The 144,179-nt window shown below is 43.4% G+C and overlaps 3 protein-coding genes and 1 pseudogene across 5 annotated transcripts; 2 read left to right on the forward strand and 2 right to left on the reverse strand.

Annotated features, from left to right (window-relative positions):
• The first annotated feature begins 19,242 nt into the window (after positions 1–19,242).
• Map3k1 (mitogen-activated protein kinase kinase kinase 1) lies at positions 19,243–87,669 on the forward strand. 2 transcript variants are annotated; one of them, XM_075976067.1, is made up of 20 exons: positions 19,243–19,424; positions 57,199–57,349; positions 61,408–61,608; positions 65,245–65,445; positions 66,378–66,494; positions 66,862–67,010; positions 70,359–70,480; positions 71,016–71,097; positions 71,322–71,505; positions 73,313–73,564; positions 75,025–75,146; positions 76,028–76,119; positions 76,309–76,498; positions 76,760–78,011; positions 78,542–78,694; positions 79,453–79,615; positions 81,148–81,279; positions 82,609–82,751; positions 83,429–83,560; positions 85,167–87,669. In XM_075976067.1, the coding sequence occupies exons 2-20, from the start codon at positions 57,206–57,208 to the stop codon at positions 85,314–85,316; spliced, it is 3,981 nt and encodes a 1,326-aa protein (XP_075832182.1). In that variant the 5' UTR covers positions 19,243–19,424; positions 57,199–57,205; the 3' UTR covers positions 85,317–87,669. The 2 variants fall into 2 exon arrangements, with proteins under 2 accessions (XP_075832182.1, XP_075832181.1); XM_075976066.1 differs by lacking the exon at positions 19,243–19,424 and adding an exon at positions 19,764–20,262.
• A 14,142-nt stretch (positions 87,670–101,811) lies between these two features.
• Positions 101,812–109,245, forward strand: Setd9 (SET domain containing 9). Its single transcript, XM_075977985.1, is given in 9 exon segments — positions 101,812–102,278; positions 103,977–104,061; positions 104,928–104,968; positions 104,970–105,106; positions 105,109–105,207; positions 105,961–106,070; positions 107,634–107,673; positions 107,676–107,712; positions 109,161–109,245. Coding segments are annotated over 9 exon segments (1,101 nt in total).
• Positions 109,246–111,912: 2,667 nt separating this feature from the next.
• Mier3 (MIER family member 3) lies at positions 111,913–139,868 on the reverse strand. Of its 2 annotated transcripts, none has more exons than XM_075976069.1 (13): positions 139,589–139,868; positions 138,125–138,149; positions 135,050–135,195; positions 129,523–129,657; positions 128,034–128,154; positions 127,144–127,229; positions 126,465–126,537; positions 124,238–124,389; positions 121,776–121,857; positions 119,748–119,842; positions 116,179–116,306; positions 115,947–116,089; positions 111,913–115,853 (listed from the first exon to the last, which is right to left on the reverse strand). In XM_075976069.1, the coding sequence occupies exons 3-13, from the start codon at positions 135,146–135,148 to the stop codon at positions 115,402–115,404; spliced, it is 1,566 nt and encodes a 521-aa protein (XP_075832184.1). In that variant the 5' UTR covers positions 135,149–135,195; positions 138,125–138,149; positions 139,589–139,868; the 3' UTR covers positions 111,913–115,401. The 2 variants fall into 2 exon arrangements, with proteins under 2 accessions (XP_075832184.1, XP_075832183.1); XM_075976068.1 differs by having other exon boundaries at positions 139,572–139,685.
• A 2,686-nt stretch (positions 139,869–142,554) lies between these two features.
• On the reverse strand, positions 142,555–142,994 carry LOC142852808 (transcription factor BTF3 pseudogene; annotated as a pseudogene).
• Positions 142,995–144,179: the final 1,185 nt, after the last annotated feature.

A 144,179-nucleotide genomic window follows, 5' to 3' on the forward strand; every position in this document is an offset into this window, starting at 1 on the left:
GATAGTGCTGACATTTGGCCCGTCTATCCGGCTTACACTTCCTATTAGTTGATACCACTAAGACCAGTCAAATGCCATCTGAAATAGTTATTTTTAGGAGAGACAGAATCAAAGTTGTCATTCTCAAGTAGAAAAAAAGGGCTTGCCTGTGTTAAAGTGTTTTATATCTTTCATAATCTAGTATGTTAAATGCTACTGAAACCAAATAAAAATATTCCAGAACTCTCCACCAGCCTGAGCAATGATCAAACTGATTCCCTCACCAGCTTCCTCATTGACCACTTAAGCACAAAAACAATTTCCTAAGAGGAGAGGTTACCAAAGGGCCTAACAAATTAGATTGGCTCCGTGAGTGATGTGAAAACAGAAAGGGACCCCTGGGGGTGAGGGGGAAGGAGACAAGCGGGGAAGGAAGAACGACAAATTTGATATCAAACGTCAAAATGAAACTTACTCCTTGGTGTGCTCATTAAAAAATAAAAAACAAACAAAAACTTGATCAATAAATGGTGGGCCACACCACAAACAAAAAATCTACTCGTTTCTCTCTGTCAGTGGTTCCCAACCTCCCTAATGCTGTGACCCTTTAGTACAGTTACTCATGCTGTGGTGACCCCCAACTATAACATTATTTTTGTTGCTACTTCATAACTGTAATCTTGCTATGGTTATGAATCATAGTGTAAACATTTTTGTTGATAAAGTTTGTCAAAGGGGTTGTGACCCACAGGTTGAGAACCACTGCTCTATATCCAAGTCTTCCAAGTGTGGTCCCAGGATAAACAGTACTGTAGACAGAAGTTTCTGTCCTGCCCAGTCCCGTAGTCATTCAGTCCCAAATAAACACATAGAGGCTTATATTAATTATAAGCTGGTTGGACTATTGTTCAGGTTTATTACTAACTAGTTCTTACAACTTAAATTAACCCATAATTCTTATTTGTGTTATCCATGTTACCTGGTACCTTTTCTCAGTGAGGATTTCTCATCTTGCTTCCTCTGTGTCTGGGTTGCAACTGACTCTCTGCCTTTTCTCTTCCCAGAATTCTCCTAGTCTAGTTTCCCTGCCTATACTTCCTGCCTAGTTACTGGCCAATCAGTGTTTTATTAAACCAATATGAAGCCATGTGGTGATGGCGCACACCTTTAATCCCAGCTCTTGGGAAACAAAGACAGGCAATCTCTGTGAGTTCAAGTCCAGCCTGGTCTACAGAGCAAGCTCCAGGACAGGCTCCAAAGCTACACAGAGAAACCCTGTCTCGAAAAACCAAACAACAACAACAAAAACCAATATGAGCGACAAATCTTTACAGTGTACAAGAGCGTTATTCCACAGTACGGCACTACCCCTGGAATGTCTCAGAGAAATGAAGTCTTGAAAGACCCTACAGGCCCCCTCCTCAAAACCCGCAGCTAGCATGCTCCCGGGGAAACGTCCTGTTTGCTTTTAAAAAAATTCTCCGGATCAGCAGCCAGCCTGCTCCCGTAAGAACATCCCATGTGCTTGAGAGAGCAGGAGATCTATGAGATAGAGATAGGAAGACTGCAAGGCAAGATGTCAATAAGATAGGATGTCAACAAAGCAGGTTAGCTATAAGATAGGAGCAGGATGACTGTTGCCAGGCATCCATGCTGAGAGAGGAAACCATTCATGCCCCCGCCTCATTCTGATAACCATGCTTTTGCTTCTGTAAACTTGCTTTTTGCTGACACCCATGCTGAGAGAGGAAACCATTCATGCCCCTGCCTCATTCCGGTCGACCGATAACCACGCTTTTGCTTCTGTAAACTTGCTTTTGCTCTCCCCTATAAGAAGTCCGCCCTCCAGTTGACAGGTGTGCAAGTCTTCCGAAAGATCTTGCCGCCCGCAGGTACCTGTGTCTACTCAATAAACCTCTTGCGATTTGCATCCGTGCCATCTCGGCCTGCCAAGGCCTGCTCCTTGGCGTTGGGGAGGTCTCCTCCCGAAAAAGGTCCTCGTCAAGGGTCTTTCAGTCTCAGATCCAACCCTATCTCTACAGGTCAAAAGCTTCAACAAGGACCAACAAATCTGCTTTTTAATACATTCTCATGCTAAAATGTGAAAAATCTCTCTATAGTCCTCTAGAATTATCACATCATTTTCCCAGAAGCTAAAGGGCTTTCAGATGAAGGGATGTGGTTGCCAGGATTTGTGTATATGTGTGTGGGGGGGTGCATGGGAGAGGTGAGGTGTATGTGAGTGTGCGTGTGCACCTGTGTGGGGACCAGAGTTGACATTTGGTATCTCCCTCAATGACTTCTTCACCTTATTTTTTGAGACAAATTCTCTCACGGCAGTTGGAGCCCACTGATTGGCTAGCCTGGTTGACCAGCAAGCCCCAGAGCTTCTCTTGTCTTTGTTTCCACAGTGCTGGGACTTTAAGTGTGTGCTGCCATGCCTGGGTGTGAGCCTGTGGGGATCCACACCCAGGTCCTCATGATCCTGGGATAATTACTTTACTGACGGAGCCGTCTCCACACCCTAGGGATTTTTTAATAGTATAAAAACAGAATAAACCCAGCCATGTAAACTCAGCAGGAGAATAACCCCAAGTTCTGAACCAGTCTGGGTTACAGAGTGAGACTCTCTCTCAAGAAAAAAAGGAAAGAAGGTAGGAAGGGAGGGGAAAGGGGAAGGAAAAGAAAAGGAAGAAAGAGCCAGGCCAGCCTGGTCTACAGGGTGTAAGACAGCCAAGGCTACACAGAGAAACCCTGTCTCTGGGGTGGGGGGTGGGGGGATGGAAGAGAGCAAGAGAGGGAAACCTAGTTCCAAAAAATTAAGAAGAAATTTCAAATACAGAAAGCCACTGGCAAAAACAATTGCGGTCAGCCGAGTGTCCCCCGGGGTGGAGTTTAATCCTCTTAGTGGAAAAGAAATGTGGCCTGGGCAAGTGAGGTGTGAACTCAGATTTGCCTGGTCTGTAAAATCAAGGGCCCTCAGGAAAAGGAGAGCTTGCAGAGCCTCTGTCCCTCCAGGGAGCTGCTCTTTTCCTCAGACACAGAGTGAAAAACAAAAGCCTGACTCCAGTCCGCAGTCGGGCCCACACAGGAATGTGCAATCAGGTTCCCAGCACTGCAGGCTGTGGGGAGCCCAAGAAATCCTGAAACACCCCCACACTCCCCTCCATCCCTCCACTCCCTGGGGCGCAGCCACCATGCTCCCCTCCATGGTGATAATACATTGAACCTCTGAAACTGTAAGCCCCCACCTCAATTAAATGTTTTACTTTATAAGAGTTGCTGTGGTCATGGTGTCTCTTCACGGCAGTAGAAACCCGAACTAAGATGGTTTCTTTGGAGAAATGTCCATTTTAATCCTCTGCTCTAAAGCTTTTAAATTGAACTTTTCTTTACTATTAAACTATATAAATCCAAGTCCTTTATCAGAGTTTCTTCTGTTTCCAGATGTTTTAAACTCTTGAGGCCCTTAAGATAATTATTCTATCTATGATTATTACAGGTGAATTGTTCCAACTTGGACTGAGTGCATTCCTTAGTAACAGATTCTTTGGAATAGTCTTCAATGTGTGTCAATAAGGCATACATACAGAGACAAGCATAATTCATAGTGGTAAAGGTATATATCTATATACAGTTTTAGAAAATTATGTTGACAGCTATAGAGACACATACGCACATAGATACCTATTTTTACTTGTAAGCTTCTACATAGGACTTCTTTTCCAATTGACTATTAGTCCCCCACAGAGTATACATTTTAATTCAAACTAACAAAAGAAGCTGTCCCTCTGTCCCTCCTCGGGCCTTAGGGTATCTATGCCAATTCTTTTTGTGTCATGAAGGACACAAATCCCTCAGTGCCATCACACTGGCCTTTAAGAAACTCTGAGAGGAGTGACATTTAGTTAAAATTTTAATAAGTCTTTTCGTGCGGCGAGGAAGACTCTCTGGCAAAAGAGACTTGATTTTTTTTCAAACCTTTAAGTTGCCCGATATATATCTTAAGATACTGTTCTAAAAAATATCAAGAAAGACCTCCCCATAAGTTAACAATAAGCAAGAAAAAATAATATAAACAGGCAGCAGGCTGTTTTGTGGGCAGCAAACCCGGTTTTCAATCAATTCTCAGCACTGCCTGGGGCTGTGAGAAGGCAGTCACTATGGCAAGTCTGAGGACGTAGCTTGTCAGAGCTGGGATGTTAAATGTTCCCAAAGGCCCACACACCAAAGGCTCTGGCTGCAGGGTGGTGCTATCAACGGATGGTACAACCTCTGGCTGGAGCTCAGTAGAGTGTCCTTAGATCACAGCAGGACTGCCTTGGAGGGCACTGTGAGAGCCTGGTTCCTTCCTCTTCTTTTGCTTCCAGGTCAAGAGGTCAGCAGTTTCCTCTGCCATACTTTCTTTCCCTACCATTGCCCTCAGGCATACTTTCTCAAGCATAAAAGCAATGTGTCCACATATAAACCTTTTCTCTTTATAAGCTAATTATGCCAGGTGTTTTAAAAACAGAAGCAGGAAGCTAACTAAACAAACTTGTTGCTAGCAAGCAGAAAGGGATTTACAGACCAGCGTGAGCAGGTTCCATGGGGTTCTTTATGGCAGGGTCACCATTAAGCCTGAATTACGAGTACTCATGGTCTTTGACTATGGACAAGGGAAGACAATTGAGATAGAGCCCATCTGGGAATTCTGAGTGTGCACAACTGAAGCTATTTCCTCCCTTGGCCCTTGGGGAGAGTGCAAGGCCTCAGACTTTAACATCTGTCAGGTAATATTATAATACTTTGATGATACAGATACTAGGAGCATTGTGCTATGGATGTGGGGGTTAGGAGTAACCCAGGACTTCCCTGACCATCCTGAGGAGCAGAAATTAAAACATGGGAACAATAGTAGTTAACAGTAACTTCAGGAAAAATAATAATTATTTTTCATAGGTTAACTATGAGTAGTAGCTGCTGTCATGAAAACACCAAGTTCCTACAAAACTCAAATTAAAGCTCAATTGTAGACATGGGTGAGGAGTGTATGATACGAATAGCGGCAAGGGAGGGGACTAAACCCTCCTCTTCTCTTAGGGTAAGAAGGAAAAGTACACCCAGGTTGAAATAACCAAGAAGCAACAACACCACATTTTCAAAACACAAAAAGACAAGACAAAATCAGCAGCTGAGTAGTGGCCAAAGCTTTCTGAGAGAGGGGAACGTGAGAACGGGATCAAGGAACCAGTCTTTTTCACAACAAAACTCTCAGAACTGACTGAGTCCCTATGTTGTTTTTATTGGTACAACTTAAAAAGGAAGAGGAGGTGATGAGAGCTTAGAGCTGGGACATCCATTACTCAGCCATCACAATAGTTCAAGAGCAACCGAACTCGGCCAGAAATGGTGGAAATGGGGAGACCGGAGCAGAGAAGTGAAGACTGTCTAGAAAACAGAGAATATTCGGTACCTGCACCAGGACAAAAGATACTGAGATGCTCAAATCTCAAGCCAATCCGCTGGGTAAGTGGGATCTACTCAAGAGAATAAATGAATGTCATATCACCCACCTCAAGCAATGAGCAGTTCCTATAGACCAGAGGTTCTCAACCTGGGGGTCGAGACCCCTTTGGCAGGGGTCAAACAACCCTTCCACAGGGGTCACCTAAGACCATTGGAAAACACAGATATTACATTACAATTCATGACAGTAGCAAAAGTACAGTTACGAAGTAGCAATAAAAATAATTATGTGGTTGAGGGTCACCATAGCTCGAGGAACTGTATTAAAGGGTCGCAGCATTAGGAAGGTTGAGAAGCACTGCTATAGACTCTGCTTTTTCAAATGATGGGGCTGGGAATGGAGCCCTTGATATACACAGGGCTGTAATTTCTATACTACTCATGTCCATATTGTTTCAACTCTACTATCCTAAGATCATCTGGCCCCACCTAGCCAGAGACACAGCAGAGTCTCTGTAAACGACCTAGGGTGATGGAGTGTCTTCGGAGAAAGTGCAGACTTTGATGTTGATAACTAAGGAGTTGAACAAAAAGCCAACCTGTTGTTTCTCAAGTTATGCCGTAGAGAAGTGTAACTAACGGTGCATACTTTGTAGTGTCTTCTGTGTGGCTTGTGTGCTTCAGTCATTCACCCCTCCCACTGACTCCATAGGCAGGTGCCACTATAACCCTTCAGCTGTATATTTTATACATGGGGAAGTCAGGGCACGGACGGCTGGTTAAGTAATCTGCTCATAATTGCCAGCGAAAAACAGCTGGGCATGGCATGGATTCTTAGGACAGATTTTCAAGTTCACTCAAGTTGGTTCATTGTTTTTCAAGTAAAATGAGACTGATTGGTCCTTCAACTCATTTGGCTAAAGTGACTATTTTATGATATTATTTCTAACTCAGCAACGTGCATACAAGAGGAGAGATTAAAAGCAGAACAGCAATATAAAGTCTCTTCACTCCACCCTGCATGTAAACAAACTGGCCCCTGACTATGCTTCAAGCACAATTCTTGGGGCTCTTCTACCATTTCGAGTTCAGTTACATTTGAAGGAAAGTGATTCAGAAAGGGGTGTGGCTTTGACCCACAGACTTCTCTAAAGTTAAGCATCGATGCGCAATGACAAATCTCACCTGTGCCTGCTCACCCAGGATGAGACGCTTTGTCTTGAGCTCACTTTGTTCCTGTACTATTCAGTTTTGAATACCTCCATTCTTCCCCCTCCAATGGACTTGTGTGAGTCCTGCTAGATGTTAACAGCAGAGTTTAGCATTGAACGTGAAGAATAAGTAAGACACTCTCTGTTTGCAGATATTCACAACCCCTGGGATCGCATCCCTTGCTGGCGCTGTCCATGTTAGTTAGGCCAAAATTCGGTGTCAAGGCCTTCAGAAAGCAAAGAGTTTTCTTGGCACCATTTTCCAATTCCTTTCTTACATAAGCATGCAAGTATCTTTATAGCACTGGTTCTCAACGTGTGGGTTGCGACCCCTCTCACAGGGATCTCCTAAGACCATCAGAAAACACAGATATTTACATTACATTCATAACAGTAGCAAAATGACAGCTGTGGAGTAGCAACAAAAATAATTTTATTGTTGGGGGGGGGATCAGCACAATATGAGGAACTGGACTACAGGGCTGCAGCATTGGGAAGGTTGAGAATTCCTGTTTTAGAGGGAGGAAGGGCTGAATTTCTGAAACTAGTTTGCTAAAAAGGTGAATGTGAAGTATTCAGTTTACAAAGCAAAGAAAATATTTGAATACTAGTATCATTTCATTTGCCAGGGGCCCACCAGGAGGTGATGGGAGTTTGAGGCAAGCCTGGTCTACAGAAAGAGTTCCAGGATAGCCCGGATAGCTACATAGAGAAACCATATCCCAAAAAACAAACAAACAAAACAAAAAAAGAAGCTGCTATGCAAAACTGCCATCCACAGCATCCCCTTAATAAACGCTTCCTCAGCCAGGAGAGGTTGCCCCCTGGTTTTCCCATCAGTAATCATGATACCTTTGTCTTGTTCTCTCGATTATCTAGTCCTCTCTTTGAAGCAATCTACACGTTTGACAAATCACAGAAGTAAATTAAAAAATGAAGAGAAAATTAAAAATCACAACAATCCTATAAAAGGATTAAAGTCTTCTGTAGGACACCAGTATCACCGAACAGAGTGGCCCAGGCTCCCGCATAGATGTGGGAAACACAGAGACTCCCAGGGAAGGGCAATCCTGGGCTTCCACTGAGGATGCCGTGGATGACACTGCTGTGCCGTTCTCTCACAAAGTATGGCCTTGACAGCTCCATCCCAAGGCTAACATCATCATCAACATAGTCATCATCATCATCATCATCATCCTTGCCTAGGGACCCAGGGAAAGTTATGACCAAGACTGAGATTCTTCAAGTCAAATGAAAACAGCATCCAAGGAAGAAAGAAGAAATACAAGTGAAAGAGCCTAAGGCAGCCGAGGTAGAAACGGCCGCTCTAGACAGCTGCTTGGTTGCCAGGAGTCTGTCTGATCCAGATGGGAGTAGCCAGACCATCTGAAGCCTTCACTTCCTTCCTTCCAGGGTGACGGACAGGTGAACAGAGGAACTGGGGCTATGCCTAAAACCACACCAAGGAATTCTCATCTGTCTGGGGGACTGCAGAGAAGTTGCAGGATCAAAAGCATAGATGTCCTGGGGATCCTCTGTCATCATTCAGAAGGAGCCCAAGACCAGTTGATTGATAATACAAAATACAGGTAATACAAAAGAGAAAAATTACTTTAGAATAGATGATGGTTTTAAAAAACCTACTATCTGAGATGGGACTGGAGAGATGTCTCAGCAGGTAAAGGCTGTTGTTCTTATATTTCAGCAAGTTTTCATTCCTAGTGATATATTTATGCATCTTTTATCCTTGAACATTAAAAAATTAAATAAAACCTGAATCTTTTCCAGTTTAAGTGCAATACAGAAGCAGATAGATCTTTGTGAGTTCAAGACCAGCCTGGTCTACAGATTGAGTTCCAAGACAGCCAAGGCTACACAGAGAAACACTGTCTTGGAAAACAAAACAAAAAAGAAAAGAAGAAAAAGAAAGAAGGAAAAAAGAAGAAAGAAAAAAAGAAAGAAAGAAATCTCCAAGAGTCTGATGTTTGGGTTGTTTATTTGTATGCCATTTTGTGTGTGTGTGTGTGTGTGTGTGTGTGTGTGTGTGTGTGGATGTTTCTACGTGTGTGGGCATGTGTGTGAGGTATATGTACATGGGTACACATGCATGTGAAAGCCCAACACATGCCTGTGGGTGCCTTCCTTGATCACTTTCCACTTCATTCACTGAGGGAAGTTCTCTCCATTGGACACGGAGTTCACTAGTAAGACACCGTGTCGTATTCTATTACAGCATAGCCCAGTAGATCTTCTGCCCACTACGTCAGCTAATACAACAGCTGTATTCCTGAGTGCCAAGAGGTGTTTGTGAAGCGGGGAGAGGATTCTGCAGAGAGAACTTGCTCTTTAGAGTCTCTATTTCAGTGACTGGCTTACTATCCATCTTGGAATTATTTCTTTTGTTCAGGTGTGGTGGTCCGCACCTGTGATCCCAGCACGCAGCTGACTGAGGTGAGAGGATGCTATGAGCTCTTGGGCAGCCCACCAGGCTCCAGAGTAAGACTTTGCTTCTAAAAATGTCAGAGAAGGGGCTGGGGAGATGACTCGATGGGTAAGAAGAACACTTGCTGTATATGCACAAGGACCCAAATTCAAGTCCCTAGAACCCACATAAAAATCTGGGTATGGTCATCCAGGCAACTCTAACTCCCATGCTGGGGTAAGGGAGCTGAGACAGGAGGATTGCGAGGTCTTACCGGTCACCAGCCTAACTCTAGGTTCAGCAAGAGACCTTGTCTCAAGAATAAGTAGAAGGCAATGGCAGGACACAAGTTACCTTCCTCTGGCCTCGTGTGCTCATGGACTTGCATACACACATGTAACCCCCCCCACTTACATACACACAAACAAATAATTGGTCTAAAAAGCTGGGTGTGGGACTAGCTATATGTTCAGTAGGTAATGGAGTTTGCCGGCAAAGTCTGATCACTTCAACTCAATCCTTGGAACACACTTGGTGGAAGAAGAGAACTGAGCCCTGAATGTTGTCCTCTCTCCTGCACACACACACCATCACATAGGCACTCAGGCACACATGCGTGCACACACACGACACTCACACATATTAAATGCAATTCTAAAAAATTAAACTTAAAGAAAGAAAAGGCTGAGTTAGTGACTCACTCCTGCCATCCCAGACAGATTAAGAAGTCAAGGTCAAATTTGGCTACCTACCAAGTTTGGGACCAGTCTGAGTTACATGAGACTATGTTTCAAAATCAAATCAAATTAGGCATTCTTCTTATGATGAACGCCCTGGAATACTTTGTTGCTTCTTTTGGTTCTTGGATGAAAGCCCTCTTTTCTGATTTTTTTCAAGAGCGAAGAAAGCAGGGAAATAGGGGGACCAGATGTCTTCTCCTCCTGCTTCCGGCCCCTAAAAGATTCAGCTAGGATGAGCAAGTCGTGACTCTGTAATTAAAATTTGTGCCGTTGTCCATGTTGGATACGCTTCCCTAAAATGACAGCTGCAAGGAATGTACACCTCTACCTCAGTACCTACACTTTGGAAAGTGTCGTGAGAACAGATCCAGCACCACCCTGGTGGCCCCGGCTGCTATGTGCTGAGTCTTGCTGAGGGTTTTTCCTGCCCTGTCTTTCCAGCTGATTATCAGTGTTCCTTCATCTTCACTGCTGGTAGCTGGTTAGACCTGGTATTGGCCACCTTTCCAATGCTTGTGATGAAATACCCGAGCTACTCAGGCTAGTACCTGAGAAGGTTTGTTTCGGCTTGGATTTCCAGAGGTTTCTGCTCATGGATACTACACCATCACTTCAAGCCCTTGGCAACTATGTGACAAAGGAGGCCTGTTCACCTTATAGTGACAGGAAGCAAAGACAGAAAGGGAAGAAGAACCCCAATGCCCCCTAAAGGATAATATTTCCCAATATCTCCCCAATGACCTAACTTCCTTCTGGTGGAGTTACCTACCTCTTAAAGGATCCCTCTCCCAGGAGAAGTACAGACAGGCTGGGGACCATGCCTGTAACATATAATACTGTAAAGACCCAAATAATAGTGGCTATCACTTACTATTAAATACAACAAGGTCACCACAAAGGTATCATAAGGAACCACTTTTTATAGAAAAATCCATCTCACCATGTTCTATCTTTGTGAGTATTTTTGCAATGACAGGTTTGTGGTAGGGCTTTCTAAGGAATCTGTCGCTTTTACTGCAACACTGAGATCCTGGCACATGTCACTTTACAAACATGACAAAATATAAGATCAACACAGTATCTAAAATAAATAACAAACCAAGAGTTGTTGACACAGACCAGGACCAAAAAGCAAAGGACACCAGAGACCTTAAAGCTTTTTAGAAGCCTCATGCCCCACCAAACAACACATGGAGATTGGCATCTTCCCGGAGAGCGTTGTTCTGGAGTTAATGTCATCTGCTTGGACGCGACAGAGACTTTTGTTTTAACAATCATGAAACTAGTTGAGATAATGAAAATTAGAAGCCATTGAAGGCAATCCCCATATTTAGAACACCTGAGATTTAAATGTACATTTTGATGTCTGGTTAACTGGCTATTATATTGCAGTGGCAATTGATCGTCTGTTTGGTCACTGAGAAAAGCTAACGTTTGTAGAGGGCTTTGCTTATGCATTTTTTTTTTGTCGTCATCTGCGTCCAGATGTGCTGTTTCTCTAACCCACAGCTCACATACTCAGCTGCAAGGCATTCTGGGATACACAGGCCCTGTTAAGGCAATTAATTGCTTCCTAGTTGTGCCTGGTCATGGACGGAGAGAGAATTTTACGAGCAGCTGTCTCTACCATACTTTCTCATAGACCATTTATGCTAAGATAATATCTTCCATTTCTTTTTATAAGGAATTTTAAGATCCATAGTGATTTGGAAGTTTTATCTTTGAAGTTTGTGTTCGGTCAGAGTTTTGTGTTTCAAAAAGGAGGTTTGATTCAACTTTGAATTTCGGTTAAAAACAAAACAAAACATAAAGTGTAGTATCCTGTTCCCCATTCAAAAGGGTTTTTGGTAAAGAGCCTCTTGATATAACTTTTACTTGAGACGTTTAAGAAGCCACTAGGGAATTATATCTAGACCAAGACAAGGCCTTTGAAAGGTCTTATGAATGTGCTTATGTCTATTAAGGAAACAATAGCTACCAACTTCAGAAAGGACATCAAAGCAGCTCTGAGGTTAAAAGAATGTGAAAACAGACTGTCCAAGTTCAAATCTTACGTCTTCTAGTTGCTAACTGAACATCCTTGGCTGAGTTATTAACCCTCTCTGTGTTTCACCTACGTCTGTCAAATGGATGTGATTGCAATACCTACGTTATAGGGCTATTATGTAGATTAAATGTTAATAATATGATGTGCTTACTCAATAAATATTTATAATTATCTTTAGTAGTATTTATCACCTGCTCTCTAGAAACTTTTAGAATTTTCTTCCTCTATTATTTGAAATGTGTTTGTGTTATAGAGACAATTTTCCTCCCTAGGTTTCTATTCCATATGCCTACTGCCTTTCATCTTTATGAACCACAGAACCGCCTGCCGCCCAAGCCACTTTTCAAGGCTCTACTTCCTGTGGTAACTCCCCTTGTCCTCACTGAGGGGCAGGGGCTATGAGCTCCTGGCCCCAGAGGCGTCTCTCCCATCTTTATTGTGCAGAATGAATTTCACGGATATGGGTGGTGTTCTCCCCCTGCCTCCTCCACCAACAGTCCCAGGGACTCCAGAAGCACAGTTTTAAGGCCTGAGTTCACCCCCCTTTATCTTCCTTAAGCTTGCCCGGGGACTCGCTGCAAAACTTTCCGCTCCTCCTCTGCCCTTCATCTGTCCTCGCCACCAGTTATCCCCAAAAGAGACCATTAGGAGGGCTGGGGAGATTGCCTGTTAAGCAAATAGGAAGGCCTGAGTTTGATCCCAAGCACCCAAGTACAAGTCAGGCATGGCTGTAACTCCAGCACCGGGAGGGTGGGGAGGGGTGGAGGCAGGAGATCCCTGGAGCTCATTGGCCAGCTAGGCTAGTCGTATCAATAACCACGAGGTGCAGTGACCCTGTCTCCATAAATAAGATGGAAAGCAGTAGAGGAAGACAACTATATCCATATATCCACTCTGGCCTATTGCACACACCTGCGCACATGCTCACAGACACACGCCCCCGTGTCCACAGATACAGGCCCCCGCATCCACAGATGCATGCCCATGCATTCACAGAAACACGCACCTACGTGTCCACAGAAGCATAACCACATGTTCACAGAAGCACGTGCCTGGGTGTTCACAGACACACGCCCACGTGTCCCACAGATACAGGCCCCCGCGTCCACAGATGCATGCCCCTGCGTGTCCACAGATGCATGCCCATGTATTCACAGAAACACGCACCTACGTGTCCACAGACGCACGCCCGCGTGTCCACAGACGCACGCCCACGTGTCCACAGACCCACGCCCCTGCGTGTCCACAGATGCACGCCCCTGCTTGTCCACAGATGCATAACCACATGTTCACAGAAGCACGTGCCTGGGTGCTCACAGACGCACGCCCGCATGTCCAGATGTTCGCCCACGTGTCCACAGACACACGCCCGCGTGTCCGTAGATGCGTGTCCATGTGTCCACAGACACACGCCCTCGTGTCCACAGACGCACGCTCGCGTGTCCACAGATGCATGCCCATGTGTCCACAGACTCATGCCCACGTATCCACAGACACACGCTCTCGTGTCCACAGACGCACGCTCGTGTGTCCACAGATGCATGCCCATGTGTCCACAGATGCATGCCCACGTATCCACAGACACACGCCCTCGTGTCCACAGACGCACGCTCGTGTGTCCACAGATGCACGCCCATGTGTCCACAGACACACGCCCACGTGTCCACAGATACATGCCCGCCCCCCACATGGATGTGAGACACACACAGAAAAGACAATTAGATTATATATAAACAAATCCTGACTTGTTTCTAAACTGAATTCACAAATTTGCAAATGAAGCAATATTACAAGGAAATTTCATGTTTGTCTGGGGCTGGGGGTGGGGGCAGAGTTGAAAGGCATATCCTAAGAACTTTTAGACAGTGTTCTGTAACCACTGAAATCAGCTCCTATTTACTGAGTGAGTATCTGCTAGCTAGAAACCAGGGGAGGTGAGCGGCAGTGGTGAAGAGGAAAGGCCTCCCAGTTATGGCCAATAGCAGCTGGAAATGTGTACCTGTACACAGTGGCCCTAAAACAAGGAGATTTTGTAAGTTGCCCCAGGCAACAAGCACCATCTCATTTTCCCTCCTCCTAGAAGAGTGCCCAGCCCCTAGCAGGTGCCCAGCAGTGCCTTCCTCAGACCCCAGGGGAACTCTCTACACTTGACCTGCTCTACAGGGTGCTGTGTGTGGTAAATTTGGAAAAGCAAATTTATTAAAGGCCACCTGGTCACTTGGTGATGTCACATGGTGGTGGTCAGCATAACCCAGCACCCTAAGCATATTCCCCCATAAACCCCAGGGAAATGTCCCTTCACATGCTTGCCTATGGCATGAAGAAACCAAGGCTCGCAGATGCTCTGCTGCCGATGCTGAAGAACATCAGCTGTAATCTATCAGGTGGGGGGGGGGGGGGCACTGGTTGCAGTGTTTAGTAGGAAAATAAATGAATAAGGTATTAACTTGCCAAATCCATCTCTTAAAATAGCAAAAAAAAAAAAAACCCAACCCAAAAAAACAAAAACAAAAAACTGGTGGATTCTGCAATAACAGCATGGGACATCCTAGTCACTTGAGGATCTGAACTCTTGCTTCTCTCTGTAGCTCATTCAGTGAGTTCCCCCAAACTAGTCACACATCAGCAATATTCACATCTGTACAGAAATGCTAAAGAATAGAGTTTGAGAGATGGCAGGGGGATGAGGGCGTGGGGGTTTCCTGCAGAAGATTTGGGCTCAATTCCCTGTACCTGCCACAAGGCTGCTTACAACCATCTATAATTCCAGTTCTCGGAGATCTACTGCCCTCTTCTGGTTTCCACAAGCATTGCACACATGTGGTGCATATACACACGTACAGTCAAAACGCCCATACACATAAAATACAAATATATCTTTTAAAAGATGTTAAAGATAATTTTATAATATATACACATATATACACGTATATTTGCACAACTAGAACAAAACATGAAGTTTGTTGCTATTCTATACATTGTTAACTATGTGACTATGAATTGGTGGAATTACAGTTATATTCTAATAAAATATTTAATAGCATTCAATTTTCAAGAAGTTTTAGTACCAGCTAATTTAAATAATTATTATTCGAATTGTTACTATGCATGAACTTTGTATTTTAAACTTATTTTTGCCTTTTAAAAATAATATACTAAAGTTAATTTAAATTAAATTTTAAAATAAGACTAATACTTCATTGAATTGTTTTAATGGATTTACCATAAGTTATGTGAAATGTAATTAGAATTTTTAAAAATAAAAGCTTCACCATCATTACAGAAAACTGGGCAGGGTGGCATGACCGTGTAATGCCTCTAAGCACTAGGGAGGCAGAAAGAAGATTGCCACAAGTTTGAGAATATCCTGGCCTACATAGTAGTGAGTTAGAGATCAGCTATGGCTCTATAGCAAAACTCTGCCTCAGAAAGCTAAACGATTTTCATCTTAAAAGTTCTAAACTTATGTATGACTCTACTCCTCTATCCGCCCTGTCAATGGAAAACCCAGGCATATGCCGCTAAATACAATCATCTCTGGTGCTTTGTCACGCCAAAGTGGTTTGAATGTAATTGGTTCACATAATCTCACAGGGAGGGCCACTGGTAGGAGGTGTGAACTTCTTGGAGTAGGTGTGGTTTTCTTGGAGGAAGTGTGTCACTGTAGGGCGGGGCTTTGAGGTCTCATACATGCTCAAGATACCGCCTAGTGTTATCACACCACTTCCTGTTGCCTGCATGATGTAGGACTCTCAGCAGTTCCTCCAGCCCCACATCTGCCTGCTCCCTGCCATGATGATCATGGATTAAGCCTCTGAAACTGTGAGCCACCTCAATTAAATGTTTCCTTTATAAAAGTTGCCTCATAGTGTCTCTTCATAGCCACAGAAATAAGACACCAGTCGTATCAAACCTAAAGTTGCACACACAGTTCAATTTTGTATTTATAAAAAATATTCTGTCCGGGCAGGAGCCTCAAGAATAATGCATTTACTGTTGATTCATACATTACCTCTGAAGGATGCTGGTATGCATAGATACTTGCAAAGTAAATTCTTCTAAATGGGAATCCTCTCTTCCCCATATTTTATGACAATCATCAAAATTGATTTGACAGACGTTTTTCATGCCTTGCCCACATTCGTCCTTTGAAGCACTTATTAGTTCAACTTTCATTGGCAGTTTTCATTTTCCCTTCATACTCATATTTTATCACTCTAATAATCAATTGGATAACATCTCATCAAATTTCACAAGAGCGGTCGTAATAGGCATAGTCAGGTTCGACAACCTCACTGGGTTCCCCTGGGCCCTGTATCTCACCTACTGTGAGCAGAAGTGTGCAAGGACACTTCCAGCACGGGCCATGAGTATTTACTGCACTGTCATCTCCCTCAGCGTGCTGCATGGCACACCACCACACCAGGGGCAGCTAGCGTGTGCACTATCGTGTGGACACTGGTTAGGAGATTTGCTACTGTAATCTCATCTACAGTGTCCATACATGTCTTAAATCATCTGGAATCACATGGGTAGGTAATAGTGTCTGGGGAATAGAAGCACGAAGAAAACAAGATCCAGCTTCTCTTCTCTAGCAAGTATCCCAAATAAATACTTTTAGCATGACAAAATGCCAGCTTCCATCTAATTCTCAAGGTTGCATTCTTTTTTTAAAAAAAAAAATCTTATTTTAATTTGTGTCCATGCGCACATGCGCGTGTGTATGTTGTGTGTACTGGTGCTCAAGAAAGCTAGAGAGGGTGTCCGATCTCCCAGAGCTGGAGTGATAGCGGTTGTGAACTGGGTGCTGGGAACCAAGCTCAGGGCTTCTGGGAGAACAGCAAGCACCTTATTTAGCAGGAGCCATCTTCCGGCTGCTCATTTTTACTCTACACTATCTTCACATATGGAGCTCTGATGTGAGAGTGTTTACATACCCATGGGTCTGAAAACATGCCAGTCAGCTTGACAGCTACCCACCAATAAAAACATTTGTGGATGAAAACATTTTATTCTGTTAAAACAATCAATGCTGCCCCCTGAGAGGTATAAAAAGTCTTGCTTGTGCAAAAGAGGTGCTGAGTAAATACAAGCGGAATGGCAGACCAGCGGAACTAGTCTGCGAGTACACACAGCTTTTCATTTTCATGCCCTGATATTTACGCGCAATGAGGAAATGCCCCTTGCTTATCCTCCAGATGAACTTGGCGTGGCAACTCGAGAGTGACTTGGGCCATTCCCGGCAGCACTCTGTGGGAGCGGTGACCTGGAAAGTTTGGTGTAAAAGTTATTGAAACTGTCAGTGTACAGGAAATCACTGCGAAGTTTAAGTCCAAGTGAGACTGGAAATCGAGAGGTTGGAAACCATAGCTGGGAATCAAATTAATGCAATGGAAGGCCTGCAGCAGCCTGCCATCCAACATGCCTCTGTGCAGGAACACATGAAAGGGTCCAAACAGCTCCAAAGACCAGGGTAGAGGTGGGGATAGTCTGTGTGTGTGGCGGTTGGGGGGGGGACACACTTGATCACGCTTAAGACTCATACAGTTGGGTAGGAACCTATCCACTTAACTACTTTCAAAGAAGACTTTTAAATTAACATATAGTAGGGGTAATACTTCCTTAGTCAATCTGGTCTCTTCACTATTTATCTCTGAAGGAAATCTGTGAGTCCATTCGTAGATGCGTATGGCAGCCAGATTATGTCAATGAAAGACCAAAGGAAATGGGATTCAAAACACCAGGAACAGTGGGGAAAACAGCACTTCAATTTCTCCATCAAGTTACGTGGTATGTGGAGGTCAGAGAACTGTAATTAATCCATCGGGCTTCATTTGATGCCCCTTATTTTCGCACAGTTCAAGCACATTGTACAAATAAAGAGGTAGGGGCCGGAGAGATGGCTCATCAGTTAAGAGAATGGGCTGCTCTTCCAGAGGACCTGGGTTCAATTCCCAGCATCCACATGGCAGCTCACAACTGTCTGTAACTCCAGTTCCAAGGCACCTGACACCCTCAGACATACATAAATGCAGGCAAAACACCAATGCACATGAAATAAAATAAATAAGTTATTTTTTTTAAAAAATTCAGAGGAAAAGGTGACCTTTTCCTGTTGTTTTACTTTGCTACTCGGGGCAAATTTTCAAAACTGGTCCAAAGATGGATTAAAGGTGTGTGCCACCACAGCCTGGCCTCTTGTGGCTTAGCTCTGCACTCTGATCTTCAGGCAAACTTTATTTGTTAAAACATAAACAAAATATCACTACACAAAGGCTAAAGGCCTGCACTGACTTTTCTCACTTACAAGTACCTAACTATGAGTGTGCCAATTTAAAGTTTATTTTAGATCTCAGTAGAAACCGGGAAAGCTAATCCTTTTCAATGTAGGATTTGGTGGGTGTGGCCATCTAGGAAGACCTGGGAAATAACTACTGCTTGGTTTGGATGTTATGCTTGTCTACCATTAAAAGAGCATATAATTATAGCCTCAATGTAGACCTGGATCTTGAACAGACTAATATAAACTTTCAAAACTTGTACACTGAAAACTACAGTATACCAGATGTTATAGTACTGTCCAAAACATTGAGCATAAGCCAAAGTCAGGACCCTTTAAAAAGCCCTTTTGTGTCACCTTGCTCTGCAGCTAGCCTCACGCACTCAAGCGGGTGGGGAGACTTCATATTTTAGAGAAGTTAAAGAATTATTTTAGAGATAGCTCAGGCTTTTGTCTAAAGGCAGGAGAGCTTTCTCCTTTCTTTGCGAGAGAAACCCTTCTTACCCCTCCCCCACGCCTCATATCTTAATGCTTCACAAAATAAATCTGGAGACATGAGTTCTGAGAGATTGCCCCTTCTAGACAAAGTAGAGAAAAACAAGGGGAGGAGAGAGAGAAAGAGAGATAGCAGCTCTACCCCGTAGAAAAGTAGTCGGAAAAAAATCACTATCACGTACACACTGTTTTTTGTTTGTTTTTTATCCCCAGCACCTTCTCTGGAAAGACTCTCGGGCAGTGAAAAGGCGAAGGACACCGCTTAGGATAACCTGGGAGCGGCGGGGGGTGGGGGACCCGGGAACCCGGTCTGTCACCTGACTGCCAGGAAGACGGACGTGCAGCGGGGAGCATCGAGGGTGGCGGGGGGGGGGGGCACGACACGCTGGTGGAAGATGGCAAGATCCAGCGCTTCCTGGCACAGCGCTGGCTCCTTCCCCAGACGTGCTCTCCCGCTTTCGGTTGGAGCCTGCCTTTCCAAGACTGGGGAGTAACCCCGGGCAGAGAACCGGGTTGGTCCCTCTGCGTAGCCGGTGGGAGGGGGAAGGGTGTCTCAAACCAGCGGTTTCGGCTGTGCACAAGGTAGCACAGGAAACCTTAAGTTGTGTTATTTGTGGCACGAGGGCGGGACAAGAGGTCTGCTTTGCTAACAGAAGACTTTTCGTGTCCCTCCGGTTGAACGACGGCCTTTAGTCTGCGGCAGGCGACTGTCCTGGGCGCCACCTGCGCGTCGGGCGCGGGCCGGACCGGTGCGAGCGGGCGGGACCACCCGCTCGCTACGAAGCGCGTGCAGTGACCGACTGTGAGTCCTCCCGCTCGCGTCCCCTGCCAGCGCCACCGACTCAATCCCCAGTGACGGCCAGCACAAGGGTGGAAGAGCTCCCGCCGAGCCGCGACCCCGCCCCACACTACCTGGCCGCCGAGGGCTCGCGGCACACAGCGCCCCGCGCGGCCTCCGTGCAGCCCCTCCGCCCTCCCACCTGCGCCGCGCGCCCGCCCGCTCCGCGCTCCCGGGCCAGGCGGCGCGGCCTGCTCGCGCCCGCGCGTTCGGCCCCAGCGCGCGCCCGCCCGCCCGCCCGCCCGCCCGCCCGCCGGCCGTTCCGCCCGCCCCCCGCGCTCTCCCCGCCCCCTCCCTCCCCCGCAGGCACGAGCGAATGTAGCCCGCGAGAGAAAATGGCGGCGGCGGCGGGCGATCGCGCCTCGTCGTCGGGATTCCCGGGCGCCGCGGCGGCGAGCCCCGAGGCGGGCAGCAGCGGCGGAGCTCTCCAGGGAAGCGGCGCGTCCACGGCGGGCGCGGGGCTGCTGCGGGAGACGGGCAGCGTGGGCCGCGAGCGCGCGGACTGGCGGCGGCGGCAGCTGCGCAAAGTGCGGAGTGTGGAGCTGGACCAGCTGCCCGAGCCGCCGCTCTTCCTCACCGCCTCGCCGCCCTGCCCATCCACTTCCCCGTCGCCGGAGCCAGCGGACGCAGCGGCGGTGGCGGCGGCGGGAGCGAGCGCCTTCCAGCCCGCGGCGGGACCGCCGCCCCCCGGAGCGGCGAGTCGCTGCGGCGGCGCCCACCCTGCCGAGCTGGCTGCCGCGCGGGACAGCGGCGCCCGGAGCCCCGCGGGGACCGAGCCTCCCGCTGCAGCGGCCCCCTCCGGGTGAGCGGCGGGCCGGGCCGGGCGGGCGGGCAATGAATGAAGCGAGCACGGAGCGCGGCTTCCGGGTCTCCGCTCGTGGGGGCCCGCGTCCCCGAGCCCTGAAGGTCGGGCGGCGCCCGGGACGGGACGGGAACGTGCGGGAGAGTTTGTTATTGTTTGCGGACATGTGACAGGCGTGCGAACCGCGGAGGTGCGGGGCTCCCGGGGCCGGACCGAGGGTCGTGCCGAGCCCCCACGGCGCGCGGGCAGTGGGGGACGCGGAGCGCGAAGGTGACGGCGGTGGGTCCGCGCGCGGTGACAGGAAAGAGCCCCTCAGCCCCCACGGGGACGCGCGCCCGCGGCCAGGTACCGGGCCGGGCTTGGGCGGCAGCGCCCGCGGGCCACTGCCGGGGGATTCCGGGGACTGCGGGAGAACGCCTGTCAAATGGACGCGGTCGGTCGCTCCGGGCTGGCGGGGCGGCCGGGTCTGCGGGGTCTCGTGGCTCCCCTCACTGCGTGTCCTTGGGGATTCCTCCTGCACCTCTGAGGATACAGCGCCTGGTGCTGGGAGTTTGAATCCGCCTTTGAAGTTCGCATTTGGCGGAGTGCTGCAGGATTCAGGACCGGATGTGTCAGCCATTCAGTTTCAAGGCAGTGGGGACTGCGCCCCGCAGCTCCGCTGCGTGGCGGGGACGGGGACCGTGCGGGGCTGCGGGCTTCGCTCGCAGGGGTCTTCCGGTGCACCAGAAGTAGGACGTGCGTAAGATAGTTTACACCAACGGCCTTTTGGCCTCGCCCTTTTTTGGCTACTGGAAACTTTTCTGTTAAGGGAAATTCTTTGAAGTATATGAAACTTCAAAAATTCTGATTCAGCTGTACGGAGGCAGAATCTTGACGAATGTGTGAAGTTGCTAGATAGGTTTTTGTGATAGTCGCCTGGTGGCCCCGTAGGATTTCTTGACATTTGCCATGAGTGGAGAGTGTTTGTGTGTCGAATCTGACAGTAGGAATCCTTGGTTTCGGTTACTTATCAAAGTAAATTGACCCGTTTTTTGTGCCCTGGATTGTTTAAAATCACGATCAGTTTATTACTCGGAGGTGGTTTCCCTCCCCAACCCCCGCCCCCAGTGGTAAAAAGTGTGCTGAGCCCTGCCTGTTCTCTGGCAGTGTGGGGAAGAAGGTAGGTAGTGGCCCTGCTGCAGCTCTCTGTGTGCACTCGGACACGTTTCTCACAGCAGATACTTTCCTTTAGGATTTCCTGTTCCTGTGAGGATTAGAAAACCAGAATAAATCTTAGGTGGCAACTGTTACTATAGATCATCTGGAGGTGAAAGAAGAAGAAAAAGCTAACTCCAACTTGGAGGAATTAATTTTCTCTGGTCTTATGAGACCTTTTTTTTTTCTATGTGATAATACAGTTTGCCACACTTAAGCATTGTAGTCAGTATAATGACCTGAGTGAAATATAAGAAGAGCTACGAAAATGTCTGTAGAGCTTTAGTGTTGCCTCTGGACACGAATCAGGACAAGGTGAAGGCAGGTAGAACTGACTTGACTGAGTAATCTGGGATTAATTTTCGCATTTTCTTTTTTCTCTCTCTCTTTGAGGAGTGGCTTGTAATTAATTGTACAGGCAGCCTTCAAAGTAAGAACTGTTAGCTAGGATGCTGGTGGTACGTCTCACATGTCATATGGGAAAAGCTTCATTTGCAGTAATATTGATTCTCTATCCTTTCTAGATAATAGTGACCCCTGCCCCCGTGTTGTAATACTAGGTTGAAATTCATTTTGTTTGCTGGTATAAAGCTTACATCACAAAGAAGAGGTATTCACAATTATTGCCATGTGTTTGTGTTTCCTGTTGCAATGCTTTATTGTTTTATCACTTAAAGTCTTGGGGAAATGATTGTAAAGCAATCAGATCAAATCCCAGCTGAACAGTGTTCCCCTTTTCAGGAAGGTCATGCACATGCGTTAAAGAGGAAAATTTAGTACTAATATCTCGCGGGTTTATTTTCAGTGGTAGTGAAGGACTGACGACCCTTTCTTTGTGTCTAAAGACCTATTGCGTCATTTTGCTGTTTTTTTAAAAACCAGTTTCCAAATTTGAGTCTAAAAATTCAAAGTGTAGAAAATACACATTTGTAAAAGATAACTTATGGGAAATTTATTAAAATCAAAGATTGTCTGCCCTCTCTCCTTCAGAGAAGTAACTGAAATCAGTGAAAGTTTGTGCCTGTAAGTGGCGCCCAAGGGCTGGGGATTTTTCTTTATACTAGGGAATGAGGGGCTTCTCCTTCCTATTTACTGCCTTTGAAGAAAAATTACAGCGTCACTCTCCATTGAACAGGCTGTTGTGAGTTTGGCAGATATAATTACTCCATCCTATTTTTGTAGCTTCTACCAAGCTATCAATTTGCCACCCTGTGAAAGAGCAAGATGTGCTGTGCTTGTTAATGTTAGCGTTGCTTAGAACTAAAGCTATTTCATAAGCCGCCTGGTCCTCATAGGCCTCAGTTTCACTTCCTTTAGAAGCTGTTGCTAAAAATAGAACCTGACCCATTGCTAGAAGGGAGGTATAAGAACACTAATAATAAACCTAAAACTAAGTCTCTTCAAACTTTGAGTGGATGATTGTCTAAAATCGTAGAGGCGGCCCCAGAAGTTAGTCTCGCATAAATTCCTTGGGTTTTGTACTCAGGAATTCTCTCCAGGTTTTGTTTCAAACCAGTGAAGGAAGTTACTGTATTTTTAAAAGATTAACCTTATTAAATAGGATTCTGGAAGAGAAATATCAGAGCGAGAGTGGTTGCCAGCTTTTGTTTTCTCTTCATATCTGATCTTGGCAAGGGTGACTGGTTAACCAGCATTCCTTACTATATGGTTTCCAATACACTATAATGACTCCATTTTGTTAGCTAGGACTCACTTCTGTAGCTCTTCAAGCATGATGTGTTGCATGTTTTGGAAATGGTCACTGAACTGTGGCCCCAAAGAGTTCAAAATGTGCAAAAGGGATGTTCTGTTGCTCTCAACAAGAGTAAAAAAACCAGCTGCAGTTTGCCTAGGCTGAGTCTGCTGCTCTGGTCTCCACCCTGATAGCCAGTTCCAAAGGAAGAAGGGTATGACGAGGGACGGGTAGGGGGGACTGGGTTATCCTGAGGAAAAGCGAGGGGCGTTCCCCAGTGCCGAATTAGTACTGCCTTTGCATTCTGTGCTCCAGGTGCTTGCTTGGGCTGAGGGGTAGGTAATGTGTACGGAAGAAATTGGGAAAACACTGCATGGGGAAAGCCTTAGTCCACGGAGGATGCTCCAGAGCCCCGTGTCATGGAGTGCTTTGTTTGTGTCACGTGCCATGTGTGTCCTTCAGACTGCTTGTCTTCCTAAGTCCTGGCCTTTCTGTCCTTTTAGTTCAAAGTTAGAGTTGCTTAAGAATGTGAAAGAACCTTGTGTCCGAGCTCAGACGTAGAGTGTGTCCTAGCGTGATGACCAAGGCCCGGGGTTTGATTGCTGGCATGTGCAATATTAAAAATAACAAAGTCGTCTTTAAGAAACGATTTGAGAACATTATTAATTATGAAAGAAGTGAGGGCCAGAGTTAAAATAAATGACTCACCGCAAGTGGGAAGGTAGTCTGGTACTCTGCAGATTGCTGAATGTAAGGATTTTCCCTGTGGCTTAAAACCATTTGTAGATAGACGGGCATGCTTTAATGCAGTCACCTTTCTCGCCTTCTGTGTGGCAGCAGGTCATGCAGGCCACTACAGCCCTCTCAGGCATGAGGATTGCTGTTTGGGGAGGTAAAAAATTAATTGGAGATATAAAAACCCCGTGATCACTCAGCTAGCAGACGAGATAGGATTCAACCCAAGTCACCCTGCCTCTATTGCCCAATTCCTCTCATTAGTTTCTGCTGTTTCCATTTTTGTTTTCAAGTTAATTATTAAATTAATTGATGAACTTTAAAAAGGGAGTTGTTGAGTAGGAGTCATGAGAGGACTGGCTTGGACTCTTCCCCTGCTTGTACAGCTATGACACATTTCTGTAACCCAGCCTTGCCTAGGACAAGTATTTTACAAGTCAGTGCTATTTATGCCTCACCCAACACTTCGGAAAAGAGAATAAATGATGAGTGTTGAATGTTTCCTAGATTCGTGCAGCATTAAATCGTAAGTGAAAGGAGACAAAGAAGCTGGATAGTGTTAGATTTCATTCATTCAGTGTCGATGAACTTTGCAAGACAGTGGTCTGGTTGACAGAAAGGTTGCCAGTGCAGAGCCTGTGTTTCAGCTTGTGGATGGCTGGTAGAGCGGCATGTTTCTTCATACTACGTTCAGTGCGGAGAGACAGAGACAGACAGACTAAAACCAGCACACTGGACCTCACCCACACCATTAGGTGAATATAGCCACACCTTCCTAACTCCCTGAGGCCAGTTAGTAGCTGCCCAGCCTTGCAAGTCAGTAGCTAGGAAAGGTGGGTTTGCTGGGCTTGCTCCTTTCTTCCGGTTTCTTTCTCTCAGGAGAGCAGCGGTGCTGTAGGTTTGGGTGCAGCACTGGTAAATAGTCGCAGACTTGGTTCACATTCTGTGCCTGCTCTGATGGATGTCGACAAAGCTGCAAGTTCAGGCATGATCTTTTTTTTCCTGTTCAAAGAGAAAATTAAAATGAGCGTATGGGAGCAGGAAATTCAATATCTGCCAACACTGGTTTTAAAACTCAGTCCTTATTATTAGTAAAAGCAGCTCTGGTTAGAAAACAATGCAGGGAACCGCAGAACGTGCTATAGGGCGTAAGATGACCACCACCGCCTTGTCTCCCCTGCTGTCCGGTAGTGCATCCCACTTGATTCGGGCATGTTTGTGTGGAAGGCAGTTCTGTACTGCCAGTATTTGGGTCGTTGGCTTGATACCTTGATGTTATAGACTGAGATGTTACGGAAGCTAAGCAGAAATTTTAAGTCCTAGCTAGGTACACATATAAATTCTTACCGTGGCCATTGGACCTCTTGAAGACTCAAGAGGAAGTCTCCGGAGCCACATGGGGCAGTATGCACTGTGCTGTAGTTAGTGAAAAAAGTATGTTTGTCACATGTATGCCTGTCTGTCCGGGGCATGTGTGGAGTAGGAGGGGGTAGATACTAGACAGCAGGTGGGAGCTTGGCTTCCTGGATGGCTCAAGTACCATTAACTGATATGTTATCGAATCATCTTAAGCAGGTTGTGCAGCATTCTGAACCCTAAATATCCTAGCAGGACTGTGTTCTTCATCCCTTTTCCCAGAATCAGTGTTTAATGTGTTGTACCTTGCTGGTATATAGTGAGCAGTCATCGAAAATGCCACAAATAGAGTGTCAAAGCTGTGACTATTAGCTTATTTCAATAACCTAAGTGTAAGTATAAAATAATTTAGCAGTTCTTCCTTGGAGACTTTAGGCTTAAGTCCTCAGGGTGACCTGAGCCTTCTCTCTTCTGTTTCCTTACACTGACCATTCAGAAGTCTGGAGTTTTTTTTCCTGGCCATGACCGCTCACTGCGTGCAGACTTAGGACCTAGGAATCCTCCTTGGCACCGGCCTCCCTCTCCCTCAGCTGCTGACTCTCAGGTGCCTGGCAGTTTGACCTGTTGCCTCCTCCCTAGTGAGGCATCCACCATCTCTCATAGACTGCAGATCAGACTCTTGGGCACCCTGTTTCCCACTCTTGCCCTTCAGTCCGCTTTCCACGACACACACCTGAGTGACCATTTAAATGTAAACCTAGCCTTCGCATCCTCCCTCCAGAAAAACAATTCTGTTAAGTCTGGAACCTTTCAAACCCTTTTCATTGGAATAAAGAACAAATGAATTCATAGCATTCCCTCAGGAGTCCCTGCCTGGCTGGTTCACTGCCTCTCAGACCCATCCTGGCTCACCCTAGTCCCTAGGCTCCCTCCTTCATTTCCTTACACTCCACATACTGCCTCCTGCTGGGGGCTTGTGCTTTTCATGTTCCCTCTGTCTTCACTCTTCTCTCAGTTCTTGAGGTGGCTTCATTGTTGAAATCTTAGTCCATTGTCCCTTTCTTAGGAAAGCTTTTCACTTGCTCTGTCTGGCTTTTGTGTCTTAGTGTCACGATTGATATTGTTGAGATTTTAAATTTGACTCCTTTGTTGAATGACTGCTAGCCCTAGAAGTCCATGTGACCTGAGTGGGCAGGACTGTGGCTGGGTAGGAATGGAGCACCCAGCAAAATGCTGGGTGCATACTAAACACTTGGCAGAACGTGAGCGAGAGCACTCCGTGGCGTGTTCAAACAAGTGGATCCTCTGTTCCTCCCTCTGGTCAGATGGAGTTTATGGCCTAGCCCAGAGGGGCTCAGCAGCAAAAGCATACAGGCTTACAGGCTCTTGGTAAACTGACTGGGAAGTTCCTGGACTTTAGCAGTGCCTGGAGCCTCTGTTAAGTAGGTCGGCTCAGTGTGGTCTAGAGTGGCTGTGCTACCTGCTCACGCTCAGGTAGAAGAAATTTGCTCGGTGCCTAAGATTCTTCTGTACTTACTGGGAGTTGAGGATGCACACGTAGGAATAAGTTCACCCATTTAGGTGTTGTGCCTTAATAGAACTATTTATTCTTTTACCAACTTCTCAGGGCATTGTTCAAACTTAAGATATACTTTCAGGATTTTTGTCTTTAAAAACTGTCTTCTAAGATTTATAATCTTGGTAAGTCACTTTGGGATGAGTAGAAGTTCCTATTCACATTAAAGAAAAGATTTGCTAGGCAAGCACTGTATGAGATTTCAGGCGCCGTGGAGCTGTGTAACAGGAACCAGACAGGCGGTAACTGAACCCAGCAGTCCTTACCTAGAACACGATTTAGTACTGGAGAAGGCCCTGGCAGCCACGGGGGGCGGGGTGGGGGAAGGTGAATTTGTGAAGGCCTTTGATTTTACAAGAGTCTTGGGGCATTTGTTACTAGACTTAACACTTATTTGGGGTGTTACAGTCTTGATGTTCCTGCCTCACAGTATTTAAAGGAGCACAGAGTGAGCATTGCAAGAAACAGGCAGGTTCCTTTATAGCAGAGGGATTGGCAGGGCCACCTGGTGTTAGTACAGTTGGCTCCACCTGGATAGACAGCATTGTTTGTAAACCATAGCACCATTCAGCAGCGTGGTGTGGAGCATCAGCTCTTCGGACCTGTAACATGAGTGGAACCTAGGTATAAAATCATGTCCATTATAAATAAGAAGTATGGCTTCTTATCTAAAGTTGTCATCTTCCAGTCATCTCAGAGCTTGTAGCATGTATTAAGGAAATTTTCCCAGCTATTTATAGAAAGCGTTTTAATGCTTCAGATGGTAAGCCTCTTGGTTGTCTGGAGCTGCAGCTCTGTAGCCTAGATGGTGAGTAAATGAAGTGTACTTTAGAGTTGCATAAAAGTGGATGCTGCTCCTTAGAAACACCTGTGCATTCCCTGTATGGGAAAACCTCTGTGTTTGTTGGTCTGTGTCATTTTAAACCTTGCAATTACTCTGAAATAATAATAAGCATTAAGCTGCCACCAGTATATCCCGACCTTTTCCCTAGATGTCCAAGGGTCAGCACTCAGCTGCAGCTTCCCTACCTTGACCAAATTATGTAAATTACTGAAGGATTTGGGTTAATGTTAGAGCTACTTGCAAAATATTAATTGTGTATGTGTTCTGTGATAGTATAGTATTCAGTTTCTACTCTTTTCCTTCCTAAAAGTATTTTAATTGGCTATTTCTGTTACTGGTCTGCAAGATTTCTATTGGTGATTTTTTATTGGATCTTAGTTTTTAGAAAGATGTGACAGGTTGGGGAGGTGGCTTAGTCATAAACTATGCTTAGTAGGCTCAGAGGCTGTGCAGAAAAAAGTAAACAGATGGACAGACAGAAAAAGATGTGCTAATCGGTGTGTATATTCTCGTGTTATTTTTTTAGCAATTGGACCCAGAGTCTCCTACATGCTAACCAAGGGCTCTCCCACTGAGCCAGATTCTTGAAACGGGTTTTGTGTCTTATTTTGGGGTGATGGGCATTAACATAGGGTCTTCTTATATAGTTCAGGATAGCTTTAAACTCACAATGTAGCCTATCTGCCTTGAAATTGCTAAATCCCTCTGCTTCTGCTTTCCAAGTTCTAGGACATGTGCTTACCACACCTGGCTTAGTTTTTGTGTCTTAATCTAGTTTATTCTGAATTTTAGAAATAATGTTTTGGCTTTTTAGTTTTTTTCTTTGTTTTTTTAGTATACTGGCACCTCCCAGCTGTTTATATTACAGGGAGGATTCAATGGCATTTTCATCTTTCCAGATCTTGGTAATAGCCACAATTGAAAGAAGTAAGCTTCATCAATAAAATGATAAGACAGTCCTTTTGGAAGCAACAGAAGGATATACTTGTTAGCAGTTTTGTTAGCAAATGGGGTCTTCTTACTATACTGTGTAGCACTGTAGAAATTTCTCCTTGGCAGCACTGTGCTAACTTTTAGTAAGCATGGCTGTTTACTGAGGATTGCATAAAAGTCTCAAATAATGTCAGTAACTAGACAGTTTATTATCTTTAGACATTTATATTGTTTTGAGTTGTTCTATTAAGCTGTAGTGACTTATCATATATTTAATATATAAATTAAATATACTTACAAATAAGTATATATTTAAATACTTGTGCCCTTAGGTTCATAAAATGGGTATACTGGCATAAATTACTGGTCAAAGGTAATGTGTATTTAAAAATGCACTGATGTAGCTGCACTACCCTGTAAAGCATTGTGCCAGTTCACATTCACAGTAGGGACAGTGCATTTTTCCAGCCTTGTCAGTCTGTAGATTACCACAGCTGCGTTCATCTCCCGTCCTTGTCAACCTGCGCATGGAAGCAGGTGGCTCACTTTGGTTTGTGTCTTAGCTTTTACTGTGAGTGTCCATCTCGTAAATCTAGACAGTTTCATGCTCCTTTTGTGTTTCATTTCACACATGGAAGGAAATTATTATTCTTACTGATTTCTAAGGACTTTTTGAATATTGGTAATATTACCCCTGACATTTATTGCAGTTTTCTTGGTCTGTATTATGACTACAACTTGACTGTAGTATTTTCGCACTCAGAATCATGATAATTTTGTTTTCATATTTCAGTTCTTTCTTCCAGGGTGTGTCTGGAGTGGGTCAGTGTACAGAAGCTGTGTGTGATCCGGGTTTCCCCACTGGAGCAGTGGAGCTGGAAACTTGGTTGACTACTTCCTTTTTCTCGCCTGTGGACTAGGTTATAAAGTCTACTTCAGAGTTGTTAGGAAAGCTGAAAGAATTCACGTTTGTGTGGCTCTTTTAAAAAGTAAACTATAAATGCTGTCTAAATGTTCACTATTATTCTATTAATATTTTATTGGTTTTTAAAAATAACCTAAATCTCAGACTCACCTGAACGTTAGGTAGGTAGCATTATTTTATTCGGATGACTAGTCAAATGTCTCAGCACTGTTTATTGGGTAAGAAAAAATTGTTTTCCTTTACCGTCTATTAAATTTTCAACGTAATTGAAAATTCCCAAAGACGTGTATTTCAGATTTTTTCTTGCTTAGGATGGCGGTGGGGTAGGAGTTCTACGTTCCTAAATCACCAGTTGTCACATTCTGCTGACTCATCCTGATGGTATTTGGTGTCTAAACGTCTTGGCTTTGGTGATGGCACTCTGCATCCAGCTGTCACCTGGGTAGCTCCCCCCCCCCCCATGGGATGATAGTGCCCAGAAGCTGCAAGTCCTCTGTCAGTCCTGACCTTTGTTCTCCCAGCCCTCCATCCTCAACCAGGGTTGCCTTCCTGGGGGAAATGCTGCCGCCATCTCCCTAATTGCTCCTCTCCCATCAACCTCCTCCCCCTCAGTTGGCCTCCCTCTTTCCATCAGGGATGGCTGTCAACCCAGGGGCGGCCCCGCCACACTGTCCTCCGTCCTTAAAGACATGGGGATGCCTTGTAGATGCTCTGGCACTCAAGGTCCCTCCCATGGTCACCCTTTACTGCAGATGTTCTTTCCCACTGTGTGGAGGATTCCTGTCTGAAATGTTCATTCTGTTTCCGCAGCGAGGTATTTTGTGTGGGTTTTTTTTATTCTTTTTGAAATAAAGAATTATTGGTATTCTACTAAAAATAAATGTCTATTTGTGGAAGTCAGTACTGTGCTGTAAAAACTGCTGAACTCTTTGATTTACAGCTTCTCTATATTTTAGAAAAGCACTGTTTTTAAAGCTTTGTAGTTTTCTCTTTATCACCGTATATGTGATCATGGCTTTCTGCACAACAGTATTTACAAAGAGGTGTCTGAAGCGCACATTGTTGTAAAATGAATCAAATGTTCGAACTGATCGGTGTTAAAATTTCAGACTTGCAGTGGCAGGGGAAAAATGTTGGTACCAAGCCGAGACTGCCCTTGAGACTAATCCAAGGCCATCACGGGTCAGACAAATACGCTCAAATGCTCCAAGCAGAGAGCTTGGCTGGGCATGAGCACGTCTGTGGCAGGTTTGTGTCAGCTGTCAGGCCTCCACAGCCCCTCTCCAGGGACCTGGAGTGCTGTTCTTAGAGAAGTGGGTGTGCGGGTGAATGGACTGTGTGCCTTCTGTCAGCACGCCTACGACGACGGGACACCACACCTTGGCTGTACCTGCTGGGAGCTAGATGTCAGGGTGCATGTGCAGGGTGCTGCAGTCCTGTAGTGTTCCCAAGACTGGGACACTTGCTTTCCTGGACCGAATGTGTGGAAGGTAGAGAGGCCCACAAATCAGTGGTCATCTATAATTAGAAACATGTCAGGTATAGTTCAGGCAGCCCCGCCTGAGTGGAATAGGGTACAGATGGGGCTCAGAGACCAAGCTGAGGACAAGGTCCCTGGCCCTGGCCAGCTGGAGAACTGGACCGAATTCTCTGCCTTATTTTTTGCTCCACTGACTGATCCTTAGGTCTCAGTGCTTAGAACAAAATAAAAAGCCTTTGTAGTTGGACAGGTAACCACAGTGCACCAGGAAGTGGGTCAGCAGGCTTAGAGGAGGAGTGGCTTGGCGAGCTGGGAGCCAGACCTGTCAGCTACCTGTTGCTGGCAGCTCCTGGGAGTGAATGCCTCCCCTTCACATTTCTCAGTCCAGAGTGAGGCTCCCTGTGTCCACTAGTGACCTTGAAGGCTTGCCCCACCTTTGCTCACTCCCTCAAGGTTACCCTTTAGCTACTCTTGTTTTAGCAAAGGCTGTTTGTGATGATGTTTGTGATCATCTCGTTAGAAATTCATTTTCCCTTACTATTTTGAAAGATTTTTCCAGAAAAATGGAAAACTGCAGCTTTTAGTCTCTGTGATGCAGAGTAAAATAGCTGACAGACCAGGCTTTTGAGGCTGAGGCCTGAAACCAGTGCACTGTGAGTGGAGTACAGTCCCAAGACAGACCCAAGGAGGAGTGTCAGAGAGCCACGGGTTTGCAGACTGGTGGCCAGCTCAGGTGCAGCTCCTCCTCTGAACCTCCTGACCCACGTCATGGTTCACTGTGGTTACTGTTGCCTATCAGTGTTCTGTACGGTGAAGTGAAGTGTTTGGTTTACACATCCCCTGCTTTTCCTTTTAAGTTCTTGTTCCTTTTTTAAATTTAATTTTGAAAGTTATTTTTTTGTGGCTAAACTTATTGAAACAGTTTTTTTTGTGAATTTATAAACTCTTGCTATTTCAAACCTATAAACCACCCATAAAGAGATGCTTAAATGAATATAAGGAAAAACAGTGGAAGGCTAAGCATGGCTCTATCTACCTGGAATCCCAGCACTCCACAGACTGAAGCAGGAGGATGTTCCAGGCTAGCCTGAGGGACATATTTTAAATTAACCCATTTCTGTTAATGTGTATATGTGGCTTGCTGGTAAGGGTCTGGTGTCTGTCTCCTTCATGAACTACATGGCATCTCCCTGACTCCACCTACTTTCTCTCTTTATCCCTTTTCAGATTTCCCACTTGGCTTTACTCTGCTCAACCATTCAACCATTGGCCAAAACAGCTGCTTTGCTAAGCAGTGGTGACAAAACACACAGCATACAGAGGGGAATCCCACATCAGTGCCAGATCCAGTCTCTATACACACACACACACACACACACACACACACACACACACACACACACACACACACACACACCCAGGAGGGGGCAGTGAAGCCACAGGAAAAAAATATCATATATGAAATAACATTAAGTAATGAGGAAATGCTTTTAAGTAAGCTTGTAATTGGTGAGGAGAATATTTTTTTGCAGAGCAGAGAAAATAGAACATATTTAGCAGGTAGTACCTAGTTAGGAAGCAGACCTGACAGTAGCTATAAATCTACTTTCTGGTAACTTCTGCTACTTTTTAGCTCAGAGTTAATTCTATAAAGGGATGTTGGCCAGGGAGAGCCTCTGATGAGCAAAGCCACCCTTCGGCTTCCTGTGTTTAAAAAGGCTGGTTCATGAACACACATGTGTTTAAAAAGGCTGGTTCATGAACACACATGTGTTTAAAAAGGCTGGTTCATGAACACACATGATGGCATTTTTGTTTTACTTAAAACTTGGTAACAGTTTCTAATTGTGAAAGTTGCTAATGATGTCTTGATTCTTTTCACATAATTTGGGCAGGAGCAGAAGTTTCTGGAAACTGAACTAAACCATGACTCCTTTTATATTTCTTCTGCATCTAATAATTTTGTTTTCAAACTCTAGAAAATGATTGTACTGAACTAGGTCTGGAGTAAGACTGTTGGACTGGTCTAGACCTCCTGATGACCCCAGCTTGAGGGAGTTCACACAGACCTGGCCTGTGGCAGTTTTCACACACCACATTCGCTGGGCCTTCAGCAGTAATTATTCTTTGTCTTGGCTTGGTGAAGAATCCTCAACCCTTCCTGCTTCCAAAAAGTCTGCCCCATTCCAGCAGTTGCCTGGTCCTGCAGTCAGATATCTAGGTATGTGTTTGGGGTCTTACAGTTCCCAGCCTGTCATGCCCAGAGGAAAGCAGTGTGAAGGGTGGAGCAGTTGTTAGGAACCCTGAACCCTGAAAGCATTCGGAAGCCCTTGTGACAGACTGTGCTAGCTGTCTGTGAGCTGTCACTAGGAAATAGGCAACTGGAAATAAAGCGCTGTCGTTTGCACAGTGCGCACTGAGCCCATCCTGCAGTCTGCAAAACGGAGAGTGGGCCTTCTCTTCACTGCAAGAGGGCATGCTAGGGGAGCCTTGACCGCAGTGCCAAAGACATGGGGGGCAAAGCCTCCCTCTGGGGCGCAGATCCACAGAGGCACTTTGGGCATCAGAAAGGAAAGGTTTAATGCTCAGAACGTGTTGCTTTCTCTTCTGTCCCCTTTCTGGGCCAAGTTTTGTTGATAAGGTACAAAGTCATTAGTGTCTGGAGTCAGCTAATCTAAGAATCCAGCAGTTGTACAGTGGAATGCTGTGTCTGTGTTGATGGGCCCCCAAAGGACTGAATGTCACAAATCTTAATAAATACCGGTAAGTTAGCAGAAACCTCTTTTCTAGGGCTGGAGTTGTAGTTCAGTTGGTCGTGTTAGCCGGGTGTACCTGAAACCCTGGTTTGAATCCCTAGTACCACGTGAATCTGGGAGTAGGGAACGTGCCTTTGACCTCAGTGCTTAGGAGGTGGAGACCTGAGGATCAGAAGTTCAGGGCCAACCTAAGGTGCCTGGAACCCCCTAGAACTGGTTTGGGGGGGGGTTGTCAAACCACCCTTTCACGGGGGTCGCATACCAGATATTTACATTGCTACCAATAACAGCTGCAAAATTACAGTTATGAAATAGCAACAAAGCTAATTTCATGGTTGGGTTCACCACAGCATGAGGAACTGTATAAAAGGGTCACATACAGCATTGAGAACCACTGCTCAAGAAAGGGGGCTGAGGGCCACCCTTTATTAGGAAGCTGCTCTTTGGCAAGTTGGTCATTCCTTTGTGTCCCTCTCCCTCGGCATCCGTATGGTGGTCTTCGGTGCTGCCTTTTCACCGCCTGCCTCCATGCTACTCTCCGATGTGCTACCACAGGGTCTTTCCCCGTTTTTCTCAGTGTGTTTCCCGTTGTAATCAAGCACTGTGTGATTTAGCATTTGTTATGCCGTGTTACTGGGTTTTTGTTTTGTCTTTTAATGGTTAGGATTACCTATGCTAAACTCTGTCCTTGTACTTTGGGTTCCATCTGCTCCAGCTGTTTCTTTTTGTGTGTATTTAGAGCACATGAACTAATTTTATAATGACCAGAATTTTTTTTTTCAAATTGCAAAAATCAGCCCAAAGACAAAAGAATTGTGCTGTTGGCTGCTGATTTTTTAATGCTAATTTAGGATTGATACTTTTAATGCATTGATAATGACAATATTTGCATGGCTTTAAAAGGATTTCAGTTTGGGAATCTGCTTTAAATGTTGATTCATTCTTTTCCCACATTCTTAGGCAGCCACATTAGTTGGAGTCTTTTTATATATAATGTTCTTTCCTTAAATAGTTAAAATTGTCTTGGAAATCTCATCACTGGCTATTCTAACTTAGCCTTCCATGGGTCTTGCTGTTTATTTGGTTCACTGTGAACTTGGAGGTCAGACCCTGTAGTCATTGCAGAATCTGGTAGCTCTCCACACAGGCTTCTGTTACCTAGGACTCCTACCTAGGGTAGGAGCTGGGGACTGGTCTTGTCGTCTCTCTAGCCCCTGTGGCTTTCACTGTCTCCAGCAACAGTAGCCTTCCTTCTAGAGTCTTTCTTTTTTGGTTTTTGTTTGTTTGCCAATTCTAATACTGTCCTTTTTTAATTGGTTTTTATTGAGCTCTACATTTTTTTTCTTTTTTTCTCTGCTCCCCTCCCTTCCTCGCCCCTCCTCTTCTACCCTCTCCCAATGTCCCCATGCTCCCAATTTACTCAGGAGATCTTGTCTTTTTCTACTTCCCATGTAGATTAGATCCATGAATGTCTCTCTTAGGGTCCTCATTGTGGTCTAGGTTCTCTGGGATTGTGAATTGTGGGCTGGTTTTCTTTGCTTTATGTCTAAAAGCCCCTTATGAGTAAGTACATATGATGGTTGTCTTTCTGGGTCTGGGTTACCTCACTCTTTCTTAAAATCTGGCAACTGAGGTTGTGTAGATGCCACCACTGGTCTTGGGTAGCAGAGGCCTAGGCTGTGTTGCTGCACCTGAAACCTCCCAGCACCGAGGATTCAGATACCCTGTAACTGTCCTCATAAACAAGCCTTGCTCAGAAGGGCATTGAGCAGCTCTGGCAGCAGTATGCATGCAGCCCTGGGTAAAGAAGCAGGAATGTACATGCAGCCGTGGGTACGGAAGCAGGAGTGTTGCGCGCGGCTGTGGGTACGGAAGCAGCCATTTTCACTCCTTTGTAGGCTGGAGCAGGAAGGTAGGCTCAGTCCTGAGTCACTGAACTTCAAAACCTTCTTTCTAGGTAATTAGACCTTGAGAGAGGAGAGGAGGAATGATTCCAGAAGGTCTTGGGCCTCCTAATCTGGTTTCTGCAGTGACAACAAAAGAGAGACTCAGTCTCCAGTAAGGTGAAAGATGAGGATCAACACAAGAGGCTGTCCTCTGACTTCCCCATATTCTGACGGCACAAATGCTCCCACACCCACACACTTGCTACCCATTCACCAGTCTTGTGAAACCAAACACAGATTTAGGTTTAAATGCATTCCCTGTGACAAGAGACTCGACTCCAAATGTGGTTAATTTCCTTATTAGACACACGTTGTTTTTTGAATTTTGTTTTGTTTTGCCAGCAGAATGAGAGATGTGTGGGTGTACGCATTCATTAAAGTAATTGTTAGCACCTGTGCAGCACTTTACCTTGCTCTGAGAGCTTGCCCAAACTTTGGCTCTCATGGGGGAATAATTTTTGTTTCACAGATGGGAATAATTTGGGAGGTTGGGTGGGAAAGGAAAGAGTGACAGTTCCAGACCTGGACCATGATGCTGCCTGTAGCCCAGTGAACTGTGCACACTCCGGAGCCTCCTCTGCTTCCTCGGACATTTGGGAAGTCACTTCATGAGCGAGCTCTGCTGTAGCATAGGTTCCTTATTAATGGGTCTGGAGATTGCTAGGAGAAAGCTAGTTTTACCTTCCAGCAGTGAGCATTTTAAACTCATTTTAGACCAGTATTTTTTTTTCTTTTGGTATGTTTTGATTGTTGGTCGAGCCTCTTAACTAGTTTGACTGAAGACCAGCATCCAGTGTCAAGTTCTACCTAAGTAGAGTTCGAATCATTTGTTCTCCTGTTGCTGCTTCTTCCACTAGTGAAGTAAGTTAACGATCGCCTGCCTACCAAGTGTGGGGCTTTATTTTGTGTTCAGTGGACATCTTTGATAATTAAAAGAACTTAGTGGCTCTGTTCCATTTGCTGTTCCAACAAAGGAGAGGCTTTTGAATCTAACTACAGAGAGGGCCCTTAACTGTGTCTCTTACATTGCTGAGTCTTGTTTTCTTCGGTACTGATAATGTGTTTGCCACCCCGTAAATCTCATATATTGGCACTTTAACTTGGTACATGACTGGCACAGTTTGCCATGTGGGTGCCGCTATGCCAGAAACTAAGCCGTCCCCAAGTCAAAGCTGGTGTTTGGGAGGTCCCTACAGTGTGATGTTTGGTTCTCTAGCCACTTTCTGATTCCTGGGAGCTAGTCTCACAACGAGCTCTTGAAGAAAATCCCCTGGGAGGTGATGTCTTCTGGGGATGCTGGGTCTGAGGACACCCAGAGACAAAGAACTTGTGTAAAGGTCATCTCCTGTCTCACTGCACTCATAGTAATTCCCCCGAATGTTACCTTTCCTAAGAACATGATTGGCAAAAATACTGATTTTTTTTTTTGAGAAGTCAGTGGACGGTCCCTACTGACAAATGTAGCGCCTTAGTGGTAGCTCTAGGTTCGTGTCCGTATCTCTGAGAAGACAGCAGGGAATGTTACATCTGGTTGTTCCCTAAGGCCAGTATTTCCTGAAAGAGGGGGACCTTACTGAGGAACTGGGACATTGCCAAGTGAGGGACACAGGAGAGGCAAGAAAGAGAGCTTTCTCAAAGAGCAGATGGTTAGACAGATGAGGGACACAGAGACAGAGAGGGTGGTGGAGAGGTAGCTGCTGTACTTTAGTGTGGTACGTAAGGCAGGTGGAAGCACAGGCTAGCTCTAGGCAAGCCTGGGGAGGAGGGAGGCTGGAGAGACAAGTGTGAACCAGGTTGTTTGCAAAGACTAAACATTTGGGGGCTGTTAGGTAGGTTTCTGTCTTAAGACAGGAAGAGACAGATTTTCACAGGTTTTTGGAGCAAAGAGTTTTTTTGTTTGTTAAGTAGTGAGTGTGCTTTTCTGAACTGTGTTTCTCGAGGAAGTTTAGGGGGGTCATAGGAAGCCAGTGTGCTGAAGTTTGCCGTGGTAATGAAATGAAGTACATAGGAGTTTCCTTGTTGTTATAGTTCGTAATGTAACAAAACCCTGGCTCAGCAGACTCATGAAGAATTGGCTATGCCAAGCACTAGGACTAAAACAGTGACAAAACACAAGTCCCTGCCTTCACAACATTGCATCCTTACGGAAATGGTCCTGACTGCCCAGACCCATTAGCGTGATCTGGTCACATTTTTTCCTTTGGACTTTTATTAAAATGTTGTAAGTGCATTCTTTAATCCTTCAGTCCATTGTTCTGCCATCCAGATTGTCCTTTTAGATTATCTTGTACAGTCTGTACACAGTCCAGCTTGCTCAGCATGTCTGTGACTGGTAACAGTCAAGCTTTGCTATCTTAGAAGCAGAGGTGTGGCAGCATCTAGTGGGCAGTGCAAGGATTCAGAATCATGAGAAGATACAAAGTTTCAGAGTGATTGTTTAGAAAAACAATTTGAGATTTATAGAAGTACTGTCTATAGCTCACTCTCTTGCACATGGAGAGCTTTGTCAGATGGACAGTGTAATAACACAACTAATAAGATATAAATATTTAACTTGTTTTGTTTTGAGACACAGTCCTGCTAAATAGCCCTGGCTTGCCCCAACAGCATCCTCCTGCTGGGATCACAAGACTGCCCAACCCAGTTCATTCCTACTTCTGTTTTGGTTTCTTTTGTAGTGTTTGCTAGGCAAGTGTTGCTCCAGAGTGTAGTCTGTCTTACAGGATGTACTTGGAATAATGAACAAAATTGAGTTTTGTGGCTTGCTTCAATACATTTCAGTTGTATAGTTTGGTCACATACGTTTGGTTTTCAGGACAGGGTTTCTCTGTTTAACCCCTAGCTGTCCCAAGAACTTGCACTGTAGACCAGGCTATCCTCAAACTCACAGAGATCCGCCGCCTTCTGAGTACTGGGATTAAAGGTACCTGTACATATTGCAAATCTTGGGATAAACTTGAAAACTGTAGAAATAAAAGCACCACTGTTACAATAAAAGAAACTGGCATCTGTCCACAGAATAGTAGAGAGGACCAGGAAAAAGCTGCAGGTGCAGCCATCTGAGTTTCTTTCTTTCTTTAAGAGAAGTGTTGGCTTTTTTCCAGAATGATGTTGGGGAAAGTGTGTATCTACACGCAGAAGAATGGAACTAGATCCCTGTCTTCATCCTGTGCAAAATCAGTCCAGAGTAAATCAGAGACCTGTGCATGGGACTTAGTTACTTTAAGATAGAAGCACAGACAAGGACTTTGTGAAAAAGTCTTCAGTGGCTCAAGACATAACAGCACAAGTCAAAAAGCTGCTACCACGGCTGATTTACCAGCTGCTCATCTGATGGAATGAATACCCAAAATATATAAAATATCCCAGTTGATAATTGAACAAATGAATAGGCAGTTATCAGAGGAAGTACAACATTTGACCAACAAATGAAAACAAGAAATGTTCACAATTCCTGACCAGTAGAGAAATGCAGATTAAAACTATATTGAGCCAATGGTAGTGTATGGGCGTGACCCAGCACTGGGGAGATTTTAGGAGGTGGGAGGAATAGGAGGCTGAGGCCATCACTTACATAGTGAGTTCAAGACCAGCCTCAGCTACATAAGACGCTGTCTTAAAAACTCAAAAGGAAAAACTGCAATAAGATCTCTGTTGTCTGGAAAACGGGCAGCTGCTGATGAGGACGGTGGCAGCCCTCCTACCCTGCTGGTAGGAGTGTTAGCTGACTTAGCAACTATGGCCGTCAGTTTGGAAGGTCCTTAGAAAAACACAAGTACAATTCCCATGTCATCTCGCTATCCACTCGTGGGTAGCTGCCTAAAGAATCTTAAGTCTGAATACCTGCAGTGATACCTGCACACTGCAAGGTGTAGGACCAGCCCAGTTGTCCCTCAGCAGACAAATAGATATAGTTAAAATGTGGTGTGAGTATACACCAGGCAGTTTTATTCAGACAAAAAGACAAAACCGTGCTGTTTGCAGGAAAATAGGCAGAACTGCAAATTATTGTGTTAAACAAAATGAGCTAGACTCAGACAACTATGGCACATTTTCCCTAATATCTATATATCCATATACATAATACAATTTTATATATATAAGAAAGAGCTATATGCTAAGAAGGGGCTAGTGAGATGAGGTATCAAGAGGGTAATGGTGGATGATCAAAGTATATTACACACATGTATGAAAATATCATACTGAAACTCAGCATTCATACAGTTACACACATGAGAAAAACACAGTTCAACATCTTGCTTGGTTCTTCCACTTGAGATTCCAATGCCTGTCTTCCCCTAGATCCCGTGTTCTGGCGCCCCCACCCCCAACCTCCACACACATCCCACTCTCTGGCTAGCGCAGTTCCCTTTTGCCTCCCAGGTTGCCTACCTTATAAGGCACAGCTCAGTGCTTTCACCTCCTCCCTCCTGGGCACAAAACCTTGAGATTTTCCTCAAGGTTTTGGTTTCTCACTAACCTCCGGAAAACCAAGTTAATTAATGACATGGGCAGGTTTCAAGCAATGGGAAAGTTCTTCTCATGGAGGATGAATGATCTAAACTGACAGCAGCTTCTTTACTGACCATGACTGGGTCTTCTCCCTGTCTTGTTAAACCAGGGCTAGCGTCTGAGCTCCCCTCTTCACGCAGTGCCCTCAGAGCAATACAGATGCCTACACAGAGGCTCAGAGGAGCTCCTTTGCCATGGGGATCTCTTGGTTTGGAGGCTGCTGTTGAAAGGGCATTGCTTGCCTCCAGGTACCAGCCAGCACTGCGTGGAGACCCAGGTAGACACAGCCGGAGGAGAAGGAGCAGCCCACTGGCTGCTCAGCTTGTATTTATCTCATCCTTCCCTGTGCCAACCTTCCTGCCAAGACAGGATAATAAAGTCGAGGCCCACTTCTGCCCTCAGGGATCTCGTTCACAGTCTGGTGCTAGGGACAGGAGAATGGTGCTGTGTGCTGGCTGGGGCCCGAGACAGGGCTGTGACCAGAAGGGAGCTGAGGGTGGCATCTGGGGTGGTTATCCTACGGCCTGTGAAATGTGACACTGTAGACTGTTAAAGAGACCGGGCCAGGGTTGGAGGGACTGGAGAGGTGGCTCATCAGTTCAGAGCGCTTGTTGCTCTTGCTGAGTTCCCAGATTTGACTCGCTCCAGTCCCAGGTACTATATGACTCTGACATCCTCTTCTGACCTCCTCAGGTGCTTAGTGCACTTACGGTGTACAGATGAACATGCAGCAAACACTGTTAGATAAAATGAGTAATTCTAGTAAAAGAGTTTTAAAAAATTAGTTTTTAAAAGAGACCAGTGGACAGACCTAGTAAGAACAAAGCAAATTGTGGGGTTTTCTTATGTTCTTCCTTCCATGGTGCTAGGTAACCTCGGGTTTTATCCACTGTCAAGTGGTTTCCACATTTCAGTCTGAAAGTTTCGAGACTTATTATAACTTTAGTCGACCATCAGCCTAAATGATAGTTAATGGAGGTAGTTGTTCTTCAGAAGAGGACTGGTTTGATGTGCTTAGGAAAGAGTCTCTCTGCTTGTTTGGTGGGAACAATAGTTTCTGTCTCATCCCCCTCAGTATCTGCCTGTGTGTAGAACTAGGAAATGGTTACGAGGGGAGATCTTGAAGCATGTAGCCAGACCCTGCCAGTGTGAAGTCGAAGCAATTTGTTCTTAGGGCTTCAGGATTCCCCTGAAGTGAGGAAGACATTATTTAGGAAGAGCGTGACTTCAGCTATATTTGTGGCAGGATATCAGCATGGACAGGGATTTGTGGGCAAATACTTTTGCTATTAATAGTTGCCCAAATTACATTTTTAAGGAAAGAGCGCCCCCTACTGAGTACAGTGCTGTTTTTCTTAAACCCTTTCCCCTCCATGATATATTTTTCTGGTCACCACAGTTGACTCTAGTTAGTTCATCTTGCAACAGAGGGACTACAGCAGCTGGGATCCTCCAAAGACCACCCAAACGGCACTTGGCAAATTTCAGAGCTTTGCCATCATTGTAATGCACTAACGGGATCAGTGTTTTTCTTTGTCGTCTCCTGATGGGCACATCGGCAGGCAGAAGAGGCCTGTTGTAAAGAGTGAGTAGGGGAGAGTGAGGAACATATGGCCTAGACCGGGATCTATTAGGAGGCTACATTCAGGGGGAGGAGCCACCGTTGCCACTGAGGTCCATCCCAGCCTACAGGTCACAAATCCACAGATCCCCCGGGGGGTTGTTGATTATTAGTCCTTTAGCAGTTGTGTGTCCTCTCGTGAGAAGTTGGGCACATGGACGCTAGCAAGCATCCAGTGTCAGAGCTCAGGCTTGTTATTTCACCATCTTGTAGTCGTCGTTCTTAGTCTGTTGGTAACACGTTTGGTGGCTTGGCTTAATCGATTACTAGGCATTTATCTTAGCCTTTTTTACTTTGCAGGACTATACAAGCATAAGGTGACTTTCCGGGGATGTGCAAACTACATGCTGAATGGATTTGTACTTGAGAGTGTGTCCATTTATGTTGTATAATTCATGAGGTGGTGTATTAAGATCATAGCTGGTATGTGATCTTAATACACGAATAGGACTGAGAGATGGTCAGCAGCAGCTTCTGCAGAGGACCTGCTTAACAGCCCCTGGCCATCTGCAACTCCAGTTCTGGCCTTCACGGGCAGTGAACATGTGGTACACAGACAAGCGTGCAATACAAACACTCATACACACAAATCAGTATTTTAAAACACCACAGCTATAAGGCATTAGTGCTTAATATAAAATGTTTCTGTGTCTAAGTCCAATCTATCATTTTTGTATCCAAAGAACCGAATGATGTTATCCCCAAGAGTGGTATGGGAAGTCCTTCTGATCGTATGGCTTTTATTGGTTAGTGAATAAAGAATCTGCCTTGGCCTGTGATAGGGTAGACTAGAGCTAGGTGGGGAAAACAACTGAATGCTGGGAGAAAGAAGGCGGAATCAGGAGAAGCCACGTAGCTCCGCCAGAGACAGATGCCGGACAGAACCTTGCTGGTAAGCCACAGCCACGTGGTGATACACAGATTAATAGGTTAAATTAAGATATAAGAGCTAGCCAATAAGAAGCTAGAGCTAATAGGCCAAATAGTGATTTAATTAATACAGTTTCTGTGTGGCTGTTTCGGGACTGAGCAGGTGACAACAAACAAGTGGCCTCCTACAACATAAGAGTTTACTTTTGTTGTTTTTTGTGTTTAAGATGTATCTTGAAGAGGCGGATGCCTGAATAATGAATATTAACTCGCTGAATAGCAAATAGTCCTGAGAAAATGGTTTTAATAATATAAAATACTTGGTTATGACAATACTTAGGCCCAACACAACAGTCTTCATGTTCTTCTAGTCACCTGTTACCTTCTGAACATGACAGGAGGGTGGCGGCGGGACGGGTAATGGTTCTGTTTTGCTGCTTCATGTTTTTCAGACAATAAATATTGTGTAAAGAAATAAGCAGCAGCACAACTTAGGAAGAAGAGGCTAGGAAGACCTGGCTTTAGAGCTCCCTAGTTCTCAGTTAAGCAGAAATTTCCTAGACTACTTAATCTTTCTGACAATGTGGTCAGGCCTGGAGCCACTGAATACGGACACCTGGAGCAGCACCTGGGTCTCCCCTGGATAGCGTGAACAATAGTAGCAGTAGTCATAGCTACAGTATCTGTTATCTCCATTTTACACAAGAGATTAGCAGGGAGATACGGAGCTAGCTTCCTCCTGAGTACTGTACACACAAATCTGTGCTCTGGAACCCAACTTATACAGTAGGTATTGTTAGCCCCACTTTACAGTGAGGAAGTTTAGGCACAGATGTATTGACTTAAACCTCAATTGCATAGCTAGGAAGAGCTGACCCTTGGATTGACCCCAGGCAGCCTGGCTCCAGAGCTCACATCCCTGGTCACTGAGCTGACGTCTGACCTAGTCAGCGCCATCCTAGGAACGTGATTTGTAAGATGTCATCTCTGTTGATGATGAAGCCTCCTGATTTTGGCGCATATATGAATAATGTGTATAAATTTTCTCACTGAGTCAAGCTTGCTAAGTGGTATCGCTTTGATGGAAGCTCCCTCGATTTTTCTGGATTTGGTGGCTATTGTCCCATTGGTGCCTCTAATAGTCACCTCACAGGTACTGCACCCATAAGGCATCCTTGTGTCCTCAGTGTGATTTGGTGAGAGGCTGTGGTCTGTTTTCTATGCCTCTTCTGGAGATCATCCTTTCCCCAGCTGTCACCGTTGCCTCCTCCATCTGTGTTGGCCTCGCAGCCTCTTCAGGGCCTCATGTTGAATGTCCTCTGACATGATGCATATAGGTCAGTCACTGCCAGTCGCTCGACTGTGTGTGCTGAAGACGGACATGTGCTGTGTTTTGTCAGAATTCCAGGGTCTGTTACAGTGAAAAGAGAACACTCTTGAGGCCCCTTTTAAAATCCTCATGTTGTGGCTTGCTTGTGGCAGTAGAGAGGTCTAGAGAAAATGGTGGGTCTTAATGTTTTTGGACTTACTCCAGAACTAACTCCTTGGCTGGTGTACCTTACAAACTCAGGCTGTGCCAGGAATTGAATGGGTCAAGCTGTGGCATCTAAGGACCACTTCTTTGATGGAGGGTAGGGAGAGGTGGTATTCAGATCTTGAGACTGTTGGCGCATGCCAAGTAGCCTTTCCCACCCTAGTATAGCTCTTGCCTTGAAGATGGGCTGTATTTTGTGACCACTCAATCCCTACATTAACATGTAAGACATTTAGTATCGGGTTCTCTGGATTTTGCTTCTTAGGAATACTGGCTCTTGGAACAGGGGGTCTCTAAGCAAACTCCAGAGCAGTCTTCTTGCAGTGTGTTCAGGGAGCAGCACCTTCCTATTGGATATGTTCTGCTAAAAAGAATTTCCACACTGCGTCCCTTCTTGCCTGCCATGAACTTGGGTTTTCATGAGAGGTTCTGAGATACCCTTCACTGAACAAGTTCAGGTCTCTGTTTCCACTAGTATTTCTCTATTTCCTGTTCTGCACACATGTGTGCTATTTGGAATTTTAAAGCATTATTTCTTCAAAAGGTGCAGCTTCTCTGAAGTTTGCGCACTGTTGGGTATCATTCATCCTTCGCTAGTTCTGCCAATCCTGCTGTTGCTAATTCTCCAGACACCACCAGCTCAGTAGCTCTTTCTGCATCTTCCGTAGATAAAGTAACATAGATTGATCCCTGTAGTAATATGAGCGACGGGGCTGCATCCCCAGCACCCCGGCCGCCTGGCTAGCTTATGCCCCGAAATAATTACATGGACACTGTATTCTTTTAAACACTGCTTGGCCCATTTCTATCTAGCCTCTTCTCTGCTAACTCTCGCACCTGGACTAGCCCATTTCCAGTCAGGTGTGTAGCACCCCAAGGTGCGTTTACCGGGAAGATTCTAGCCTACGTCCATCCTGGGTCGGAGCTTCATCGCATGTGTCTGCCTGGAAGCCAGGAGCAAGGCGTCTCTGTCTGAGGCATCTTACCTCACTTCCTCTTCCTCCCAGCATTCTGTTCTGTTTACTCCACCCACCTATGTTCTAAGCTATGAGCCCAAGCAGTTTGTTTATTACTTAACCAATGAAATCAACAGATTGATATATGACACTCCCACATCAGATCTCACTGCAGCATTATGGTACTTCTAGTATTTTCTGGGACGGCAGACCTGGTGGTTTGTACCATTTTGCATTTATTTTTATCCTTCTGCCTAACCCAGTGCTTACATGGGTAGGTGTGCCATTCCTTGAGTAGAGTGGTTTGCTAGCATTAGGAGCATAAAGAGGAAAGCCTTGTCAGGAAAGTATCCTTCTAATTCTGAGGATCCTAGCTAATGCGTCTTCCTACCAGCCAGAAGGAAGGACTGTAGTCCTGGCTCTCCCTCAGGGTTGCAAAGAAGTCCTCTGAGCAGAGGCTGTAAGAGCGCATTGCATTCTACGTCAGTGGGAACTCCTCTTAATTTCAGAACATTTATGTTTTTAACTGCTTTTCCTAAAATAGGAGAGAGGAATCTGTAATAACAGATTGCGTCCCTCAGAACTAGCCTTGTTTAGTGAATCTCTTAGAAAGATGCTCATACGTGTGGAGAAGGTCCCAAAGAAAAATCCACACCTCCACACCACACACTTGGGATCTTCTGGATGTAAAGCAGAACAATGAAGGAGCAGTCACCAACCATCTCTGGTGATTGCTGCCTCATGTCACGTGCTCTGGGCAGTGCTCCTGGATGGAGCACTGGCGGGAGGTAGCAGGCTGCCTTGCTGAGCATTGCTCCACACAATGGTGGAGATCCAGTCTGCTTCTCTGATGAAGTGGGGGATCTCATTAGGCTTATGCACCACCATCTGGTAGACTTTCCCAACCCTGGATGTGTCGACACAAAGGGACGGGGTTCTTGAGAGGAAATAGACAGACACTTAGCCACACACTGTAAACGAGCATCCTACAGCATCCCATTCTCCCCCCAAAGGTTTCTAAAGGCCCTAAATCAAGTATCAAGAACTCAGCCAGGAAAAATATAAACACTGGGATTTTTAGCAGTGAATATCAAAAGACTACAAGCTGTCTTGGGTGTTGGTTAGAAAGGAACAAGGGAAATGGGTCTGTGTTGATCATAAGCTCTCTTAGAAAACATGGCCACTCAGGAAATTATTCGCATTAAATCCAACAGCTTTTCCAAATTACTGAAGAGAATCATTTAGAAGTACCATTACAAAGATGACTCCTTTGATGTGTGAGAAAGGATTTAACTTATTTTTACGTAATAAGTGTCCCAAGGACAGCCAGTAACTTTAGAGTCCCTCTGTCCATCTGTCCATCATCATGAGATACATTGCTTTCCTGTCTTCTGCAGTTCTCATGCATTTCACACGATGACAAATTATGAAAAACACTACTCATATTTCTGCCCAGTTCTCTCATTTTCCACTGTCTACATAAATATTGCAAACTGAAAGTTTACTTCCTAGCTCCTGATGGGCAGCGGGCTGCCCTGAACTTGAAGACAGACGGCTGACCAGTTTCACTTCAGTCTGGCTTGTTTCCTTTGGTGGCCACATGCACGAACCCTTACCCTGACAGCACAGGGCCCTCGCCCACTTGTTCCTCACAACTGCTCTTATTAAAAACCTCATCTCACATTGCCTGTTTTCTAGGCTCCTTGCTCCCTGACCAACTCACTTCATTGGTGACCTGCTTTGTCCTACCTCTGCATTTCTTCAAGCTTCTTTTCAGTTTCAATAATGATGGGGTATTCCTGTCTCTCCCCCTCCCGCCCACTGCTAGTGTTTGTTTGACTTAATTTATGTGGTGTTTGATATTTGTTCAACTTGTCAGTGCACATAATTGTCCCCGTAACTTGACAAAGGACACATGATGTATTTTCATTCTTACAAATGTATTGTCATATTCATCCAGTAATATTCAGAAAAATTCTTTTCCATATGTAGGTATAGCATTTCAGTGACGTCACCAGTTTCATGAATTAGATTTATACTGCATTTGAGTAACTTGAATTTGGTGGGTTTGACTAGACTCTTCAGCTACATATCTGGGATACTTGGGGTGCCGAGGAAACACCATAACCCAGCTTTTGCAGTATCCTGCTGTTTCTTTCTTGGCCTACTAAGCAAAGAGATGATTTGGAAAATGCTTGTGTTCCATCGTTTTCTGCCTTTATCTGGTTTAAGCCATGGGAATACAGCCCGTGGGTTTGGTGATGGTTGTCCGGAACCGTGTCCTCCTGAAAGTCTAGCCTTGTTGCTTTACTGTAAGTGTGTCAGTTGCTTTGGGGGCTACACATCTGTCTGTTCGTTTTGCAAGATTTGCTTTTGCTTCAAGACAGCTTTGTTTTTGGTTTTTTTGTTGTTGTTGTTGTTTTGTTTTGTTTTTCGAGACATGGTTTCTCTGTAGCTTTGGAGCCTGTCCTGGAACTAGCTCTTGTAGACCAAGCTGTCCATGAACTCACAGAGATCCTCCTGCTTCTGCCTCCAGAGTGCTAGGATTAACCGCACAACCAGTTTTTTGAGTCATATTTGAATATTCATGTGAATATATGTGATCAAGAATGATAACTTTTAGTCATAAAATACTCTTGAGCAGAGTACAACAGTGTGGTTTATTTTTTAAAAAACTTCATGTAATAAACTTTTCATTCTAAATTATGTACACTTGTAGTATTCTGTATAACTGATCTTAAAGTTTATATGGCGTCGGAATTGAATTACTGCTAATAATTTACCGAGCGATGCCTTAGAGTTTTCTCAGCATGCTCATACATTTCAAAGGCAGCAGGACACATAGCATAGCAGACCTGTGTAATTGAAATGCGGGTTTCTTTTGGTTCATTGACTTGTCTTCTAGGTAGATTTTGGGCCAGCAAGATGACTCAGTGGGAGAAGGGTTTGCTAACCAGCCTGTCAGCCCCCGTTCGGTGCCTGGACCCCACAGTTGTTCTCTGATCTCTGCATGTGTGAGCGTAGGCACACACAGCAAATACGTGTCAAAAAGAGTTTAGCAAGACTTGGCATGCAGTTAGCTTCATAGACTGAGTCATAGGTGACTGACAGGGATAGAGGGAGGGGGAGCCATAGAGAACTGTTCACTTTAAAAACTGGCATGAGGGAAATGGGCACGGGAAAGCCAGCCCACCTGAGCTCAGTTCCTGGAGTTCACATAAAAGGTAGATAAGGTTGTCTGACTCGAATCCCAGCAGTCGTGTAGCAAGATGGGAGGTGGGGGCAGGAGAATCAGCTAGAAGCAAGCTGTAGGTCAGTAGCCTGGAGTACAGGAAAGTACAGAAGCTAGAAAGACCTGCCTTAAAACAAGGTGGAAGAACGGACTCCTGAAAAGTTGACAGATAGCTTCCATGTGCGTATCAGGGCACACACATGCTGGCCCTGATACACACTGGCACTTAACACGTACACATGTACACACAGTAAATTTGAAAAGTAGTTTATGCCTAGTAGCTCTCTGACATTTTATAAATCCCTGTTATTAAGTGTTCATGGTGGCTTTTCAAACAAACTCATCCAGAGCAGTAATTTAGAAGTAGGGAGAACTTTTGGAACTATCTAGTTCTCTTTGAAATTGTTTACATGTCCCCACAGGCACTAATCTGTGGTAGGAGGCCCAGGTTGTGAGTGCTAGGTCCATCCCACAAACTATTTCATAGGTCTGTGTTGGTTAGAAGTGATAGTCATGGTCTCTGCTGCTATACGGTTGGTTTACTCACAGAGGACAGGAAAAACCTTCTAAGTGCCATGTCCTGGGTCAGTTATGAGCCCGTGTTTGCAGCATGTCTATGCATTGTTTGGTTAATGTTACACATAACCTTGCATTTCTGTAACATATTTTACATTGCAAAAGTCCTGTAACCACTGTTAAGATTACTTTTCATTTTAAAATCCCACTGGATGATATTTTAATAGAAACTAGTTTGTGAATCCAAGTAAATGAATTCATAGCATGTATATGATTAATTAGAATACATTATAAATGTAAATCAATTAAATGGCATGGTGGAGCCAGCTGTGGTGGGACACGCCTGTAATCCCAGTACTGCAGACACTAAGATGGGAAGAGAAGTTTGAGACGTGTGTGGTCAGCATAGCAAAACCCTACCTCAAAACAAAAAACAGGAACAGCTGGAATGGCTCAGCTCAGCAGGTGAGTCCCCTTCCACCCAAGCCTGACAACCTGAGTTTGGTTCTGGAGGAAACAGGTTGACTCCTACAAGTTGTCCTCTGACCTCCACAAGTGTGACGTGTCTATGTGTGTGAAGTCACATACATGCAAAGTGAAAAAAATGTAATCAAAATGTGTAGTCACAGGGCATTATATGTTGTTAATGGTCCCACATTACAGTGTAGTCAATGAGAACATGAACTTTTTGAAGGTGAGTTTATATACGAAAGACTGAGGAAGCTTTCACATGTTAATAGAAATAACCCTGTCCCCAATGGTTACCAGTGTAGAAACTTGTTAGCCCATCGTCAGTCACACATTAAGAAACAGCAGTCATGGCTGAGCAGTGGTTTGATGGTGAGGCTCTTGCCGTGCAAGCGCCAAAGACTAAGTAAAGCCACGCTAGTGCAGAGAAGTGGAGTCGGAATCCTGGAAGCTCGCCCTTCAACCAGGCTGCTGTGCACAGCAATGAAGAATAACAAAAGAGACCCCTTCCAGGTCTAGGAAGGTGAGCACCCAAACTGCCTAGGCTCCCACAAAGCCAGTACGTGCAGTAAGATCAAAAATCCATTGCCATTGTTCTTGGACTTCCCACAGGGAGGGGGACTTGATTGGGGGAGGGGGAGGGAAATGGGAGGCAGTGGCGGGGAAGAGACAGAAATCTTTAATAAATAAATAAATAAATTTAAAAAATTAAAAAAAAGAGACCCCCTTGTGAAGACCAACACCCAGGGAATGCTCTGACCCCCCCACCCACCGCCCATGGAGCTACCTGCCTATGCACACTTAAACAAAACTCAGAATAGTGGGCGGGGGGTGACTCACTCCTTCACTCCAAACACTCCTGGGGGCCGAGGCACTAAGATGTAGCTTAATCTACATGGTGACACTGTACCTGGAAGAAAGGGAAAGAGGGAGTAGTCACAGTTTTTTTGTCGTGCCAAAGAGAATGGTCATCCAACTTGGGAGAACTTAGCCTGTTTCTCTGCAAGGCAAATAAGAATTGTTTGTTTTTTCACTCTCAAGGTGCATCGTTGCTGAATAGCCTAGAATAAAATCTTCCGTGAATTTGCTTTGCAATGTGAACGTTTTATGTGCCATCACTGCCTGTGCAGACTTGATAAATGTTGCATTGGGTAAAGGTGGAAGAGCTGCCCTTCCCTGTGGTTCTTCCTGCTCCAAGAGAGAAAGCCAGCTGTGGCCAGTAACAGTCCATCTAGAGAGAACACAGCTGTCCCGATGCTGAAGGACAGGATTTTGTTTTGTTTTCCTGTCTGCACGTGATCACGTCCAGTTTAGTAGTCACGTTTCTTTCTTGGTCACCTGGGGAAGAAAAGAGACTGAAGTCACCCATCAGCATATTTCTTGTTTGGGGTTTTGCTTTTTAACTTAACCAGGGACTGTTTCACTGCACATAGAACTTTGCCTCCCTTCACTTTTCTCGCCCGTGCAGTGAAGGGACGGTTGAGTCCAGCTCCTGAGAACTGAGCCTAGCTCAACTGGAGCAGTCAGCGCTGTGCCCCTTGGTGAGGAGTTCTCGGCCATGGGGCTCATCGTACACTAGTATTTTCTTTCCTGGCTCCGTCCTTTGTCCTTCTCTTCCCATGGTAGCAGTATGTGTATTTGGTGTATGAATTTCTGCTGGAGTGAGGGCCTACAGGTAGCTGTGGGCTGTGTATGTCTCAAATGACCCTGGTCTTTTTTTCCAAATTTTCTCTTCTGGACACCAAGAGAATCAAGAGTCTTCTCCATATAGTTACTCGAAGTCTACACTATTACAGGAGTGTTTTTCTGAGCCAGTTAACTGTGCTAACCATAGCCAGAAAGCATTTATTTGGACATTGTAACTTCTGTTATGCACTCTAATAATGAACAGAATTAATGCATTTCTTTAATTCTGGAAGTAAAATGGTTGCCTCAAAGACTAGAGGGGGAGAGAGAGAAATTGATGAAGCCCAGGCTGGCCAGCAGTTTTGAATCCTCCTGCTTCAGCCTCCCCCCAGGTGCTGGGATTACAGAGTTGTGCCCCAAGACTTGACTCACAAAATCAGACTAGTGCCCTTAGCAGCTGAGCCAGCTCTGTAGCACACACTTAGATTCAGCCCTTTCTGTTATTATAAAGCCTGTCAGGGATTCCGCCATGTTAGTAGTGAGCATAAAATTGCCAAGCTAAAATTAACCACTTAACTTTTTTAAATGGTAGGATTCTGCATGTCATTGAGAGTCTTCTGTGTCTTCATTATGCAGAGCTGAAGTTTTCGTCGGGCTCTTTGGGATCTTTTTCAGGGAATAGAGTATTAGACTGTTTCATTCAAGACTAGAAATACTTTGGTTTATATTGATAGATTAATTTAGGAATGATGAAAAGCCCTCTTAATAAATAACTTTGAAATCTTGGCTTAGCTGGTTAAAGAATCTGAAAATGTTTCCCTTGCTGAGACATGCATGCGGCCCCTGGAGAGTTACAGCTTGTCACTTGGGGTGGTATTAGGGAAGCACTAATTGTCTAATAGCTGCCGAGGGACCAAGTACAACCCTGGTGCCTACTTTTATTGCTTCTCCCTCACTAGCTATGTGCTCCCCGAGTTCTGTCTTCTCCCTTATTCTGTCTCTACATCTACAGTATCGATTTGCTTTATTTAGTCTAACGCCATTCTTTATGCAGTGACACTTTCCACGTACCCCACTTTCAAACTCCCAGAGAGTGAGCCAAGGTGTACAATATCATCTAGTGTAGAGTGTCTTTGAACCAAGGCACATTATTGGACCAGCTCACTATGAACTACAGGAGGGGTCAGTATACAACAGAAGGAGAGGTGACGGAGGTGACATCTGGGGGGAACCCCATCATGTCACTAAAAGGTACAGTGTATCAGGCCCAGCAGACTTGGTGTTACCCATAGAAAAATGGTGAGAATGCAGCCCATCCTGGAAGGTCTCCTATAGGCAGAGACTTGATAATCACACAGAAACTATAGTAAGTACAACACTGCTTGGTCAGTGACTCGGAGTATTCCTAGCTAGCTCATACATCTTAAATTAACCCATTTCTATTAGTCTGTGTGTCACATGAGGCTGTGGCTTACCAGTAAGGTTCTGGTGTCTTTCTCCTTTGGCAGCTACATGGTGTCTGCCTTCTTTCTCCCTGCATTCAGTTTAATTTTCCTGCCTGCCTATATTCTGCCCTGCCATAGGCCAAAGTAGCTTCTTTATTAACCAGTGTAAGAAAACATATTCATAACATGCAGAGGGAAATCCCACATTAGTCTCCCAGTGCTTTGAGGAAGGCAAAAGTTTAGACAGATCCTCAATTATATATCATATTCCAGTGGGTATGTAGCCTGCTAGAAAGGACTAACTAGCGGCCATAGACATGTGGGAGGAAATTTTGTACTGAAGGCATGTGAGAAAAGGAACGGGTATTGCTGGCGAGAGAGAGAGAGAGAGAGAGGGGGAGAGGGGGAGAGGTGTTTGTGTGTGAGAGACAGAGACAGAGAGAGCACATACATATGCCAAGACACGTGAATTATTGGCGTCTTAATGCTGTGAGAACAGGGCATGCCTAGCATGTACTTTATGCACCTGATGAGGTTAGTAAGATGATTAGACCAGACGTTAATGTAAGAATAATAATAGTATAATAATGACCTCTACAAGAAGGGAAGGTGGGGCTTCACTTAGTGTGCAGCAGCTGTATTCTGTCAGTGTAGAAAGAGCCAAGGGTTAGAAACCTAACGTTAGGCTGAAATGGGCCTTTAAAGTCCTAGGTCAAACATAACATGTCTTCTGAGGAATGCTTAGGAAAACAAGGAAGGAAGCCGCGTATACCCCACCCATCCCCCCATCTGTTAGTGTTACTCTTTAGGTTTATCCAAACCTTATTCTTGTCTTTAAGTCTTTAGGGTAGTTTTCCCAGACGTGATTTAGCTTTACTGAAATCATTTAACTTGAAAAGCCTGAAATGCGCGAGCACGCGTTGAGGTAATAATAGCCATGGTACCCCACGCATGCACGTACACACCTGCCATGCTTAACCAGCCGTTAGACTCCTGGGCTTCAAGGCTTTGGTTAAAAAGGGAGTTTGTAGTCTCCAACTGTAGTGTTCCTTGGCTGGCAAACCATTGCTGTGTACACAGGCATACATACCTGGCAGAACTGGAGCCGGGTCTGTCCATGCGTGGAAGGTGTGCTTACGGTTGTAAGCCGTGGAAGTATTTGGAGAAGGCTTATTTTCCTTCCAGCAGACTGGGTTCCATTTCAGAGAAAAAGAAACCAATTAGGTATAATTTCTTCCTGGTGTGAAAATTGAAATGATCTATGTTTTGCTGGATCTGAGACCCCAGTGTTTTGTAAATTATACTATTTTATATTCTATGAAGGAAGAAAAGTTACCTATGAAAGTACAACTTCTGGTTGCATGGAGCCATTCAAATTTAGGTGATAAAGTATAAAAAAATGCACATTTTAGGATTAATTGTATAAAATTATTTTGAGAAAACTGAAACACTTTGTTTATATTTGTAGATTAATTTAGGAATGATGAAAACTCTCAAAAATAACATCAAAGTTCCAGACTTAATCAGAAGTGCAGAGTGATAAAAAAATTAATATGGAAGACATTCAATGTTAGAAGCAGTGGGACATCCCTTAGGACCGCTGAAGGTGTTACGTGGCTGTTCCTTCACTCTGTGTGACACTCACTCTGTACTCCCTGAGCTTGGATGCAGAGAATAGACGAATAAAGCGCATGCCAACTACTCCAGTAGGGTGAGACCTGCTTGTTGTCGTAGAGGTCACTCTGAAGGAGGGCTGTGGAAGGGTGAACTGACAAGGTCTCTGAGTAGTAGAGGAAACCAGAGTGAGTGGAAGTGACCTGTGTCAGTGAGAAGTCAGGAAATAGCCTGTGCAGAAGAACCCTGAGCCAGGTGTCCTGGGTGCTGGGAGGACCCGGCAGAGGGCGAGCCTGGGGGGCACGCTCTTGCCAGCTGCGGATTTGCCAGGGGCTCCTCAGCCAGACTGGAGCGCCCCCTGTCCCCAGCAGTCCTTACCCTGGAACAGGCCTGTGACAGACCCTTCTTAGTTGAGGAGCTTCTTGGGGCTTCTCAGTTTGTTTCCTTCCAGGTCCTTGAAGTGTTCTTTCTTCAAGTCTTAAGGGAGCTGCCTTTAGGCAGGGAGCTGGGCAGTTCAGGGGAAATAGGTTCCCACATCCTACTTTTTCCTCCCTTTACATTCTGTCTGCCTTTCTTGCTTCCTCTCTTCCTCTGACATCATCAAGAACACACTACATCCATCATCTGCATGGAAACAGCCAGATACTGCTAAGCACCTGAACCACCGTCAAAAACAGTGTTTTCATCCGTTGGAACAGTTTTGATAGCAGGAATGTTTGCCATGTGCCCTGACTGCCCATTTGTAAGATTCGGAGTCTTCCTAAATGCAGTTAGAGCCATTTCTGACACTGTGCTTGCTGTGTGGTTCCCAGCCCTGCACAACGTAGGTATTTCACTGCAGTCAGATGGGCATTTCCTCTCTGCTCCTGTTTGTTTTGTGTTTGGTTTGCTTTGCTGAAGCTGCTGCCGCAGAGTTATGAATAACTGGAAAATTCCTAGACAAGTTCGAAGTTGACATTTTAGTGAGTTCAAGGTCATCATTCCTGACGTTTCCACAGTACTTCCTCTTCCTTCCAGGGTAGAAAACTATTATTCTCTAACTTTACTGGCTTTCAAAAAAAAAAAAACAGTTATTGAAGTTAGTCTATAGTTTTTTCTTTTATTTTTTAAATTTATTTATTTATTAAGGATTTCTGCCTCCTCCCCGCCACTGCCTCCCATTTCCCTCCCCCTCCCCCAATCAAATCCCCCTCCCTCATCTGCTCCAAGAGCAATCAGGGTTCTCTGACCTGTGGGAAGTCCAAGGACCACCCACCTCTATCCAGGTCTCCTAAGGTGAGCATCCAAACTGCCTAGGCTCCCCCAAAGCCAGTACGTGCAGTAGGATCAAAAACCCACTGCGATTGTTCTTGAGTTCTCAGTATTCCTCATTGTCCGCTATGTTCAGCAAGTCCGGTTTTATCCCATGCTTTTTCAGACCCAGGCCAGCTGGCCTTGGTGAGTTCCCAGTAGAACATCCCCATTGTCTCAGTGTGTGGGTGCACCCCTCGCGGTCCTGAGTTCCTTGCTCGTGCTTCGTCTCCTTCTGCTCCTGATTTGGACCTTGAGATTTCTGTCCCGTGCTCCTCTGTCTCTGTCTCCTTTCATCGCCTGATGAAGGTTAATATTCATGAGGATGCCTATGTGTTTGTCTTTGGATTCACCTTCTTATTTAGCTTCTCTAGGAACATGAATTATAAGCTCAATGTCCTTTATTTATGGCTAGAAACCAAATATGAGTGAGTACAAATAGAGGTACTTAGTGTTCCGTCTGAACACGACTTTGAAATCTATGCGGTGTGGATGTATATGCGTATGTACATCGAGATGGATATGTTTTGAAATTAGTGATCTTCCAGAGAGTGCTGCTTCACCTGTTAGACTTTGTGAAATTAGTTCCCAAAAATTAGTTCCTAGCTTAAAGATGATCTTAATTCTGGTGACGTGTCAGAATGTTTGTGGCAGGTCATTTCCACTCTAGTTATGAATACCAAGTGCATCATCATTATGTTCTTGTTCCGGGAACATGCAGACTTGAACATTCAGGCAGTGCAAAGTTATTTTAGGATATAGTTCTAGTTAAATTCAACCTTTACTTAGTTCATTATAGAAACTAAGCATACCTCCCCGGTTCTATGTATGTTGACACGAAAATTAGAAATTCTGGAGTAAGGGTAATAAGATACAAATAAGATGTGTTTCTTGTGTATTATAATATTGGTGTGGTGGGCAGTCTGTGTTAAAGCAGTGGTTAATATTTTGGGTTAGTTTTGGTAACTGCTGGGAAGGACCTGCACTGATATTATTAGTAAGCGTACAACCTCTGTGTAAAACCTTTTCTAGAGATACTATTTTAATTTATTTATTTATTTAAGATTTCTGCCTCTTCCCCGCCACCGCCTCCCATTTCCCTCCCCCTCCCCCATTCAAGTCCCCCTCCCTCGTCAGCCCAAAGAGCAATCAGGGTTCCCTGACCCACTGTGGGAAGTCCAAGGACCACCCTCCTCTATCCAGGTCTAGTAAGGTGAGCACCCAAACTGCCTAGACTCCCCCAAAGCCAGTACGTGCAGTAGGATCAAAACCCCATTGCCACTGTTCTTGAGTTCTCAGTAGTCTTCATTGTCCTCTATGTTCAGCGAGTCCGGTTTTATCCCATGCCTTTTCAGACCCAGGCCAGAGATACTATTTTTTTAATTTATTTAACTTATTTATTTTATGTGCATTAGTGTAAAGGTGTCAGATCCCTTGGAACTGGAGTCACAGACAGTTGTGAGCTACCATGTGGGTGCTGGGAATTGAACCTGGGTTCTCTGGAAGTGCAGCCAGTGCTCTTAACTGCCGAGCCATCTCTCCAGCCCCCTTTTAGGGATGTTATTAAAGTTGATGGTAGCAGCTGACTTTCAACAGTATCCACATTAAGCACAGTAATGATTATGTACATTGTGTTCATACTTTACCTCAATCTTCTGTGGGTTCTACCACTGTCTTTTCAAGTACCTGTAACCAGAGTGTAAAACAACCACACTGTTCACTTGTCTTGGAAATTATCGTTGTTTTTTTTTGTTTGTTTGTTTTTTGTTTTTTATCTGACTTTCTCTTTGTCCTTGTTTCTCCCTTGATTTTAGCCGAGAGATGGAGAATAAAGAAACCCTCAAAGGATTGCACAAGATGGACGATCGCCCAGAGGAGCGAATGATCAGGGAGAAACTGAAGGCCACCTGCATGCCTGCCTGGAAGCACGAGTGGCTGGAGAGGAGAAGCAGGAGAGGCCCTGTGGTGAGCTCTAAGGGCACTGCTCTGGGAGGGAGAAGCAGGAGAGGCCCTGTGGTGAGCTCTGAGGGCGCTGCTCTGGGAGGGAGCGCAGAGGAAGTGAGAAACTCAGCAGTCGCTGCCTATGTCCGGAGCTAAGCCATAATTAAAACCCTGCTCATTAGACAACTTAAACCACTGTAAGAAAGCATTTGATGGAGCACCTGGAGCCACACTGCCCTCTAATGTCAGCGTCTGTGCCTCAGCAATTTCATAACGTACTTCCTAAAAAATCTGTTTATTTGTGATGGTAAGAAACAGTTAGATTAAGTAAACCCAGGAGTTAAAGATAAAATTTCTGGAGTTTGTCAAAAGAATAACCAGGTTAAGAAAGACAAGGATACGGTGTGCTGTGCTGTGATTTTTTTTTCTGCTAAAACATTGAGAATGTATTGTGGATGCGCTTCTGCATTAATACACAGGAAGAAGAGCCTGGATTCTGTTTATAGTTTTCTTTTGAAATAGAGATAGCAGTGATAAGATTTATTACACTCCAGTCAGGACCTGAAAAAACTGCCCCATAATCTTCTAGCCTTCATCTTTATCCCACCGACCTCCTTTAAGTTTAAATTAATTAGCTAAATATGAAAGTAAAAATTTAAACTTCCAAACGTTATTTTATGTGTATTAGTGTCTTGCCTGCATGTTGTCTGTGTATAACGTACATAACCTGGTACCCACAGAGGCCAAAAGGCCTCGGATCCCCTGGGACTGTACTTGCAGATGACTGTGAGTTGCCATGCAGATGCTGAGATTCAAAACCCAGGTGCTCTAGAACAGCAGCAGCCAGCACTGCTAACCGTTGAATCATCTCTGACCCCACCACACCAAAGTATAAACCTAGTTGTCAGTCATATTAGTCACCTTCAGGTGCTTGACAGTTATGTGTGACTAGTGGCTGCTTTGGTGCCGCCCACGTGCTGTTGGAGGCCTTGCAGCTAACTGGCCTCTACTTCAGTCTCTCAATAGCCCCAACTCTTTAGACTCCTCCATTGAACTGCTGTCTCTGGTGCAGTACCACGGGAAAACTCTAAATGTCCCCTGCCTGCCCTCTCTCTTTGCCACCATTATGGCCAAGTAGGCTTCTGCACCTTTCCTTCTTGTGGGGCTTCTGGAAGGGTCCTTCATCATTTTATTCATTGCAGACGATGGGGAAATCATGGGCTTAGCTTAGAGTGTTTTACTGAAACAGCTTCTTGAGTTGGCAGTTAGGAGAGGCATATTTTGGGCTGGAGAGAGCACTGGCTGCTCTTCTGGAGGACGTGGTTCAATTCCCAGCACCCACATGGCAACTCACAGCTGTCTATAACCCCTGTTCCAGGGAACCCAGTGCCCTAGTACAGACATATCTGCAGGTGAAACACCAATGTACATGAAAGTAAGTAAGTTGTAAGAATAGGGTTATGTTTCCACTCGGTTGCTGTAGAGCGCTCCTGGGCAATGAAAGCCATCCCAAAAGAGCTTGCTCCTCTGCAGCCTCTTGGAGTGGTGTCATATGGCAAAGCCAACCAAAATAATGTTATAGCATTTAATACAAAATTTTTATCACTGTCTACTTTCCAGTAAATACTTAAATACATTGCCTATATATATGTAGGACGGGGTGCAGGGGGAGAAGAAGAGATGTGCAAAATATGAAATATAACGTGATCCTTGAGCATAATTGCCTGAATTTTATTACTCACAGATTTCAAATTATCCTTAAGAAGTTTATTGTCTACTTGGGAGGTCTAATTTTGTTTATTTTTATTTTTTATTAAATTGCCTTCAAACCTCCTCAAAACAGCAAATAAAAAATAAATAGCTCCAGATGGGAAATTAAGGCTTCTACACGGCAAGTTAAATGGTGTGTAAAATAATGCAAAACACTTAATGAGTAGGTGCCAGATGTGTGGAGTGAGCAGAAGAGCAAGAAATAGCTAGGAAAGATGAAAACATGTAGATTGGGGGCCAATAAAATGGCTCAGTCAAGGGCTTGCTCCAGGTCACACTGCCAGCATTTCATCCTCAGGGCCTACACGGAAGGAGAGAACCAACTCACACAAGTTATTCTCTGATGTGCGTGCATGTGCGCCCCTCTACCATATGTACAAACAAACAAATAAATGTAGCTTTTGGGGAGATTTTAGAGGCTGGAGAAATGGCTCAGCTGTTAGGAGCACACACTGTTCTTTCGATGGAACTGAGGTGGCTCCCAGCAGCCACATTCGGTGACTCACAACTGTCTGTAACTCCAGCCCCAGGGAGGTCACTGCCTCTGTCATCTTCAGACACCTGCACTCCTATGCACATATCCCCATGATTAAAAATAAAAAAAAAAAATTTTAACTACCAAAAAAGATTAAAGAATGTAGGCAGCATTGACAGAGGTTTTATGAACAGTAGGACTTTAACCAGAACTTTAAAGATGAGTGAAATTGGACTGTGCATAGGAGGAAGTGAGGGAATGCCAGGAGGAGCAAGCTTCAGCTGTCCTGAGGATTTGGTAAGAGGCCTGTATTTAAACATGGCAATAGCAGCGCAGGCTGTGTAAATTGCATGTTTCCAATTTAAGAAATTGGTCTTTAAGCTTGAAGCATCCTTGGCTTTTTCCAGCCCCTTAATCTTTTTCCCCCCTTACTACTGGGATTTGAACTGAGGGCCTCATGCATGCTGAGCTGTACCACTGAGCTTGCTCCTGGCCCTTCCCTGGCCTCTTGAGCTATGCCTTAAAACTATTGTAAAATAACATTTTCAAGATAGTTTAATATCACCAAACTGTATTTGACTACTTAAATTAATACCTATTATTACTGTTTTATGGCCTACATTTTTTCAAAACAAAAGAACATTTCTTTTTTTTAATTACTGTTTTTATTGAGCTATATATTTTTCTCTGCTCCTCTCCCACTGTCCATATGCTCCCAATTTACTCAGGAGATCTTGTCTTTTTCAACTTCCCATGTAGATTACATCCATGTATGTCTCTCTGAGGGTTGTCTAGGTTCCCTGGGATTGTGAATTATAGGCTGGTTTTCTTTGCTTTATGTCTAAAAGCTACGTATGAGTGAGTACATATGATGATTGTCTTTCTGGGTCTGGGTTACACTCAATATGGTGTTTTTTAGCTCCATCCATTTGCCTGCAAATTTCAAGATGTTATTATTTTTTTCTGCTGTGTGTAAATGTACCACATTTTCCTTATCCATTCTTCAGTTGAGGGACATTTAGGTTGTTTCCAGGTTCTGGCTATGATAAACAATGCCGCTATGAACATAGTTGAGCGCGTGTCCTTGTGGTACGATTGAGCATCCTTTGGGTATATACCCAAAAGTGGTATTACTGGGTCTTGAGGAAGGTTGTTTCCTAATTTTCTGAGAAATTGCTCAAAGGGGCTATACCAGTTTGCACCCCCACCAGCAATGCAGGAGTGTTCCCTTTACCCCACAGCCTCTCCAGCATAAGCTGTCATCAGTGTTTTTTATCTTGGCCATTCTTATAGGTGTAAGATGGAATCTCAGAGTTGTTTTGATTTGCATTTCTCTGACGGCTAAGGATGTTGAGCATTTTCTTAAGTGTCTTTCAGCCATTTTAGATTCCTCTGTTGAGAGTTTAGGTCTGTACTCCATATTTTTATTGGATTATTTGTTTTTTTGATGACCAATTTCTTGAGTTCTTTGTATATTTTGGAGATCAGCCCTCTGTCCAAAAGAACATTTCTTGAAGTGCTAATTCTGCATTTAATTCCTAATTTGTGTTAATTCTGAATATTAAATGACCTAAAGATTACGACAAATAGCAACTAATAGTTTTTCTAAAATTTTGTACAGTAACTTGAGTATGAATGCAAAATAATGACATTTGCATAAGTAAAAATAATCTCCCAACATTAGTGAGAATGTAATACCAAATAAAATGTGACCTATTATCTGGTATAGTTGTATTAATATCGTATAGTAACACATTTATTTCCCACTCAGTGATGTTCAGGTGTACTTCTTTGTATGTCTTTAAGTAATCGAAACATTGAACTATTTTTGTTTTAGGTGGTAAAACCAATCCCTATTAAAGGAGATGGATCTGAAATGAGTAACCTGGCAGCTGAACCTCAAGGAGAGGGCCAAGCGAGCTCTGCTTCAGCAGCCCCCAAAGGCCGACGCAGCCCATCTCCTGGCAGCTCCCCATCAGGGCGCTCAGTGAAACCGGAATCCCCAGGAGTGAGACGGAAGCGAGTCTCCCCCGTGCCTGTGAGTTAAGATCTGAACCGTTTGTTCACTTGCTCCAACACAGCGAGGGTTGCCCAGCTGTGCCACAGAGCAGCAGCATTAGAGTGTGGTTGATCTGAAGGCTGGTGGGGGACTGGGGAAGTGCTTTCTGAGGTCTGTCAAGCTCAAACTAGTTCTGTACTAAAGCCAGTATGCTGTCCCTCTCAGTAGTACACTAGTGGTTGATAAAGTTGCTGGTGCTTTCACCCCAGTTAACACTAGACTACGGCACTAGAATTGGAGTTTCCCCTTTATTAGCATATATTCATTGTGCAAAACATCAGTTTTGTTGGGGTATTTTCATGCCCCCTGTCCCCCTGCATTTACTCTGTCTTAGAGAATTCTTGCTCTTCCTTGCTGTAGATTGCCCATGAAAGAAATGGGTTACTTTGTTTTAAGAAGAACTTTGTCAAGGAAATTACTTTTTGAATCTGAACCCCTTTTAGTATTCTGTGATGCGTGATAAAATGGGACCCTTGGATGAGGCTCTTCTGCCATACACTATAGTATGGTCACCATCTCAAGGAAAAGCCTTTAGACAGCTGTTGGGGTTGCAAGCTGGGCCAGTCATCCTGTTTTCATGGACCAAAACTATTAATTGAAAGAATAGCCAACAAAGTATGACTGTTCAGACATGTATTTAGCATTTTTCCTAAAGTGAACTGAATGAAACTGTCTCACCAAGAAAAATAAAGTGTTTTCACCACTGATACTTGAAGTTCCAAAGCAAAAATTAAAATTTTAGAAAATGATTTCCACTATGCTTCATTGTTTCTCAGTATTGAGACTTCTAAGACTAATGATATAAAATGTTTTTTAACATTATATAATTAAGTATATCTGTGTAATTTAGTAAACCAATATTTTCCAAATAAATAGTATATGTTGAAACAAAAACATCCATAAGGTCCATTCATGGTATAAATATGGATTTGATATGCCAGCTGGAAGAAGCCAATACTGTTCTTTCATATTTGCATCACAACTGCTTCCATGAGGCTAGAAAGGTAGCTGAGCAGTTAGGAGCGTTTGTTGCTCTTCCTCGGGCCAGGTTCCATCCCCAGCACCCACAAGGTGGCTCACAGCTGCATGGGACTCTGGTGTTGGGGTATCTGGTGCCCTTTTGTGGTTTTGTAGGCCTTGGACATACACAGAGCACATACATGCAGGTAGGTGTAGTAATTGGAGCGGCGGGCTGCGTCCCCAGCACCCGGCCGCCCCCACGGCTAACTTTACCCGAAATAATTACACGGAAACTGTATTCTTTTAAACACTGCTTGGCCCATTTCTATCTAGCCTCTTCTAGGCTAGCTCTCGCACCTGGACTAGCCCATTTCTAATAATCTGTAACACCAGTCTTACCGGGAAGATTCTAGCCTCCGTCCATCTTGGGTCGGAGCTGAATCACGTCCGTCTGGGAGAGTGGAGCATGGCGTCTCTGTCTGAGGCGTCTTACCTCACTTCCTCTTCCTCCCAGCATTCTGTTCTGTTTACTCCACCCACCTATGTTCTAAGCTATGAGCCCAAGCAGTTTGTTTATTACTTAACCAATGAAATCAACAGATTGATATATGACACTCCCACATCATGTAGGTAAACACTTGCACACATAAAATAAAAGCAAATCCAAAGAAACAATCTGCTCTTTGAGCTTTGGCTCATATTTGGGGCCCTGTGATGGCTATCCTAGAAAATAGGCATAATTTTGTGGAAAGGCTCTAAAGTCCTCCTTCCTTTGGTAGCCAATACATATCACAGCAGACCAAATGCAGCGTTTTATGTTAAATAAGACATCAAAGAGATGCAGAAGGACAGTAGAGACAGCTAGTGGTGGAATTGCACATTAAAACATTTCCGACGTGTGAAGAGTAAGAGCCGATGTCAGTGAGTACAGCTGTGGAAGCACAGAAATCTAACAAAGCGTACCTCTCTTACTAATACTGTACCTTACTAGCTGTGGAAGCACAGAAATCTAACAAAGCACACCTCTCTTACTAACACTGTACCTTACTAGCTTGCACATCTGAAAGTCAGGGGCAGGAGCTTGTCCCTGCTCCTCATAGCCTCTGCTCAAACCAAGCTTGCTGCTCCCTCATGCCTTGCTTCATTCGCAAAGGTCAAACAGTTGGGGCTGTTGGCATCTACCTCCTGGTGTGGCTGCTGGATTGGAGCAGAAACTGCTGGCCTGTGAGCTCTTCTTAAGTCCCCATTTGCATCTTGATTTCATGAGGCCTCAAAGCAAAGAGGACCGTGAATGCATATAAGCAGAGTCACATCCTCCCATCCCCTCCCCCAAACCACCCCACTTTTACAGCACAGTAAGGACAAGCTAGACACCATTGGCCTGAAGTTGTTTCTGTACTTGGCAATCAGGCTGAGCTTTAGTCAACTACGACAGAAAGCCTGTTCATTACATAACCAGGGTGTGCCCATCACACACACCCCAATATGGCAACGGTTCGTTGTGGCCGGTCCAGCAGTTGCTTCACCTTCCTTTGTGTTCAGCCTGTAAAGCTGCCTGGACATTGCTAAATCAACTCTCTGAAACGCCAGGTTTGACTGCTGCCCAATTCATGGGATCTCCCTTGCTCAAGTAAACTGCTGTTTATCTACAGCTCTGTTAGTAGCAGTCTTCATTAGCCCTAGGCAGTCGCTGGCCTATTTTGCCTGTGTGTTTGCCTTTTATGGGTAGTCTTTGCGGCAGGCATCTTTGACTTGGGTCCTGTCACAGCATGCATCAGTGCTCAGTTTTCGATTGTTTGATATTTCCGTACACCACATCTTTTTTATCTGTTTACTAAATGGACTGCATCTTCCCTGCTGCGAACAAGACTGGTGTGAACATTCACATCAAGTTTGTGTGTGGATACGTCCTAATTTCTCTTGAGTTCATTCCCGGATGAAAAGTTTAACATTTCCAGAAACAGACTGTTTGCCACAGCAGCTGCACACCTACACACCACCAATGGGTTCTGGGCTGCTTCCTGGTTTTGCTACTGGTAATTAATTCAGTCCAGGTGTTTCCACCAATCATAATTCTTGCTGGATGTTGATGACAAGACCTCAACTTCTGGGGGAAATGAATAGCGTGGGTGAGCATGATGTTTATGTCTGTGGCCACAGACAGTTTTGCTCGGCCTCCGGTGGGGAGTTTTAAGGAGGAAGTGTCTGCAGTGTCACCGGTGAGCAGGGGAGGATTCCATGGCAGTGAGTCCTACTCTAGGGAACGCTAGCCAGAGCCTTGCGTAGAATCCAGGAGAATGCGTGTTTGCATTTACTGTTAGAAATAGCATTTCCCTGCGTGTGGTGGTCACTTAATGCCTCTCATTTTGGTTTTCATAGTATTTTAGAAGACTCAAGTTTATGGCCTAGCCTGTAAAATGACCATATGGTATCTCTCAGGCAAAGATTTATCATCACTTCTGGGAGTGACCCCAATTTTAGAAGTTCTTCCAAAGGAATGTGTCAGATAACAGTGTTTTGCTCTTAATTATATTTCATACATGAAGCTTTTTTTCTGGGAAATCTGTCACATGACTTTGGGTATGACCTGTCTTAAAATATTTATTTTTTATCAAGAAGTGCAAAATTTACCTAATAAAGAACAATGTTGTAAAGTTTCAGAGTGGCAGAATCACACCGCCCCGAAGAGCCCCATCACCAGATGGCTTCTCACCGTACAGCCCGGAAGAGACAAACCGCCGTGTGAACAAAGTGATGAGGGCCAGGCTGTACCTCCTGCAGCAGATAGGACCCAACTCTTTCCTGATTGGAGGAGACAGTCCGGACAATAAGTACCGGGTATTCATTGGGCCACAGGTAGTATTTGACACTTTTATATTTTATTAGTATGTGGTACCATTTTAAGTCTGTATACTATTGAATCATTTTGTTTCTGTGTGTGTGTGTGTGATTAGAAGTTGAATGCTTCATGTTCTCCACACAAGTGTTAGCTCATCCCCAGACGTTAGAAGGTTTCTTTTAGCCTTCTTGTTGGTGCTTTGTTTTGTTTTGCTCTTTTTCTGTTTTTGAGACAGGGTTTCTCTGTGTAGCCCTAACTACACAGACAAGTAGACAAGTCTGGCCTCGAACTCAGAGGTCCATCTGCCTCTGCCTCCCGAGTACTGGGATTAAAGGGGTATGGACCACCACCCTGTTTTGTTTTTATTTTGTAACAGGGTCTAACTATGCTATTCAGCTTGCTTCAAATTTACTTTATAGCCGGGCGGTGGTGGCGCACGCCTTTAATCCCAGCACTCGGGAGGCAGAGGCAGGCGGATCTCTGTGAGTTCGAGGCCAGCCTGGACTACAAGAGCTAGTTCCAGGACAGGAACCAAAAGCTACAGAGAAACCCTGTCTCAAAAAACAAAACAAAAAAAAAAACACAAATTTACTTTATAACTAGGCTTGCTCTGAATTCACAGTGAGCTCTCTGTCTGCAAATGCCAAAAATACAGGCATGTATGTAGCTGGCTCTCAGTTTTATAAAGTGAATTTAAAATGCATCTAGACTGTGGATGATGTTTTTACTATGAGAATACCTTGAACAAAATAAATTTAATCAATTGAGTAAATTCATTGAAAATAGATTAATACATGGAAATACCTACATCTTTATATGTGAGAATAATGAAGGATATTCATAGAAATTGTAATAAAATAGACTTGGGCGTGCCCAAGCAGGATAGGCATAGACATTCTGATGGACCCTCACTGATTTATTAACCCATGACTTCTCTTATGGTCCCCAGAACTGCAGCTGTGGGCGTGGAACGTTTTGTATTCACCTCTTATTTGTTATGCTCCGTGTGTTTCAACTGGAACCCTCTGACCCAATGTTATGGAGAAAAACTTTAAAAAATTTTGAGGTAATTTTTTAATATACAACTCTAGTGTAAAATTGACAGTAAACTTGTATGATACGTCTTGTAATTTTTCCAAGAGTGGCGGTCAGACATGTGAAGCTACGGAAGAATTTTCTGAGGCCTTTAAAGTTGTTTGGTGATTAATTGAGTGATAAGTGGTTTGGATTTTTTGTTTGTTTCTAAACTGTAAAAAACTTAAGTAAGCACTGGTGTGCTGTAAAAAGCATTGTCCCTAGTAAACTGTGTTCTTATGTTTGAAGCTCTTAAATCAGTTTTATGCAAAATGTATGCAAATAAAGATGAGTAACTCACGTCTTCATATCATAATTATGACATCAATATCATTGACGCTGTCTTTTTCCAATGTTAGGTTGAGAGTTTGTTCCAGAAATATCACAGTAGGCGTAGCTCAAGAATCAAAGCTCCATCTCGTAACACTATCCAGAAGTTTGTTTCACGCATGTCCAATTCTCATACATTGTCATCATCTAGCACGTCTACATCTAGTTCAGAAAACAGGTCAGTACTCGGCACAAAACTGAGATCGATCTAGTGGTGCTTTTTAATTTGAGGAATAATTTTTATTCTACTTAATTGCTATACAATGGTGTAATTACTGAGTCTTGACTTGTCATGTTCATGCAAAAGTAAAGGTTATTAAAGGTTGCTTGAAGAATTTTTGCTCTCCACACTATACATTAGAAATGACAGATTAGCATAATGTCCCATCTTGTAAGAAAGCAGGTGGCAGGAGCGAATTAGTGAGCGGCTGCCTTGTCAGACATCACCTTAGCCAAGCACCTGATAGCACTGCTTCATTCTGTTCTTTTTCTTTTCTTTTTTTATTTTTCGAGACAGGGTTCCCTGTGAAAAGTCCTGGCTGTCCTGGAACTCGCTCTGTAGCCCAGGCTGGCCTCGAACTCACAGAGATCCACCTACCTCTGCCTCCCAAGTGCTGGGATTAAAGGCGTGTGCTACCACTGTCTAGCCTTCATTCTGTTCTTATGAAAACCTTATCAGGTAGATTTTATCACTGTTCTACAGATCATGCAGCTAAGGCAGTGTGAGGTAGAAGGAAACATAGCAAAGTGGCTTTGCAAAATCACTTTCAGGCACAGGATTTTTATGTCGTGTAACATCAGTATTCAGTCATCGATGTTTCCAGAGAATCTTTCCCTGGGAGAGGAGAAGCACATTCTCATTAAGTAGACTGGTCAGCAGCAGCAGTAGTAGCGGTAGGTCTATAGACACAGGGGCTGGAGAATACACTGAAAGTGTAAAGATGATCTAGAACCTCAGTGTATAGATAAACTGCAGAAAGAAAGACTAGCAAAGATGATCTAGAACCTCAGTGTATAGATAAACTGCAGAAAGAGAGACTGCAAAGATAATCCTAGAACCTCAGTGTATAGATAAACTGCAGAAAGAGAGACTAGCAAAGATGATCTAGAACCTCAGTGTATAGATAAACTGCAGAAAGAGAGACTGCAAAGATAATCCTAGAACCTCAGTGTATAGATAAACTGCAGAAAGAGAGACTCCAAAGATGATCTAGAACCTCAGTGTATAGATAAACTGCAGAAAGAGAGACTGCAAAAATAATCCTAGAACCTCAGTGTATAGATAAACTGCAGAAAGAGAGACTCCAAAGATGATCTAGAACCTCAGTGTATAGATAAACTGCAGAAAGAGAGACTCCAAAGATGATCTAGAACCTCAGTGTATAGATAAAATGCAGAAAGAGAGACTCCAAAGATGATCCTAGAACTTCAGTGTATAGATAAAATGCAGAAAGAGAGACTAGCAAACCCACTAACATTTTGAAAAATGCTTAAGAAAAAAATACACTGGTAGAGAGGAGAAAGGTAGGAAAAGGATGGATTAGAATAGAGTATAATGACATAAGTGTGGAGGTGCCGTAGTGAAATCCACTTCCTCTTACTTTTTACATCTGTATGTATATGTATGGGTTATAGTTCCTGCATTGACTTGCATTCACAGTGAGGTCCAGGAACTGTTACCATGGTAGCTATGTAAAATTCACAGTGCTTCACAAACTCTGCATTGCCCAGTTGCTGGGAAGATGGAAAGATAAGCTCTGAAGGATACAAAATGCAGCCTGAAATAATAAACGTGGGTGTTGCCAAGTCTCCAGTATTATATGGAGTCTGTTATCTACTCTGTTACTTAAGTTTCTGTCTATTCTGTGACATGAGCTTTTGGTGTTACTGCGGGCAGGAGAAGGGGCATCTATGGTTTGAGAAGCACTGGCTGGCAAGTGTCATTTCATCCCACCTGTCACTTAGAACACGGAGCTGGGGGACGCAGTGCAGTGGCCACTGGGTGGATAGGGGATTTTTAGGTTTTGATTCAGTGGATTGACTTTAGAATCCTAGAGCGTTTTGAGTTATTTGTGAAACTAAAGATCTTCTGGCTTCTTAGAAATGGATAAAGCCAAGAGAGGTAATAGCTTATGTAACCAGAATTTGGGTATCTTGATTCCTGAGTAAGGTTCCTTTCCGTTACCCTTAGTCTCTTTTAAATAAATGGAAAAGAAAAAAGAAAGGTTGATTTTTCTTTATTGAGCTTCTGAAGCCAAACTTACTTTATGCTTTGTGTTGAAGAAAGAGAACAAATGTTTAAAGCTAGATAGCTTAAATCAGAAGACAATCAAAGACACTTTCTTAGTGTGGGCTGGAATTTGAGGTTTCTAGGTGCATTGGCATATCAGCAGTGTAGACACCAACGTTTGTCATATTGAAATATATATAGTGTATAAGTTTTTGTTCCATGTAGTCACATATTTTTATGGAAAAACTAAAATCAATAAAAAGAAAACACTAAACACTGGGGATCTAATATTATAAAAATTTCAAATAGTATTTCCAAAGAATAGAAAATAGACACAGGGGCTGGAGAGGTGGACCAGCAGTTAGAGCATCAGCTGCTATTCCAGAGGACCCAGGTTCAGTTCCCAGCACCCCCACGGCAGCTTACAACCGTCTATAGCTCCAGTTCCAGGGGATCCGACACTTTCTTCTGGCCTCTACAGTCACAAGGCATGAGCGTGGCACATATATATACATACAAGCAAAGCACTCATACACTTGCATTAAAATTCAAAATAAAAAAATTAAAGCAAATGGAAAATGCACAAAACGGCTCCAAAAACTGAAAGTGTAAAGATGATCTCGAACCTCAGTGTATAGATAAACTGCAGAGAGACTAGCAAAGATGATCTAGAACCTCAGTGTATAGATAAACTGCAGAAAGAGAGACTCCAAAGATGATCTCGAACCTCAGTGTATAGATAAACTGCAGAGAGAGAGACTCCAAAGATGATCCTAGAACCTCAGTGTATAGATAAACTGCAGAAAGAGAGACTCCAAAGATGATCTAGAACCTCAGTGTATAGATAAAATGCAGAAAGAGAGACTCCAAAGATGATCTAGAACCTCAGTGTATAGATAAAATGCAGAAAGAGAGACTAGCAAACCCACTAACATTTTGAAAAATGCTTAAGAAAAAAATACACTGGTAGAGAGGAGAAAGGTAGGAAAAGGATGAATTAGAATAGAGTATAATGACATAAGTGTGGAGGTGCCGTAGTGAAATCCACTTCCTCTTACTTTTTACATCTGTATGTATATGTATGGGTTATAGTTCCTGCATTGACTTGCATTCACAGTGAGAACAGCCTGACTCACCACAGTTGTGGATCTACTTCTAAATTACTGTGTATTGGTAGGAGAGAGAGGTGCTCTGCAGTTATCAGGTGGGGCTGTCAGACAGCGCTCTCTGGTTGATAGGTGCATAGTCCAGAGGAGTACAACTTGGTGCTCAGTGTTCTGCTTCCCTCCCTCGCAGCATAAAGGACGAAGAGGAACAAATGTGTCCCATCTGCTTGTTGGGCATGCTGGATGAGGAAAGCCTGACGGTGTGTGAAGATGGCTGCCGGAACAAACTGCACCACCACTGCATGTCAATCTGTAGGTGGCTCGTCTGTGCCCATGCTTGTTCATGATTGCAGCATGGCTTGTGGGGAGACTAAGGAGAGCAGAAGAAAGGCCTGCTTAAGCTCCCTGTGAAGTTTTTAGCAAATTAGGATTTAGGATCTGTGTAGATGTAAAAGTGCAGTGTATATAGGGTGATGCAGGTGGAAATGGAAGGCATGCAAACCTAAAATTTCCCAGCCCAAAGCTGTGAGCTGGGAAGGAGGTGGGTGACGTGGGAGGGCTTTCCATAGGGTGAATCGAAAGATTAGCCACAGAACCGAGTAGGGGAGAGTGATTGGAAGGATGGTGAGCATGGTGCTGTCCTGAGTGATAAAGCAGCATTTCTGTAGGTATGAGCATCGGAATAGTTGGCTCTGGTGCATTGGCCAGCTTTCAGATTGATACCCTACCAGACTGTGAGACTCCCACCATAGCAAGTCTTACATTAGCTGTTATGAATACTCGGGATTTAGAAATACTTAATGTTAAGTTTTACATTTTTGTAATGTTTTTTCTTTATATTTTTCAGGGGCAGAAGAATGTAGAAGAAATAGAGAACCTTTAATATGTCCCCTTTGTAGATCTAAGTGGAGATCCCATGACTTCTACAGGTAAGAATTTTGAATTACTGATTGGTATATATTTAACAAAAATTTGAAATGACATTCTCTAGCCTCTCATGGTAGCATACACATGTGATCCCGGCTCTTGGGAGGCTGAGGCAGGAGGATCATGAATTCAAGGCTAGCCTGAGCTACAGTGAAGCCTTGTCTCAAAGTGCCAAGTGTGACTTCTGTTAATATTTTGCAACAAGTTTTGTAATCTTTGATTTTAGCCACGAGCTGTCGAGTCCAGTGGATTCCCCTGCCTCCCTGCGAGCTGTACCGCAGCCTGTCTCCCCACAGCAGCCTGTGGCTGGGTTGCAAAGAAGGAACCAAGAAAGCAACTTTAACCTTACTCACTATGGAACCCAGCAGATCCCTCCTGCTTACAAAGAGCTGGCTGAGCCGTGGATCCAGGTGAGCAGTTCTTCGTTGTTCAGCTCTTGTGCTTGTCCTTTCCCTCGGTTGCTTCTAATTTAGGAAAACGCTTCGCTAGTGTGACTCCTGGCCCTTGGGTTAATTCCTTTGTAGTTTTCACCTACCTAGATGTGTAAAAGGCTGTTCAAGGAAGGAAAATTCTCCTCTTTGATGCTGACTTGCCCCATGTTTAACCCCCATTCCTGACAAGTGATTCTATTTGCTGCCATTTAAACCCAGTTTCTCTTTCCTGTATGCTGCTATATAACAGGCACTTGCTGAGAGGATAAATAAGGATTTAGAATGTTCTTGGGTTTGGCGTTTTGGTTGCCTTTACCTCCTCAGAACAGTTTCTCGTCTTCAGTAAACACAGATTTTGGTTGGCCAACTTAAAAATTATTTCATTGGTTGCTGGATGCTTGCTATATTTTTAAATGTTGCTCCCAGGAGAGGTAGTGAGATGGTAATGAAGCCAGTTGTAAGACATTAACTCCATCATAGAATGCGCCGCCTTTCTGCGTTGTGAGCCTTGACACACACTCTCCATGTTAGCCCCCTGCTCCTTACCAAGCTGATCAAATCCACAGAGTTTATAAACACATCTTTGTTCTTCCATCTGGTTTGTGAACAGTTTTCTGAAAAGGCCCTGTCTGTCTGAGGATCTCAGAGAACTCTGAGTGGATTCTGAGCTGTTAGGTGCCATTCTGGCAAGGCTCTCATTGGCTGTGTTTTGCTTATGCCTTAGGGCATCCTGTAAGGTGGATTGAAACTGAGGCAGTGCAAGAAGGTCATGTCCTATGTGTTGAAGTAACTAGCGTTTCAAGTTGAGCGACACCATGCTTTAGTCATGTGTCTTGTTGCTGTGACCAGATACCTGAGGAAGTAATCATAGAGCAAAGGGTTTGTTGGAATTTACAGTTCAGAGCATACAGCCGGCCATGGAGGCAAGCATGGCTACAGGACCAGGCCAGAAGCAAAGGGAGAGGAGTAGCTCGTCAGCTCATTTCTCCTTATTCCGACCAAGGACCTCAGCTCATGAACTGGTGCTGACCACATGTAGGGCGGGTCTTCCTGTCTCAACTAACCTAATTTAGAGTCAGTGCAGCCAGGGAGGTGGTACGCAGCCCTTAATCCTAGCACTTGGGAGGCAAAGGCAGGCTGGTTTACAAAGCTAGTTCCAGAACAGCCAGGGCTACACAGAGAACCTTGTCTTGGAAAAACCAAGAGAAAGAGAGAAAAGAGAAAGTCCTCAGTAGACATGCCAGACATTTCTAAATACCATGGAGTTGACAGTCAAGGCGCTGGGCAGGTAGTCAAGTGTTTGCAGGGTACCCTGCGTTTGATGTCCAGCCTCCTGGAGAAAGTGTTTGCAGGGTACCCTGCATTTGATGTGCAGCCTCCTGGAGAAAGCTGGCTGTGTTGGTGTGCTTGAAGTCCCAGCTCTGGGAAGGTGAGACAGGTGGACCTGTGGGGCTCAGTGACCAGTTAGGCTAGCCTAATTGGTGAGCCTACGAGAAGACTCCATCTCAAAAAAGAAAGCCAAAGTGAACAGCTTCTGGAAACACCACCCGAGGTTGACCCCTGGCCTCCACAGTGTGCAAACATGCACATATGTATACACCCATGCCCCCACATAAGAATGTGTCTATATTACTAAAGTTTTTAATTGTAAAAATTTGATAATCAAAAAATTATCAAGTGTAATAAAGAATCGGGAAGTGGCCGATTTTTCTTTAATTATCAGAAACCGTTCTTAATTTACCATAGGTTCATTAATTTCTCATCACATTGTGTTTGTTCATTATAGGTCTTTGGGATGGAACTCGTCGGCTGCTTATTTTCTAGAAACTGGAATGTAAGAGAGATGGCCCTCCGGCGTCTTTCTCACGACGTTAGTGGGGCCCTGTTGTTGGCAAACGGGGAGAGCACTGGAAATTCTGGAGGAGCCGCCAGCGGGTCTTCCCAGACCAGTATCTCAGGGGATGTGGTGGAGGCGTGCTGCAGCGTCTTGTCCATAGTCTGTGCCGACCCTGTCTACAAAGTGTACGTTGCTGCTTTAGTAAGTACATTATTCCATAACCATATCTTTATGAGCTTTCTTTCTTTGGTCTTTTGTAGGTATCAAATTTAAGAAACAATAAATACTTTACCTAAATTAACTTTAGAAAATCAATTTTTTATCCCATAGTTCTAAGAAATTGCAATATCCCATCTTATCTCTATATAATTTTGCTCATTTTAATCTGCTCATGATTTCTTATTTACTTTTATCCTGTGTAGTAATAATGTCTTGCTATTCATATATTTTCTTGAATGAGTACATTATATATAACCAAACTTCTTGATGGTGATGAAGGGGGAGGGTAGAGGATCAGGAGTTAAGTTGATCTTGAGCTATCCTGGGAGTTCCGTGCTAGCCTGGGAAATAGGAGACCCTGTCTCAGGAAACAGAAACAACCAGGCAAGACAAGAGTTAGAAAGTTTCCTTTGAGTTTTGTTGTTTGTTTGTTTTGCTGCATGAAAACATTAATGAATATTTATTTTTAATAAAAATTGTTCTTGGCTTCAGTAAACATGTGAGAAAATTCAGAAGATTTTTACAGAAAACGGTCCCATATTCTCTCGGTTTCTTTCCAGTGACTGTGACAAGAAAAACTTCAGGAAGGAAGGGTTTGTTGTGGCTCACAGTTCTGGTGACGGCCCAGCATGGTAGAGAAGTCACAGTGGCAGAGACTCGGCCACATTGCAACCTGTCAAGAGGCTGGGAAAGACAGGCGTATACACACAGTACACGGCTCACATCTTCTCACAGTTAAGATGCTCACCACAACAGTCTTCAGTCGCATACACACAGTACACGGCTCACATCTTCTCACAGTTAAGATGCTCACCACAACAGTCTTCAGACACTGCCACATGACCCCTGGAGCTCAAATTCACACACCCTCAAGAATCCCTGCCTAGTTAGTGGAGAGGGATAGGGTGTGTGTTCCACAGCCGCCTGTGGAAATAAGAAGGCACTGGCAGAAACTGGTTAGCTCCATGGGGTTCAGGGGCTCAAACTCAAGACTGTCAGGTTTGGTGACAAGTGCCATTGGTCACTGAGCCATCTCACTGGTCTAATTTCTTACCTAATCTGTTTAAACTTCAGTCTCTTGTAATTTTTTTTTCCCTAACACCCTCATAGTTGGGTCTAGTGAATGTTCCTTCTGAGAAGTATAAGTGACTATGAATATAAATTGGGGTCAGAGTTCAGTGACCTCAAAAACCTTTTACAACTAGAGCACCATGTTAGTTGAGCTGGAAGTAGCCAAGGACGTCTGGACTTGGAGCAGATGTTAGAAACCTTGATTCCACCTCCAGCTGAAATCATGCACCAGTGCTCTGGTTAGCACCACTGGGTTATCCATTTCTGAATAATTATCCAGAAATAATTATCAGATTATCTCAGCTTGGGACATTTTATTTGATGCATTTTGAATGTAGTTAAACTAACCTTCAGGTCTCTTTCCTCCCCAGAAAACACTGCGAGCCATGCTGGTATATACACCCTGCCACAGTCTGGCAGAAAGAGTCAAGCTTCAGAGACTTCTCCGGCCAGTTGTAGACACCATCCTGGTCAAGTGTGCAGATGCCAATAGGTAAGGCTTCACTTTAAAATTCCTGCCCCCCCCATACTTAGTATTTGATACACCTGTACTAGTGAATCTTCGAATATTATTATTTTGTAATATGAGATCGAAATTAAAACATAGGGCTTAGAGCTTGTAAGGACTAGGGAAAGAAACCCCAGTGGCAGGTAAAAGCTAGGCCAGCAGACTGCGTGGGGCTGCACATGTGATGTGTTAGTCTGAAACCCAGGCGACAAGAACACTGAGTGGCCTTTAGAACCATAGGAGTGAACTTGCTTCAGAGAACATGTGTCACATCCCGTCTCTGCCTCCGTGGGTCCGAAAGGAGTCCTGTTCCATTAGTTATGGATTGTGTTGTCATTATGAGCGTTTTTAACTTTGGAAGTTCATATCTTCCCATGGTATCTTCAAAACTGACAATGAAGAGCGGTGACAGTAAAAGTGAGCGCAGGCCACGCCTCCTTTAGATCGGTGGCCAGTCAAGCTCACCTCTGTTTGATGAGCCGTGGTTGGTACTGCTTGGAGTTCCTGTCTGCACACTGCAGCACGGCTTGACTGGCCACCACTCTTCCACCTCCCTTGCTTTGCTTCTGCTGCTGCTCTTAGAGTGCTCTCCCTCTGGTTTTCTGTCCAGTCACGAGTTAGTTGTGTGGGGAGTGTGTCCTTGAGCAGGGCAGATGATGTTTTTCAGTACGAGGATGGGTTCAAATGGCAGGTGTTGAGCAGCCCACTTTCTGGAGCTCTGCAGTTGGTTGTTTATCCCAGGTAATTGCTTGAACAATTGAAAATATAGGAAATACTGCAGAGAGATCTCATAATATTTGCTCCTCATCAGTGAGTTGTTGACCCACTGCCAGGAATTAATAAAGGTCACTTTGGTTTCTTTGTAGCCGCACGAGTCAGCTGTCCATATCAACACTGCTGGAGCTGTGCAAGGGCCAAGCAGGAGAATTGGCAGTTGGGAGAGAAATACTGAAAGCTGGTAATGACTTCTACTTTAAAGTTCGTATAGCACAACTTACTGTTTTCCTGAACCTAAGATTTCGCATAGGACTGTTATAAAATATTGAAGTAATTTTATAAATTGATTCATTCACTCAACTGTTTTTAAAATAGGAGTTAATTTAATTCTATGACACTGTTTCTCCATCATTTGTTTTTACTTCTGTAGGATCCATTGGTGTTGGTGGTGTTGATTATGTCTTAAGTTGTATTCTTGGAAACCAAGCTGAATCAAACAGCTGGCAAGAACTCCTAGGCCGCCTGTGTCTTATAGACAGATTGCTGTTGGAATTTCCTGCTGAATTTTATCCTCATATCGTCAGTACTGACGTCTCTCAAGCTGAGCCTGTTGAAATCAGGTAATCTTTCTTGTGGAAATCAGTACCCCTCTTCCTAGTTGCTCACATATCCCTCTAGTGGTGTATACTAATACCTTAGTCCTTGATTATAAAAACTGAAGAGTAGGCTACTTTTAGTTAAACATTCACAAATTCTTTGTACCAAAATGGTTTTTGTGTACAAGGGCATGCTATGAGTTGCCTTTTAAGAAATGTACGTATTTTTTCAGTAATTTGTACTTGTCTGCTAATTGAAGGCGCTTTGCTTTGTTTGTCTTTCAGGTATAAGAAGCTGCTGTCCCTCTTGACCTTCACTTTGCAGTCCATTGATAATTCCCACTCAATGGTTGGCAAACTCTCTCGAAGGATATATTTGAGTTCTGCAAGAATGGTGACTTCAGTGCCCGCTGTGTTTTCCAAGCTGGTAATGATGCTGACTGCTTCTGATTCCACTCACTTCACCAGAATGCGCCGGCGTTTGCTGGTGATTGCGGAGGAGGTAGAGATTGCTGAGGTCATCCAGATGGGTGTGGAAGACACTTTGGATGACCAACAGGACAGCTTCTTGCAGGCAGTGGGCCCTACCAACTATCCAGAGAACGGTTCCCATCAGCACACGGTCCATTTAGAGAAAACTGGAAAAGGATTATGTGCTACAAGACTGAGTGTCAGTTCAGAGGACATTTCTGACAGACTGGCTGGCATTTCCGTAGGACTTCCTAGTTCAACTACAACAGAACAACCAAAGCCAATGGTTCAAACAAAAGGCAGACCCCACAGTCAGTGTTTGAACTCTTCTCCTTTATCTCATTCCCAGATGTTTCCAGCAGTATCAACCCCTTGTTCATCTGCCCCATCTGTTCCAGCTGGCTCTGTAACAGATGTTTCTAAGCATAGACCTCAGGCATTTGTTCCCTGCAAAATTCCTTCCGCGTCTCCTCAAACACAGCGCAAGTTTTCTCTACAGTTCCAGAGGAACTGCTCTGAAAACAGAGACTCAGATAAACTCTCTCCAGTCTTTACCCAGTCAAGACCCCCACCCTCCAGTAACATACACAGGCCAAAGCCATCTCGACCCGTCCCAGGTAGCACAAGCAAACTGGGGGATGCCTCAAAAAATAGCATGACACTTGACCTGAGCAGTGCTTCCAAAGGCGATGGCAGCAACAGTGGTGACGCCGTTATCCCCAGCGACGAGACAGTATTCACCCCAGTGGAGGACAAGTGCAGACTAGATGTCAACACCGAGCTCAACTCCAGTATTGAGGACCTTCTTGAAGCATCCATGCCTTCAAGTGACACAACAGTCACTTTTAAGTCTGAAGTTGCTGTCCTCTCTCCTGAAAAGGCTGAAAATGATGATACGTACAAAGATGATGTCAATCATAATCAAAAGTGCAAAGAAAAGATGGAAGCTGAAGAAGAAGAAGCTTTAGCAATTGCCATGGCAATGTCAGCATCCCAAGATGCCCTCCCCATAGTTCCTCAGCTGCAGGTGGAAAATGGAGAAGATATCATCATCATCCAGCAGGATGTGAGTATAGTCTTCACTCTCAGTTTCCTTGGGACATGTTAAGATCTAGGAGAAATGGTGCTTTTGAGATGACTGCAAGAGTTTTCCGTATATAATTAAGTGTGTAGTAATAATTTTGAGTCATTGCAATGGCAGTACTCAGCACATTTCTGAGGTACTTCTGACTGATTCTGAAATGACTATCACTTATACCTTTGATACTGTTGTTAACATTGTCCATTCAGAGATCAAATTTATAGGTGGTTTGGGAATTTCAGTAGTTAACAGACTAATTTTACAAGATTATGCTCTTTTTTTTATTAAAATTTATTTATTTATTATGTATACAACATTCTGCCTCCACGTATGCCCGCACGCCAGAAGAGGGAGCCAGATCTCATTACAGATGGTTGTGAGCTACCATGTGATTGCTGAGAATTGAACTCAGGACCTCTGGAAGAACAGCCAGTGCTCTTAACCACTGAACCATCTCTCCAGCCCAAGATCATGCTCTTTTAAAAGTAAAATGGTTGCTTTTATCTTGTATGCAGACCCCAGAGACTCTGCCAGGGCATACCAAAGCAAAACAGCCTTATAGAGAAGACACCGAATGGCTGAAAGGGCAGCAAATAGGCCTTGGAGCATTTTCTTCTTGTTACCAAGCACAGGATGTGGGGACTGGAACGTTAATGGCTGTTAAACAGGTTGGTATCGGGAGCACAGGGTTCAGATTGCAATGAGGAATGTGCAGCTAGGACAGAGGATGAGACGCTGTGTCTTCGTGCTCCAGTGTCACCTGTGTCTGCTTTGCTCTCCGAGCTTGGGGCCGTCATGCCTCCACTTCCCTAGTGTTGGGATTACAGGATTATGCCACCACACTTGACAGTTTTGAAAAGCTTCAGGCTCAAAGTAGATGTTGCAAAAAGCAGCACACACATAAATTCTGTTATTAAAAGTTGAGGCTGATCATTGTAAGATACAGTATCAGGATGGTCAGAACAATGGTTTGTCGTTCTGCCCCTCACCGCCTGTGCCAGTTGATGGTGTCTCAGTCTGTCATTTGCCTTCTACGATGAGCGTATCTACATAATACATAGAATGAGCATACAAAATGCAAAAATAATGACTTTTCATTAAACTTATTGTTTATTCCTCTGTAGTTGGCTTTTCTCATTTTTACTGTTTATCTATAGTTGCAATCTTGGCTACAGCACCCTCACCTTTTATCATTTTCCTAATTTTTTTACAGTTTATTAAGCTATATCCTTGTTGTTTAAAAGTACCTGACTTGTGTTTCCCTGTTGATTTGTTGGTTTTATGTAAAGAACCCTTTATCCATGAGGGTAAATGCCATTTGTTGTCTATATTTAAAATAGTTTGGATTTGTCTGTTTTAGATCAGGTTATTTTGAAAACAAAGAACATCAAAACTCAAAACCTTGTTAACATGTTTATTAAAACAGGTGACTTACGTCAGAAACACGTCTTCTGAGCAGGAAGAAGTGGTGGAAGCATTAAGGGAAGAGATCAGAATGATGAGCCACCTGAACCATCCGAACATCATCAGGATGCTGGGTGCCACGTGTGAAAAGAGCAACTACAACCTCTTCATCGAGTGGATGGCGGGTATGCGCAGTGGAGAGCGTGAGTGAGCACGCAGACTCAGCTTCCCTCTCCTTATTGAATGCTTCATTTAAAAACAAATACTATTGGGTTTCCAAAAATAAATTATTCCTAATATACAAGTATACACAAAAAGTATTTATATCTTAAATATAGTAAACCTTAAAGTCTTTCCATCTTGGTGTTTTGTTTCGTTGTACTTGGCATTGAGCCCAGAGCCTTGTACAGGCTAGGCAAGTACTTTACTGCTAAGTGATAATCTCTAACCCAGCAACCTTTCTTAAGAGTGATTTTGTTTTGTTTTATTTTGTTTCAAACCTGGATAATATAAATTCAATATTTTTCTGAATAGTCATCAGTTTAAAAAATGTCTCTAACAGTATAAAAATAAAGTTATTGAGAAGGACATGTGCCTGCAGTCAGAGCACTCAAGAGGCTGAGGCAGGAGAGTGGTCTGTTCAAGCTCAGCCCATGCTATAATAGGTGAGAATCTGTCTCAAAAAAAACTAAATGAAATAAATTAATATATAATTTGAAAACCTTCCTGCAGATAAAACAGTAGTGAGGCATAAAGTTAAGCCTCATCCTCTTAAACACAGACTGAATTTACTTCTGTAATATGTATAACAGTGACTTAAGATGGGAAAGCTAGCTTATTTAGGCAATTATTTAAGTTCTTGTGTGATTTAAGAGTACATTTCTAGTTCATGTTGATGTGTGCTTACTAGTGTGGATGTTTGCACTTGTGTGTGCACATGTGTGCATGTGGGTATCTGATCCAAGGTGGTGGGTGTGTTTCCTCAGTCCCTCTTCACCTTTGTTTTTCGAGACAGGCAGGGTCCCTCTGAACCTGAAGCTCATCAGATGTGCTGAGCTGGCTGACCCATACTGAGGCTACAGTCACATACCACCATGCCTGGGTTTTTAGTGTTAGTTCTGGGGATTGAACTCAGGTCTCCATACATGCATGGCAGGCACTCTAACTACTGAGCTGTCTCCCCAGGGACATCCAAGAGTTCTCCAGTCCCTTACTTCCCTGGTTTGTTTTTTTTGTTTTTTTTTGGGAGTGGGACATACAGAACCTATAGGTTGGCTCTTACAAGTATCTAGAAGTGAGGCTCATTGAGTTTTTGGCTTGTCCCATCAGAGCTTGTGCGTGGTATTTGATGCTTGACTGCCTTCTTGCTCCTCCCCTGCTCTTTACCTTCTGCTAAATAAATGGTCAGTGTTGTTTACTTAATTCTGTAATAGTTTATACACTTAGATTGAAAAAGAAAGATTCTACATTGCCGAAATAGTTCAGTCTAAAATGTATAACTTTTAGTGTTTCATGAAATCTTGACCCTGGTTTCATTAGGGTTCTGTAGAAAATGTTTCCTAATTTACAGTTTGAGGTAATATAGGAAATCAATTTTACTTCTGATACACTAAGAGTTTAACATTTCATATGAGCTCATAGTGTAAGCTTAAGAAACTAGAGTGCAATAAACAAGTGTAGTTCTGGTCAGGTTCACACAATTCTGCTTGTCTTTCAGGAGGGTCTGTGGCTCATCTCTTGAGTAAATACGGAGCTTTCAAGGAGTCCGTAGTCATTAACTATACTGAGCAGTTACTCCGTGGCCTTTCGTATCTCCACGAGAACCAGATCATTCACAGAGATGTCAAAGGTAAGAGCCCAGTGTTTCCTCATGACAAGAAGGCAAACGTAATCTTTAACCTTGACCTGTGATGGTTTCTAACACAAGTTTTTAAGTTTGGTATTAAATAATCCTCTGACTATTAGAACTAAAAGGACCCTTAAGAGTCTTTAGTCACCAGGCAGTGGTGGTGCACTCCTTTAATCCCAGTACTTGGGAGGCAGAGACAAGCAGATCTCTAAGTTCAAGAGCAACCAGGTCTACAGAGCGAGCTCTAGGACAGCCAGGGCTACACAGAGAAACCCTGTCTCAAAAAACAAAAAAAGGTCTTCAGCCCACCTTTCTCATTACGTAGGGCAGTGTGTTCAATACAAGAAACGGGTGTGATTGACAAGAAGTGTAGCACCGAGGGTTCTGATCCCGTCTTGGCATTATGTTGTATCTCCAGGACATCCCTGTTCTTGGTTTTTCTGAGATAATTGGTACATCATAAACTTAAAAAAAGCCATAGCTGGCTGGTGGTGGTGACACCTTAAATCCCAGAATTTGGGAGGCAGAGACAGGCAGATATCTGTGAGTTCTAGGCCAGCCTGGTCTACAGAGAAAGTTCCTAGACAGCCAGTGCGGTTTACACAGAGAAATCCTTTTAAGAGGATGTGGAGGGTGGGGGAGAAGTAAGTCAGTCAGTCCTGTCAAATCTTGCAGTTAAGACTATATTTATTAGCTGGGCGGTGGTGGCGCATGCCTTTAATCTCAGCACTTAGGAGGCAGAGGCAGGCAGATCCCCGTGAGTTTGAGGCCAACCTGGTCTACAAGAGCTAGGACTGGCTCCAAAGCTACATAGAGAAACCCTGTCTCGGAAAAAAAAAATTTATTAAAGGCAATTTGACATTTTTGTTAGGACTCTCTTGAGTATTGGAGTAATGTTTAGAATATTGACTTTTAAAACTATGGTTATGAAATAAGCATATAGTTTAAATTGGCGTATGTTAGTATGTATCAACACTACTTGGTTCTAAAATGTAAATTGTACCAAAATTTGAATTCTAGATAGATTTTGCCAAAATCATCATTTTAAGGGTTTTAATCTGTTCTTTAATGGGTCTTTAAGTGTATTCCTTTATCTCTGTGGGCCTTATGACTTTGACCTTCAGAATTTTCTCTTGAGGCTTTAGGTTAGTTACCCTAAAGAGCACTAGTGTGCCTTCAGCAGAAATGGAACAAGGAAGACACAAGCAGCTTTCCCTGAGGCTGTGACTGTACCTACATTGTTTAGTTCATTAGTGGAACTTCAGGAGGCTCTCAGCAAGTCCTTACTTGATTTTAACATGCCAGGTCATCTGCTGTTTCTGTTGACAGGTGCCAATCTGCTCATTGACAGCACAGGGCAGAGGCTGAGAATTGCAGATTTTGGAGCTGCTGCCAGGTTGGCATCAAAAGGAACCGGTGCAGGGGAGTTTCAGGGACAGTTACTGGGGACAATTGCATTCATGGCACCTGAGGTAAGAAGTGGCTTTGTGTGTAACGTAACAGTCCTGTGGGACATTGTGCCAGAGTATTTCACAGTAAGATTCAGAACAAACTTACTGATTGCAAGTCCATGACCCTAGAAGTTGGTTTTTAATAGTACCCTGTAGTTTAGTACCTTCCTTTCCGCCTTTCCGTTTTTCTTAACAAGATTACAAAAGATAAATCTTCATACATTTGCTTAAAGGCTTCTTCAACACAATTAACATGAACTTAACACAAAGCAAATTTAACACAAAATTGTGGGGTTAGTTCATCATAGTTGTTTTATAGTAAAACAAAACTACGTGTGGTAGCAATACGCAAAAGTTACCTTTCCTTCCTGAAGGGAGGTAAGCCAGAGCTGGCCTTGTCTGCCGGGGTCTTAACACAGCACGCACTGTGAATGTGGCCTCTCCTGAGCTCATAGCTCTTCGTCTCAGTAGAGTGATGACTTGTTCCCTTGCCCCACTGTTTAGGAGGAGGGGGCTGCTTTGGAATCCTGTGATATTTATCTCTGTGCCATGTGGATATTAAGCTTGTTAATGGGATTTCAAGTAGTTCATGTAATTGCTGTTTGTACCACTATTTGCTCTGAACTCATACATAAAGAAATAGATCTCTCTTAAGTAAATCACATAGTCACATTTCCAAATTAACTGCTTTGTTTCAGGTACTAAGAGGTCAGCAGTATGGTAGGAGCTGTGATGTATGGAGTGTTGGCTGCGCTATTATAGAAATGGCTTGTGCAAAACCACCTTGGAATGCAGAAAAACACTCCAATCATCTTGCTTTGATATTTAAGGTAATTATGAGGTGACAAATTTTTTTGTACTGAAATTGGTAGAAGTCAGATTCCCATGAATTGTCCCTACTAATCATTGTTTGTTTGTTTGCTGTTAGGTGTGTGAGTATTTTGCCTGCACATATGTTTGTGTAGCTCATGCGTGTCTGGTGGCTGCAGAGGCCAGAAAAGGGAGTCAGATTCCCTGAAATTGCAGGGACAGATGGTTGCTGGTCTCTGTCAACCAATTTAAAAATGATACCTGTTTTCTTATTTTTGTGTATGGATTATGTATATAGATGTTTGTATATGAGAGTATGTGCGTGCCATGCCATGTGTGGAGATAAGAGGACAGCCTAGGAGTTGGCCCTTGCTCTCCCTCTCATTGGAGGAGAGATACTTTTGTTGGCCACAGTACTGCATAGTCCAGGATTTCTGGCCTATAAACTTGTAGAAGATTCTCCTGCCCCCAGTCTTACTGTAGGGGTGCTAGACTCACAGACAAGCATTCTCATATCTGGGTTCTTTTGTTGATGTTGTTTGTTTTTGATTTGTGATTTTGGTTTTTCAAGACAAGGTTGCTCCGCTTAGCCGTGGGGCCTGTCCTGGAACTCCCGAGTGCTGGGATTAAAAGGCATGCTCCACCACCTCCCAGCTAGCATACCTGGTTTTTTACATGGGTTCTGGGGATCCCAGCTCAGACCATCAAGCTTGCATGGCAAGCATTTTTCCCACTCAGCCAGTTCCCTAGTCCTACTCCCCAGTTTTGTTTTGTTTTGGAAGGAGGGCAGTGAGACAGGGTCCCTATGTAGTCCTGGCTGGTCTGATCTACCTGAGTGCTGGGATTAAAGGTGTGCCCCACCACACCTGGCTCTACTTCCAAAATCTTCAGTGCACTTTTTTGACTTAACTGTGCTCCTTATAAGAAATTTACTCCATGGTTCAAAATGTTTCAAATTTAGGGCCAGGCAGTGTACTATGGCTAGAACACTTAAAACATGAATTAAATGAGGTATTCAACAGAAATATTGGGGGATTTTTTTTTCCCTGTGAAGGAAAAACGAGCAGTGAGTAATTACTCTTGGGCAGGTACAAAGGGATGTCATTTTGGTTTGGTTTTTGTCTTATGGTGTGTTAAGAAGCATATGCATCCACTCAGTGTCTCTAGATAGACACTAGGGGATCACGGGTGTGTGCATCCACTCAGTGTTTCTAGATCTCAGCCTTTTTAAGGTTTTTTTTTGATTCTGTCATTTTGCATTTTTTCAGTAATGATCCATGAAGTTGCTAAGGTGAGGAAAAGGGAGAGTTTTATTGTGATTATGAGTAAGTAGGTAGGTTTACATTATTTAGATTCATTCTCTACCTGTTTATAGAATTGTCAGCTCTTCTCTGGGCTTGGTGGTGCACAACTGTGCCTGAAGAAAGATCCAGCAGCCTGTGCTCAAAAGAGAAATAAAAAGTTGTTTGTACTTTTTGGTACAAAGAATCAGGATTTGTCCAACACCGAGGAAGAACACCCTGTATTACCAGATAGGTGCACACTGATAGAGGCTATGAAAATGATGCCTGTGTTCTGTGCAGAGTTATTATGGAAAGTTCAGTGCTCTGGTTTTGTCTCCTGCAGATCGCCAGTGCGACTACTGCGCCATCCATCCCATCACATCTGTCCCCAGGTCTGCGTGATGTGGCTCTGCGTTGTTTAGAACTTCAACCTCAGGACAGACCTCCATCAAGAGAGCTACTGAAGCATCCTGTCTTCCGTACGACTTGGTAGTTGTTAACTATAGTGGAGACAGGATGTGCAACAACGAAAGAATAAAAAGAACTTGTGGGCAGCCACGTTGATAATCTACTGGCCATCATGCCACTGAACAGCTAGAGATGAGGCCAGTAGCGAACCCTTACCTAAGTATGTGATTGACAAATCATGATCTGTACCTAAGCTCAATATGCAAAAGTCCACAACTTGTGCAGAAACTGTAAACCGTGCCTTTCAAAGGACTGGCTCTAGGTGAACAGGAAAGCGATGGAGTTTGCATAACTAAATAACAGAAGCATAAATTTATTTTTAGAGCACTTTTTCAGCAATATTAGCAGCTGAGGGCTCAGGATCTGTTTTCATGTGTCACTTCTTCCATTTCGTCGGGTGAGCACAGCAGGAGGTTCTGCAGTTCCGTTTGGGTTTTTTGTCACTGGCTATAAAAAAATCAGTGTCTGCCTCTTTTAGGTCAGAGTATGCTATGAGCAGCAGTAAATACATGTGTTTTTAAAAGTTATTAACTTCTTTATCACCCATAGTTGACTTTTTTTTTTTTTTACTTGTGGTTGATTGTGGTTCATTGTGCATTTTACTGTTGGCCCGTTCATTTCGTTTTTGGAAAATATGGTTCTGTATTTTCATTTCACCTTCATTTGTGTTTAATATTCAGGGAAAGGTGATCTCTTCAAACCAGAAAAAAAAAGATATAAGTAGGTGTGAACTAGTTTTTAAAATCTGTGCCTATTGCAAGAGTTGTGTTTTCTTCTCATAGGCGTATAATGAAATACTGGCTTCGTGAATCAGCCTGCCCTCACCATGCGGGTTAAGTACATCCTCACTTCAGAGTCAGCACAAGGCAGGGCGAGATTACCTGAAAGTTAGCTGAACTATTTCATATTATTTTGCTTGCCTATAGGAAATTCATACTATTTAAATCTTCCTCTTTGTAACAATCCATCATTCATGCCCACTGATTATAACATAACTGCTATTTTCCTTCTGCCATGTATGATGTTTTATACTAGACCTGGCTGATAAACTCATTTACTTACCTATCAATCAGTAACATTTTTAAACAAACAATAAATTTACTTTGCATTTAGAAAATGCTCAGAAAGAAAAGTTGAATTTCATTTACACACTAATTCCTGAAATTTGCACAACTATTTAATTGTCTTAACTTTGAGTTAATTCAGATGCATGGAATCCTGAAGCAAAATGGTAGACTTTTGCATGTCTGTCTTTTAAATCAAGTACTGATTAGCTATTAAATGTAACTTTGAAATGTTAAGTTTTAACTCTTCAGAAGCCAGTGTGAAATAGAATTGGTTATTCTCAAAGACTCAGGATAAACTAAATAAGCTATATTATATGTAGTACATTTGACATGTACTACACAAATTGGAAGCAAAATAAGTTCCAAGATAAGTTTACAGGGATATATTGCAGATCATTTTCAAAGGCAGTTTTTATGTGAATGTGCTTCTTAGTGAAATGTTACATTCCTTTGTTTTGGAAGATTGGCAATATTTGAAGAGTTAAAAATAATTCAGAAATGTGAAGTTTGGTAATGCTAAATGTGTTGTACTTGACTTCCTTTTTTATTTTCACTTTTTTGACTACTTAGAATTTTCACGATTCTAATAAGATTGTTTCCGAGTCTCGTGTGCAAGCTTTAAAGGATGCACTCTTGCCATTTTATATACTGGAAGATCATTGGTCAGATTAGCACTGTGTCTGACAGAGGTGTAAACTGTCTAAACTGAGGAACCTCAGCTAATCAGTATTACTGTGTAGATCAACATGCCCACCACATTTCAAACTCAAACTGTCTCCAGATGTCAAGATCACTGTGTTTGAGTTTGTTTGCAGTTCCCTCAGCTTGCTGGTAATTGTGGTATTTTGTTTTCGATGCAAATGTGATGTAATATTCTTATTTTCTTTGGATCAAAGCTGGACTGAAAATTGTACTGTGTAATTATGTTTGTGTTTTTAATGTTATTTGGTACTCGAGTTGTAAATAACGTCTACTGCTGTTTATTCCGGTTTCTACTACCTCAGGTGTCCTGTAGATTTAAATTTCTTCTGCCAAAGTTCGCTCTCACAATGACATTCTATATGCTGTGTGACTATGATTCCTAAGACTTCCAGGGCTTAAGGGCTAACTTCTATTAGCACCTTACTGTGTAAGCAAATGCTACAGAAAACCTCTGGGTTAAGAAAATTTGGCTTAAATGTATCCTTTGTTATTTTAAATATATCAAGATATTTTAATTAAAATTTTTACCCCTTTGAACCAATTTTATAGTATTTGTACCTATTTTGGTGTTTTGTCTTTATAGTAAATAAAAGTTTTTGAACAAAAGTTGACTGGTACTTTGGGTTTTTTAAATAATTTTATACTAGTAGGAAAGTTGTGAAAGCACCACAAAGGATCTCTGCCTCTCATCCTGCTCTACCCAGTGCCTGCTCACACCTCTATAGCAGAAGCTGCACAACAGGGTCGCAGGGCGCCTTTACTGTCCTGTTTTCTTAGTCTCTTTCAGTTTCGAACCATACCTTCCTCCTTCCTTGACCTTCGCGTTTTTATGATTATATTGGCTATCAGCTTATGGAAGACCCTCAGTCTAAGTGTGGCACTTCCTTGTTGGATTGGGGATTGCAGGTGGCTGGAATACTGTGGGCAGTGCTGTGCTTTCGACATGATGGCCAGAAGGGGCCACACCGCCCATTTGTTCCTGTGCTGCTGCGATGACCTGAGCAGCACTGTGAAGCCACTGTTTCCCCTTTTCAACCAACAGACACCTTCACATTAAGTCCTCCGTGAGGGAGACTTTGAGACCGCAGAAGTAGCACTTGTCAGCCAGTTTAGCTATGTGCTCTTAGCCTACATGCTTGTGATACTACCCTAATTGATGCCAAATTGTGGTTTTTCTTTTCATTTCCTCATTTCTCAACATGTGTCAACTGTATTTTGCTATTAGGGAGCAATTTCTTCCATTTACTTATTGTATATTTTCATGAATTTGCTCAAGTTGTCACAAATCAGTGGCAGTGACAGAATGTCAGTTTCTGAGGGTAGCATCTCTGTTCTTGGCTAGTGTGCTCCGATACTCTCTAGGAGGCACTGGTAAACTGCTCAGTCCAGGAGGCTGAGCGCCTCAGCAATCCCATCTGACACTGAAGGCCTGAAAGATTTCTGGAGAACTACTGGTTTTCCAACTATGTAGGAAGGCTGAAGAAGCAGGTTTGGTAGCGGCAGCAGTAACGGTACCAGCAAAAGGTGAAGGCAGGCAAGAAAAGGCAGCTTTTCCTGGGACCTCCTTAAATACAGGTTGCCACTAGAAGGCACTTCTCAGATCCTTCCAGGAGCATGTCTCTTAATTGATTTCAGAGCCAGTCAAGTTACAACCAAGATTACTTTCACAACAGGCCATCATTAGTCTGTGAATACTTAATGTTTAGGTCCGTCTTGTGTATTTGTCTTGTGTAGTCCTTGGAGCAGCCCACTCTTCCCAAAGAGCGTTGATTCCTTTGATGGGCAATAGCATTTAAAAATTAAATATACATGTACCAAACAGCACATGGTACCCCATGAATGTGTAACATCATTAGTTATATATTAAAAAATAGATGTAAGCAGGGCATGGTGGCAAACAACATTAATCCCAGCACTCCGGTGGCAGAGGCAGGCAGATCTCCTTTGAGAACAAGGCCAGCTTGCTCTTCAGTGTGAGTTCCAGGACAGCCAGAGTTACTCATAGAAACCCTGTCTCAAAGAGATAAAATAAATGTAAAAACACTCAACCCCAAAGAAAGAAGAAAAGGGGGAATTAAAAGTGCTCAGGAGGCAGTGGCAGATGGATCTCCGTGTGAATTCAAGGCCAGCCTGCTCTACGGATGGGGTTCCAGGACAGCCAAGGCTACATAGAGAAACCCAGTCTCAACACCAAAGAGAGAAAGAGTAAAGAATAGGTGAGACAAACGGAAAACATGAGAAAATGTCAAACCTAAATCTACTGCCCAGTAATTATGTTAAATTTGAATAAGCATCCATGTGAAAGATAGGCCAGTGGCTACTGTGTGGCCAGCCCTTCTCACAGAATTAGAATGTACAGTGTGCATACGTGCAGAATGGGGTACAGTGCATAAACCCACATGCGCATAGCTACACCCTATGTACCATGGTTTTGACCAAACAGCAGATTCAGTGAAGTTTTTCTACTTCCTAAATTTATGATTCTTTTCTCCAAGAACTGTGGCTGTAATCATTCCCAATGTACTAGCTTATTCCCCACCTCTCTCCCCTATGGAAGCAGCCTCTTGATTCTCATACCTAGGTTTCACAGAAAGAGCCTTCCTTTTGTGGACTCCTAACCCCTATGGTGTCATCACTGCTCCTGGGAGCTTTGTTTCTTACTGAACTTTTTTTTTGTCATTGTTTTGTTTTTTAAGACAGGTTCTTATTGTGAAGCTTTGATTGTCCTGGGACGCACTTCTGTCTGCCTTTGCATTCTAGGTACTAGTATTAAAGGCTATACCCCCACACCCAGCTTTTCATGGTCTTAAGTAATCTGTGTATGCATGCCTTTTAACTGCCGAGATGCATCAAAATTCATGAGTTACTATGTGATGTTTCTATGTGTGTAGTTTTAAGATTTAATTTTTATTTTTATACATGTATGCTTTTCACATTCAAGGTAAACATCCCAAACATTTCTCCATGCTGAAACCATTTTAAAACTTACTATTTTTTTTTAAAAAAGTGTCATTATCCATACTCACACTACAGTGTACACCAGACAGTCTTATTCCTTTATTTTTGGTGACACTGGTGATAAACCTAGGCCCTTCTGTATGCTAATGTTCTACCTTTGAGCTCTATCCTTAGCCCTTTTTAGCTTTGATACAGAGTATGACTAAGTTGCCCAGGTTGGCCTTGAACTTTTGAACTACCTCATACCATCTCCTGAGTAACCGGGATCTTAGACCTGTGCCAAAAGCCTAACTTCTTTGTGGTTTCTAACTATAACTTAATGCCCATCCTTTCCCCCCAGCCCCACTACTCCCCTCAGCCTCTGGTAACCACCTTCTACTCCCAACTTCCAGGGGATCAGCTTTTATAAATTCTGTGAGAGATCATGTGGTACTTCTCTGCCTGTGCTGGTAAATTTCACTCAGCATCGTGAGCTCAGTTCCCATCTGTGCTGTCCTAGATGACGGATTTCATTGTTTTTATAGTTGAAATGCACTGCACTCTATGTCTGTGCCACACTTCTAGATGTGTTCATCAGTTGGTCAACATTTAGGTTGATTGCACTTCTTGATATTGCAGATTGTGCTTAAACAAACATGTGAGTGCACATGCTTCATTTGACATTCTGGTGTTCATGCTTAGAGGCATCTACACATGACACACACACACACACACACACACACACACACACACCCAGGAGTGGGGTTGCAGAATAATACTGTGTTGGATAAACTTTTAATTTTTTTTTGGGTTTTTTTTTTTTCAAGACAGGGTTTCTCTGTGACTTTGGAGCCTGTCCTGGAACTAGCTCTGTAGACCAGGCTGGTCTCGAACTCACAGAGATCCGCCTGCCTCTGCCTCCCGAGTGCTGGGATTAAAGGCGCGCACCACCATCGCCCGGCTAAACTTTTAATTTTTGAAGCAGTTAGGTGTAAAGACAAATGAGGCAGAAGGCACAGAGATCTGTGCCCTCACATACAAGGCTTTCTGATCCTCCCTGTCTACTATAAAATGGAAGCCACCATGTTGTGAATAATAGAGAACTTACGGAAATAGCCTTGAACTGTACCTAGCACACAGTGGATATGGTTGTATATTTGTCTGAACAAGTGACCTAATGGTTACAAAGTCAAAGACCTGTGGTACTAGAAAAGCCTAGTAAAGGTTCACAGCAAACCTGAGAATTCATGCCAGCTTCATGTCTAAGGGGTGTAATGTTTGTCATGTTAGAATGATAGTTCCATGCTGCCAAAGCCCTTAAATCTTCAAAAGAAAATGGTTATCTAGATTGTATGTCAAATTTCCTGATGTCTAAACATTGAAAATAGTCAAGTATATTGGTCTATGCCTATAATCCCAACACTTAGGAACTAAGATTGGAGAATCAAGAATTCAAGGCCAGTTGGCAGTGGTGGCACATACCTTTTGTCCCAGCACTTGGGAGACAGAGGCAGACAGATTTCTGTGAGTTTTTGGGCCAGTTTGGACTACATAGTGAATTTCAGGACAGCCAGGACTATGAAGAAAGATCCTGTCTCAAAAAGAAACAAGAATTCAAGACCAGCCTGCCTTACCACAAATTAGATAGATGTATAGCTCATCTCTGGCTTCTTCCTATCTCACCACCCGCTTTCTTGCAGCTTTCCTCTGGCACCACTAGGTGTTTCTGCCCCGCCACAGGCCTTAAAGCAAGAGAGCCACCACACCATGGACCTCTGAAACTGGGAGCCAAAGGAGCTCTTTCTGTGTTGTTGTTTAATCACAGCCATTTTGTCACAGGAAAAAAAAAACTAACACAAGAACACCAAGTCTCTGAAGATGAATGACAAGGAACACACCAATGGAGCAGAAAGAAAGGAATAAGGCCGTGCTTAACTAAGAGCCATGGGAATATGTGGGCATGAAGATGATGTACAAGATGTAGTCAAGATGCTTGCCTAGGGGGAAGAATGAGTATAACCTGTACCTTACAATTGGCATGGATGCAGTTACCATAGCTTAAAGGGTTCTTTGCATGACCTGCTGCCTGTTCAGCTCCGCCCTCCTGACACCCAGCTTATGGGTGTGCTATTTTACCAGCCATTGCTGGTTCCAGCACCAGCATGATCTCTTCAAATGCTTCTACCAGGACATCCTGCCCCTCCTAGAACCTGGGCTCACTCCTACTTTCTCTTTAACATTGCTCACTTTTACAATTCATCTTTGTTAGGAGTGTTTGCTGGCATGTATATATGTGCCCACTGAAGTCAAAAGAGGGCATCAGATCCTCTAGACTGGAGATACAGACAAGTTGGAAGCTCCCATGTGGGTGCTGGGAACTGAACCCTGGTCTCCGTAGAGCAATGAAGCTCTTAACTGCTGAGTCATCTCTCCAGCCGGGAAGACTCTTAATTCTTCTAAGAAACCACGCCTACTCAGGCTAATATGATCCTCTTCCATAACATCTTAGTACCCATCAATTTCCTTTGCTCCTTCCCCAGTGTATGATGCTTGAGGATTTTTGTTTGTTTGTTTCTTTTTTCTTTTCTTTTCTTTCTTTCTTTCTTTCTTTCTTTCTTTCTTTCTTTCTTTCTTTCTTTCTTTCTTTTTTTTTTTTTTGAGACAGGGTTCCTCTGTGTAACAGCTCTGGATGTTCTGGAATTCACTTTGTAAACCAGTCTAGTCTCAAACTTACAGAGATCTGCCTGCCTCTGCCTTCTGAGTTCTGGAATTAAAGACAAGGCATGCATCACCACTACCTGGCCTTAGTTAGGGTTTCTATTGCTGTGAAGAAACACCATGACAGTAACTCTAATAAAACATTTAACTGAGGTGAGGACTTACAGTTCAGAAGTTCAGTCCATTATTATCATCATGGGGGCATGCAGGCAGACATGATGCTGGCTACATCTTGATCAGAAGGCGACAGGAAGTATCTCTGACACTGGGCAGTATCTTGAACACAGGAAACCTTAAAGTCTGCCCCCACAGTGACACACTTCTTCCAACAAGGCCATACCTACTCCAACAAAGCCACACTTCCTAATAGTACCAGTCCCCGTGAGGGGCCAATTACATTCAAACTACCACAGACAGTATATCTTTATTTCTATGTTCTCAGGGACTAATACAGAGGCTAAAACACTCAAGTTAGTTGACCAAGCTAGCAGGTGACTGAGCTAGCAGTAGAGAGGAGGACCACTGTATTACACCAGCATCTCAGAAGAATGTGTACAGTACTATTTTGAGAAGACAGCTATTGTTTAGGACTAAGCTACCCTGGAGAGGCCAATAACAATAGCAAGTCAGGGAAGCTGGGGACAACTTGACACAGACTGAGGTGGACGACAGCCATAGGGAAGCGGTCATGGAGAGGGAAAGAGCTAAACTCCGACATATCAGAAAGTTTCAGGTGGCATGAGGCTCAGCTCAGGCCATGAAGGGAATGTGATTGGTGGCCTCGCCTTCAATGCCTAAGCGCTGAGCCCATCACCTGAGGACAACCGCCCCATCTGATAGACCTCGGTCAGCAGGTGCATCAAGCCCTGAGAATTCTGACAATCCGATGAAGTATTTCGCCCACCCACCACCCAGCCCCTCAACCCCATCACTCACACACACACACACACACACACACAGAGGGGGGGGGGCAAGGGTGCAGAAAGAGGGAGGAACCTTTATATACTTCAGAATGACAAATTTCCAAAATTAAAAATTAGAAAAAATACTTGGGAGTCTGAATAGTCTTTGGTTTGACTAGACTTTTAAAAAGAATTTACCTTCAGTTTTAAAAACAAAACAAACAAAAAAAAAACCAAACTTCTCTTGCAGCCCAGTGCCTGTTATTTTCTGTCCCCTGCACCTACTAAACAGTTATCTCCACAGGTGAGGAAAAATTATAGATACCGTCAAAATTAATAAAGGTTCGGTTTGAAGAAGAGAAGTCACTTGGAAAAGATAAATAACAATTCATTCACAAGGATGGCGAGCATACTGAGAGTAAGGTTTACAGATCGGTTGGGGGCAGGGTTCTTTTCTTATCTCCACAGGAAAATACTCATCTTCAAAGAATTTAAGGGACCCTGAATATTTAATTACTGATGGATGGAAAATAGTTACGACCCACTAAGTATCAACAATAAAATTCTATACATACTGTAAGTATTGATTTTTTTATATATATTTATATGTTTTATTGAACACTTCTTTATAAATGTGTAGAGCTGGTTTTGGAGTTGGACTATGGCTCAGTCCCTCTTCAATTCCAAGCCTGTTGATAAGAGATATTTCAGAGTTTCTGTCTCAGGTCAGGAGCCATGAAATGGGACAGAATAAGAATAATTTTATACTTGATAAACTTTCTTTGCCTTTCCTCATATCTGTGTCTTTCTTTATATGTCAGTATATGTCCTTGTTGTTAATGTTTAAATTTCCCATAACAAGCAACATATTTTCCTACAGTATTCTTTGAAGTTTCCAGGATGAAGATGGGGCCCCACAACATCAACTCAATCTGGTTTTTATGACGTCATGAATTTTTTTAAGCGCTAATATTAGACCTGTTATTTGGTACCAACTGCAGGAGACAATTTCAAATGATGCACATTTTTGACAACACTCTGGCCGGACCTTCTCAAAACGCTCAGAGACTAGTTATAATTTTCTTAGGTCAAAGGTTAATTTGGGAATTTTACCATCATTTGCTTTCACAGGGGCCCCTAAGAAGAACGTCGCCCCCATGTCAGCTAGAAGCAATCTAAGAGGACGACGTCCCCTCTCCCAACAGAGTTTGTCCACAGGGTTAGGGACATCTTTTAGTGGTTGGTTTAGGGTTGAGGGGATGGGGAGATATTGTATGGAATTAGGGGTATATTCAAAAAAAAAGTGGGGGGGATTAACTGGTTTGATGGGATGATTGATATTTGTGACTTACTGTTTTTAGAAAATTATATTGGTACTGTTTCTTGTATATTGATATATTGAATATTGAATGTGAGTGTTCCTACCTCTATTTTTGTATAAGAGTATGCTTATATTGCATGGATACATCTATCATATCACAATGTAAATTTCTACCTCTGATACTATTTATGTAATAACATTGTTTACATTTGATATGTAATGACATTGTTTACAGGTGAAGGTCATTGTCTTCATATATTGCACAGTTGTTTATTCTCTTAGTTTTCAAATTAGATAGGTATTGAGAATTATGTTTGTCATATTTATTTTTAGGTTAATCAGGTGTTTTAGATATATAGAGATTATATTTAGTATAGATAGTATAATCTTCAGCCTCTTTGAAGAGCTGTAGAAAATGGCCTTTAATCTAACCTAGAATTCTGTGCCAACGAGACACAATTACTCCTGGCAACACCACTCTACTCCCAAGAGAACGTTGAGCACCAAAGACACTCCACTGGGAGCTTGTCTTCTTGGCAGAACTGGCCTTTGGGTTAAGAAAAGCCCATACCTCAACTACTGACTAAGATATGAAACAGGATTGTCTTATCTTGCCAAGACAGGGTAGGATAATTCTAAGAAAGTTCCTTGCATTTGATAATGGTATGTCAGTTATGTTAGGCCTTAGCCAAAGTTGGTTGACTCAACATTGCAAACGAGACTTTGGGTGATTGCCCAAGTAGTCAGTTGTCTCTGTCATTTGTTGCACATTTTGGATATCTCTCATTTGTTAAGTAATATTTATTCCCTTCTCAGATCTTTGATGGAGTTGAAGATTATTTAATTGTAGTTACTCCCTACATTATTTAGACTCCTTGAGATAGAATGTCTAGCAAAACTTTTGTTCTCAATATTGTTTGTTATATTTATCATTTGTTATTATTGCTTATAGTTATATTTGGTTTAGTTCTGTCTTATTTAGACAAAAGGGGGAGATGTAGGGTTAAGCCAGCCCCTTTAGGGAGCGGGTTTGCCTCGGGCGAATGCGTATGGATAAATCGGGTGCGCGGGAGGCGGCTCGTCCCTTTTCCTGCCTCCTGTGAAACGGCTGCGCGGGAACCTCGGTTCTGTAAGTTTATTTAAACATTAAAGCTGTATATATTCTTTAATATCTGCCTTGCATTTATTTACGCCGATACACACACACACACACACACACACACACACACACGGGGGGGAGGGCAAGGGTGCAGAATGAGGGAGGAACCTTTATATACTTCAGAATGACAAATTTCCAAAATTAAAAATTAGAAAAAATACTTGGGAGTCTGAATAGTCTTTGGTTTGACTAGACTTTTAAAAAGAATTTACCTTCAGTTTAAAAAAAAAAACAAAAAACAAAAAAAAACTTCTCTTGCAGCCCAGTGCCTGTTTTCTGTCCCCTGCACCTACTAAACAGAATTGTTTGACATAAGCCATGTCCAGAAGAGGGCAGCAGAGTAAAACTTTGATTTAAAGGGCTTCTTAGTGTGTTGACTTTGCTACGAAAAATTAAATTCTGTTATTCCCTACTCAAAACTATAGCATAAATTCCAGAGATCTCCTCATAAATCTGAAAGACACACAAAAATCATCAATAATTCCATTTTTTTTAACCAACTAGAACCTGGATTTGGTGTTTATCTCCTGCCTAGAAGGACGTGCCTATTCCTCCCGTTTTCAGCCATGTGCAGAGAGGAAAGACACTGCTGCCTTCCTGCCGGGGCTCCTGCTCTCAAGATCACTTCATTGCTGGCTTCCAGTCATCTACCCATCCATCCATTTATCCAACTGTCCACTCATGATCCTGCCAGTCATGGTTCCTTGAACTCTGCAGATATTCCTAACAAAACTTCTCCAGAAAATACTGAATTTAAGAACATAGTTTATGTGGGGTGGTGGTGGCACATTCCTTTAATCCCAGCACTCGGAAGGCAGAGACAAGTAGATCTCTGAGAGTCCAAGGCCAGCCTGGTCTACAGAGCAAGTTCCAAGACTGGCTTCATAGTACTGGGAAACCATGTCTCAAAAAAACAAAAAATACATATTATAAAGAACACATGTGGGCTGCAGAGACGGCTCAGAGGGTAAGAGCACTGGCTGCTCTTCCAGAGGTCCTGAGTTCAATTCCCAGCAACCACATGGTGGCTCACAACCATCTGTAATGAGACCTGGTGCCTTCCTTGCCAGCAGTACATTGTATGCTTAACTTAAAAAAAAAAAAAAGAACACATGTCACAAACAAGATGGGTTTGTTTCAGGAATATAAAGATGGTTCAACATACACAATATACATACAATATAGCACATAAAATAGAATCAAAGCTAAGTATCACAAGATCATCTCCATAAATGTAGAAAAAGCCTGCCACTTACGTTCAACATCCCTTCACAATAAAAGCCCTGAAGAAACTAGGAACAAACAGAGCATATCGCAATAACGGTTATACATAACAGACCTACAGTCAATACTACTGAAAACATGTTTTCTAAACATCTATGCTCTTACTTAATATACTGCTTGACATGTTAGCTAGAATAATAAAGCAAGAGAAAGAAATAAAAGGACTTCAAATAAGAAAGGAAGACATCAAACTATTCCTGTTGTAGATGGTATAACCCTACGCTTAAGAAACCCTAAGGATTCCACCTGAAACTCTTGACTGTAACAAACAATTTTAGTAAAGTATCAGGATATGAAATCAACATGAAAATCAGCGGCTTTCTATGTAGCTCTAGGAAATCTGCAAAGAAAGACACCAGTAGGGGGAAAGATCTTATTCATGACAGCTTTAGAAAAGTAAAACACCTAGTAACAAACCTAATCAAAGAGCTGAACGTCATCACAACAACACTTTAAAACTGAAGAAATACGAGCTCGCTCAGTGGTTAAAAGCACTTGCTCTTCAAGAGAACAAAGGTTCAATTCCCAGCACCTACATGATGGCTCACAGCCATCTGTAACCCCAGTTCTAGGGGATCCTATGCTGTCTTCTGACCCTCAAGTGCACCAGGCAGGCATATGGTGAGAATACATGCATGCAGACAAAATACTCATACCCATGAAATAAAATAAGGAAACTGAAAAAGACATTAGAAGACGAAAACACTTCTGTGCTCAAGAATTGGCCAAATTTTCATTGGCAAAAGCAGTATATAGATTCTATAACATCTCTATCAGAATATTCTATCACCTTCTATCAGAATCTGAACTCTGTGATTCACAGAAGTAGAAACTAGTCTTAAAATTCACATGCAAACACAGCTGTGTTTAAAGAGCCAAAATGATCCTAAGCAGAAAAACAAGCCCAGAGGTGTCACAACCCCTAACCTCAACTTACATTATTAGAGCCACCGTAACAAAACCAACAAGATTTCAGGAGGGAAAAAACAACCATACCAGTAAACCAATGAAACAGAATAGAGGGCCTGGGAATAAACCCGCACAGCTACAGTACCTAATTATTGACAAAAATGAACAGTTAGCCATTGCGGTCGGAATGTAAACCGGTGCAGCCAGTCACTATGAAAATTGCTATGGGGTACTCACACACACACACACACACACACACACACACACACACACACACGCACGCACACGCACACGGACACACACACATGCACACGGAAACATGCACACACACTTAAAACAGAACTACCACATGACTACTAGTTTTGTCTCTCCTGAATATGCACCTGAAGAATTCAAAGTACACCATGGAGATATTTGCACACTCACGTTTACCGTGGCACTACTCATGATAGCCATGATATGAGACCTGTTCAGATGTCCATTAACAGGTAAACAGCTAAAGAAAATCTGGTATATAGCACTATGATGTTCTAGCCAGCCATAAAGAAGAATGAAAGTATGATATTTGCAGGAAAATGGATGGAACTGAAAATCATAATTTTAAGCAAAATAACCCAGATTCAGGAAGACAAATATCACATTTTCTCTTATGTGCAAAATCTATACTTAAATATACATATAATACTATATATACTTAAATATATGTGTGAATGAATCAAACTATAAGAATGATTATGAAGAGAGAGCAGGGAACAGGAGGGAGCAACATGGGAGTTAAAAATAAAGTGTACAATACGTTTTCTCTAATGTCTGGAATCTATATTTAACAATATATGCATATATATGACATGAAAGCAGAAGATGACCGTCTTCAAGGAGGAAAGACACCAGCAAGGCAGGATAGAAGAAGAGTATGATGCTGGTAGGAGGAATACAAACACAGTTTAAGATTTATATGAATGCAAATGGCACAATGAAACCCATTTCATTGTAGGAAACTGGAAAATTAATTACAAATTTAAATATATAGTAATAGAATGTTTTGAACAATTTCACACTGAAAAATCTGAAAACCTAGACTAAATGAACAGATTTCGTTAAAAAAAAAACTTGCCAAATGTTACACAAGAAGAAATGAAGTTTTGAATAGTCCTTTCATCTGTTGCAAAACTAAACTCAATGTCAAAGTGAACTACAAACCCAGACAGTTCTGCTGGGAAGTTCAATACAAAAACTTAAAAAGAGCCGGGCGGTGGTGGCGCACGCCTTTAATCCCAGCACTCGGGAGGCAGAGGCAGGTGGATCTCTGTGAGTTCGAGGCCAGCCTGGTCTACAAGAGCTAGTTCCAGGACAGGCTCCAAAGCTACAGAGAAACCCTGTCTCGAAAAACCAAAAAAAAAAAAAAAAAAAAAAAAAAATTAAAAAGGAAAAAAATATTGGTTAACAGCAATAGCATATATAACTAGTTGTAGGGTCTTACCAAAGAGACGCTCCTAAGTTGTTAGATTTATCTCGAACTCCTAGAGATGTGTCAGTCAAGATGCCCTGAGAAGGCATGCCTATAATTCCTACAATAACAGAAGAATGCATATAAAACAAGCAGTCCACCATCTTGGTAACTATTAAGGGAAACATTTGGTCTATCATTCACTGAAAATTAAGATGAAAGTTTTCAGAAAGTCAAAAATAAATATTCCACAAATTACAACTGCCAGAGAATTTAAAAACTCACTCAGAATACTATGGATCTACAGGAACGAACAAAGGTCCATCAGTGCCCCAAAATAAAACCTGCAGAAAACATGTCACCGCTGACAACCGCTGAGTCCGGATGGTGAAGACCAGACAGAAGTAGTACAAGTAGCATACTTTTAGCTTTAGCTATCACGGTTTTATTCTAAGAAGAATGTTTCCACAAGTTCCTCACTGAACTAAAAATTGATTTTAATGTTAAAGCACCAGAGATGCCTGGTGGTGGTGCCGCGCACCTTTAAGCCCCTCACTTGGAAGGCAGAGGCAGGCAAAGCTCTATGAGTTCGAGCTCAGCCTGGTCTACAGAGCAAGTTCCCAGACAGCCGAGGGCTACACAAAGAAACCCTGTCTCAAAAAACAAAAAGAGCACCAGAGCAATATACTTGATATAAGTAAAGATTCTATTAATTCTTAATTACTTTTGGTTCTCTGCAAATTTGGAGATCATAAGGACATTCTCTCCATATGCCACTAGTAAGTCTGGAAAACACATCCTGGAACTGAACCACCTTCACTAAGCAGGTCAGATAAATCTGATCCATAGCATTGCTAAAAGCAGAGTCCAGGAGGAAAGCCTCTAAGTTTGTCTACAGCCATCATGGCACTGGAGTAAGATAAAAGGAGATACAGGTAGTCACTCCTGCATTTTCTTCTCTGGAATAGGGCAAATCAGCTCCTAGGCCACAGGCCGGCATTTTCACTAAATCTGAAACATTTGTTTTCAATTTCAGGTTGGGGTTCATCTTCACTCAGGAACAGGGAAGTCAATCCTCCACCCTAAAGAAACAGCAGCAACGCATCCACATTTTAATAAACACATGTTGAATTGAAGCTGGTTCAGGAATTCTAATAGGCTGTCTGTCCTCACTGGAACTGAGCCTTGTCCAAATCTCTTGTGTGGACACCTGACCTATTGATACACTGGGTACTTCCTGTGTACACTGGGTGAGTTCTAAAAGTTCTCTCAAATGTCACCTATGGAGGGGACGGCTTCTGTTTGGTCGGAAAACTGGATAAAAAGACACCCAACTCAAGATTACAGACCCATATCTCTGATATAACTTCTAAACAAAATCTTACCTAAAGAATCCAATAATATAACACAGAATAATATATCGTGATCAAATTAATCCAAGGACAGAAAGCTTAATTGTCACTTGGGTGCTGGGAGTAAGAACAGGTGGGAATGGTCAGAGAAAGTTGTAAGGGGATTTTGAAAATGATGGATATGTTTGCAATCTTGATTTTGATTAATGCATGCGCAAAAGACTTAGCAAATGGTTCACTTTAAGTGTGTGCGGCTTGTCATACACCAACTATATCATTAAAAGCTCCTTTAGAAAATATTCTGCCCAGTAGTTTTGCCTTTGAGTATTTAGGAGAATGAAGTGCAAACAGCGTTTTTTTGTTCTTACATTTATAGATTCACATAGCGTTTCAATGACTTTAGGGGTTAAGAACACTTTTGCAGAAGGCCAGGGTTCGGTTCCCAGCAGCCACATGGTAACTCACAACCAATTATAACTCCAGTTCCAGAGGATCTGATGTCTACTGACCACCGCAGGCACCAGATAAACACACGACGCATGTGCGTCATGCAGGCAAATCACCAACACACATATACTAACTAAATCCGTGTTTTAAAAAACCTCTTTGAATGGACTCGCTCTTAGAAGCGCCTGACGTCTACGTTGGGCAGAAACCTGTTCGGGAAGACTCCGGCTGCGCCGAGGCGGTGAGAGAGGAGGGGCTGAGCCAGACTGAGAGCCATGGGAAACACAGCTGATAGGTGCTGGCCAACAGCAGAAACAAGACCGGGGGAGAAAGCAGGGCTCCTAGGGCGCGTTCCTAGAGGGCAGGATGCTCTGAAGCCCGGTGAGTCTTCGCGCACAACCAAGATCGGTGTACACGTGGGAGGGAAAACGCGCGCACAACCAAGATCGGTGTACACGTGGGAGGGAAAACGCAGAGACCAAGAGCGGGCGTCGCGGGCACCTCCAGCTCTGCGAGCCCCCGGCAGCTGCGGGGACCCAGAGGGCGGAGGTGCGGAAGGCCGGACCGCGCAACCCAGCTCCTCCCTTGGCGGAGCGGGCGGGGGACTTCGACCCGCCTCTCCCGCGCCCTCCTCACCACCGCCCAGCCCAGCAGCCCTGTCCGGCGGTCTGCTGCAGGGTGTGCGTCCGCGATGGCGCTGCTCCGTTCCGCGGATCGTGTTTAACCTAAGCCACAACCCGCGGTGAGAGGACGGAACGGCGAGACCTCGCGACTTCCCTCAATCCTCCGTGCTGCCAAGATTGCTAGGCCCAAGGCTGCCGGCGGGGCGAGGCGGGCGGGCCGTGGAGCCTGGGGTGGGTGGAGCCTGGGGAAGCCGAGGCTGAGGCCCGCGGGATCAAGGGGCGGAGCCTGGGGTGGGTGGAGCCTGGGGAAGCCGAGGCTGACGCCCGCGGGACGAAGGGGCGGAGCCTGGGGTGGGTGGAGCCTGGGGAAGCCGAGAGTGAGGCCAGTGGGACCAAGGGGCGGAGTCTGAGGTGGGAAGAACCTGAGGAAGACGAGGCTGAGGCCAGCGGGACTAAGGAGCTGAGCCTGGGGTGGGTGGAGCCTGGGGAAGCCGAGAGTGAGGCCAGTGGGACCAAGGGGCGGAGTCTGAGGTGGGAAGAACCTGAGGAAGACGAGGCTGAGGCCAGCGGGACTAAGGAGCTGAGCCTGGGGTGGGTGGAACCCGGGAGGGGGGCAGCCAAAGTTTTGAGGAGGGCGGAGCCAGGAGGAGCCTAAGGTGGGTGGAGCTTGGAACAATCAGAGGCGTGAGATGGGCGGGACCTAAAGTGGGTGGAGCCCAAAGTAGGCGGAGCCCGAGAGTAGCAGAGGAGGTTAGGTCTGCGGGTAGCTGCCCACCCGAAGGGGGCGGGGCTTGCGTTCCTTTTCCCAGCGCGCCTGGCGCTGCGGGGTCTCACGCGCGCTTTTTACCTCTCCTGTCAGCGTTTGCACGCAAGTGGAAGCTTACAAAGTGGGGGTGTGGCCTTTTCTCAGCCCCGTCGTCGTAGTTAGGTGCTTGACCATCCTCAGAAAAGTCAGGTTTATTCTCACCGCTCCGTAGAAGGACATTTTGTGTTGCAAACTGCTCAGATGAGGTAAGAGGGACTGATGCACAGAAACGTGCAGAAAATATTGCAGCCAATCCGGATGGGTCGCCTCGGGCCTGTCACTGCCTGGCGTTTCAGAGCGTGCTGCTAACCTCAGTCAGTGCACGCAGTACCCACTTAGCTCCCGAAAACCGTTTTCTGAAAAACTGAGACACCCAAGCGCTTTTCCGAAACTTCATACTCCAGAGACCTGGGTTTGGGCGCATCGTTACTGTAGAATTGAGAAGAGACAGTTGCCTCCTTTTGGTTCAGAAGCAACAGTTCAAAAAAAAATTTTTTTTTTCTGGAAGTAAAAGTGGTAATAATAGTCAAAGAAGTTACTGCTCCCCGGAGACTAGGGATGCTAAGTTGACTTAAGTTTACCTTTGAAGAGAACACACCTATGAGAAAAAAAACGAGTTCATGAGGATTCTTCTTATTTGAGAACATTCACGTAGCTGTTGAATGTTTTGAGGAAAACTGAGCTATGCTTCTGACCCTTCCATTTACAGCTAGAAACACCATAAAGTTTCTTTACAGAAACACAATAAAGTATGTTAGTGCTCAACGGCATGTTGAACAGAATAGACCTTTTCATAAATACTGACTACTTGGAAAGGGCGGTTATTGTTGAGAGTTAGGTAGCTTGGAGCTTTTCCAAACAATTGCTTTTCCTCACGTCCTTGGAGCTTTCCCAAACAACTGTTTTTTCCTAACGTCCTCTCAGGCCCTTAAGGCCAATAGCCCAGAAAGCATCAAGAGCACCGACTTGAGTCAGTTGATAGGGAGTACATGGAAACTTTCCCCATTTCTCATATCCTTCCATACATTCCAGAGAAGTCCAAAGACAAAATTATCCCATGTGCACATGGACTAGGAATGTTACTGAAGGTTTCCCAGGCTCTATTTTTTTTTTCACATAAAGTTTTCATTGATTCTTTGAGAATTTCGTATCATGCATCCCAATCCCGCTCATTTCCCGGTCCTTCCATGTCCACCCTACACTCTTGTAGCTTCTCCCACCCCAATAAAATTTAAAAAATGAAAACATTGTGCCCCTCTGTCTTTCCCACCTCTCCATCATATATTCTTTGTCATAGTAGCCTGAGGCGAGTCACAAAGTCTACTCTTTGTCCAAACAGCTTGACTTGCAAATGTTCATTGCAATGAGCTGAAACAATGGGTCTGGTTCAAACCCTCTTTCTTCTAGTACACCATCGATAGTGGACCCTCACTGAAACTTCACTATTTTGCTGTTGCCCCTAGTCATGGAGACCCTGTGGTTACTGTTCAGCAGAACCAGTCCCTTTGCCCACTCTCGCAGGTCATAGATGGGGTAGATATTGCAGTGGGCCAACTCAAAGCCCTGGATATGGGCCTGGATGGTAGCTGGTTTGGCCATTCGGGCCTCCACCGAAAGCCATGCGAGTGCTTAGGGTCAGGGTCAACATCTGAGGTCACTTCGCTGCCCAAGGGCCCCGCTGCCATCGAGGCCACACAATTCCGAGTGGCCCACACTGCCACCCAAGGCCATGCTAACATCAAGGCCCAAGTTGCAGCTGAGGGCCATGTGTGGGTCCATGGCTGTACTGCCGCTGGGGTCTATGTTGAGGTCCGTGGCGTGTGATATCACCAAATGTCATGCCAATGCCTGGAGTCTGAACCACCTGGGGCCATGTTGATGTCCAAGGACCGTGCTGTTGCTGGGGCCATACTAATCCAAATGGCCTACACTGCCACCTGAGGCCGTGGTGACATCTGGGCAGGCTCTGTTTTTAAATAACTGCTGGAAACAATCGGATCTCTTGACTGCTTCCAGAGCCTGGTGAGCCAAAATCTCAACACCTACTGGGAGTTCAGAATCACAGGGTGGAGCTGCTTAAAAGCAGACACCACCAGCAAAGTCTCTTTAAATCAGAAGACGTGCTTTGTAAGACCTTGGGCTTCAGGGCTATTTGAGCAACTCACTGATTTCTGAAGGAAGAGGTGTCTTGTCACTAAAGGACTGGTAACAAGAGGCAGTTGTGGCTATGTATCCTGGGAACAGCTCAGTACTGCCAAAAAGTCCTTCTGTGCCAATCAAGTTCAACAAAATGCCTAGCCTTGTAGTCAGAGCAAAGGTATGAATCTGAAACCAACTTTCCACACCTTTTAAAATTATAATCCCATAATTAACCTTATGAATTATGTTGTGTGTTGAAAACTATATTACAATGTTTGGTGGGATAATTGTTTTGAGGGCCATCTTTTTGGTCATGAGACTCTCCCAAAATGAATTTTCTTCTTTCCTTCTTTGCCAATAAAAGAAAAAAAGAAGCCTGAAGTTCAGATTCATCTATTCCCATTTATGTCTACATTAGCCATTAACAAAATGCACTTTAAAAAATACTCTCCAGTGATATCAAATCATAGTTAAATAAATATGTATGTGCATATATGTGTATAAAACTTTGTAAAACTGAGCCTAAAGTATGCTGTTCATCTTATCATTAAGTAAGATAATTAGATAATGTCTGCTATATGGACAGTTGGCTCTGTGCTTCATCAGCTGTTAGAGACAAGCCCTGTAAAGGGAAAAGTCCCTCAAAAGCAAACTGGGAATTAACTGTGTAAAAAGACCCATACATGTTATAATATCCCATTATTTGATACAATTAATATACACTAGTGAGTTATTTTTAAAGATGGAGGGATTAAAACAGACTCTCCTATTTTAGGTTTATAGTTAAAAATGTCCTTAGCAGAATAATTAGTTTTCCATGTTGCTTTGTCTCCTCCTTTGTTGTATAGTAGGTATAGTAGATGAGAAGTATGGGTCAATCTTTTTCCAGTCCTTTGGAAATCCATTTATTTTTAGATGCTTGTATGGCATATTCATTGATGGAAATGACAAAGTAGTATCAAAAATTGTATTCAGGTAATTAATATCCATATTCAAATTCACTTGTCAATGGTAGAGCCTCATTAATTGTAACGATTATGGCGTAACCATTCACGCTTCCGGTGAAAAACCATCTTGATGGCTGCTATGTGGCAATGTAGGTGCTTGATTGGGAGACAAAACTCTTTGAAAAGAAATTGCACTTGTAGGATTCATTGTGTATTTTTTGGATTTGAATTTAATACACAGAACCCTCTCAGCGAATGCTCTTCTTGATCTCACACTGGGAGAGACCAACTTAGCCCTTTAAGAATGAGGGACTGATGTGGGAGTGTCATATATCAATCTGTTGATTTCATTGGCTAAGCAATAAAGAAACTGCTAGGCCCATTGGATAGGCCCACCCTTAGGTGGGTGGAGTAAACAGAACAGAATGCCGGGAGGAAGAGGAAGTGAGGTCAGACTCCACAGCTCTGCTCTCCGGAGCAGACGCCTCAGGAGAGACGCCATGCTACCTGCTCCAGGGAAGACGCACGCTATGAAGCTCCGACCCAGGATGGACTTAGGCTAGAATCTTCCCGGTAAGCGCACCTAGGGGCGCTACACAGATGATTAGAAATGGGCTAAATTAATATGTGAGAATTAGCCAGTAAGGGCTAGAGCTAAGGGCCAAAGCAGTGTTTAAATGAATACAGTGTCTGTGTAATTATTTCGGGGCATAAGCTAGCCGGGCAGGCGGCTGGGGGTTTTGGGGACGTAGCCCCGCCGCCGCTGCCATATTACTACAAGGGACGGTACAGGGTGAGCATCAGAAACTGACAATCACTGACTGTAGGACAGTGTGCCAACAATTGCTCAGGCAGTAAGTCAGCATGGTGGGGCTTGGACAGGAGGCTACAATGGCTAATTCTTCTTCACCACGTGACTGATACAAAGGCAATTGAATAACAGTACTCAAGCAGCTTAACTGTTTGAGAAAAGATAGTTTGGGATCATTATTATTTTAGAATTTTTTAAATGATCCCAGAGTATTTTATCAGTGTTATAGTACAGCCTAGTGGACTCTTCACCAGTCTAGTATCCCCTTTCTGCCTATAAGTCGGGGAGTCGTTCATTTATTGCCCTGACTTTCCCACAGGTAAAGCCCCGACCCTCTGGCTATAGGAGAAGGAGGAAGCCCGACTCCCTTCTTTAACCAAATGACTGTCTGGAACCCTTAGTTTCTGGTATTTTAAAGTAAGCTATGACGTCGAGCATGGTGGTGCGTGGTGATTACTCCATCACTGAGAAAGCTGAGTCAGGAGGGGAGTTCAAGGTCAGCATGGGCTAGGTAACAAGATGCTGTCTCAAACAAACAAAGGAAAACATGTATGTTTACTCCATAGGTTTATGTATAATCTGAACACATGTTCTTACTACTTTAAATGTTTATTTTACTCCATAATAGTAAGTTTGAGTATATTCCAAAAGTTTAGTAAAATCACACTTTAAGCATCACAGTTCAGTAGTTTCTTACTCTCAGACTGTCGTGACTTTTTCTCTTCAGGTATGTGCCTCTTCCTAGACAGAGCCACTCGTGTCTTTTCACTAGGAATTTGATGGGCCTGCCGTTTTCCCTGTAGAGCTGAAGCAAATCTCCCAAACATTGCCTACAGCTCCCACAAACAAAGGTCAGTTTCTTAAATCAGTGTGCCCTGTCCTCTGTGTTACACTACACGTGAAAAATAAGATTTCTAAGAAAAATCTTTATAGAATTAGGGGTAGGCTTTTCTCTTTAGTAAAGCATTGATGGGTAGGCAGGGTCAGTGGCAGAGCACTTGCATAGTAGGTTCAAGACCCTGGGATTTTTGTTGTTTTTTCTTTTCATTTTGGATTTTCAAGACAGGGTTTCTCTGTAGTCCTGGCTGTCCTGGAACTCGCTTTATAGACCAGGCTGGCCCTGAACTCAGTGATCTACTTGCTTCTGCCTCCTGAGTGATGGCATTAAAGTCATGCACTACCACCACCCAGATTGGTAAATAATTGACTCCCAGGATTGTTAAAAAAATCATAAGGAACTTAGTTATGTTCATAACACTATATTTCTGTACTATAGGCTTACTAAAAATGGAGACTTATTCTGCTTATTAGGAACCATTTCTCCTTGTGGGCAGTATTTGTCAGTGTCAGCCTTGAAACCCATATCAAGAGATTCTGTTGTTATTCTCCTTTCCATAAAATCTTCAGGTCATTGTTATGTGGTTGTTTTTGAAAGAGGGCCTTACTTGGTAGCCCAGGCTGGCCTTGAGATCTTCCTGTCTTTGCCTCTGGAGCTCCCCGGCTCAGAGGGGATATCCTTTACATCATTCCACTGAGCTGCTAAAGAACTTTATGGGGGGTACACCTATTAAAATACCCTTTTAAGATGAATATTTGAAACTTGGATTGTTGGGGCTGGAGAAATGGCTGAGCAGTTAAGAGTACCTGTTACTCTTGCAGAGGATCTGGTGTGGTGCCTGTCTGTAATCCTAACACTTATAAGGTGGACTTTGAAGGTTAAGGAGTTTAAGGTCACCCTCAGCTGCAGAGGAGTTCAAGACCAGCCAGGGCTACATGATAACACACTCAGAAAATCCCAAATACCAGCAATACTAAGTTTGCTATCTTTGGGTCCTGTGTGTATGTGTCTGTGTGCTTAACAATGAAGCATCTGACCATATGCTCTCCACAGGGATGTCACGAGGATTTTGAAGGTGAATATGATAACAGTGTCTTGGGTCTAGAAAAATAGTGTTTTTAAACATCCCAGTTAATATTAAATGTTTGTCTTTTAAAATATGATACACAGATTAATTAATGTTAAGCTGTAATGTTTAAAATGACTAAAAATCTTTTTTTTGTAATTCCAGTTTTATAAACCATAAGGATATTTTCAAAGACGTGCTTGGTGGTCTAAACTTAGAGTCGCCATTTTGAAAAGGTCCTTTGATAGTCCCCCGCCCCCCCAATCCCTCCTTGGGAGAAGGAGCTGTTTCCTCATGGAAACTGAGGCCTGTGCTGCCGGTTAGGAGTCTGCATCGGTAAAATCGCACTGGTTACAAATGCACCCTGGTACCCGACCACTTCTTTTCGTTTTCAGCCCACTCCACTGTGTTCTTGTTTCACTTAGGGACATCAAGCAAGGACAGCAGCCTTTCTCAAACTACAACATGCTTATCAGCTAATTTGGTAAAATAAAAATTAGGCTTTTAAAAGTAGCTATTGTGTTCATTCTAAATGCTTGGTTGTTTGATTGCTAATCACATCTGTGTGGTTCACCTACAGAACAAAAGTTTTTAGACTTAACGTGTTTGTTGATGTTAATATTTATGCCTCAATTCCAAAGTAAAAGCTACTTCCTTCATAATTTCAAATTTATAATGCAATTTCAATTTTAATTGGTTTCCATAAGTTTATTAACATGACTTATCATTTCAGGTTTTCTTTTATTTTACCTATCTCTATAGTAGTGGATGTTTAGCCAAACATTAGCAATTCTTTAAGGTTTTACTGTGTGTGTATGTGTGTGTGTGTACACTTAAGCAAATTCCTTGAGGAGGTCAGAGGAGGGTGTCAGATGTTTTGGAGCTGGGCTGATTGGCAGTTGGGTGTTACCCAGTGTGCCTGACATGGGTGCTAGGAACCCAACTAGTCCCCAGAAGAGCAGCCATTGCCCTTAACTTCTGAGCTGTCTCTCCAGCCCCAGTGGTTCTTACAGTACTGCTGATGTGTACAAGTGCCTATAAAAGCTTTCCTTTTTACAGAATGAAGAAAAACGAAGCTATTGTGCTGCCATGAGTAAAATCGATGTACGTGTGTGATTTCCCAACTGATCTTGGCTCCCTCCCCCCCCCCCCCCCACACACACAAAGGGAGTGATTTAAAGGGAGTGGAATATTCTCTAGTGTGGGAATACTGGTAAGGGACAAGGTTGTTTGGTAGCAGGGACACCTGTTCCTGTCTCATGTTTCTGTGGAGACGGCTTCCTATGGCAGTGTTCCTAACCTTTCTCCGCCCACCAGAGTTCTTCGGAGAGCAAGGCTCCCGTGGCTCACCCCCTCCAGTTCTCTGTGGACGCTGTGCAGAGCCACCAGCCCAGGTGTTGATCAAATCACTGTACTCTGAGGTGAAGTACTACCCTGCCAGCCCAGGCGCACTCAGTCCTGAAGCTGTTCTCACAATGGTTTCTTTGGTCGGACCACCAGACTCAAGCTTCAACTCTCACTTCCCAGCTTGAGCAGGATGACATCATTTACTAAGCCCCTCCCTCCACCTTTAGGAAAACTGTTGGGTCGGATTTTGACCACTGTGACATCTCTGTTACTTCGTTTGCCTCGTTTATTGAAATTTTGGTAGCTTTCTAATTGGCTTCTCGCCGGGCGATGGTGGTGCACGCCTTTAATCCCAGCACTCGGGAGGCAGAGGCAGGCGGATCTCTGTGAGTTCGAGACCAAGGCAGGCTCCAAAGCCACAGAGAAACCCTGTCTCGAAAAACCTAATTGGCTTCTCTTTCTACTCTTGCCCCTTACAGAATATGGTGTTTCGAGGTCGTTTCTTCATGCGTGTGACTTAGATTGTTCCAATTGGACATAGGTCACCATCCTGGACATTTCTAAGCAGGGACCGGGATGATAAAAAGGATGGCTAGCGACTGTTTTAGTGGGAATACTATTAAAGATCAGGCTGGGGCAAGGACGCCTGTTCCTGTTTCATATTTCTGTGGAGAGGGAGTCCTGGGTGTCTTGGAACTGTTAGGTCTGTAGACTAGGCTGACTTTGAAATTTAGAGGTAGGTCTCTCTGCCACTGCCTCTCAAGTGCTGGGATTAAAGGTGTGTACCACCACACCCAGCTGAGGATATTTTAACTTCTTGACACATCCTTACTTAAACCCTAGAGAAGGTGAGGATTCCTTCACATGGGGGGTTGTTGCTGGAACTTCCCATCTCTTACTGTTTCCCAGTGCTCACTCATGCGGCACCCCACTCCACCTCTTGACTGTGCCTCAGGGTGTCTACCTACAGACCTTTCCCCAGATCACCTAAGAGCCTGACTCCTCCCTGACGCTTGACCAGTGAAACTTTAACCCCTTCCCCCACCTGGCACTTCAGACTTGAGGCACATGTTTATGTTGCAGTCCAACTAGAATGGACACAAGGAAGTCAGGAAGTCATCTGGGCCATAAAATCCCTTTCTGCTTCCACAGGCTTCTCTCCGCAAGGCCTGAAACACGCACCGAGGAGCTTACATGGTACTTAGCTGTACATAGAGTACTCATGGGGCTTCTGAGCCTATGTCCACACAGGTGTCCCAGGAAGGCACTGTGGTGTTTGTGGGTGGAGGGATGTGGCTCTTTAGAGGCAAGCAACGAAAGCAAAAGGGTTAATTAAGGTTTTTACTCTTTTTCTTGCTTTGTGTAAACTCTGAATATCATTCAGTTTGGATATTAACACAGGACTGGGAACTGGGAATGGCGGGATTTAAGCTAAGATCTTTAGCTTGAAAGGATGAAGACTTGAGAAAGGTATGACCAGAGGCAATGGGATTATGTAAATTATAAATAAGAGTAATATCACAAATACCAGCCTGTTAAGTCTTGACAGCTCATATTTCAGTTCTCTGTCTTCCCACAATACAATTTCCTAGGACTGTTTGGAACAGATATTCCGTTAACTGCTTCCTGAACTAAGTGAGAATCTTCACTTCAGGAATTTTTATAATTACTATAAATCAAAAACTAGTAGAGAGAATTTAGGAAAATGATTTTTTCCTCTTAAGCTGAGTGTTTACCTATCTGGTACAGCTTAAGAGTGGCTTGAATTACTTGGTATATAGTCACACGCACCAGGAAAAACAGATTTCCAGATTTTTATTTCTGGAACTGTACACCAGGTATTAAAGTACAACAAATACAAAATAATGCTCAAAAAATCAGTGTTTATGTACAAATATTAAAATCAATGCAACAATAGCAACTTCCTCTTGAACATTGGATACTAAAACTTGTTCTGATTGTCACTAATTTATCTCATACTCACAGGGTACTTATTTCAAACTGGGACAATTGGAATCACTGGTCATCTAAGAGGAATATTAATATCTACCATATTTAACAATAAAACTAATAGTTTCCCTCCTTTTAGTGAAAAAATTAGGAACTTTTTAAAAAACATAGTAATGTCAATATTTTATAAATTATTTCAATTTCCATTCGTAGACAATGTGCTCTGAAACTCTGGGCAAACAAGCTCCTTGGTGGTCAGGTTTGTTAGTTTACATTCAAAGTTGAAATAGTTACTAGACTTTGGTTAAATTAAATAGTACTACTGCTCTATTAGGTCTGATGTTCTCAAATAGTTATGACCTTCAATTTCAAAAATTAAAAAGGAAACAATTGCACAATTCTTTGACCTAATTGTACAGACTTTAGTAATTTTTAAACAGTATTCTACATCCTTCAAGTAAATTCAGCAGTTGACCATGACAAGAGGAAAACTAAACATTTGAAAAGCTAGCATGAGCAAGGAGAAGCACAACTAACAAAAGTAAAGTATTGCTATAGTCACAGCACCAGTTACACTTCTGAATGAGTCCACGTCCTCCCCAGTTCCCTGGACACAAAGGATGGATCAGCCGACACTGCAACTGCTCACCAGGAATTTTTGGTTTGTTCATATGAAAATATTGCGGCAAATGAAAAAAACAAAGAATTTATCACAGTTTGCTATAAGAATTGTGCTTAATGCGTGATAATAAAGGCATTGATTTTTCTTCATACAACTGCAAATCAGGTTTTACTTATGCTTTCAAACTCAATTCTTTTAATAAACAGTAACAAATTCTGTTAAGATGTTTAAATGGAGACAAAAAAATAAAATCCAGCCGTTGAAAGAAAATTCAATAAATAGCTATTTTACATGGATAAAGTCATAGTGGTACAATTTATGAATGTCACATCAAGCATGCACAAAAATGGTATTATACATGGCAGGAGTAGTCAGAAAATATTGAATTAGATCTAAAAAGATATGAAGAATTTACACATATATACAAAAATCTTGCAAATTATTGCCTCATTTTAACAAGGAATTAAAAGTAAACGTTACCAGCTAGGTAGCACTCTCTAAGAGGCTAAAATCAGGTTAGCATTTAAAAATCTGTTAAACTAGCTGGAATTTATTTTTCTCTCATATCATTTTCTGGATTTTGGTCAAAAATCTATTTAAATAACTAAAGTGTCCATTCAACTTGCTGATAATCATAACTCTAGATAAGAAACACTGTTTCCATCTTGTATCAAGACCCCAGCAATGCATAGATAAACTGGATATATTACTGCATCAGCTAATGAGAATGGGCATCTTCACTTAAGTGCAACTGGTACTAGCATTCAGTCATCTTTGTGTAAATTATTTATACAGACCAGCCACTGTAAACCCAGAGTGAAAATTAAAGTTGCAACAATGGAAGAGTATGCCCAGTATCCTCCTACATTAAAGAAAGTACACTAAAGGGAACAAAAAAATAAGGTTCAAAGTTTAGCACAACACAGCAATAAGAAGCTAACCACTTGGATAAAAATATCAGAAAGCAACATAGAGCCCAGGCTACCCATTATTTACTGTGTGCATACAGGATTTTAGATGTATAAGTTAGAGACTGATTTAAGTTATTAATTTAACTACCCTTTGTCCTCTGTGCTAAACTAAATGTTATAGTCAATGAGCTACTGCATAAACACTTCAAAGCAATCTTCATTAAAATGCTGCAAAGAAACATAATACACATCATCCAACTCCAGGGATGCCATTGCAGTTCACAGTTTGTATAATAAATACCCTCCCCTCCAGCACTAAGACCACTACATCCTATCTAGTCAGCAGCACAACCTTGAAGCGACTTACACTTGCAAACAGCAACACAGTCAAATGGTAAGGTTTTTTGCAAAGCAACACAACTAGTAATAAGATCAACATTTCTAATTAAGACGGTGCAAAAAGTAATTACTTTAACTGTGCTAGAAAAGCAAAGCTTATTATATCCTAATACTGTATTGTATAGTTGATTCACCTTAAAACTTAAAGGAGCATGTCTAATAAAGCAAAAATGGTCAAAGCTTATGACAATGGCTTCTTATTCACGTCTGGAATAAAAGTAAAATGGCATTTGAGATGCATGTGAACTTCTGTCACTTCTTAAAACTTAAAAGTGGTAGCGTACCATTCAATTTCAGATAGAAACTCACAGTTTTTTCTTGCCAACTATTCAAGCTAAACAAAACAGCTTAAATATACTTCAAGGTTCTGCATTATGCATGTCATCTACAAGTCTAATATTAACATCTGAACTGCAGTGCTCCAAACTTAAGAGGTGTTCCAAGCAGAAACCAGAGTGGAACATCCTGGGCTTTCAAGACTGCTTCTGCAAGTCAACTGCCTCAGAATACACTAAATTATCAGTGACCAATATAATTTTTAATATTGCAATCTTGACAATGGTGGACAAAACCCCATATGAACACATCTTCAAATGCCAAATTTTTAGTCAAAAAATACAATAAAAAAAAAGAAAGAAAAGGAAATTACACAGAAGTCTCCCGGCAGTAAAATGACCAATTCTGTATAAGGTAGCCCTGGTCTAGAATTTTGAAACAGGATCCAAGCAAGAGTCTTCCTCATTTGCACGCAGTCCCTCGTGCTGGCTTCCAGACAGATGGTTTTGCTGCTTTGTAAACTGAAGTGCTCTAGTTGAATAACATGAGAGAAGTTTCCATTTAAAAAAAAAAAATCCTTGCATGTTTGTGCAGTTTAAAGAAACCTACCCCTGCTTTTATTAACAAAGAAAATAAAACAAACAAACAAAAAAATGCTACATTGAGCAGGGATTGGGGTTGGTACCTGTAAACATTGTTATTCCACTGCATCCATTATGGCAAAAGGAATTTACACAAAGAGAAGCCACACATCAGTTCAGAACATCTGTGCTGGTTTTGAGCTGGTGGCCTCTGTCTACAGGTTTTAAAACTGGGAGTGAGGGCAAAGGGAACAGAAAAGAAGGAGGAAGTGGAAGAGGTATTAAGGGATGAGGAAGAGAAGCAGAGCTTAAAGCTGCACCACAGAGTTCAATCTTAGTTCCCAACTCTGCTGATCATAGTTCATTTCCACATTTATGGATTGAAAAATGAAAATACTCTTGATAAATCAAGATATAGTTCTATACATACTGACATCACTGATGTCATAGTGAGAAAGTCAAACTTCCAGTGAAAGACTATGCACACCTGACAGCTCGCCTCAAGGTCACTGGTACTGCACACCCACTGTCTCTGGGCTTCTCATCCATGTCACTCTGAATGAAGGGCGGCGTGCTGATGCAGAGTGTGGGCACTGATGAATCCATTGGTCTCACTGGCAGACAAACTGCCAAAGTCAGCCACAGAGACAGCCATTTTGGCACTGGTGATGTGATGTGTGTGATTTTCAAAGTCTACACCCAAATTATTTACAGAAACCTCATTCATAAAGGATTCAGGGACAGCAATGCCCATTTTCAATCTCTTTGCGGGTCTTTCCGATTCTTCGCTGCACATAGGGTTTAGCTCTGAGTGATAAAATCCAGTCTCAAATAAATTAAAACAATCACTTTCACCATTGCTGGGCAGGGTGAGTAACTCTTCCGTTACAACAGGCACATGATTGACTTGTCCACGGGGTGTGTTTCCCAGTGGAGGAAAGCTATCATCCAGACAGTTCACATCTGTGGGGTTGCAGACAGTTGCTACACTGTTGGTCAACGCTAAAAAGAAATGGAGAGTAGCTGAAGTGAGTGAGCTGATGTGTAGCACAGAGAAAGGACTTTAGCACACGGCACACAAAGATCTCATTTTACCTGTCAAATCACTGGCAGTGAAGGAGCTGAGAATGTTCAGCTGCTGATCAGGAATGGGCTCAGGCCGGTTAGAAGTTAAGGCTGAAGAATTTACTGTACCACCCAGAGACTCTGTTTCATCTACAAGACGATCCATATAGTCCCTGAAACACACACCAATCACCTTCAATAATCTTGACTATGCATCAGAGCTAAAAACAGCAATCAATCAAGTCAAACCCACTAGACTTACGTAACTCCAGGGTGATGGTTATAGCGTTTCTTTCCAAATTTTGTCTGCTGAGCAAAGTAATCATAGCGTTCTGATTTCTTCCACATGTAGTAGAAGGCGACACATTCAGCAACGGTTCTAGATCTCACCTAGTGAAGAAAGGAAGACGACAGACATTACAAACTGCTACTTCCAACTCCATTTTGAGTAGACTCCCCAACAAAGAAGCTTGAGTCACAGGTCTTTCCCGTCACAATTATGAAATTCTAAATATGTCTATCAGTGACATGTCTTTACGTGTATTAAGCAAAGATTTCAAAACCATAGGATGCTCAAAAATAAAACAAAATAGACATCCACAAGTTATTATGTGTTTACTCAATGCCACTGACTGCGCTGAGTCTGACCAACCGCCAGGACAGGCCCACCTACTGATTCCAGAGAAACATACAGCCTCACCAGACTAAAGGCTCCAAGGACTAGAAGAAGAAGCTCTGACAAAGGAGCCACCAGCCTCTAGTATCTGCAGATCACTCGAGAGCATCAGTAACCAAAGGCAGGGCTTTTCTGCTCCAGTGGCTTCACAACTTTTTAAAGACAAAGAGTTGGCTCCATACCCAAACTATGGTCCTTCAAAACATCACTTCACAGCTACAAATAAGCGTATGGCTATAGGAACAAACTTTTTTATTCAACAAGCACTGTCTTCCCTGATTGATCAGTGCCCCATTAAAGGCATTTCATAGTCTCTAGCCTGACTCCAGAGTGAGCGGTGACCTGAAGTCATGAATAGAGGGCCAAGCTTTGGAAACCACGAAATATGGTACACCGTTCAATAAACATCATTAGTTGTAATGTAAGTCTTTGCAGAGAATGCAGGCTTCTTGGAGCCACAGACTTTTCAGTTTTATTCATTAATAAAACTCTAGTGCCTAAAATAGTATATGGTATAAATAGTATATGGTATAACTGTTTATGGAATAAATGGAGTAAATTTCAAAAGTCATGATAAAAAAAGATGTTTAAATGGACAACCAATGCAGACTTCTTTGAACACGTTTAAACTATTCAAACTAAAAACTTCATCTTTAAGAAAATATTTGGTGTTTTTGTTTTTTCTTTTAACCCTAACCCTATGTCTTTGTTGTTACTGTTGTTTTATATTTAACAAACAAAAAGCATGAAGTTTCCAAATAGTAATGGAAGGTGTAGCTAATGCAGTGAGACAAAAAAAAATCATACAGAATGGAAAGGAAGAAAACTGCCATGGCTCAGAAATGGCAGAAGATATGCATGGACCCCAAAGAATCAGCAGTAACAAATCGGGAGGCAGCAGGGTCTGGAATCCAGTTACATGGGAGATTCTATAAACTGGAGCATACATTTAAGGCCTACTTAACTTCAGAGGAAATTCAAGATTAGCCTGGGCAATTTAGTGAGACCCTGTCGCAAAATAAAGACCAAAGAGGGGGCCAGGGGAGGCTACAGCTCAGTGGTAAAAGGGGTGAATGACACGTGCAGGCTCAACACTGACCATGAAAAGAGTCCAATGCTAATAAGCAGTGTCTGCTAAGTTGCGGGACACAGTAGTAAGCTACGGAGATTACCCTAGGGCCAAGCACAGCAGTTCATGCCATCACCTGAGCACTGAGAAGGGTGAGGGGGAAGAGCACTGTGAGTGTGAGGCCTGTCTGGGTCGCAGTGGGCCAGGCCACCCGGACTAGCTTTAAACAAACACACAGACAAATACATAAATGTATATAAAAACAGTAATTTCCCTATGTACAAACAGTTTGCTGAATTTTGAAACTGAAAACAATACTACTTACATCAGTCTACAACAGATCTGTGAGTAAAACTATAAAACACTGAGTAAAGAAATTAAATAAATGGAGAGAAATTCTACATTAAAGGATGGGAAAACTAACGATTACTAACGCTGCAACAACCAACAGTGTGAGCAGGTATCAGGGCACATGGTTTTTTTGTTGTTCTTGTTGCTGTTATTGTTGTTTTTGGATTTTTAAGATAGGATTTCTCTGTAACCCTGGCTGTCTAGGAACTCCCTCTGTAGACCAGGCTGGCCTCAAACTCAGAGATCCACCTGCCTCTGCCTCCTGAGTGCTGGGATTAAAGGCGTGCATGGGGCGCTGGTGCAGCACTCAGGAGGCAGAGGCAGAGTTCAAAGCCAGTCTGGTTCACATACAGAACTCCAGGCCAGTCAGGGATATACAGTAAACCCCTGTCTCAAAAGAGAGACAAGAAAGCTAGTAAGACACCAGGATGTTCAAGCAGAGAAGGCAAACATTAAAAGAGCACAGAAATATAAGTACAGATATACAACCAACTGATCTTTAACCAAAGAGTAAGGCAGCTCAACGGAGGAAGAGTCTTTTATACAAACAGTGCTAGAACAAACAAAACAGAGCCCAAACAAATGCATCTAGACACAGACTTCAGTCTGTAAGAGCAGCTCTGAGTCAAACAAAAACTAAGCTTAAGGGTACAGACTTCCCACAAATGCACAGCTTCCCACTGTTTGTGTCTAGATCGGGATACTTGCTGAATGTGATACGCCTCCACCGATAGTCTATCACTGCTACCCAGAGTCCAGAGTTTCCATTAGGACTCTTGCATGACCCCTTTACAGCATCACAGTCAACAGGTTCCCTTCCTCAGGCCCTCTGTACCTACTTACCTCTCCTTCCTGCCTAGTCTCTCCAATCTACTTTATGAGCACTCTTGACTTTTCTAGTGTCAGACTGCTGGAATTCTTAGGATGCACGCAGCCTTTTTGGATTACTTTCTTTCGCTAAGTATTAAATATTTAAACCTTTCCCTGTGTCTTTTGTTATTTGCTAACTTTATTTATTTATTTAGTGCTAAGTGATAACCTGTTATCTAGACTGCTACCAGTCTATATGGATTTATCTCTAAGGAGACACTGATGCCCAATTTTGGCAATATAATCAAAACTAATTAAATCTACTCTGAACATTTATATGCAAGTTTCTCCTTGAACATAAAGTTTTTAGCCCATTTAGATAGATATATGAAATAGGGCTGCTAACTCATTTAGCAACATGTTTAGTTGATCAGAGACTAGCAGTTATCCAAAGCAGCTATACCATTCTGCATCCACACGAGCAATGAATGGGACTTCCTGGGGCTGCAGTCCCTGCCTGCACTGGACAGTGATCAGTACGGATTCTTAGTTGCTCTTATTGATCCTCAATCCCTCTCTCTGAATCAGCCTCCCTCTCTCCTACTCTCTCTCTCTCTCTCTTTCTCTCCTTCCTCCCTTTTTTTTTTTTTGGCAGCTCAACACTCAATAAAAATATGAGACCACATATATCAGAACAGCTTGGAAGAAAGTAAGAGTGGAGAAGAAACACGGAAGGCTTCCGGACAAACATACTGAATCCATGTTCTATCTGGCATCTATAAGAACATTCCAATCATGTTTAGAGTACTATTAGAAATGCTATTAGCAGGGAACATTAACACATTGTTCACTTTTCCCCATTTAAAAGAAATAAATCATTGCTTATATCCATTGTAACTAGTAAGAAATTTCTCTACTAATTTACCTTATTTTTCTGTATAAGATGAAAGTCTTTGCCATAAAGCATGAGTGCGTGTTCAAAACTTCGGCATTCTTCTTCTGTCCAGGCTGTCATTCCTTCTAAAAAAGGAAAAGGAAGAACTCAATCGGCCCCTGTGCATCACTGATCTATCCTCACTACGACTCCCTGGGAAAGGCCAGAAACGCAACTCTTCTCTCACACACATTCCGAATTAGGGAATTTCAGATAATATTGCCAAAATACACACCAGCCATTTATAATATAAAAATATTGGGCTAGAAAGAGAACTCAGCAGTTAAGAGTGGGTATTGTTCCTCTAGGGGCCTGAGTTTGATTTCCAGCATCTGCATCAAGCAGTTCACCACAACCCGCAACTCTGGTTCCAGGGGATTTGATGCCCTCTTCTGGCCTCTGTGGGAACCTCCACTCAGAGGCATATACTCACACACAGACACACACACACAGACACACACACACACACACACACACACACACACACACACACAATTAAAACAGTAAAAATACAGCTTAAAATGCAAAAAAACAAAAAAACCAGTTTTTGGTCTCTGCACTGTGGGACAATGATTTAATGGTGTTTTAAAATACACATATTTTTTTTTCTAATTTTTAAGCATTGTGTGTGCACATGTGTCAATCATGAATGTCTCCTCAGAACCTATCTACCCTGTTTTATTAAGACATGGTCTCTCCCTAACTTGGGTTTGCTGACTGGGCAAGGCTCACTGGCCAGCGAGACCCAAGGATCAAGCTGTGTTTGCTCCCAGCATAGGATCACAAGCACACACCACCACAGCTTTGCACGTGGACTCTGCAGACCCGACTCTGGCTCTTTACCAACTGAGCCCCAACCCCAACAAACACATTTTTAAGTGAACTAAAAATGACTATTGTCTTTCTGGAGTAAAACAAAAAGTTCTATTTTGGTTTATCATAAAAAGTAAGTTCTTTGATTCAAGATTACAAATAAAGAATAATTCATATTTCTTTAAAGTCAGTATGTAGGTGTTGGGGAAAGAGAATTAATCCATGCTTTCGAAATATAAAATCCCATAAATCTTCAGCCGATGCTAATGCTGCTACATTAAGACTCTAGTTGGGCAGAAAGGCCCACGAAGGTTTCAGCCAAGGTTTGGGATTCGCGGTACTCTCCTTTATTTCTAAGTTACCTCAGTCATTGATACTGAGGCCCAGATCCACAAAGACGGCAACAGTAGCAGACAAAAATCAAAAAAATATTCTGAACTCGGGAAAAAACTAGTGTTTCTAGAGACTGGGAGTCCTTTCAAAGAGGCATCTTCTACAAGGGATGCCAGTTCACTATACTATCTCAAAGTTAAATACACACTTCTAGCCTTCACATGCTCCATGCCATTTATAACATCACTAAGCATTGTTTTCACTCTACATTCACTAATGACAGCCACAGTACATAAATGTCTATAAATGTAATCCATGTACACAAAGATGGAAATATTAAAGGAGTGGCCATGTTCCGTAACAGGCATAAACAGACAGCAGGTGCTATAAAAACTACCTCACCATCACTAGACCTGTTTCCTTCAAAACACCCCACAGAACATGCTATACATCGTTTTTCTTTTTCTCATTATTTATCTGTGTGTTGGTATGTCCGTGTGTGTGGAAGTCAGAGGACACCATGCGGGTCCCAGGAACTGGACTCGGGCCATCAGGTTTTATAGCAAGCGCCTTTATCTGCCATCTCGCCAGTCCTCTTTTTCTCCCTTTTATCTTCTGACTTAAACAAAACCAAAATATTCCCAATATTTTAAAATCAAACCAGGAAATCATCCTTTTTATTTTTTCGTTATATTGTTATCTGTGGGGTCTACTTTGTTCTCTAACTATGTCTACAAAAAGGTGGAGGTGGCAGGGTGGGGTATGCAAATGCGCACAGATTTTACAACAGTGCTGTGGGACTTTACATCACCTATCCTGAGCCTTAAGCGGACAGCCCTGGCCATTTCTCTTTTCAATCCAGGCGTTTCTCACCTTGAGATGCTTTTCCATTACAGCAGTATCTTTCAACTGCTTCCTTTATATTGTGGTTACACTTGAGAAGTTCATATAATGCCTAAGAGGACAAGAAGGATAGAAAAAAAATTCAATAAAAACTGCCAATAATTCATATCTAAGAGCATTTATTAAAAATAGGTATCTTATAGGAGAATCTTGACAAGCATTACTACAATGCTTTCAAATGTCATGACAACCTGTATCACACACCTTTAATCCCAGCACTTGGGAGACAAAAGGCAGATTTTAGTGAGTTTGAGGCCAGCCTGGTCTACATAATAAGTTCTAAGACAGCCATGTAGAGACCCTGTCTCAAAAAAAACAAAAACAAAAACAAACCAACAAAAAAAACCAAGTAAGACAGGCAGTGGTGGTGCACGCCTTTAATCCCAGCACTTGGGAGGCAGAGGCAGGTGGATCTTTGTAAGTTCGAGGCCAGTGAGTTCCAGGACAGCCAGGGTGGTTACACAGAGAAATCCTGTCTTGAAAAAATAATTAAAACAAACAAACAAAACAACAGCAACAAAAAACCAAATAAATGAACAAGTCACGACATAAAAGCATGTTTGCCATTCTGCGAACTGGCTCGAGGATCTCATGCACTTGTTCACTCGTGTTTCTATGAGTGTCGTGTGCTGTACGCACAAGCGTGACTCATCCATGCACGTGTATGGAACAGATGCTCATTTCAAGTATCTTCTTGGATTGTTCTCCACGTTATTTTTTGAGACTGGGTCTCTCACTGAACGTAGAGCTTACCCATTGGCCAGACTAGCTGTCCATCAAGCCCCAAAAGGTTTGATTTCATTGCCCAGTGCTTCACCATGGTCATCTTTTTTTCTGGAGGTACCAGGGATTAGAACTCTGGTCCTGACGGTGTCCTCACTGAGCATCTACCCAGAGCAATTTGTTCATTCTTGTTCATGGATAAGTCTCATGTTTTTAACTTTCTAGGTCTTCTCACTTGGGAAGATTTTATTTTTTTTAAGGTTTACCGAAACAGGGTCTGATAAAGTGAGTTTATTTAGTTGAGGCTGGCCTTAACAGTCTTGCCTCAACTTCCCAAATGCCAAGATTACAAGCACTCACTAACATGCCTGGCCAAATTCCCCAATTTTAGATAATTTTGGTAGTTGGGAAACTTAGAGCTGTGCCTGTCCCCTGCAGCAGGCCTGTGAAAAGCACTGACTCCTTGGGGACTCCGGCCTTCTCTGTAACTGTGCCAAGTGTTGTTTATGTCAATCAATCTCCTGCTGCTAAGTGTTTGGGACTATAGTGCAGTAAATGGCAGCAGGCAGAATTCAACTCAAAGTTCAGTAAGAAGCACCTTCCCCAGCAAATCTCAGGAAAGACGAGGCTGCCAGCACGAGCAAAGTGCTGGATATATCAACATGAAACAATCACTCAGAATGCAGTTGGGGATTATAAGTATCTGCCCTTAATACTTGCAGATAGGTGGGATCCTCACACTGCACCAAGGAACTTTTCTTTGCAACAGACAGGAATCATTACAGGAAACCATAACCAACCAAAATGCAGAGCTGTGGTGCCCAGTCCCAGCCGAAACATCTTCAACACAACTCCTGCACCTAAGAAAGGCTCAGGGATCATTATGGAAGAGGGGCAGATGCTGAGAACCGGAGAACAGGGAGCTTGCTGTTTGCTGTGAGACTGTGTGTCCTAGAATGTCACAGGCTATACCTTTGAAGTCTCACCAAGGACCTAACCATGAGCTGAATAAGGAAGACACCGACAGACACACTAAGATAGAAGGGGAAAGCTCAGATGGCCTCAGCCCTACACAAAGAACTACAGGCAACTAAGGAATGCTGAGAGCCGGAGAAATAGTCTTCCCAGGGATATGAACACACCAGTATGAAATGGTCAGCCCTGAAAACATATACACACAAGTAGTAATATACAGACTAAGCAGTTCCTACTTATGCATATAGGAGAGAGAGAGGGAGAGTACACACATGACAAGAAAAAGAGTCCATGAATTTGAGAGACAATGCAGGGTAGTGGGACAGAGGGTGGGAGGGTGCACAGAAGGGTTTGAAGGAAAGGGAAGGGGAAAATGATATATTACACTATAATATCAAAAAAGTTTTTTAATTTAAATAATCCATTCAACAGATGTTGTAAAAGGACCTGACAATTCAGGATTAATTTCTAATGAAAGAGAGACAATACCAGATATAAACAGATGAACACTGTCCTGCAATAAAAACCAAGTGCCAACATTATTCTTGCTGAGATCCTGTCTCAAAAAATAATGCAGAAAGCAATCAAGGAAGACACCACTGTCAACCGCTGGCTGCCACTCACACCCTTCACCGCCAATACACACAAAAAACCATGAGAAAAAAGATTGAAACTAATCAGACATTTGTAGCTACGAAGTTATTTGGAATCCAAAATAAGGGGAGGAAGCATACCTGTTCATTATCCCTGGTGTGCGTGCCTGAAGAAATTCTGTCTATGACTTTTTCATTTCCAGTTCTTAACGATGTCTCAACAAGGTACTCCTTGACTTTGTTCTCCAAAACCACGTCAGGACGCCACAGTAACTGGTCTTCATTTTCATATGCTGAGAAAGACAAATCCCATTAAACACATCACAAATGGTGAACACATCCCAAATGCACAGACTGTGCCTCCCCTCCCTGATCGAGCTTACTGCCTGGGACAGGAACTCAGCAGCAGTGAATGAATGCTGGAAGAGAACAGCCTTTCGCTGGCACAAAAAAAACAGAACTGTTTAGCCTGACTATCTGGGCACAGTGATCAGAGTATAAAGGTATTCTGGAAGCTGGATTTACTGATCATTAGAGGGGTTTTCACATCTAGTTAAGTATAATGGTAAAATCACATACTGGTATCTTGTCTTATAATAAGACAAACAACAACAACAAAACCCTGTCAAATTCTCTAACAACCTCTTTAGAATTTCCTCTTGGATCCCATAAATGACCTATGAACTTGCTAGGTTAAAATTACAAACAAAACAAAAATAAAAGCCAAAATATCAAATAATAACTTGATGCCTAAGAAAGATCTATTTTTCCTTTACAGATTGCTTTAGTCCAAAGTGAATTTTTATTTAAAGGAGGAAGCAGATTAATTAAGCCCCCTTTAGAGACTTTAGAAGGGCAAACATAAGAGCAATAAAGTTTGCATCTCTTAAAATGACCCAGACACCAATGTATTATGTCACTAACCCAAGGTTTGCGTTTGATTAATGTACTCTGCCACCCTACCCAAAGCTTCACTTTACACAGAGTAATACTGAGGACCCAAGGATTTACCCCAGTAATTTCATGGTAGCAGGACCAACATGTTTATGCTGTGAACTATGTAAGATAAGCACTCTTCTTCCCAGCTAGCAGGAAGTCAAGAATGAAGATGCCCATGCAGCATTAAGACCAACAGCTCAACAGTAAGAAGACATGCAGGATCACTATATAGCACAGGCTGGATTCAAACATGTGAGCCCCCAAACGCTGGGATGGCAGGTAGACCAGCACACCTGGTCAAGTCTCAGATGTCTTTTCTGGACAGGTTTCTAGAACCAGTTTCTTTAACTGAAGTGTTTAGGCTAATTGTTGGAAACATCCAGGAGATGCTCACCTTCCCTCCTGAATTTGAAGGCTAGAAGTGTTAGCTTAGCCAGAAGACCTGAGGCTACATCAGCCCTGGACTGTGTGTGACATGTGAATGAGGGAAGGATGTGATGTGCTGAAGACCATCAGCTTTGTCTGCTTCCTCTGACACAAGCTTCTCCCATCAATCAGAGAGCAATTAAGGAAATGGCGCTGCTAGAGGCTGTCAGGGCTAAAGACCCCTGGGTAACCAGCCTTAGTCCTTGGGTTTTTAAAAGGAGAGCAATGCAATATTGGAGGAAGAGAGAAAAGCTGAGTCTGGGTGGCTTCCCAGGGGTGAACCAATGCATTTGGGAAAAGACCCAGTGCCCATGGGAATGGTCCAGATCTACAGGCCTCTCAAGATCAGCTACAAAGGTATGTCTGCATTATAATCTCAACATCCTATGTTCTCCACATGCTCAGGACCAAACGCAGCTGAATCTACTACAGGTGAGGTGAGGTGCCACAGGAGAGGCATACAGAAGGGCATCAGGGCTCACTCAACTTCCTGCTCTTCCAGCGGCAGGACAAAAGCATTCCTCCTGGTTTCTTTTTCCTTCCAGAGTTCTCTTTCTACAAGATTATGTCTGTAATATTCTCATCACTTCAGGTGACAGGACTGCCAACTCTCCTGAAGCCCCACTCAGGGCCAGGGTGCTACTTTTATAAGGACAAGGCTGTCAGCAGGCATTGCATATACAGACTGGGAAGCACTGTGGGCTGGGCTGGGCTGGGACTCCATGTCTTGTGACTACTGCTCACTTCCTTGTCTTTCTGAAACAGGGTCTTATTACTGCGAGACTGAATTCCAGGGAAACCTGAAGGGAGGGCCACTATCACCCAAGGGCTAGGATGGTAAGCAGGCCCTACCAGGCCCACCAGGCCCAGCTTCATGACTGCCTTTGATACCCTGTGGCTGAACTCTGGAAGCTGCTCTGGTGATGATCTGTCTTTGCATCGTCTACGCTGGAACACAATCAGAGTTTAGTAAACGCAGGGAGGTAGGGTAGTTTGACCTCACCTTTCTCGTCACCACTGTACTTGCCAAGATAAGGGGGGATTTCTGCCTGATACTGTAAACCGATCATTATTTCCTACAGGAAAAGGGAGAGGTAAAAGCAACACAATTATAAAAAGCACTGAAAAGCAATCCCAAACAATATTCTTACAAATCAAAATAAACCTTATCACATAACAATAAAATTATCAAATTGCTTTAGAAATTTTTTTAGGATTTTAATTTATTTTTAAATATGTGTGTGGGTGGCGATGTGTGCAGACGAGCGCTGGTGCAGGCCAGGAGACATGATGGACTTCCTGGAGTAGGAGTCGTGAACCATCCAACCTGGCCTGGGATCTCAACTCCAGGTCAATTCTTCTGCAAGAGCAGTACTTAACTATTGAGCCACCTATCTAGCCTCACTTCAAAAATTATTATGGATTTTCACTTTCTTTTTAATTATGTGTATTTATGTGTGCACATGCATGCATACGTGAATGGGCACAGAAGTCCACAGAAGCCAGAAAGAGAAAGTCCCTCAAGCTGTAACTGCAGGCAGCTGTGAGCCACTACACCTGGTGCTGGACCTCAACTCTAGTCCTCTCTAAGAACATTATGTGCTTCTACTTACTAAGCTATTGCGCCAGCCCTCACAAATGTTTTTAATTTGCTATTAGAATATAATGGTAACTCAACTTACCTTTCTCAAATCTTCAGGTGAGTTACCACTGTCTGTTTCAACATCTTCAACCTCTGATTCCTTGTCTCCATCACACGTAGTATTTGCTTAAAGGAAAAAAAAGTGCAAAAAGTCTTTGAAGCACCTAAGAGAATGCCATTTATATAGTATAAAAACTTGTTCAGTGAGTAAGATTCACCTCATTGTCATTAAGCCTGCTTCCACAGCTGGCATCTGTCACAATGACAAGAACACTGGCAACACTAATACCTTAAAGCGTATATTTTCCTTTTAATTGGAATAATAACAACAAGCCATGGTTGAAGAGACTGGAACTAAAAGGACCAGTGTGATGGCCTGAGAAGTGAAGAGAAGCATGGGGGTCTGTTCTGACTGGACTAACCCAGGACTGCACAGAGAGCTGAGGCCATCACAGCTGTCCCTGGACACACCCATGCATGTGTACTCAGACGTATTAACTACTCGAAGAGCAGATTTCAAGATAAATGGGATTGCAGTTGAGCACTTTTTCAGTCTAAAGCCCTTCTAGTATTAAACACTAAACACCAAGAACTAAGAGGAAAAAAAATGAATCCCTAAAAATGAAAATACATTTTGAGCACTGGTTAAGTTTTCAAAGCAGGGCCTTTTTAACAAATCCCAAAACACAATCGATAACATTCTGTGGTTACCAGAGCAAACATAGGAGCTCTGGGAAAGGAAACAGGCAGCCTGTAAAACTAGGTGAGTGATGCTAACACCATGTGGTCCACTCCGTCCCAATAACAAAGGCTATAATCCCATCCAGATTACAATGACATTTCATGTATGCTATGCACTGAACACGCTATAACGTCCTGAAGCAGGTGGCACCATTGCTAATGTCCATCAGCAGAGGTTGGCACTCTTACATCGCAAAGGCCGAGGAAAGAAATCAGAAGTTTCGTGAGAAGTCACGGATGGTGTCAGATCATCTGCAGAAGACTGGGTTTCCTCATCATCACCCGACAATAGGTCTTTTGCTATTTCTTCCTGGAAGAAGAGGGAAGCATGAAAGTTAGAAAGATCACATCTTACCAGTTAATAGAGATGCCTTTCTGTTTTTATAACACGCCATAACAAAGAACTGATTCATGACTTCTTAGTTCTAAAAAGTTTGAAATTCTATAACTTACTTTATGTGCATAAATACTAATAATATTTAATAATTAGCTATACAGCTAATACACTATTTTAAATTTTTAATGACTTATCAAATAAGCATAATATGCGATTGTACACTTGAACTACTTGCCTACTTTGTGGGCATGCAAAGAACTTATCAGAAGGCGCGGAACCAATTTCCAGTGGATTTTACCAAACAATCTGCTCCAGCTTAGCACAGGAGTAGGACAGTACTAGGACAGGAGGCAGAGACAGGAATTCAAGAGCTCAGGAGTTCACGGGAAGTTTGAGCAATACGGTTAACTCAAAACACAATAAAACAACAACAAAATACAACTTCTAAATGGCTATCAATTATATTTTTTCAAAAAAAAAATTTTAAATTTAGAAATATCTCCAAACTCTACTTTCCCAATGATTTAAAAACTAACTGGTGACTGTGCTTAGAAAGAAGCAATTTTGATTTTTTCTTTTAATGTGCACATTTTTCTGTTTAAGGGTGTTGGATGCCCTGGAACTGGAGCTACACAGTTGTGAACTGGCGAGTGGTTGCTGGGAATTGAACCCGGGTCCTCTGGAAGAGCAGTCAGTGCTCTTAACTGCTGAGCCATCTCTCCAGCCCACATCTGGACTTCTACTAAAGTACACTGGTATACAGCAGGCACGAAGAGTGTGGACTTCTACTAAAGTGCACTGGTATACAGCAGGCACGAAGAGTGTGACAAAATCATTCACTGGAAGAGGTTAAGAGATGTGGATTCCTGAAGCCTGACAGGCAAGGAAAACCTCTCAGGAGTCCCACGTAGAGCTACCGCTGCGTATTTCTCCTCAGCAAGGAGTGGACATCCCTAGAGCAGCTTGTATAAGATAGGTCACTATGGCCTTAGCTGCTGTGACTCCCAGGACCCAGAAACAGAACTCGATGTCTAAGCCAACTTGGTGTGCACACTTCTGGGAGATTTGTTAACGAATGTTTTCATGGGTTTACAGATCAAAAGTAGTTAAGGCAAAATCCATTAGATACAACATCTAAACAGAAAAATACTGGAGAAGAATGGAAAAGCTACTACTGTTCAGAAAGTATAAGATCAAAGTCAAATGACCTTTAGACCAGCCACCAAAATAATAGTAAGTTTATATTTCAGAATTAGAAAATGCTTTAAGCAAAAGAAAATCTAACGAAAGCAGACGATGACAGTAATCCCTGAACTTTACAGTATAAAGGCCTGTACTTACTTTGTCTAGAGTCATGTCTGGTAGTTCGTCCGCAAGTTCACTTGGAGGGCTGTTGGCACTGGAATTTGTAACTGTCGGAATTGTAGATTCATAGCCGTAGAATGCCAGTAGGTCTTCTAACGGCATATTTCCTTCCTAGTTGAGCAGAGCACAGACATAGACTCAGCAAAGCCATAATCTGAACTGTGGGTAAACTGCAATGCTCTTAAATGTATACAGCACAGCATCAACCACGGCCAAGCTTTAGGTTTTCTTTGTGTGTTGCTGTTGGAAAATACTAAACCTGGAGCTTAATTAGTGTCTTAATGAAAGCAAACAGTTCCAACAAACCAATCAACTGATCAACAGACAACTTCACGTCACTTTTAGCTTGTTTCTTTGCAGTTAAGTAACCGTTCATCACTTGGTTTCTTCTCCATGTTAACTGGAAACTCCAAAGGAAACCTTGGCTGAAGCAGCACCAGCAATATTTATAATAACGTCTGAACTCCAACCATCCTTTTTATGTTCTTAATTCCCAGTGCAAACCCCAGTCCCGTAAGTCTGCTTTGGCTGCAATACTCTATCCTATATGCTGACCCTTGAACTCTGTCCCCAGCTGATCATGTACTTCTTGAGCATACTTGCTTTAACCAGTACAATGTATAGAACACTCATGACCACATTCACAAACAACTTCCAGATAAGCCTGATAACTTACGTACTGTTATCAGGCTACATCAATTAAGAGATTTCTTCCTAAAGTATGCTTATTGGTTTAGTTTTCCAGAGCTTCAAGACAGACAACTTTGTCATAGAGTACACTGTATGGAGATGCTAATGTGGAATATGTAAACAGTGTCCATAGAGACCACAAAGTAAGTTAAGCACTGACGATGCCTACAGAGATGCTAGATATCCACCAGGGCCCACAGGGATTGTAGGCTGAAGGTCCCTGAACTCTGGTTTCACCTCCATAGATACAGAACTTAGGTATACCACTAAGCATGACCACACACAGAGCTCAGACTAAGCCAGGTGGCACAAGCTAATTCATAAATATGAAGTCAGCCCAAATTGAGATGAACGGTCAGAACAGAGAGAAGATTATCCACAAGGGAAAACCAGCATGGCTATTCTTTGCATGACCTCAAGAACCCCGGAAAGGTAACCAGCACCCACTCGGTGTCTCCAGAGCATCCCCTTTGGCTCTTCTCACTGCACTGTGGCAGGTGACTGGGCTGCGCCCTTTGCCAGCCACCTTATGCTGCTGCAGCAGCATTTCTCCAAGACTTCACAGGTGACAGCCCTCGGTACCGGGGTGCCTGGGGCTGTTCCTATTTCCCTGATGCTCTACCAAATCCTTTACTGACTTCTAGGTACTCTAGTGAAGGTTACTAGACAGGGGTATAGAAAATTAGAGAAAAACCCTTTCTCTGAAGGAGTTCAGTGCTACGGAGAAAAACAGGCTAACTGCCATACAACAGCATGGCTGTGATGCCAGCGCAGAAGCTGTGCTCTGAAGCAATGCACCCAGAGAAGGGACATGACCCCAGGAAAAACAGCATGAGAAGGGGTGTCCAGAGGACAGACAAAGGCTGCACCTCAGGGTATGATTCACCACGAGTGACAGTGACTGTGTGTCAGGAGGTTGCTAGCTACTGGGACGAGGCAGAGGCCTTGCCTTTTCACAGCTTATTCTCAGACTGGGAGAACCAACAACACAAAGACATGGAGCTGCTGACTGTGATGAGTGCAAAGAAAAGGAGCCAGAGACAAAGAGTAAGGCTGCAGTCCATTTTCACTGAGTAGCAGAGAGAAGACACAAAACAATCTCTGGCCAAGGCTCTAAGCATGGGACGGAGTCAGGCCAGTGGCAGGCATTCCCACCAAAGGAAAGGACACACCTGAAAGCTTTCTCACCAAGCTGCGTGGCTCTAGCTCAGTGGGATGAATGAAAAGTGACTCAAAAAGAGAATGGCAAGAGTAGCAAGGACAGATCAAAAGGGCTTCATGGCAAGGAAAGGAACCTGGACCGTATGCCAGAGAAATGAGAAGTCACCAGAGAATAACAGAAACAGGAGGGCCAGTGTGAGGCTCAACACAAAGGCCCCTGCAGCCAAGTCTCACTGAGTTCAGCCTGAGAAACACATGATGGAAGGAAAGAACAGACTCCTGCAAAATGGTCTCTGCAACATGTACATAGTACAAATGCACACGCATGCACACACACAGAAACATAAAACATGGTTTTGAAAAGGAGAAATATGACAGAATTTATCCTTAAATTCCTGGGAAGTTGCATGCAGAAGTTGTGGAGAGACATGGAAACTACTGAGACCCTCATGCTGGCTTTGAATACTGATGAAGTCTAAAGAGAAGTAAAGGGATGAGGTATGCGCTGAGGTGGAATCAAGGGAGTTATTAATGTGGGGATGATGGGAGCAGGGACAACTCTCAGATCTCTCCTTGAGCAAGGGGTGGCGACCTTTAGAGTGACAGAAAATCAAGGGGGAAAAGCCTTGTGTTTATTTTATTTTATTTTTAAGGAAATCTATTTAAGAATTTTACAGAGGACACAAGTTAGGTTTGAGAGAACTACAAGACATCCAAGAAGAAAAGTCAAGTTGGCCAGGAGCCTGGAGCTCAGAGAATCTGGCTGGGCTAGAGATATAAATCTGGCATTCATTACCATCAAGATGATATTTAAAGCTTTGAGAGCTGATGAGATCACCTATAAAAAGGGTAGAGAGAAAAGAGAGGGGTCCGTGCTTTATTGGAAAAACTTCAGAGACAGGAGTTTACAGGCAATGGGGTGCAGCTACAAAATCTTAAAATGGGGTTTTTATTTTAGAAATAGTGTTCCAGACCAAGGAGAATGAAAACCTGAACTAAGAAACAGAATTACTTCTGTAACATAAGAGACGCAAGTAGTTTTTTTAAGTTATATGATAGCAGGAAGAAAGCTCTATGAGTGTAAAGTGTTCAGGAACTCTGGTCTGAGAAGTCAGCTAGTTAGCAGAACCGCAAAAGCCGAGGCAGGGTTTAGGATAACAATAATGAGATTAAGGAAAAGTGGAGTGTACTTGAGTGAGAGCCCATGAAAGGGCGAAATGAGTGAGAAGATGTGGGGTGAGCCCATGGCAAAGGAAGATTGAGGTGCGTGAGGAGGGTGGACTAGGGAGTAGGACTCTACGAGTGAATGAAGAGGTGATACTGAGAGATCGAGGTGCCCCCTGTCGTCAAACAGCAAAGGGAAATCAAGTGAGAAAAAAGACAAATTACTTGCACGAAAGCTTTGCAATCGATACCGGTCAAAGGGGAATCCGGTTTTTGAATTATTTCATAAATGAAGTTTCTATTAGAACTTAGTGATAAAACGCTGTTATGCATTCCCTGAAAAGCTGAATTATTGAATCTCAAGGTCTCTGAGAAAGATCTGCGAGGGCTAGTCCACCTTACAAAGTTGATCCAATCGTGCTAGGGACAGCGTTTAGTAGAGCATATACTTTAGAGTCACAGTGTGTGCTGACTGCTGATCATCATCTTGGGTTTATAACCCACCTAACCCTACATCTCCATTTCCTTACCATAAAAAACAAAGACACCATTATTTTAATCTGATGATCATGTTAGACATTAGGATGCACCCCACTACCTACCACACATTCATCTACGCTAGTTCTTACTCAATAGGCTATCTTACAATCAAAACGGGGAAACAACAGTTGACAGGCATCTGATAAGCCAGACGCACTGCTGGGCAAGTGAACTCAGACTGGGTATAATGCAGATCAAGTTTAGCACCTAATACAATATCCTGGAGACCCCACAAAAAACACATATACATTCTGCATTTTTTGGAAATTTTAAACATTAAGGGAGAATCTACATATTAATAAAATCAGGACTGATAACAACCTTTAAAACGAGTTAGATCCAAATCTAGAACTACTAAATTAAAACCCTGAAAATCAGATGAAAAATCAAAATTTATGAAGCTGTGATTAAAGCCTTACTTTGCTGTAACTAAACGAATAACAACTGAACCCCAGCCACTAAAGGAAAACTGATTTGGCATTGCTATTCTTATTTTCCATGCCATATGACCAAAAACTTGTTGCACTAAAATACATGCACAGTCAACAACCTAATTGCTATAAAAATAAGTCTTTCATATAATTTTTGAAAACATTAATACCCTATCACTAAAACTGTCAAATATACTAATGCCTAAATTGTGGCTTCAATATTTAAGATCAATATATTAAGTTGTATAAAAATCAGTAAGTGTAAAATCTCATCTGGAAGTAGTAGGAACTCAGAGCCTCTCGGCCACTGTACAAGGAAAGAAAGATCTGCCTTCTGAACAGAGACACAGCTCTTGGGTTGTCAAAAATTTAAGATCATTATATTCTGCAAAAATGCAGAAGCATCTAAATAGAGACACTGATAAACTCCAGAGACTACAACAGTATACATTTCTTAAATGTACAAACTCAGAGATGGGTATCAAAAAACAAACATGTAATTACCAGCATGTATTAAAAAGTAAAAAGCACGCTGGGTAGTGGCGCACGCCTTTAATCCCAGCACTCAGGAGGCAGAGGCAGGCGAATCTCTGTGAGTTCGAAGCCAGCCTGGTCTACAAAAGCTAGTTCCAGGACAGGCACCAAAGCTACAGAGAAACTCTGTCTTGAAAAAAAAAACAAAACTAAACTAAACAAAAAAATTATAATAATAAAAAGCACAAAGAGAGGGACTATGCATTTTTAAGTTGGAAAGTCTTTCTTATTATTGATTTGTTCTTGTTTTTCTTTTTTTGATTTAGACTGTATGTTAGCAGAAAGGAAAGACTATGGTACAGCCCTGCTTCACCAAGACTGAGGGGGCCATATGTTTGCCTTCCAAAGAAAACAGAAGCACAAGAGGGATGGAAACTCGGGGGACTAATATTATTCTCTATTATTCCTGAAGGCTTTTGTTACTGTGAGCCGATTAGAAATCTTCAAATGATGTTAATTTATATCAAGGTGACCCTATGAAAGCCTTTCACTACAGCTCTAGTGTAAGCGAAGGCTTAAAATTCAGTTCATTTGAATTTATATTGACTTTGGGCTTAAGAAGTTGTGAACTACACTCAATCTAGCCAAGTTTTTAAAAGATGACTGGAGGGTAAAGATGGAATATTAGCAATTTACATTTGAAAGTACGTAAAACTTGTTCATTTTTATAGCAGTACCCTACCAATTACAAGTTCTCCGAAGGAAAAGTATTTCTCCTATTCTACTACAGAGCTAAGCTAAAGTCAAGTTTGACCCTCAGTGTTCTGAGTAGCTGAAAATCAGCTAAGAGATGAAAAATGAAATGAAAATGTCCTAACTAGGCTACTCTCAAAATGAGAAAAATCAGTAATATTTTATTAAGTTAGGTTGAAAAAGAAAGATACATATTGTACTTTTATTTCAGAAAGATTCCAAAAGAATTTACAAGGCTTCTAAGTCTTTATCAAAGTTTGTGTTCTATAATGCTAAAGTAAATCCATTACCTTTTCTAAGTCTTCAATTTCAGAACTGAAGTTTTTACCCTCGTCCATCATCTCCTCTTCTTCAAGAGTTCTTTCGTCATCATAGTCATGGACCAGCATCTCAGCCGTGGGGTCAAAATCATGATCCTCTGAAGACAGAGACCCAACTGGAAGGAAACACACCGAGTCACTTCACACACCCACGAGGTTATTTACAAAAGAAAATAAAAATGTCTGTAGTTTTTCCAGTTGCTTTTGATATTTATATGTGGATTTTATTAAATGAGTTTACTATACACTTTATGGGCTGTAAAGTAAAACTCTGTGGTCTTGAAAAGCTAAGCCAGCAGAAGAACAATGTAGAGTACTCACAAACACTTTACAGGCATGCAGGCCACGAAAAAGAAAACTCAGAATAGTAATGAAACGATTTCAGCAGCAGGGTCTGACAGTATTGGTCAAATTTTTTATTAGTTAAATTCATTTGCTTAAAATAGCAAGGGCTGGGCATGTAGCAAAGTGGAAGAATGGCTGCCTTGAATACTCATGGCCCTGGGTTCAATCCCTAGTATGGCCAAAACATAAAAATAAACCAACAAACAAAATGGCAAACTGGCAGAAGAATTAAGTTTCCAGGAATGGGAGACTCCCCAAGAATCAGCCAGCAAACTGAAGCTAACATTTCAAACAGACTATATAATTTACAATAATTCTAAGCCTAGACAAAGACACAAAACTAAATAGAAATTTTGAAACAAATTCAACTTTCTGTGAAGCAGCTACATAACAATTTAGTTTATTAAAATCATGGAATCATTTTTTTTCACAGAGCAAGAGTATTTCAAACTCCCCAGAATTAGTCAGACAGACATTAAAATGCAAGCCCATGCTCTGGATTCCTAAGAACTTTTTAGAACTGTGTGAAGGTAACAGAAAATCCTATCTGAAGGTTTTGGAAGACATCCCACTGCAAGTAGCTACTGTCAATAAAATTTGTCTATAACACTGTATTTTTTTTTTACTATAACATCAACAGATTGCAATAAATAAATAAATAAAACCCACTATCCAAAAGAAACAAAATTTATGGAAAGCAGCATTTTCTCCATTTGTTTTTCTCTAGTGTTAAATGCAGGTTTGATCAGTGAAGCTAAGAGCATGGGAAGAAAGTAATACTGAAATTCGGGGTCAGAGGTGGATCAAAGAACATTCAACACGGGTTCCTATATTTTTAAGCAAACTATTACTATTCTAAAATTTCAAACATTTAAGTTCCATAGGAGATCATTACCAAAACAGTGAACTAGGCCAAAATGCTCATGATGGAGAGGCTCCAACTATAACTCAATGTTCCTGAGACTTCTAATCATCAGCCCCCTCCTATACACACAAATATCCATGAGACTTTATTTGCCAGCAGGTTTTTGTTAGTTCTTTAAAGCTTAAAAAAAGTAGTATATGCTCATTTTTGTTGAAGTAGATATGGCTTAATTTACTTTTAAAGAGAAAGGTGAATATTTACTAACTAGTTCAAAACTGGAACACCCACCATTATAAGTTTTCTTTCCTGAGAAACATCTGTGGTATGCCAAAGTGTCAGGAATAAAACAAAAGGCTCTGAGGATCTACTCCTGGCTTTGTCCTTGACTTGAGACCCAAGGCAAGGCATTCAAAATGTCTGGGTCTAGCTTGAGGTTTTTATCTGTGAAATACACAGAACTAACAAAGATGCTCTGAATCCCTTCCTGGGCTAAAAGTCTCTCCAAATATTGGCCAATTCATTAAAAACATAGTGTAAGTGTCTGTTTAGATATCAAAGCCACATCGCCTTTTGGATTTTTATTTAAATTGTGACTTCTTAAATTCAGACAATAATGAAAAATGGAAAAACTACGTCATCAACCTGATGCTGATAGTCCTCCTCTGAATTTATTACAAAAAACTGCTTGTCTCAAAATTAGGAAAAACTGTAAAAACACTTCTTTACAGACAACAATCTTAAAAATAACCACAAATTCCTTCTACCTTGTGTCGATTAATTTTACTACCTTAAAAGATAATCAAGTAAGTCTTTGAAAGTTACCTAAATACAAAAACTAAGAATGCAAAGCAAGTGGTTTGTCCCCTCCACGGCAGCAACTAAAGAAAGTCTTGGGGGAGCTGGGGATGATGGAAGTCTCTACAGAGAAAAGGAAGAAAAAAGTGCATACACTCCATTACTAACTGGGTGACTCTCTGCAAAATAATTCCAGTCGCCTCCTTGTAAAATAAAGGGATGGACAACTCCAGAGGCACCTTTTCTGGACCCTACCGGATGAGACATGGGAGCTAAGAAGGAAGGAACTGAGAAACTAAAACATTTTAGCAGATGGGGAATGATGCCACAACCTCTCTTTCTATGTAACTACACCTCTGCAGATTCCAGGGGCTGCTTCTTTTATCGGATCCCCACAGAGGCTTCTGACTTCTGGACTAGATAAGCTAAGATCATCTTGGTTCAAAATAACCACATTAACACTTTTCTGTGCAAAACTTGGAAAATGTGTGTTGCTTTTTTCCTTTTGTTATTAAGGGAGCTTTACCTAACTCTATGTTCAATTTAAATACAATACAGGCATTTCTTGAGGGACAAAGTAAAGGAAAATGGAGAGTTAAATTAATAATCTAAGTTGCCCCCAAGTTCTAACAAATTAAAAGGACAATTTATTTTAAATAGACAAATAAAAATAAAAGCTAAATTGTTAAAATTTGTGGAAAGTTGACTTGGGATTCACTATTTCCAGCTTGGAGAAAAATAAACAGGAAAAAAAGTTATGTGAGATTAAAAGACACTTAACTTTAAAAAAAAATCTGTCTGCAGGTTTGTAATAAGGTTTTGGGGGTATTTTTTTTTCAACATGTACAGAGAATAAGAGCATAAGTATTTCTTCCTCAAACAACGTAATTACCAAAAAGATATCGGAACTCTTTAAGATCCAAATGATGAACAACTCTCAGGATGAATGTCTGTGTGTGCAAGATCCTTTTAGCAACAGATCTTTGAGTCCCTATTTCCCATAGGGACCCCCCCGGAAGAGGTAAGAAAATGGAACAAACCTGGGCTCGAACTTCCAAAAGAAGCCTGGGAGAGAGAGAAAAGAAAACTGTGAGGTTGAATCGCATAGCAAGGGAAGGAGGCAGTACAGGCAACAGGGCGCAGAGGGGGCGGAGCCGAGCGCTCCCAGGCAGCTGCCAAAAAGTGCAAGACGTAGCTTCGCTCCAATCGCTCCCGGCCCCTTTCGGGCCCCCTCTTGGCTGCCTCGCCTTCCTCCCCAAGTCCCCAGTGTACAAACTCGCAGACACGGGACGCAGGCTGGAGTTGAAACAGGCAACTCCAAGCCACAGTTCGGAGCTCGGCAAGTTACAAAGCCGACAAGCTGAAGGCAGAGCTAGTCGGTTCGCAGCATCAGTCCTTCATCCCGGGCATCTCGGGAGTCATCGTGCCCCCTCCCCCCCAACACATACACACAGCTCACCCTGCTCTCCGCTGGCCCCAGGGCAACTCCTCGAAATGCCACCCCCTTTTCCCTGGAAGGGTCTCACTCTCTGAGACCCAACCTGCCCTTTGGGGCGTGGATGCCCCAACTCCAGGGTTCGTCCACTGCCCCAAGCGTAGGCCTGCTAGACCAGGACACTGGTCCCCAACCCAAAGCGGGAGACCCCCCCACCCCAACACACACACCTTACGGGGACCGGAGTCACGGCCCCCGGGGCTGGGACGAGCCGGTTCCTCCCCGGGTGAGCGGTCAATCTCCGGCTCGGCCCCTGCCTCCCTCGCTCTTGCCCAGCTCCGGGGGCTCCCGTCATTCCACCCCCTCCCCCAGCTCCCCGTCCCAGGGGAGATGGCCCGGCGGCTCCGCTCGCCCGGCCATCCCCGTCCGGCTCGGGGTAAAGGGGCTCTCGGGCCGCTTGGCCGGCGAGGGCGTCAAGGTGTGGGTCGGACCCTACGCCCGCGGACGCCGCACACCCTAGGTTTCGGGGCAGGGAGTCCAGCTCTGCTCCCGCTGGCCTCGGAGCCCCGGCCAGGAGGAGTGGCGGGGCGGCCGGAGAGCCTCGGGCCGGGCCGGCTCACTCCGGCGGGGCAGTGGCGCAGCCCGCTCTCGGCGTTGCAATCCGGTCGCCGACGGTGGATCGGCAGCTCTCCACCCACCCTGACCCCGGGAGAAGGCGCCGAGCGAACGGCAGCCCGCGTCAGCCTCCCCGGCCCCAGCCCCAGAGCCTCCCCCGGCCCGAGGCTCGCCGCCGCCGCCCGGCCCCATCGCCCGGCCCGGCTGGGGTCGGAGCCGCCGCGGCCTAGTCCCGAAGGGAGACCGCTCCCGCGCCCGCTCCCGCCCCCCGGCAGCCCCGCCGCGCCTTCGCCGCCGCCCCGCGCCCCCGCCGCCGCCGCGCCGCCTTCCGAGGACCCGCGGGAGGAGCCCGGGGTCTCAGGCAGGCTGCGGGGGCTTCGGGGGGCCTCCCGGCTCCCGCTCCGGCACGGCCGCCGCTGCCCGGTTTCTCCGCTCACCTCCGCCATATTGGTACCTTTAGGGCGAACGAGCAGCGCCGAGCCCAGTCCCCGGATGGGGCGCCTGAGCCAATCGCAGCCGCCGCCGCCGCTGCCGCCGCCGCCGCCGCGGCCCGCCAGGCACCCGCCCGGAGGCAGAGGCGGCTCGGCCCCTTATAGGGCAGGCCGGCCCGCGACGCCCCCGGCCCGCTCGCACACTCCGGCGCTCCCGCGGCCGCCGCTCCTGCACGCGCCCGCCTCGCGCGCGCCCACGGCGCTCTGCCTCGGCCGAAGTAAAGTTGCAGTCGAACTGCGGGAGGACGGATTGGCGGGCGGGCAGGAGCGGGGATCGGCCGGTGCAGAGGAGGGCCCCGAGCCGGCTGGCGGGGGGGGGGGGGGACCCACCGGGGGCGGCGGGGGACTTGGAGGAGGAGGAGCAGGGCTCGACCGACTTCCCCGAAGTGAGAAGAGTCGGGCAGGCTGATGCTGGACGGCAGAGGGAGAACCGACAGGGAGCACGACGACCGACCAGGCACCTGCAGGAATGGAATGAGCATCGGCGTTCACTGGCTGGGAGTGAACTGTGGAAGTAGACATTGGTCAGACAGGCTCTGGGAGATAAGGACAATTCAGAAGAAAAGGCAGAAGAACGACACGGCAGACATGATGGGCAAGCTTGCACGACTCAATGACGACGTTCATAAACTGTGCATTTAATTTTTTTTAAAAAAAGACCAGTTTGATGAGTTATTAATCACAAAGAGTCTGGAAGATGATCCAAAGATGTACACTTGATAAACTTGTTAAATGAAAGAGTGTGCCAAAGACCCCGAACCGAGTTTCAAAAACTGCCTCTCACCTCCTCCGGGAAACGGGAACAAACATTTGCTTGAGATTACACAATATATGTAGTCTCATAGACAAGTAGATAGATGGAAGAGAGAGAAGATTTAGCAGATGTATCTGCTCCTACATAGGCTTGATTGCCACTTTCTTTGCATTGTGGGAGTTAAGTTTAGCCTTTGGCAGATCCTCATTCACAATGAGCAAAGTACGCAAAAATAATACACTACCGACCGGCTAGTGGCCTGCAGAGGTAGACTGTGCGAGAACATAGTCTGTGGGGAGTCAGTCTGGCAAACCTGGAAGATATATCTTGTCTTTAGGTGGGATGCTGGAAATAATCATGTGTATGGAAACAGAAGTCTTAGCTGCCTGGCTCCACAAGCCATGAATACACAAACAGCAGCATATGCTAGCTAGGGACTTAGCGGGGTTTTGAAAGGGTGCGGGAAAACGCCAGAGCTCTCCCCTCAGCTGCCTGCCAGGAGCATGTAATATTAATGGCAAAAAAATGAGGTTTGTGTAGTTATATTTTATCTGTATTTTAACAAATAAATAAAGCTTGCCTAAAGTTCAGAGAGTAAAACAGCCGCACTGATCAGCCTTACCCACCAGGCAGTGGTGACACACACCTTTAATTCCTTGCCATAGAAACCTGGCAGTAGTGATGTGCTTCTTTAATTCCAGTGATGCCCGTCTTTAATCCCAGTCCTACAGAGGAATATAAGACAGGAGGAGACAGCTCTGAGACACAGTCTCATTTTGAGATTCCTGTAGGCAGGATCGCCCTTTCAGGCTGAGGTAGAGGTAAGAAGGTGGCTGACTGTTTTGCTTTTCTGACCTTCAGTCTGAACCCCAATATTTGTCCCTGGGTTTTTATTAATTGTGCTACAGGTTTGCATTATAACTTCATAAATTTAAACACTTTTAAGATGCTAAAAATGTCATACTTTTTATGTAATTTATGTAACTTTATTTTATGTGCATTGGTATGAAAGTGTCAGATTTCCTGGAACTGGAGTTACAGACAGTTGTGAGCTGCCTTGTGGGTGCTGGGAATTGAGCCTGGGTCCTCTGAAAGAGCAGCCAGAGCTCCCAATCTCTGAACCACCTCTCCAATCTCCAACCGTTCCCCCTCCCCCCAGAATTTCAAACTTTTAGTTCAAACTTGCACTGCTGGGGTTTTAACATAAGGTTTCCAGTTCCTTTACTTGGAGGAAGAGGCTCGAGACTGGACCATGGGGAGAAGGAAGGACTACTTTAAAGACTACTGTCAAGGCACTCTTAAAAATCAAACTACAACACTGTTAAAAGTTATTTATTTATGGAGAATTTACAGAAAAAATAATCACTCCACAACTTCAAAACATCCTAAAGACATGGAAAATTATGCCTTCCCTACTGTGGAAGATATCTCGTGACCTTCTTCTGTTCAGTCAAATAACTTAAAAACAATTGAACTTTGAAGCCAAAGGCTTGGCACATTCTGTACCTACCATCCTCAATGAGGCGTTCAGAATTTTCAAAGTAAAAAAAAAAGCAACTTGAAGTGAAATGCAAGTGGCCAACTTCAGAGATGAGGCAGGGAACACGCCCTGTGGACTAAACATTGCCTCAGCAACTCTGCCACAGCCAGGTCTCCAACAGCCTGCCAGTCCTTCACACCATGAGAAATGTTTCATCCTACCAAATTTGGCAAATCCATAGAATAAATGTGGCCTCGGATACTATTTGCCAATTCTGAGAATGATATGGGCTCGGAGCTCCGCACGAGTGGACTAGGGTTTCTGTAGGTTCTCTTTTGCTATTTTGACAGCTTACACGCTCCACATCACAGGGGAAGCTTTGTCCATAGTCTTAATAAATTCATAAATGATAAAGTTAGATGAATTAGCAGGTTTTTTTACTAGGCAGAGTTTTATTAACCTGTTTCCAAACTTTATCTCCTGGTTTCTTCAGGCTTAATTTGCCACAAAGAATGAATTGTGTATGAGCAAAAACTGAAGAGAGCGGCAGTGTCCAGGGCGCTTGGACTTGAAAATATTAGCGCTCTAGATTTTATCAGATCCACCAGCAAAAGAATTTTCAAAAGCAGTCATGACATCCAACAACAGCTCCCGTAACTTCTGCAAATGTCGCCTTCTTCAGATGTCGCCTCCCTTCAGTTCGCCTCCCTCCCAGGGGCCTCATCAGAATTCTCCACCAGCTCTGGAACTTCATCATCACCGTCCTCTCCAGGAGCCAGTGGTGCTCTTCCATGCACAGACTGGGCAGAGCTTCAGCCAGTCTCCTTAGACAAGGCAGACTGTCTGCCCGGAGCTGATTTAGGATGCTGGGAGGCATTTCCATTTGCCTGGACTTTATGATTGTTAAAATGGATCCCTGTTCCGTGGTGTGTAAACATGTTTACTTCTTCACTGCCAGAGACACTGCTTACCCCTCACTTCTTTAAAGAGAGCTGCAGTTTTCTTTGTTTTTTAAAATCGTCTGCGCTGCTGTCCTATGAACCATCTTCTTTCTGCAAACAGTTCTTTTCCAACCGATGCACACTTGTGCCTGCAATTTGGCGAGTTTTTCCTGATTCCTGGTCATTTCTTTCATCTTGTTTGAGTGGAAGTGGGGACTGGGGTTTGTGCTCAGGGGGTCTTAGGGCAGACCAGCTAAGATAAGGCGCGCACATGCCAGGAGGCAAAATGGCAGCTCAAATTAGCGGTTTAAAGAAGCATAACTACTTTCCCACTCCCAGTCATGGAAGTTTAACCCTGCCTTCCACAACTCATTCCTTTTAGATAAAGTGCATAAACTACTATGTTGACAGACCCGTCATTCTTTTTAATAAGACTTCCAAGAGCTGGTACAGATAAAACATCCTTTTCATCCCGTGATTTGAAGTGTCTTTGTTATTGTTGTTTGTTTTCCTGTTATTCTGTCATGCACAACAGGTGCCATTACATAGACAGGCACTATAGGATCACCATAAAAGTCTGTGTCCCCCAAACACTACAGTCAAAGCCAATGACAGATGGGGCAAGAGCGAGGAAAACTTAAAATTACAGTAAGTAACCCTATAAGTAGAATCACAATGTACAAAGTCTTCCAGTCATATTTAGAAAACAGATGTTTTTAAAAAAAATAATGAGAACCAATGAAATTGACTAGACCAGGAGACTAATGTCGGGACCAGCCTCGACAAAAATACTACTTGCCAGGGTAGGGGCACGGGGATCAGAAAAATAAGTAATGAGTACGAAGATGCGAATAAAATAATAAAACAGAAACAGGATAGTACCAGGAGGGAGTTCCAGTGAATACTGAAATTGCTTGAGTTTAATTTCCAATTGCTTAAAATACTCCTGACCCCAAAAGGTAGGAGTAAGATAAAAAAAGAAAACTGCATTAACATGATACAGGAAAATGAACAGACCAGTTGAAGGTTGCGGGCTACGTTCATAGTTAAACATTCTTTTCCTAGAACAAAATAAGTCATGCTTATATCCTAGACCAAAACGTTCTGTAGGCAAACCACTCCCTGGGTGGAATCCATTGTTATCTCCCTACGGGAACTGGAACTTAGTTGGATCCTTAGACTCTTGTTTGAAGTAGAAGCATATCTACTTCTCTACACCTGAAATACAAGGTCTGGATATTAGCCACACCTGTTGACAATAACTCTGAGAGAGCAGAACTCTCTGATCTGAATATAGGTGGGACCTTAGTTTGAGGTAGAAACAATAAAACCTTGAAGGTTATAGAGGTAAGTTCCAACTCTCTGACCTTTGGTCAACG

This window comes from Microtus pennsylvanicus, chromosome 6, assembly GCF_037038515.1.
Source record: "Microtus pennsylvanicus isolate mMicPen1 chromosome 6, mMicPen1.hap1, whole genome shotgun sequence".
NCBI lineage: Eukaryota > Metazoa > Chordata > Mammalia > Rodentia > Cricetidae > Microtus > Microtus pennsylvanicus.

Bases quoted from the DNA above. Each gene is read 5' to 3' on its own strand.
- Map3k1 (XM_075976066.1), top strand. From the start codon at position 19,796: ATGGCGGCGGCGGCGGGCGATCGCGCCTCGTCGTCGGGATTCCCGGGC. The intron at 70,481-71,015 runs GTAGGTGGCTCG...TATATTTTTCAG, and splicing joins CCACCACTGCATGTCAATCT to GGGCAGAAGAATGTAGAAGA. The intron at 82,752-83,428 runs GTAAGAAGTGGC...GCTTTGTTTCAG, and splicing joins TTGCATTCATGGCACCTGAG to GTACTAAGAGGTCAGCAGTA.
- Mier3 (XM_075976068.1), bottom strand. The intron at 127,230-128,033 runs GTAAGAGTGCCA...TTTTCCTTTAAG, and splicing joins CTTTCCTCGGCCTTTGCGAT to CAAATACTACGTGTGATGGA. The intron at 116,307-119,747 runs GTAAATTAGTAG...TTTCTTCACTAG, and splicing joins ATCTTATACAGAAAAATAAG to GTGAGATCTAGAACCGTTGC.